The sequence below is a fragment of the Oncorhynchus kisutch genome, linkage group LG5 (assembly GCF_002021735.2).
Source record: "Oncorhynchus kisutch isolate 150728-3 linkage group LG5, Okis_V2, whole genome shotgun sequence".
Lineage (NCBI taxonomy): Eukaryota > Metazoa > Chordata > Actinopteri > Salmoniformes > Salmonidae > Oncorhynchus > Oncorhynchus kisutch.
The window spans coordinates 32,483,711-32,627,889 of NC_034178.2; the positions used below are offsets into that span (position 1 = coordinate 32,483,711).

Here is a 144,179-nt window from a genome sequence, read left to right on the forward strand (position 1 = left end):
ATAAAGTCAAGGTATTGGAGTGGACATCACAAAGCCATGACCCTAATCCTACAGAAAATTTGTGGGCAGAACTAAAAAAGCTTGAGCGAGCAAGGAGGCCTGCAAACCTGACTCAGTTATCCCAGCTCTGTCAGGAGGAATGGGCCAAAAATCACCTAACTTATTGTGGGAAGCTTGTGGAAGTCTACCCGAAACGTTTGACCCATGTTAAACAATTTAAAGGCAATGTTACCAAATACTAATTGAGTGTATGTAAACTTCTGACCCACTGGGAATATGATGACATAAATAAATAATTGAAATAAATCATTCTCACTACTGTTATTCTGGCATTTCACAATCTTAAAATAAAGTGGTGATCCTAACTGACCATAGACAGGGAATTTTGACTAGGATTAAATGTCAGGAATTGTGAAAAACTAAGTTTAAATGTATTTGGCTAAAGTGTATGTAAACTTCTGACTTCAACTGTATATGAAACACATAACATATAGTAGATCTATGAACAAAAGTTTGTGTTTAAAAAAATGGTAATGGCATAGTATTCCAGTGGGTGTACCAACCAAGATGGCAGTAACTTCCATCTAGGGTCAAAGGTCATGTCAATATGAAAAATATGAATAGGGTCATAAGGTTATAGCAAGCAGCTAACCACATTTCAGCTAACCACATTTCCAGAGATCTGCCTTCAACTCATTTGGATGGCCAATTAAAACACTTCGAAGTAATTTTTCCTTGTTACACTCATTGAGCTGATACTGCTCTTTTGCTTAGTAGGGCAGTGTGTATGACTTGTAAAAGTATGTACAGTACCAGTCAAAGGTTTGGACACACCTACTAATTCAAGGGTTTTTCTTTATACTATGTTCTACATTGTGGAATAATAGTGAAGACATCATAACTATGAAATAACACATATGGAATCATGTAGTAACCAAAAAATTGTTAAACAAATAAAAATATTTGAGATTTGAGATTCTTCAAAGTAGCCAACCTTTGCTTTGATGACAGCTTTGCACACTCTTGGCATTCTCTCAACCAGCTTCATGAGGTAGTCACCTGGAATGCATTTTAATTAACAGGTGCCTTGTTAAAAGTTAATTTGTGGAATTTCTTTCCTTCTTAATGCATTTGAGTCAATCAGCAAGGTAGGGGCTGTATACAGAAGATAGCCCTATTTGGTGAACGTCCAAGTCCCTATAATGGCAGGAACAGCTCAAATAAGCAAAGAGCAATGACAGTCCATCATTATTTTAAGACATTATTATTTTGAAGGTCAGTCAATGCAGAACAATTCAAGAACTTTTTAAGTTTCTCAAATTACAAAAACCACCAAGCGCAATGATGAAACTGGCTCTCATAAGGACTGCCACAGGAAAGAAGACCCCAAGTTACATCTGCTGTAGAGGACACGTTCATTGGAGTTAACTGCATCTCAGATTGCAGCCCATTAGACCGATGGAAATCTGTCCAAATCTGAAATTTGGTCTGATGAGTCCGATTTTTGGGGTTCCCACTGTGAAGCATGGAGGAGGAGGTGTGATGGTGTGAGGGTGCTTTGCTAGTCACACTCTCTGTGACTAATTTAGAATTCAAGGCACACTTAACCAGTATGGCTACCACAGCTTTCTGCAGTGATACGCCATCCCATCTGGTTTGCACTTAATGGGACAATCACTTGTTTTTCAACATGACAATTACCCAAATCACACCTCCAGGCTGCATAAGGGCTATTTGACCAAGAAGGAGAGTGATGGTGTTGCATCAGATGACCTGGCCTCCACAATCACCCGACCTCAACCCAATTGAGGTGGTTTGGGATCAGCTGGTTAAGAGAATTCCAAGAATGTGCAAAGCTGTCATCAAGGCAAAGGGTGGCTACTTTGAAGAACCTAAATATATTTTAAATTTTTTAACACTTTTTTGGTTACTACATGATTCCTTATGTGTTATTTCATAGTTTTGACGTTTTCACTATTATTCTACAATGTAGAAAATAGTATAAAGAAAAACCCTTGAATGAGTAGGTGTGTCCAAACCTTTGACTGGTAGTGTACATGACTAAATACCATGTGGACTATTCCAAAATGTCTGAAGTCACTCCATGTAGTTGTAGGTAGTGCAAAGTGTTGGTATAACTAATACCCCACAGTGCGAAGTGTTGGTATTACTAATAGCCCACAAGCCACTCAAAGTTATTCAAGTCTGACAAAAAAAATAGCAGGGGCGGATGTCAAGCAGTGAGATCCAAGACTCCAGCTCTGGGGTAGAATAACATAAACAGTAGGATCCAGGTCAATTATACAGGCAAAACAACTGATAATCTGCTCTTAAAATCAGATAAGCCTCAGCAGCCAGCTTCCATGAAGAGAAGATCAATGTCATTGAGGGGGTGATTGTGGTAAATAACTTTTAACCAGGTAGGTGTATTTCAGTCTGGTTCTTCTGGTAGTTGAATGTACCACGCCAGTGCAGAGCTGATCTCTGATTCATGCTATAAAATGATGTTATATAGGCCTATCCATTTTTCAGAGATTCGTGAAAGAATGGATCTGCGATAATCGTCACAGAAAAGCTGGTAATTGAAATTATTTAACGATACATTGTGCTAGATTCATGAAATGTTCATTTAATTGTCCTGCACATGACCATGGTTATTGTCATAATTGTAATGAATACAACACTGCTTTGGTGACAAAAACAAATGGTTTTGACCGTCTCAAAAACAAATGGTTTTGACCGTCTCAAAAACAAATGGTTTTGACCATCTCAAAAACAAATGGTTTTGACCGTTTAAAACTTCAGGAAATGAAGCTTTTCTTCTTGACCGTGCCATACTACTTGTAAAATGATTGCTGCCCTTGTTGAGAGATTACAAACCATACCCTCTTCTTGTAAAAATGAAAAACTGCTATCGGGTAAACGATCGTTACTTGAAAATTACATTAAAATCCCCCCTCCACCCTAAAATGTATGTACATTATCACGATTATGATAATTATTTTTAATTCACGGTTAATGTCCATAATTGTTGATTACTCAATAATATGATTACTGTGCCAGCCCTCATTTCATAGCAATTTACAGACTGTTTTAAAAATATTTTTTAACCCGTGAAGGTCAAAGTGATTGAGCCGGAATGCCTTGATTGTAGTGCTCTGAAGCTGCTCCTCTCTAGTGTGAGGGCTTTTTAAAGTAGCATAGTAGGACTTTGGCTCAGTTTATCATGGAGTAACTGGTATAAAAAAAATGTGGTCAGAATGTGTAAGAGCCTCCGGCGTGGTTGACAGCCCCTGGCGGGGAGCCCTGTGCAGGTGGCTGGCTGAACAGCCCAGCACACAGCAGATAATAGCCCCCTCACCTGATTGGATCACAGAGAACCACTCCTCTTGCGGTCTCATCACCAGCTGTGAGCCAGAAGCTAGAAGCCAGACGCTAGGACGAGCTGGAGGCGCTGTCCACTCAAGTCATTAAGTTGTTAGACATACTTTATATACTGTAGGTCTTCTGAAATGCCAGGGGCAGTGCTGCATCTCTCCTCACACAAGATATAGCAATACAAAACATCTTAGATTAGGCCCCTTCCTGAGAAAGAACTAGATAAAACAATTGAGACCTACAGTATATGACTTTTTCCACAAATCTAAAATGAGGTTGTTTGTTTCTCAAGACATTATATTGGCATGTGTTAACATCATTATACTTTGAAGTATTTGTAGGACCAGTCAATGCTTTTTGATTTGATCAACATAATTGAAATCTCTTCAAAAAATAACATAAGCATTTGGGGTATTCCCTTTTAGGGATATGTTTCACTTGGTGCTCTGAGAGCAGACCAAATTGATTTATGGCTCAATAAACCAGGGACCTGTTTTGCCCAATTACTGTAGCTCTATTTATCTGAATAATAGTATTTTCACTATATTTGGCCAGCCCACTTTGTTGTATGTTGGAGCTGTACTACATGTTTCCTTGAAGCTTGACTTCTTATTCCAATCCATTCCTGTTGTAAATCAAACAGATGAAAACAAATCCTGGACAACTGAATTATTAGACCATACATTATCACTATTACTTCTGACTGCAATGTAATGAAACAATTTTGGATTCATTTTTGATAACACATTTGTCAAACACATTCATTGGTGCTGCATTACACTGAGCAGTTGAAATGCACTGGCAGTATTCAGCACAGCAACCACTTAACATTGTTATTGCTCATAAAATTAGGTGGACATGATATACTTGAAAGTACAGAAAATATTTCTGCATTTAAAAAAACTTGTGGGAATTTCCCCATCTGTAAGGCACTCTAGCAAAATTAATAATCCTAATCCTGAAGACCAAGGGCAGGGATTTGCAGAACACCATTAGGGCAATAACGAGAAGTTGTTTAATGCCCCTAGCATATCAATAAATAATACATTGCATTTCTTTTATTAGATTTAAGCTTTGGGCATTTCTTATATTACCCCGTTCCTGCATATCATTTCCACAAATAGTATGTTAATGTACAGGGGGATGTATTTGTCATTCATATTCCTGATTGGGTGTATATCTGAACGTTTGACTTCTGCAAATCCATCATTATTCCAGGTGATAGTCTATATAAGGCTTGCATAGAGACATAAAGGAAGGAGTGTAAATGGGTTTGGAAAAATGTTTTCGATTGCATTGCGTATTAATGACAAAGAGAGTAAAATATGCAAATACACTTCGAAGCACGAGTCCACTTGTGCATTTGTGATAAGGGCAGGTCTCTGTAGAATGGTAATGCTGCTGTTTATTTATTTATTCCACACTTTTTATCATTCATGAAACCCATGGATTATACAAGCTAGGGGGACCTGTTCTCTAGTACAGAAGGCCATACTGTAGCACTGCCTAGAGGACAGACACTGTGCTGCTCATCTCACCACACAGACAGACAGGCTGATCCACATACAGTGGAGGGTAACGTGTGGGGACTTGGCCGGAGATAAATGGAGATTCCAGGTCAAACAAGGAGTCTCCCCAGTCTGAACTGCAGGAACCTCTGCTGCAGTATTGGGCCGTTTCCAGAGCAGGGCAAGAGCCATCTTAGTTGTGTGAAATATCCCCATCTGTCCGCCTCACAAGGGGACCTGTTTACCTTTGCCCTGCCATGTGTTCATCCATAGCCAACATTCCTAAATAAGTGCTACCAGAGTCACAGTACAGCTTCTGTCTGTGCCAGATATGTCAATCTGGGGTTGGTCATTTCATGGCTTCTCCAGAAATGCTGTGAAGATGTCCTAGTCCTATCATTCAAAGCTTCAGGGAAATACTCTGTTACGAATTCAAATAACTGTTTTACTGAGAAAGCCACTCCGTTCTTCAACAGTTTGGATTGCACACCATCAAGAGCCAGTACCAGACATTTGAGATGTCTCTGTAATCATCATTAACCTCAGAATTACTGTTAGACTGTAGGGCCACTAGAAAGTCTAGGCTGAAGCGTCACAAATTCTCATGCCAAGTCTGTAGGTGAGAGTGCATGCATCCGGTCTGTGGATAATTGGACAGCAATGCAGACACTTTGCTCCTCAGCGACCTGAGTCATTACGTCACGTGTCAAACTCATTCCATGGAGGGCCGAGCGACTGCGGGATTTCACTCCTCCCTTGTACTTGATTGATGAATTAAGTTCACTGATTAGTAAGGAACTCCCCATACCTAGTTGTCTAGGTCTTAATTGAAATGCAAAACCAAAAACCAGCAAACACTAGGCCCTCCATGGAATGAGTCTGACATCCCCTGCGTTACATAGATAGTTTCTTTCTTCTCATAATAAAGATTAAATCCAGTCTTAGGCCAAAAAGGTTGATTTATGGTTTTGCAGTACGTAAGTATGATTACAGCATAATTAAACCACTTAGCAGATGAGTTTATCCAAAGCCACTTATTGTAGTGTGCGTACACATTTTGGTATGGTGAGAATCAAACCCACAACCCTGACGTTGCAAGCACCACGCTCTACCAATTGAGCCATGCAGAACCATATATAATAATTATGCTTTATATATCCCTCAGAAGAGCAGAATAACAGAAATTGCATTTTAAGAGGCCAGGCCAAATGCTTTTCAGATCATCTGGGACACTCATAAAGCTCTAACCGCCTCCTGACCATCATTTATTTCCTGAAATGTCCAGTAGTGCTGGCAGCAGGAATTATGCAGATAAGTTTTGCTCTATTTTTCTCCCCCCAAAAGTTGCTGCTCACACGGAAAAATGTGTTGATGAATGAAGGTCTCATACAACGTGAGTTGCTGACAGCTCCAAGAGTCCTGGGGATCAATTCATTTGCAGCGTAAGTACGATGTGTTGAGATCAATCCCTTAGATGTCCCAGCTGCATCAGGGCTTTGAGAGAGTCACAGGCCTGCACAGGCATTACCATTTTTGCCACTCTCTAAATGAATCACCCTTCACATAGAGTTCAGTTAACTTGTAATGCAGGACTTCCTTACTTTAATATGAATCTGGTCTGTAACTAACTCTTGCTAAGACAATAAGAAGGGCAGAAAGAGTTTATTTTCATGCAGAAAATACAGAAAGTATCCAAGCAAGGGACAAATTGGAAACTTACTTTGGAAATCAACCTGTTAGGCAAAGATGTTTCGGTCTTTAATTAAAAACAACACGTTATATTTAAGTCAACAAAATATGTGTAATTTCATTTAACAATTAAATTATTTCCTTTCAAGTCCCAAAGACAAATTAAACCATGACTGTGCAAACTTGACGAAAAAGATTACACCTTCCCAAAGACATTGACAGTTTCTACTGTCCCAAATTGTTCCAGTGTGCTTGAAGAGATTTAATTAAAATGAAACAAGGTATAAAAAGTTACATAATGTTCTTGATTATTTCACTAATTGGCCTCATGATGAGAATGCCAGTACATCAGCAAAAACATGAATCACGTCCAACATTAAGGACACACGCATACCGATGCCACACTCACACACACACACACACACACACACACACACACACACACAGACACACACACACACACACACACTGCTGATACTCTTTACTCTTATTATTATCTATCCTGATGCCTAGTCACTTTGCTCTGCCTTGATGTACATATATACTTCAAATATATCATACCCCTGTACACTGATCTGGTACTGGTACTCCCTGTATATAGCTCCACATTGATCTGGTACTCCCTGTATATAGCTCCACATTGATCTGGTACTCCCTGTATATAGCTCCACATTGATCTGGTACTCCCTGTATATAGCTCCACATTGATCTGGTACTGGTACTCCATGTATATAGCTCCACAGTAATATGGTATTCGTACTCCCTGTATATAGCTTCATTCTTGTGGATTTTATTCTTCTTGTGTTACTATTTTTATTTTTCGTATTATTATTTTTAACTCTGGAAGGGCTATAATAAGCAAGTATTTCACTGTAAAGTCTACACCTGTTGTATTCCAGCCTTGTCTCATAGACTAGAGACACACTCAAATTAGTATGATATGTTAGGTATGGTTACATAAGACAGATGGATACTTAAGGCAAAAACGAAAGTAGAGAGGTTGGAGGGACGTATAATTTAAACGTCCAGCAACCCAAAGGTTACAAATTTTAATTTCATCACGGACAATTTAAGCTACTTAGCAACTTTTCAACTATTTAGCATGTTAGCAAACCCGTCCCCTAACCCTAACCATTTTAGCTAACCATTCCCCTAACCTTAACTCTTTTAGCTAAGTCTAGCCCTAACCTTAACCACTAGCCTAGCTGACGCTAGCCAGCTAGCTAACATTAGCCACTTAGCTAGAATTCGTAACATATCATACATTTTACAAATTCATAACTTATTGTACATTTTGCAAATTCGTAACATACAGTTGAAGTCGGAAGTTTACATACACTCAGGTTGGAGTCATTAAAACAAATTTTTCGACCACTCCACACATTTATTGTTAACAAACAATAGTTTTGGCAAGTCGGTTAGGACATCTACTTTGTGCATGACACAAGTAATTTTTTTCAACAATTGTTTAGAGACATACTATTTCACAAAAATGCACTGTATCACAATTCCAGTGGGTCAGAAGTTTACATGCACTAAGTTGGCTGTCATGAAACAAACTGTCGTTCCCATAGCAACGATTAAAACATTCCCAAACCAGAAACCGTGGATTGATGGCAGCATTTGCGTGAAACTGAAAGCGCTAACCACTGCTTTTAATCAGGGAAAGGTGACCGGAAATATGACCGAATACAATATTCCTTCCGCAAGGCAATCAAACAAGCTAAGCGTCAGTATAGAGACAAAGTAGAATCTCAATTCAACGGCTCAGACACAAGAGGTATGTGGCAGGGTCTACAGTCAATCACAGATTACAAAATGAAAACCAGCCCCGTCACAGACCAGGATGTCTTGCTCCCAGGCAGACTAAATGACTTTTTTGCCCGCTTTGAGGACAATACAGTGCCACTGACACGGCCTGCAACCAAAATATGCGGCCTCTCCTTCACTGCAGCCGAGGTGAGTAAAACATTGAAACGTGTTAACCCTCGCAAGGCTGCAGGCCCAGATGGCATCCCCAGCTGCGCCCTCAGAGCATGCGCAGACCAGCTGGCTGGTGTGTTTACGGACATATTCAATCAATCTCTATCCCAGTCTGCTGTTCCCACCTGCTTCAAGAGGGACACCATTGTTCCTGTTCCCAAGAAAGCGAAGGTAACTGAGCTAAACGACTACCGCCCCGTAGCACTCACTTCCGTCATCATGAAGTGCTTTGAGAGACTAGTCAAGGACCATATCACCTCCACCCTACCTGACACCCTAGACCCACTCCAATTTGCTTACTGCCCAAATAGGTCCACAGACGATGCAATCTCAACCACACTGCACACTGCCCTAACCCATCAGGACAAGAGGAATACCTATGTGAGAATGCTGTTCATCGACTACAGCTCGGCATTTAACACCATAGTACCCTCCAAGCTCGTCATCAAGCTCGAGACCCTGGGTCTCGACCCCGCCCTGTGCAACTGGGTACTGGACTTCCTGACGGGCCGCCCCCAGGTGGTGAGGGTAGGCAACAACATCTCCACCCCGCTGATCCTCAACACTGGGGCCCCACAAGGGTGCGTTCTGAGCCCTCTCCTGTACTCCCTGTTCACCCACGACTGCGTGGCCACGCACGCCTCCAACTCAATCATCAAGTTTGCGGACGACACAACAGTGGTAGGCTTGATTACCGGCCTACAGGGAGGAGGTGAGGGCCCTCGGAGTGTGGTGTCAGGAAAATAACCTCACACTCAACGTCAACAAAACTAAGGAGATGATTGTGGACTTCAGGAAACAGCAGAGGGAACACCCCCCTATCCACATCGATGGAACAGTAGTGGAGAGGGTAGCAAGTTTTAAGTTCCTCGGCATACACATCACAGACAAACTGAATTGGTCCACCCACACAGACAGCATCGTGAAGAAGGCGCAGCAGTGCCTCTTCAACCTCAGGAGGCTGAAGAAATTCGGCTTGTCACCAAAAGCACTCACAAACTTCTACAGATGCACAATCGAGAGCATCCTGGCGGGCTGTATCACCGCCTGGTACGGCAACTGCTCTGCCCACAACCGTAAGGCTCTCCAGAGGGTAGTGAGGTCTGCACAACGCATCACCGGGGGCAAACTACCTGCCCTCAAGGACACCTACACCACCCGATGTTACAGGAAGGCCATAAAGATCATCAAGGACAACAACCACCCGAGCCACTGCCTGTTCACCCCGCTATCATCCAGAAGGCGAGGTCAGTACAGGTGCATCAAAGCTGGGACCGAGAGACTGAAAAACAGCTTCTATCTCAAGGCCATCAGACTGTTAAACAGCCACCACTAACATTGAGTGGCTGCTGCCAACACACTGACTCAACTCCAGCCACTTTAATAATGGGAATTGATGGGAAATGATGTAAAATATATCACTAGCCACTTTAAACAATGCTACCTAATATAATGTTTACATACCCTACATTATTCATCTCATATGTATACGTATATACTGTACTCTATATCATCTACTGCATCTTTATGTAATACATGTATCACTAGCCACTTTAACTATGCCACTTTGTTTACATACTCATCTCATATGTATATACTGTACTCGATACCATCTACTGCATCTTGCCTATGCCGCTCTGTACCATCACTCATTCATATATCTTTATGTACATATTCTTTATCCCCTTACACTTGTGTGTATAAGACAGTAGTTTTGGAATTGTTAGTTAGATTACTTGTTGGTTATTACTGCATTGTCGGAACTAGAAGCACAAGCATTTCGCTATGCTCGCATTAACATCTGCTAACCATGTGTATGTGACAAATAAAATTTGATTTGATTTGACAATTGTATGCAAGTATAAACACCATGGGACAACGCAGCCATCATTCCACTCAGGAAGGAGACGTGTTCTGTCTCCTAGAGATGAACGTATTTTGGTGCAAAAAGTACAAATCAATCCCAGAACAACAGCAAAGGACCTTGTGAAGATGCTGGAGGAAACTGGTAAAAAAGTATCTATATCCACAGTAAAACGAGTCCTATATCAACATAACCTGAAAGGCCGCTCAGTGTCTCAGGAGCCCCTGCTCCAAAAACGGCATAAAAAAGCCAGACTACGATTTGCAACTGCACATGGGGACAAAGATGGTACTTTTTGGAGAACTGTTTGGCCATAATGACCATCGTTATGTTAGGAGGGAAAGGGGGGAGGGGCACGGGGGTGGCAGCACGGGGGTGGCAGCATGATGTTGTGAGGGTGCTTTACTGCAGGAGTGACTGGTGCACTTCACAAAATAGATGGCATCATGAAGTAGGAAAATTATGTGGATATATTGAAGCAACGTCTCAAGACATCAGTCAGGAAGTTAAAGCTTGGTTGCAAATGGGTCTTCCAAATGGCCAATAACCCCAAGCACACTTCCACAGTTGTGGCAAAATGGCTTAAGGACAACAAAGTCAAGGTATACGAGTGGCCATCACAAAGCCATAACCTCAATCCCATAGAAATTTGTGGGCAGAACTGAAAAAACTGAAAAAGCTGAAAAAACTGAAAAACCTGACTCAATTACACCAGCTCTGTCAGGAAGATTGGGCCAAAATTCACCCAACTTATTGTGGGAAGCTTGTAGAATGCTACCCAAAAAGTTTGACAATTTGTTAAATGTTAAACAATTTGAAAGCAATGCTATCAAATACTAATTAAGTGTATGTACACTTCTGACCCAGTGGGAATGTGATAATAAAAGCTGAAATAATAATTCTCTCTACTATTATTCTGAAATTTCACATTCTTAAAATAAAGTGGTGATCCTAACTGACCTAAGACAGGGAATTGTTACTAGGATTAAATGTCAGGAATTGTGAAAAACTGAGTTTAAATGTATTTGGCTAAGGTGTATGTAAACTTCCGACTTCAACTGTATCATACACATTTTAATTCGTAACATATCATCTGAAATGGGTGATGGATATCCTCAAATGGGTAGAAACCATACAAAACACAACATATACTAAATGGAGTGTAATGGATTTACGTACAGAATAATACGAAATGCTCTGAGACCAGGTTGGATATTTGGCTCCTCCAGTGGCTGCGACCTGGATATCTGAAACAAACTAGAACTGGTGACACAGGAAATAATATATAGTGTGGGAGAGACCATTTTTCCTCTACTTAATCCAGCCATTTGTTCCTGCTCTGGGCCGTCTATGCAAATGCTGACGTTGACCCGAGTTGTACATTATTTATAACTTTCCTAGTGATTTAGATGAAACGCTGTGGGAGTGCTTTGTCTGAAAATTCTCTCTGGCGTCACTGGGGCTCTTATAGGTTCATATTGTGCTCTGAGTCATTGACCTCTCCTCTCCTGCATTCATTCCTCAGCAGCCTCAGTAACACGAGCACAGGGGCTCAGTCCTTGTTCCTACAGTCAATTACACTACACTAGAGGTAAGGTAGAACAATGTAGTGGATTATTCACAGCTAAAAACATTTTAACGTACACAGAACATCCAAGGGACCATATAATTGATCAATATAGCTGTTCCTCATATAAAAACGTATTCTAAAATGGATACAAATATTTTTTCCTCAACAATCTACACATAATACACTATAATGACAAAGTGAAAACAGGTTTTTAGATTTGATTTACATAAGCATTCAGACCCTTTGCTATGATACTCGACACTCGAAATTGAGCTCAGGTACATCCCATTTCCATTGATCATCCTTGAGATGTATCTACAACTTGATTGGAGTCCACCTGTGGTAAATTCAATTGATTGGACATGATTTGGAAAAGCACACACCTGTCTATATAAGGTCCCAAAGTTGACATTGCATTTCAGAGCATTGACCAAGCCATGAGGTCAAAGGAATTGTCCGTAGAGCTCCGAGACATGATTGTGTCTAGGTACAGATCTGCGGATGCGTAACAAAAATTGTCTGCAGCATTGAAGGTCTCCAAGAACACAGTGGTCTCCATCATTCTTAAATGGAAGAAGTTTGGAACCACCAAGACTCTTCCTAGAGCTGGCCGCCGGCCAAACTGAGCTATCGTGGGAGAAAGGCCTTGGCCAGGGAAGTGACTAAGAACCCGATGGTCACTCTGACAGAGCTCCAGAGTTCCTCTGTGGAGATAGAGGACAAGGACAACCATCTCTGCAGCGCTCCACCAAGCACCATTATGGTAGAGTGGCCAGACGGAAGCCACTCCTCAGTAAAAGGCAGATGACAGCCCCCTTGGAGTTTGCAAAAGGCATCTAAAGGACTCTCAGACCATGAGAAACAAGATTATCTGGTCTGATGAAACCAAGTGTCACGTCTGGATGAAACCTGGCACCATCTCTATGGTGAAGCATGGTGGTGGCAGCATCATGCTGTGGGGATGTTTTTTTAGCGACAGGTCCTGGGAGACAGGACAGGATCGAGGGAAAGATGAACAGAGAAAAGTACAGAGAGCTCCTTAATAAACACCTGCTCCAGAGTGCTCAGGACCTCAGACTGGGGCGAAGGTTCACCTTCCAACAGGACAATCACCCTAAGTACACAGCCAAGACAACACAGAAGTGGCTTCGGAACAAGTCTCTGAATGTCCTTGAGTGGCCCAGCCAGAGCCCAAACTTGAACTTGAACTGAAGATCTCCAGAGAGAGCTGAAAATAGCTGTGCAGCGACGCTCCCTATTCAATCTGACAGAGCTTGAGAGGATCTGCAGAGAAGAATGGGAGAAACTCCCCAAATTCAGGTGTGCCAAGCTTGTAGCTTCATACTCAAGAAGACTCAAGGCTGTAATCGCTGCCGAAGGTGCTGCAAACAGGTACTGAGTAAAGGGTCTGAAAACTTTTTTTCATTTTTAATAAATGTGCAAAAATGTCTAAACCTGTTTTTACTTTGTCATTATGGGGTATTGTCTGATCGATGTGGAAAAAAACAAACAATTTAATCTATTTTTGAATAAGGATGTAACCTATCCCAATGTGGAAAAAGTCAAGCAGTTTTCTTTAATATATTTATTTTGTCTGCTGAGTCCTAAAGAACAAATGTGGTCCCTCACACAGGAGGAAGTGTGACTTGTAAAGTTCAGTCAAATGGAACTGGGTAAACCATCATGACCTGAAGCAGTGTGATACTCTACTCTCTGCTTATCCATGTGATTATAGCCCTGCTCCTTTATCCACTGACTGAACCCACCCCTTTGATTTCCCATGTTAGTCTCCTGAGGCACAAGTTGTTTTAAACAACCCATTAACAACCTTGGAGACAGGCCTGACATTGAAGTGATTTATTTTCAGATAAACATTTCCCGCCCCCCCACTGTTCTCAGACTTCTGACTTGAAGTCTGTAATGATTGGTGTGTGATCTGTTTCTGCATATGATATTGCTTCATCAGGAAATTATCTCGCTAATTAACACCTGATGAAGTCAATACGTGTTCTAAACTCAAAGCTGAAGAAACATATGGATTCCAGAATCTATGAATTAGAGACGCTCCTAGACAATTTGGCACAATTTGAGGTAAACATGTAATTGAGTGATCACTGTAGATATGCAGTCAATTTCAGTAACAGAACTAACCCCACACAAAGTATACACATTCATGTCCCAATAGTGTTATGCATTATTTACAACAGACAGAACACTTACCACAGTTGTAACATAGTCATGCACTGCATCCCTACCAGTAGATGTTATAACGGCATTGCAAAGCTTTCTGCAGGTGGTTCAGTGTATCACAAACCCCAAAGCACAAATTGTTTATATCGAAGTGGAAGTGTTCTTTACGTGTACAGTTTAAAGACGGACAGTCAGTCCATGGCCAACGGTTATGAAAAGTGAAACAATTTAATAACATCAAAAACATCCACAAACGTTCTGAAACACATGCAATAGCTGTACATGTTTTTGTTGTTGTACAAAGATGCAATTGAAGGCGATTGTCGTGTTAACATTTAGGTTGACTTTAAAAACAGGCTTACGACTGTGATTCGTTTTTTGGAGTTGAATGGCATTGTCTAAAATGGCATGCAAGTTGTAATGAGAAAGGTTGTTCTATGGACATTGGGACAACATTAAGCCATGCTTTAATTGGTATTTTGATGAACTAGAATAGATCAAGCGGTAACTCGGTTGATAATTGTCTGCATGTTGTAGCAAGCTGTCGCATAAAACCACTGAATCACAGCCTCGCCGTGGAAATTGTATCAGAAATGTCCACAACAACAGTATAAGTACTTTCCTGTTATCAACTGAGAGGAGTTCTCAGAGCACCTGGGTCGTTCCATGAAATGAGTGCCTTTTGTGTCCCTTTGATATATTAAGTAGAAATTGTGCACAAATATTGAATTGCCTGTTATAGTAAATGAAGTAGCCTTCAATATAGACCACATGGGAAATTCAATAAATCAGATTTTTTATATGAATATACATAAAATTCATGTCGCTCTGTGCATCCTCTGTGACTTTAATCCACTTAAACCCAACATTCTCCAAGTTTTCACCATCATTGTAAAGCCCTAGTTATTTTGTTGCTTTGACACTCATTTCTGATGATGATTATTTATTTCATGTGATTAGTAATTCATCTTAAGCTTAACAAAAAAAAAACTGTCTGTCATTTTAATGTCAACCCTGTTATGTGAACTGAACTCTTTGTTTAAATATAGTGAAACTATTCCTTTTCAAATATTTTTTTCAAAAGAAACAGTGAACATCTAATAGTCAAATTACAGTGTAAATGCAGGTGAGCCGTTTCTACTCTTTTTGGCCATTTTTCTGGTCTTTTGTGGAGGAAACTGAGCGAGTCGAGCAGAACACATTAACCCTGTAGCACATAGATCAACAGGAGAGCCATTTTTTTATAATTACATTTTCTTTGTGAAGCTTGCATTCAATTGCCCCTCCCTGTTGCACACAACAAGCTTATTTCCCCCCCAGTCACAAGGGGATTCATGGCTGATTTAAGATGAAGTTTTAAGATGAACCCTGTTACGGTCAACCCTGTTACTTTATTTGGCATTTAATAGGCACTTACTATAGTTTTATTTTAAAAAAACATTGAGATGGGAAAAAGTGTTTTTTTATTAAGTTGAACATTTGGTCTTTATGACAGAATATTAAAATGAGGTAAAAAAATATATGTTTACCAAATTACACTACTCAAAAGGCACCTAATAAGTGGAACGACCCACCTGCCTTGGGTCTTTTGTGTATTTCATCATGTGATAAAACTGAGGCATCCATTTTGTATTATTTTGTCATGTATAAGACCAGGAAATAAGTTAATAAACAGCTTTTGTACACATATTAAAATCATATTTAATGAATGCATTTCAAATATAAAATGTCAATAATATTTGCTTCAACTGAACAAGACAGACATCATATGCTCACATACACGTGTTGTTTGCTAAAAGACCTGGCAGTATAACACAAGGAGCAATGTGGACTGGAGTTCTTATTTTCTTCCTTTTATATATGAGTGGATTACAAACAGTTGTTGCATTTGACAAAAAAATGCAAAAGCCTCAAAGGTTTTCACTGATTTGCGGTAATATAAAACACCTCCACACATACAATAATATATACATTTCGAAATGATGCATTCTGTTACAGTTTGATAAAAGGACAAGCTTTATAAAATGAAGATGGCAGTGTAGCTGACAATGACAAATTACATTTCACATGAGATTCTGCTTGGTATGGATGTCATGTACTTCCTTTATTAAGTCCCCCCCCCCCGCCCCCCACCCCTCAACCAGTCTGATGAAAGTGTTGTCCTAAGGATGGATGATGGCCCATTTTCCTTTCTCTTACGCTTTGCTCTGATTGGTGGTTCCTTTGACTTCCATGGACACCCTTTTTTCCTTGCGTCCAGCGTACTCGCCGATAAAGGAGCCATCCTCGTTGAACTGGGCGTCCTCATCCCCATAGTCCACCAGGCTGTCCCCACTGTCCTCTGCTTTGATCTGTCCGCTCAGAGAGTGCTGGCTGCCCTTCAGTGGCTTCTCATCGTTGTCACTGTGTCGATGGCACAAAAACAGGGGATTTAAAATCCACCTAATTTCACTCATGGCTTAACTCAATAGGCTTTACTGGTGAGGACAGGGACACAGGCAGGTTTGAACCCATAAAGCTTCAATGAAGAGCTTCGGTGATTCTGGCAGCAATGTCTACCTCTGACTGATGGACAGAGGAAAAATTATCAAATATGTCAGGAGTACTTCAACTCTACATGTACAGTATATCCATGTACTGTATGTGACAATTAATGGGATGATTTAAAGAAGACAGGGTATTGATGTGGATGTCGGGCTGTTGTAATGTACAATTATAGTGTGCTTCAGATTTTGGAGCAAACATACAATAAATGTGCTTTCCCATGGTCTGACGTTGGGGGCCACATATTTTAAGGACCACACACACACCACTCTAGTTCTCAACTTTACTGTGACCATATGGCGAAAGATGTCTAGGCTACTTTTGATTCAATTTAGGTTCTGAGTGTGAGACTACTGATTGGAGTGGTGTGCGGGTCTCTGAGTTGCATTCTTTGAGTGTGTTCTGAATCGGACCAGTGGAGGATTAATGAATTGAGCACAGATATTATTGCCCCGGAGATGAGCTGCATTCAATTACACAGATTGGTTTTTAGCCTCCTGCTAGGTTGTGTTGCGGCCAGGCAGCCATCCTTCATTGAGCTCCATTCAGAAACAATTAGTAACATCTGAACAATGAGGCTGTTACTGCTAATGAGCTGAGCTCTACCACCACACGTCTACCTAATCACAATGCACCATATAGGGTGATACCACATCGACATCACGAATTCGTCAACAACAACAGTTGCTGTTTACCACATACATGTTAAAGCATACATGCTACTCAGCCCATCGCATGTCTCGAACAGGGATGTCTGTGATGGTCCGTGTATAGCTCATGCATGTGGGGTTTTCTTTTAAGTCAGGAGAAATGCACAGATAGAATTATATGATTATATGATGATTAATTATGTGATGTGATACAATTCAAAACATTGGGTACAATGAATTCTCGATGCAATGGTGGTTGGAGGTGTGATTTACCTGTATTCACAGAAGGTGTCATCATGCATACCCTGGGATTCAAGGTCTGGGTGGAGGTCCTCTTTCTCTTTTACTGCTCAGAGAGAAAGATAATTATTTAGGGTACCATGTATAACATTCCATAACATTTTTTTTACATTCCTTTACAACAAAAAAACTGGTGAAATGGCTGCTTTCACATGTTGAGTTTACATTTCACAATATATTTTGTCTTGCCCATTTACCCTCTGAATGGCACACACACACACACACACACACACACACACACACACACACACACACACACACACACACACACACACACACACACACACACACACACACACACACACACACACTCCATGTCTTAATTGCCTCAAGGCTTAAAAATCCTTCTTTAACCTGTCTCCTCCCCTTCATCTACAGTGACTGAAGGGGATTTAACAAGTGACATCAATAAGGGATCATAACTTTCACCAGTCTATGCCATAGAAAAAGCCTGTTCATAATGTTTTGTACACAGGTTGGAATGCTACTTTGAAATTGTGAAAATGGTGACGATGCCATTTTAATGTAAGAGCTGTTTGAACAGACAGCCTGAAATATCAGTCTGTTATGGTGGGATGGATTTTTTGGCCTGCCGGGTGACATCACCAGGTGGTAAATTAGTTATTAGACCAATGAGAAAGAGATTTCCAAACCTCTCTGCCAATAACTGCTAGTTTCCAGTTTTCCCCTTTCCACTCAGACCACTTCCAGACAGTCCTAGCAAAATTCTTGCTTGAGAAATTGCTCTTTGCTCATTTTTCTTTTTGCCTATTTGTATTGAAAACAATCACAGTAAAGTATTTAATTGTTAACCATAAATTATTGCTATTGAGATAAAAACAGCTGCATTGGACCTTTAACGTGTGAAATTCACATTTGCAGTTTTACATGTAAGAAAACTCCATGTGTAAATCTCACCTTCACATGTGGAATTGCAAGTTCACATGTTAAAAACAATCCCATGAAAATCGCATTTGCAATTTCACATCTAAGAAAACTCCACATGCCTATCTGAGTATAATAATTCAAGTTAAAAACAATTATTTCTGTTTTCTGAGCCATCCACTCCATTATTAGTCCTCCATGGTGTTGCATTGATATACATGTATACTTAGCGCTACCACTAGGGAGAGGCATTCAGAGTGTTACTGCCGCAAGAGTGTTGGTCCATGACCATTGGAAGAAGCCCAGTGAAAAGAACAGAGAAGACCCCTCTCTGTGTCTCATAATTATTTATCCTGGTTATATATATATATATATATATTTTTTTTTTTTAACCTTTATTTAACTTGGCAAGTCAGTTAAGAACAAATTCTTATTTGCAATTACATCCTAGGAACAGTGGTTAACTGCCTTGTTCAGGGGCAGAATAACAGATTTTTATGTTGTCAGCTCAGGGATTCGATCTAGCAACCTTTCGGGTACTGGCCCAACACACTAACCACTAGGCTACCTGCCACCACACTTGTGTAGTTAGCATGTGATCAATGGATTCAAATTTAATAAATAGTAACCTAGAATACAAATCATTAGCGTGATTAATATGTACACATGTAAATACACTCAATATGAGCCCTTGTTTAAACAAGTAAGATTTTCTCATTCACATGAGTGTAGCCAAGCTAAGTAACTAGCTAGCTAGTTCACTTTTGTGTGCAAGTCAACGAGAACAACATGGCATTTCAGAGGATATTGTTGTTATCTTTATAAACAAGGGCTCATATTGAGTGTATTTACATGTCTACATATTAATCACTCTAATGATTTGTATTTTAGAAGGTTTTATGAAATTTGTATCCAATGGTTGTATGCCAACTAAAAAAAACGCTAGCTAGCTTAGTGGTAGGTGATAGCTAGCCTTCGATGTTGTCCTATTTAGCTATTTTTCGCTTCTGTTATTGTTAACTGTCCATTGGTTTTTGTTACATTTAATAAACAGGCCTAAAGGGGATTTTAATGTATTTGAAAGTGTGTGTTTGTTTGCTTTTGGAATGAATGTAAACGGATACTTTTGATTTAGAATTAGGGCTGTCAGAGTTAATCAGTTATCTCGAGTTAAACTCAAGTTAAAATCGTGATTAATTGCATTAATCAAAATACACTGAATCATCCAAAATACATCCTCGATACAGCTAAAAACAACCATGCTAAGTCAAAACAAGTTGAAATTGAGGTTAAAGAAAGTGTGCTTTATCAATTTAGCTGATTTTGCTAACTGTTACTTTGGACAAAATCAAGACGTCAATGCTTTTTATAAAAACATCTTAAATTACAGCAACTTGACAAAAATGTTAAATGTTTGACTGCCCTATTCTGAATTGAACAGTCAATATTCAGAGCTTGTGAGAAATGTATAATAAATATACATTGGAAGAGAAAGTGTCGACTCGCTTGGTTTAATGGTCATGACGTTGGCTTCTCCCGTTGGAGACACGGGTTCTAATGAAACGTGTCACATGAAAAATAAACATGAAAAATGTACATGTCAAAAATCCATGCAGTGTCCGAAAACCACGTGTCTGACTCATGTGGTAAAAAAAATGGCTGTAATTTGTTTTTTCGCACAAGTGTTTATTTTTTATTGTAATGCTTGATGAAGACACAATAATGTTCTGTTAAAACGCCTTACAAGTTCTCTCACATTCTGAAGTAATAACATACTCAGTGCTTGATGTCAGTAACATTTACAATATGAGTAACAACTAAATCCTCATTTCAAAGTGGGAAGCTTACTATCAGTGAAAGTGCAGGAGGTAGTGCTTAATGAAGGCAACACAAAACAAAGCCCTGTGATTTAGACTGTCTTTCTGACATGATAGGCGATTAGCTGAGACCAATAAGTGTATAAAGATGAAAGGTACTGTAAAATCCCCCCCATCCCCCACAGACAGGACTGGCATTAAGATACCCTGGCTGGTCCTTATGGCATCACCCCACCACTGGCATGTGACCATAACATTTGCATATCTTCTGTGTATTTTGTGCATTGTATGCTTTGTTATTCAAATTCAGCATATTCCAAATATGATATGCTGTATTTAAATGTTATGAATATAAATGCATATGCTCCCATTAATTCAAGTTCCCATTATACTCTAAATATATCAGTGTTGACATTTTGAGCAGTGGTGTGATGTATATTTCTACAAATAATAACACATCAGCTTAAGTATATCTATAACGGTGTCCAGAGTGATGTATCATTTCTCTTTTGTAACGAGGACTCTAAATGGAAATATAATGATGCCTTGTGTAATGATTAGTTAACATTCATAAGGTGCAGTGTGTGTGTGTGTGTGTGTGTGTGTGTGTGTGTTTGAGAGTGAGCACCTACCAGCATATTTCCCTCCTTTATTTCTGTTGACAAAGCAGGCGATTAACACAATGAGTGTGAGGACAGCCACGGCACACATCAGCCCGATGAACCAGCCCTGGGTGGAGATTCCTCCATGGATGCTTGCCAGACCTGAGGAGAACAACAACACAACTCTTTGACATTGACTTGACCCTGCCTTTCCCGAGGACACTTAATTGAATGTTTACATCGACAAAATCTATCTGATGCAGAGGCAGAGATGCAGCAGGTTACGCTGAAATGGAAATGTACCCGTATTAATATTAAACAGCTAATCCCCTTGTCTAATTAATCAACTGAAGAGGCTGTTCAAACAGAAATTCATTCACCAAGTCACACAGAATATTATTTCTTTTTTTTGGGGGGGGGGGAATCCTATTGACACTGAGAAAACCATGCATGACACCTTGAGACACGTTCAAGGACAATGGTGCACCTGCATAGACCTAGTACTCAATAAGACATCAATTGGTTGTGGTACTGATGTAGGTGGGGGGTTGGATGAGGGGGAGGGAGGGGGGGGGGGTTGCTTCTTTTCCTATGGCATCCCTGCTCACCTTTATCCCTGGTCCTGATTACATCTTCAAAAATACTAGAATTATCAACCCAGTTGTTAGTCATAAGGCGCACAGTGTACGCAGTCCCAGGCTCCAGCCCCTCAATGATGTGGAAAGTCTTAGAGGTGTTTACTGCCTCAGAGATCTTCCAGTTACCTTTACCTATAAGGTGCACAATCAGGGAGGGTTAGTACTCATGAGGGGCGAAGGTTCAAGGGTTAAAGGTTACTTACAGAGAGTTCGATGAAATAACACAGAACAACATTTCTAGCATGTAACGTTAAACGGTAATATGGAATACAGATTTCTCAGATGTTACCAATACATTCAAAATCACCTTAAACATGTATCACTATAAAATAGACTACAAATGGACAGAGAAGTAACATGTGCTTACGGTTGTTCACATATGCAACATAAAACTCTGAATCGGTTTGTTCGCTTCCCGGAATCCAGCTGATATTTGCAAAGTTGTCACTAACTGAGGAACTAATATTCAACAGGGCTGGGACTGACAGACAGATGAGGGGGGGAAAGGGGAGAAACAGCAGAACAGGGTTAGTAAAGGATAGTAACGAGAAGACAGATTACATCCACACCAAAATAAAAAAAAACATTGGATCGGAAGCTGGCCAGAGAGTTGTTGATTAAGTCAATCCATTTGCTTATGTGTTTCATTCCTAATATTACTGTAGGACACAGAGTGAAGGCTTATCAACAGCATGTCATGAATCAATTGTAATGGAATTGCCAAAGGAAAACTACAATGATATGGAAATGTTTTGACAAGGAAAGTCCGCAGAGCTGAATGGAAATCTATAGATAGCACGCATCCACTGAAACCTGCAGACGAAAGAACAAAGCAAAACCCTGCTTATTGACTCCGCGTGTTCATTTTCTTAAGCAATACCACTGACTGCTCTCCCTTTTCAAATCAGATAGATTTACCCTGCTGCAATACATATGTACTGTACACTGAGTGTACTAAACAATAAGAACACCTGCTCCTTCCATGACAGACGGACCAGGTGCATCCAGGTGAAAGATATGAGCCCTTATTGATGTCACTTGTTAAATCCACTTCAAGCAGTGTAGATGAAGGGGAGGAGACAGGTTAAAGAAGCATGTTTAAGCCTCGAGACAATTGAGACATGGGTTGTGTGTGTGCCATTCAGAGCAATATAATGATTGAAGTGCCTTTGAGAGGGGATGGTAGTAGGTTTGAGTGTGTCAAGAACTGCAATGCTGTGGGGTTTCCCGTGTGTGTCAAGAATGGTCCACCCCCCAAAGGACAAATTGAGGCTGTTCTCAGGGAAAAAAATACACAATATTATAATGTATTGTACAATCAGTGTACAGACTCCTATGGAAAACATGCTTAAGATGTGGAGGGGTTCATGTAGAAGGGTCCAAGCACAAAATTGAGCTTTTCTTCTACAACAGTAAACACTTCAATGGGAATGTTAAATAGCAGAGGTTAGTAAGTCCCTTTGCCTCACTGCAGGTACACTGTACTCAGGTACACTGTGGTAAATACATTAGACAACAACAGACTCATAAAGACTCTGAAGACTCTGATACTCCAAGAATAAATCAAAGAACCACTGCACGTGGAGAGATGGTGAGAATCATGCATCACTCCATATTGCTAAAGTTGGTAAAAGAAAGCTATGGTTTGACCCGGTCAACAGCAACCAATCCCCTTCATTTCCCTCAGGCATACATGCAAATCTGTGACTGTCTCCTGCTCAGGTGTCATTATTTTCTCAGGTGATAATTCAGTACACAAGGACACCTGTGTCTGTGCTGCCCATCCCTGTGAGCACAAATGACACACCGTGGGTAATGCTGATGTATGACTTCGTAACTATGGTAATTCCCATCATTCGCTTAGTATGATGACTAAGTGACACGGGGCCTGACTAAAAATATCCCAGGGCTTGGCGTGTTTGTCACCGCGCTGCTCAGCCTGGTATTAAAGGCTGCAGAAAGCATCTGCTGTCACAGCAGGGAGCGCAGCCCTGGCCCTGCCACAATGCCTGAAAGATGGCTCATCAAAGTCAGGGAGTTCTATAAAAGGAGTGCCCCAGTACACAGAAATATTCTGATCTACAGCTTTCAACAGCTTTCAATTTATCCACTTATCTCAGTCCGCTAAATATTACCGTCTCTTTAAGAGCTCACACCTCCTCCTCACTCTGCCTGGCTAAGCCGACACTTTCCTCAGCTCAAATGGTGCTATGGACATTTGCTTGCCCCACAGCACTATTGTTGGTTACCCAGTTGAAGGTTACATGGAAATGTTCAGGTGACTGTTTGGTCAATATTCTGCCGTGTAAGAGGACTGGGCCCCCCAAAAAAATCAATCCTTGACAATTAGACATATTTGCCCTGTTTGAACTACAACACACTACACTCACACCTCCGGGTATGGAATAGATTCAATAACGTGACTGTCTGTTGATGAGCTTGTTGAGCCGTTTGCTGGACTTTAACTCAACATCGATGCTGAGTTTTTCATTGATTGAAGTTAAGCTCAAAATAGAGGATTTGTGTCATAGCGATCACTAGAGTTGACAGTTTTTCCACCTATGACTATCATGACCATATGGAGCACAATTGGTGACATGAATACCTATGTTGGAATGGGTGGCATTGGACACGTGGGAGACTGCAGTGCTTGGAGGTGAGGGGGAGGCAGACTGGCCTGAAAAGAAAGACAGATCTTGAGATTATTGGCTATTTTTTGGAGTGAAGGAGGGGGAGCTACTGTCTACTGACTACTAGTAGAATTGTTAGTACACTACAACTATGGGTAAAGTGAACTGACATTAGTTTCTAGTCTACAGATATGTCTACTATAATGACTAGTCAGGGTGGTTACTACTACAGAGCAATGCATACCATCAAAGAACTAGGAAACAAGGTGTCATTTCTGGCTAGATATGATCATTGGTAATAATTTGTACTGCAGGAAGTAACTATTCCACTGTTCAGTTTGAGGCAAAGACGCCATCATTTGAACGCTGAATGACACTACAATAGAGATGCAGGTCTGATATCCTTCCTGTATGTTGCACTTAAAGCTTCATTTGATCCCGTTGCTTTTGTAATACAGGTGGCATTGATCCTGCCGTTGTTAGAACACAAGTCAATATTCATTTAGAGATTCACTAATGAGATCGGATTCATATGAATTTATAATCAGGATACTCATTACCATTTGTTATTGCAGAGAAAACCACAAACTTTGTCTGAAAACAGGGGAGTCTGTATTGGTCTACTAATGAAAGGAGGCATCAGAGTGCTCAGCGCTGATGGCAAGGGCACGCAACAGACAAGGGCAATTATTCACAGATGAGAGGAGTATCTGCATCATTTTAGTTTCGTATTTGTGTGAAATATTAAAAAGGTCTTAATTGTTGCCGACATCAGATTCAGTAACTTTTGCTAAATGCCTGCTTGACCCATTCAACCATGGAGCCAGGCAGGGCCAGGAGCTGTCTGGAGCTGTCACCTCCCACCCGTTTATCAGCCCTTTATCCATATTCATGCTCTCACAGCTAGTCTATGTTAAAGAAACTATAGCTGACAGAAATCATGCTAACAGCTATATGAAAAGAATAGCACGAGTCTTTCTCAGAAATGGAAAGAGAGAGAGAGCTACAGTTCTACTCAACTATCCACCAAGGATGTGATACAACTAATGAACTGCCGACTCATACAGTATTACATCAACATAGTTAATATACCCGAGGGCGTGACTTGCGACAGCGTTAGACTACAGTGGTTGTTTTTTACTGCACATGAACAGAAATCTACATACTTAAGTTGACAGTGGATACCGCTGTTGAAGCTGGTGAAGAGAGGAAAAAGAAAAGGAAAGCATTGCCAAGCAGGTACATGTATTGAAAGTTGTTGACATTATTTTCAATAGCATAAGTTAAACGCCTTAAATATACTGAACAAAAACACAACTGTAACATGCAACAATTTCTAAGATCTTTTTGAGTAACAGTTCAAATAAAGAAATCAGTCAATTGAAATAAATTCATTAGGCCCTAATCTATGGATTTCACATGATTGGGAATACAGATATGCATCTGTTGGTCACAGATACCTTTTTTTAAAAAAGGTTGGTGCGTGGATCAGAAAACCAGTCAGTAGCTTGTGTGACTACCATTTGTCTCATGCAGCGCGACACATCTCCATCGCAGAGTTGATCAGGCTGTTTACTGTGGCCTGTGGAATGTTGTCCCACTCCTCTTCAATGGCTGTGCGAAGTTGCTGGATATTGGCGGGAAATGGAACACACTGTCGCACACATCGATCCAGAGCATCACAAACATGCTCAATGTGGGACATGCCTGGTGAGTATGCAGGCCATGGAAGAACTGGGACATATTCATCTTCCAGGAATTGTGTACAGATCCTTGCAACATGGGGCCGTGCATTGTCATGCTGAAACATAAGGTGATGGCGGCGGATGAATGGCACAACAATGGGCCTCAGGATCTCGTCACGGTATCTCTGTGCATTCAAATTGCCATCAATAAAATGCATTTGTTTCCCTTTGTTCACAACGTTGACATTAGCAAACCGCTTGCCCACACGACGGCATACACTTGGTCTACGGTTGTGAGGCCAGTTGGACGTGGAGTCTTATGATAGATAAATTAAGATAAAATTATCTGGCAATAGCTCTGGTGGACATTCCTGCAGTCAGCATGCCAATTGCATACTCTGTGGCATTGTGTTTTGTGACAAAACTGCACATTTTAGAGTGGTCTTTTATTGTCACCAGCACAAGGTGCACCTGTGTAATGGTCATGCTGTTTAATCAGCTTCTTGATATTCCACACCTGTCAGGTGGATGGTTTATCTTGGCAAACGACAAATGCTCACTAACAGGGATGTAAGCGAATTTGTTCCGAAAATTTGAGCGAAATAAGCTTTTTGTGATTATGGAACATTTTTGCAATCTTTTATTTCAGCTGATGAAACATGGGATCAACACTTTGCGTTTCTATTTTTGTTCAGTGTACATTTGCATGGCATAGGGAAAGCATATGCAGACACCAACCTCAACATAAGCATGAAAAAGATGCAAAATGTTACCCTACATAAATGTGTGTAAATGAAGTAGGGTTCTCTTATGGGGACAGACGAAGAAACATTTACAGGGTATACATCCAAAGCAATATAACATTACTCCCACACAAAAGTATGTTTATTTTGTTTTCACACCATAACAACATTTTGTTAAGTTTTGTTTGGGCTCCTGAGTGGCGTAGTGGTGTAAGGCACTGCATCTCAGTGCTAGAGGTGTCACTACAGACCCTGGTTTGATTTCAGGCTGTATCACAACCGGCCCGTGATTGGGAGTCCCATAGGGCGGTGTACAATTGGCCCGGGTTTGGCTGGGGTAGGCAGTCATTGTAAATAATCATTTGTTCTTAAATGCCTTGCCTAGTTAAATAAAGGTTCAATAAAAAAAAGTAAACAAATCTAAACATGCATTCTCACAGCACACCAAATTTGATGTTTTTAATTCATCCCAGAAGCCTGCTTACTGAGATTGAATAGGATGCTATGTTTTGTTATACTGTACATTTATTTCAATGTGAAAGCCCTTACTTGCAGGTGGCCTATCAGTTATGAGCATTGGGCCAGTAACACAAAGGTCGCTGGTTCGCATCCCTGAGCGGACTTGGTGAAAAATCTGTCGATGTAACCTTGAGAAAGGCACTTAACCCTAATTGCTCCTGTAAGATGCTCTGGATAAGAGCGTCTGCTAAATTACTAAAATGTGCTATTAGAGAGGACCCAAATGAATTATTACTATTGTTGGACAGAGGCTGTGTGTGTTGTGGCACCTCAGAGTACAGTACAGACTCTCCATTACAAATTCAAGTGCACTTGCTTATTTTCATTAGATTCTAATTATATTTGACTGGTGCCACCCCCTTATCTACACTCCCACAGACTCAGAAGGGTACATATTACTTGTGTGAAGTAGAAATGACATACTGCGTTTTATAAAATGAAAATGATGTATCATGTGCATGAACCAAACATACTGCAATGGCGGGCAATTGACTTACCTTACCAATTCCTATATAATAATACAATATTATATAGAAAATATACAGTTTCACTTGCCGAAGGCAAATCTCTTCTCCAGCTGGTTGTTTCATAGCTTGCTTTCCCCTTTAAATCAATAAACACTTGCTCTTTTATGACAATGATGAATGAAACCCCTTCTCACACCCTTATGATATTGTTTAACCACAAAAATTACTTAGATAGAGATATGAAAAGCCTGGCAGATGGAGCCAATATCATATTCCCTGAGCTAATACATTACTGAAACGGCTTGGTTATCTACAGAGTACCTCATCCCAAAGTCTGGCTATCACATCTCGCCATTACCCCCAACCCTAAATCCATGCCCCCTTTCTCTCCCTATAAAACTTCCTCCAGCATCCCCCATCTGCACAGGCAACACCCTGGCCTTTGTGACTTACGCGCTACAGGTGTGGTGGTGCTCTCCTCGCTGACCTGGGGCCCACAGCCCACCCTGGTGCAGGAGCGCAGGTAGAACTTGTACCTGCTGACGGCCTCGAGGTTCCGCAGGACACACGAGGTGGTGTCCGGGCTGCTGATGTCCATCGACTGCAGGACACCCACCTCCTCTGTGTCGTTGACTAAACACACACATAGACTGGATTAAACATTGTGTTGCTATATAAATGGACACAGAGGTGTCTCTCTGAAACACCAAGGAGAAAAGAAGCCCATGATAGATCATTTGAAAAGGACACATGATATCTTGGGGGTTTGATGAATACATGACCACGCTATGTAAGAATGTACAACATGTGATCTGCATTGTGAGTTGGTTCAGCCCTCCCTAGCGGTGGAACTGGCCCTCAGTGTAACAGTGTAGGTTTCTGTGAAACCTGTGAAAAATGTAGTTAGCAAGGCCCTCTAGAAGCTGGGCTCAGCCCTGGAACAGCTGTGCAGCAGCCTTTAAATTCCTCTGGTGCTTCCTCCCGGTGCCATGCTGACAGCTGTGTGCATTATCCTCAACATTTCACACATGAGTTCCTTCAAGGGGACTTCAAAGACCCCTCACTTCAAAAGAGTCCATCAGCTTCATCACACTTGCACAATGTAAACGTCCCTTCTTCTGAAATACAGCATGACAGGTTTGGCCCTCTCGTGCAGCGGCAAAATCCCAAACCTTTAGTGAGAGTTGCTGTGCAATGTCGTCTTTAAAACGTTGTAATTAGCCTCATCATCATTATTGTTTCAGGCCAGGGGTTGAAGAGTGGGGCACATACACACGCACGTCATGTCCAGTGACTGTTTCCTTTGGGATTAATCTGGGTCGTTGGTTGTGGTGAAGTGGACGGTATCGGGTCACTAACAAAGACCTTAAAAGGCTGTGACACGCTGGCCTTGGTCAGCGCTGCTGGGGCCGGATCATGACACACCACACAGGCCAGTGTGTCACACCCCAACCCGACACTGACCCCTCTTTCCACCAAAGGGGGTCAATCCCGGGTTATACTATCAATAAATCCTACTGGATATCCACTTCCATGCTTTCTGATGCCATCCAATAAAATACATTTAACATTTAGTTGTATTCAAGCCTCATTCCTTTAATCTGAGTTTCCCCACATTGGATCATATTCTCATGCAACCACTGAGACTTAAACCTGTGGATCACAGCTCTGCATGCATTTTCTCACATTTCTATAATAGGGCTAAAGTTGAACACCAGCTGTAGGAGCTAAACTCTAAAACCTCATTAACAACGCGCTCAGCAATGAGCTGTAGCACCATTCACAAGCACAACATTATCTCCTAGTGGCAAGATCAAGGAATCGCTAGTCACTTTGAATGAAGGTAGGCTGGTGCATGTAAGAGACTGCAGTTCAACGGGGAAGAGGAAAGAGTTGTACACACTTAGCTGATACTCTAGCCGGTATCCTGTGATGACTCCATTGGCAACCAGAGGAGGTGCCCAGGTGAGAGCGACGGTGTGCTTCTGAACATCTGTGACCCTGAAAACAGGGTTTTCCTCTGGAACTGGGAAACAAAAGAATATACTGGTAGTAAGCAGTTTGACAGTGTAGCACAATAACCGTGTCTCTAGATAGTTATTTTCTTCGTCCATTGGACCGTACTGAATCAATATGTTCCACGGCACCCCAGACCTCTCCCCTCATGTCTTACCTCCCTCGGGAGTTTTGAAGTTGACGGCGTGGCTGCCTGGCCCGTTGCCTCGCCCGTTGAAGGTCATGACGATGAGGCTGTACTCAGAGAAGGGCGCGAGCCCTGGTACCATGGCATGGTTCCTGTCCCCCGGGAATGTCAGCGTGTGTTTGTTCCCGTGAGTCTTCTTTGAGTCCAGCAGACTACGCAGCCGCCACCAGTTTATCTGACACCGCCATGACAGAGGGGAGACAGTGTTATAGGTCTAACAGATCATAATTACGTGACAAAGAGACAACAGCTCATACATAGAAAAATGCTGCGGTCTTGGTTATAGTGTTTTTTCCCGCGAGTGTAAGGGAACAGTGAGGCTGCCAGCAGTAGGGAGACAGAGTTGGGTGAGGGGGCCAGAAGACCCAGCGAGGTCAGGGTCTCTCCTTTTAAACAGTGTCTTTAAAGCTACAGGGCTGTTTTGAGGAATTACCCTGTAGCCTCCCAGATGTCCATGCAGCTTTTCCTTGTGAACGCGCGTCCAGTTGACCTTGACCAGCGAGTTGTTCATCACCTCCACCGCCACATCATCAGGGGCCGCGGAGGGGACTGCAGGGCCAAACACACTCACGTCACAGTCCATTCAGCCCGTATGTCACACTGAGTACTGTAAAGATCAGCCCAACATGTGAAGGATGAGCTCAGCTTTACAGTGTATGATCCACCAGATCATGTGTGTAGTATTGGCAGGGTTGAGTATTCAGGTGCTTCAAAGCTTTACCTCTATCAAATAATAATCTATAGATCAGTGACTGCAATCTAAATAATGTGATATACCAAGGAGGGAACTAATGTTGGGCTCACTGCTATTGCCTCAGCGATGCTACCAGGCAGTATGACGGCAAAGGAGTACAAAGCTTCTAAAGGAGGACAACACGTTGTTAACAAGGTTGAGATGGTACATGTGACCTGAGGTTACATCCTGAGGGCAAATCCAAAAGAGCGCTAAAGATAAAAGATAAAAATAAGAAAGTGCATGGAATGAAATGGTTCTAAAAGAGAGTTTTCACTTTGGCATGAGTGAAAGGGTACATAGGCCCTATAAAAGTGACGCTCAACCAAGCTGCGAGCCTATATCACAAAGCAAACATTGGATTTCATCAACTACTCTGGCTGGTGGGTTAGGATTCTGCTCACAAATCTATAGCACTTTTAAAGAAGAAAGAGTCCAGATTTTAAGGACTGGAGCCAACCACACACAAAGCTGAATGGTACATACGGTACTGGCCTTATACATCTGAATTGTATTATTATTGTGAAATTCACATACATTCTTTGTATTTACATGGCTGTAAGATTTTTTCATTTAAAAACAACAGTAGTCACTCACAGTCCTCTCCAGAGTAGCCAGTCATCACTTTGGGTTCAGGTCCCCATCCCTGGTAGTTCCTCGCCTGGATCCTGACCTCATATGGCACAAACGTGGGAGTGCCCTTCACCACAAACGAGTGTCTTTTCACCACATGCTCGTGCCAGTCCTCCTCCACATCCTGCCGTTTATAGCTCACCTTATATTCAAGGCCTGGCCCATTGTGTTCAATGGGGGACAATGGCTGCAAGGGCGAGGAATGTAAGAATAGCAGTAACACACAGATTATTACAATTTAATAGGAACTTGGAACAATCGAGCAAGGAGCTCTTTATATTTCCTTATACATCCCTGGCTATTTTGAGGTTATCATGGCCAAGCCCATACACATGGATCCTAATATTTGATCATATAAAATCAGTAAAACAATAAGACAATTGGCTGGGTGCTGGCTCTAGGGAGCTGTGAGGCACCCCTCTGATATAAGGAGCAGTCTAGGACTTCACAGACTGTAGAGATTATAGAGCGATCTAGCGCTTCCCTCACAATGGCCTGACCATGATGGGAAATAGAATAAGACACTATTATCCACAAAAGCAAATCATTAACAATGAGGGAGCTCATACATTCAGAAGTTCAGGTTGCATTACTCTGCTAGGACAGGAAGATCATTTGTGGGGGTGAGATTAATCTTTTTACAATAAAGCAGAATTTATTACTGTATTACTGTACTCCTCCATTCCTTTTCACTTTCTAATAAAAGGTTCACAATGTACTGCTTTGATAGCTATCCCATTCACTATGACCCATCAAAAATAGGTTTTCTAAAGTTATACATCACAATACGACACATCAAAAGCAGGGATATTTGATTTATTTCTGAGGGATAACACTAAAGCTTATTTTCTCTATGAATAAAGAGAGATTCTTTGATTTCCCCAAAATGTAAGTGCTGTGAAATAGTCAATACTCGGAGGGGTGCGTACGTACGCAGGGAAGGAACATTAAAGGAACCCATTCTGTTTCTTACCTCCCAGTTGATATCCATTTCATGTGCCAAATGACCTTCGATTTTAATATTTTCAGGGTTCTTGTCAGGGGCTGGTGGCAGAGAAGAAATATGGATTTCGCCAAAATTGAAATTGTTAGTTAAATAAACCTCCTGTGAAATGTGCACATGAGAGACCTAAGAGTGAAATCAATTATCTCAGATGTTTGAGTGTTTCAAAGTTCAACAGACGTTAGAGGCCGGTCAGAGGATAAAACATAACTGGACTTCCTACCTGCAGGAGGGGTCTTGTATCTTTCTGTGGGCTCACTGGGACGCCCCCTACCCACCGCGTTGACTCCAGACACTCGAAAGCGATAGTCAACATGTCCATAAAGTTTGAGGACTGTCGAACCGTGATTTCCTGGAACTCTCTGAAGCTCGTTCCAGTTCCCTGGCTCCCACTGGCTCTCCTCATACTCAATAATGAAGTCTGTTCACAGGGTGAGACACACAGACCAGACCCCAATCTGCCCAAGCCCTTTGCCAAAGGGGCTGCTTATCTAACAGCCACCTGCGTAGCAAACTCTTCAGACCCTGCACTAAGCAGGAAACTTGTTCCCCCCAAACAAATACGACACATTTGTGTTGGAATGTTGACAGGAGACTTACACAATAATAAAATACTAATTCCATTAATAGTAAATATGTGCCATGTTATTATCATTGTATATACTACAGGCCTGCTGTTCCCTAAATCACGCAAAGCAGCTGAACTTTGTTTGCCAGAGCCAGACTATTACCAGTGGTTGAGCTGTTGTGGTCATCCCCAGGGATCCATTTGAGCTTCACACTTCTGCCCTTGTGTTCAGACAGCACCAAGTTCTCAGGTGCATCGGGGACATCTGTAAAACACCACCACCACAACGACATTACTTTGATAACACACAAAGACATTGTATCCATCAGACTGTTAAACAGCCATCACTAACACAGAGAGGCTGCTGCCTACATACAGACTTGAAATCATTGGACACTAACAAATGGATCACTAGTCACTTTATCAATGCCACTTTAATGATGACATTTACATATCTTGCATTTACTCATCCCATATGTATATACTGTTATACCACCTATTTCATCTTGCCTATGCCGCTCGGCCATTGCTCATCCATATATTTATATGTACATATTCTTATTCCATCCCTTTACTTAGATTTGAGTGTATTAGGTAGTTGTTGTGGAATTGTTAGATTACTTGTTAGATATTGCTGCAGTGTCGGAACTAGAAGCACAAGCATTTCGCTATACTCGCAATAACCATGTGTATGTGACCAATACAATACAATTTGATTTGATTTATCCTCTGGAAAAGCACCATGAAACAGTCAGAGACTGACCAATGGGAAAGAAAGCAAAATGTAAAACTGCGATGCAAATGAAGTAAAGGCATTGTTCTGTAAATGCAGAGCTGAGGTCTGAAGACACACGGTGTAATCATGTCCTGCTCTGTGTACCACGCCATGGAATGCTTGGCTTCGGCATATGGATCCATATTGTGACATGCTATGCACTTCTGTTGTGCTGGGGGTCATTGACCCGTTGGGGTCAGACCAGGTTTTGATGTACAGTATTTGACATATTTTCTCACCCAGCACTATGAGTAGTGCAGAGGCAGTGTCCTGGTCCACTGGAGTTCTGGCCACACACTTGTACATGCCATGGTCTCTGTGGCTGACGTTGACGATCTGCAGTATGCCATCCTCTAAGAAATATCTATCGGCAGAAAAAAAAGAGAGACAACCTATTGATCTGTGCAATCTAAAAAAACAAGTGAACTTTCCTGGGCTAGGCTTGGATCCGTGACACCGTAAGAAAGGTGTCGTCTTACCCAGAATTCTCAGTGTGGTTTAGTGCTATCTCCATATCGTCTTTCTCCCACACGATCTCAAAGTCGCCACTGAAGGAGTTGTCGTACACCGCCAGGCAGGAGAGCTGGGCTGTGGTTCCTATTAGGACCTGCAAGTCCTCTGGGGCCTGGAATATCTTTGTGGGATCTTGGATAGATGAAACACACAACTGTATAAGTTACATGTGAAGAGTTGTGTTTAGGACCCCTCTTTTTTCTAACCATGTGACTTTAGCAGGAAACACTATATGAGGCAGTTGTTCCTTGTCAGGTCACATACTGTATTTAGAAAAACACATGGCCCTAGTTGTGTGTTAAACACATGCCGTCTTGTATTTCGTTTCATACCTTTAACATCCAGTAAGGCAGTTATAGCAGACTTCCCTTCAGTATTCTTGGAGTAACATGTGTATTGGCCCATGTCCTCTTTCTCCACATTATGGATCTCCAAAGATCCATTCTGGTGAACTGTAAACCTTGGTCCCTCCACAGACCCTGTTGAGTCATCCTTGTTCCTGTAAAACATGTAAAGCAATCAATTAAAGTCTCCACTTACTGCAATTTAATTCAATTACAGAGGAACCTTGCTGAGCACTTAAGAAGATACACAAATACTTTAAGGGGCATTATTGCAGTAGGTGTAAGATGTTTTTTCTTTCTGCACATTTCCACTGCATACAGTGGTGCACAAACAGAGAAACGGACCTGTACATAGCTATTTTTATAACTACCTAATGACACTTTGACACATTGTTATCTAGTAATGACACATTGTTATCTACTGCTCTCTACTGGCCTCTGAGAGGACTGGTTTGAGCTGGAGAATCCTAGTCCAGCATTTGTATGGGCTAGAGCCAATGATTGATGACATGACAAGAAGAGTAGGATGAGTTGGCTGAAACACATTCTGGTCTGGGACCAGGCTATGGTTAGGGAGAGCCTACTCACCAGGTTACAATAGAGGGCGGAGAACTGAACACCTTGCAGTGCATGACTACACTCTTTCCCTCCACAGCTGAATACTCCAGACCTTCCTCTGTCAGGACCATAGGAGGCAGATCTGTGGGGAGAGACATCCCAGTTAATGAATAAGGGTTTGGGACATGAACGAGAGAGAGAGAGAATTATTTTCTAACTTCCATACAGATATGGAGGGATTGAGGAATGGCCCTCCGACTGTACTGCAGTATTGGTTACAAAGATACACTAAGAAGGTCCATTAAAATGTATAGCTAAGATTCAAACTAAGGAGACTGATCAAGCAGACCAAGTGATGTGAAAATGTTACTGTCTTCCATTTCTTTTGAAAGAAAGGCTGGACTGTCACGATGATTTTCATACAATTTGAAAATAAAATAAAAAAGAATAAAAAATGAAAACAAGTGGAACAATGAGTGCCACATTTAAAATAAATGTGTCTTGTCATTTCTAACCAAAACATCCTGTCTGTCTCATTCCATTGTTAACCACAATAAAAAGCCGTGACTTTGAATCCAGAAACAGTCCGCTTAATAACTTCCTAGTTTGTCACCAGCGACAAACTCCAGACATTTCTGAGAAGCCAAAGAGAGCACTTATTATTAATCTGCTCTTATAAAAGGAGCACATTTTAGTGTTGTGGCATTGCTTTCTGAATGGAGTAGAGAAACTGCTAGCATAGAAATAAATGCCTGGGAGCATGCGGGCTGATCAACAGGGACAGGGGATGTGGGTGGGTAGTCTGGCTGAAGGACTGTGGCGCTCAGACAACCCTTCCTTCACCATGGCCCGAGGGGCTCTGGCGCCAGAGCCGGATTTCAGACCAGAAACACCACCACTCACAGACAGTCTTCCACTGCCTCATGACAATGTCAAGCAACTGGTTGGATTCTTTAGGGCCCTTTCATCATCATACAATTCCATACTTAGTGGGTAACAGAATGGATGAGCACGACCGGTAAAAACAATGATGAAGGTTGAGGTGTAGGAACTATTTATTGGTGACCATTAGGACTTCAAGCCTCAGAGGAAAGTAGAGGCTATTTTCAGAGGTAGAGAGTAAAGCCAACGAAGCACCATAAACTTACTCATGATCATGATATTGGCATTGGCCAGTAGGGTTCCATGTCTGTTGGAAGCCTCACATTGATAGACGGCACTGTCAATCGATTTGGCGTTGTGCAAGACAATGGTGTCATCCAACACTTTTCTGTTAGATGCTGGGACCTCTGCAATCAACAATGAAATCCATTAGCTATACACCAATTTGCAGTGCTAGAAATAGGACACTCATGCCTTGTTGAGGTAGACTGAGAACATACCCTTAAGAGGTTTTCCATTCACCCTCCATTGGATGGTGGGCTGAGGAGTGCCAGTGGCAGAGCACTTGATATGCACGTCTGAGCCAATCGTACTAAGCTGGCTCTCAGGTTCAGATACCCACTTAGGAGGCTCTGGAAAGTGCAACATCAAAGACAGACATAACATCAGGAAGCAGTGAGCGAACCAGAGCAAAGTTTACAACTCTCTCCCAGAATTATGTTTGTGTTTTCTATCAACCTGGAGCCAATTCTCAAATGCTGACTTTTTTGAATCCCTCTTGGACAGCAGTTCACTCAATGTACAGTAGGTGGCACTCTTTCTCATGAAAATGTGTTACTATTATGAAGTACTTGTCATATCAGACTTTATCGAGTTTTCCTACAGTAGAACCTGTACATGTGGTTTAAGCTAAACAGCTGTTTTCCCAGACACACATAATCAAACTAAGAACCTATTATTTCAACCTTTGTACATTTTTCCCACTTACCTTCCACTGATACATCAAAGGAGTGGTTGGCCTCTCCGTGGATATTCTTAGCCTTACACTTGTATTTCCCACTGTCGTCCTCATTGACCCGGTCAATGCTCAGGAGTTTCCCATGGTTCTCTATCGTCGCTCTGTCGGGCAGCCTGTGGCCCATCCTTACCCATTCAATCTTGGGTGTTGGACTGAAAGGGGCAGTAAAATGACTGACGTTTTGATGTAGTTGCTTCAAATAGAATGAAGTGTCTAGAAGATATCATGCAGTCCTTTGTAAAAAAAAAAGAAAAGAAAAAAAAGAAGAGAGGACGGTTTACTTACAAGCCCTCGGCAATGCACTCCAGTAGTAGCTCGTCACCTTCCACCAGCTGTGTCTCCGACTTGACACCAGAGGGCATCAGAAGGCTTGGTTTTCTCTCCAGGATTGAATTGGCTTTTTGAGAATGGAGTAGAAACATTGTTTTTAAGATTCGTCTTTCAAACAAGGCAATGCATGGGTCTAACTCTCGGACTGCTAACCTACAATGCAATGTTTGGATCCACATATCACACTCTGATATGAAAAAAAATAAATTGCACATGGTGTGTTCTAGACAAATGATATGGTACGGCATGTAACTTACCACGACCAGGACTGCTACTTGAGTCACTGTTTGAATTTTCTGAAATGAAGGTGGGTATAACATATGAAAATGTGCAAAGCATTCATAAAAACTAAAAAACAATCATGACAGACAATGGGGGTGGGGTAGATTCATGAAAACACCAGGGCCATCAAGAGCAGGGAAAATACAACTTTTGGAGATGCTGTTGGACATTGGGAATGTTCTTGATCGCGTACACGATCATAGCGACGAATGCAATGGATTGAAGTCATTATGGTGATCAAATCAAAGCCATTTGGTCAAGCTAATAAACACACCTAAATCACAGACATGCCTTCTTAGATTGACACCTACTGCTCTTGACTATGACAGACATGGCATTCTTCTGTACGATGGTGCGTATCCTGGGGAAGGCAGCGAAGCAACAGTAGTCTCTGCGGCTGTCCTTCTCCAGAGCATTAGAGAAGAACAGGTCACCGTTCAGACCCATGGACACCCTCTCATCCTGCTCTATGTGCTGAAGGTCTGAAGAGGGGAAAAGAGGATGGATATTCCATATAAATGTTGGTTGCTTTCGTTTGATCTATCGTGCTTCAATAAAACGGCAGGTGTCAACACAAAGCATGGGACATGACTCAGACACTGTGTTAGGTCTGGCAGGCCGTTAGTGACTCACCGATGGTCATCCAGTAGATCTGTAAAGGAGGGATTCCTTTAGGAGGGTTACACTCCAAAATGACAGGCTGACCCTCCTCCACCTTGATGGGATCAATCTTCTCCTTGGGAAACTTAGGAACGTCTGATAAAAACAACACATAATATACACTGAGTGTACAAAACATTAGGAACACCTCCTCTTTCCATGACATAGCCTGACCAGGTGAATCGAGGTGAAAGCTATGATCCCTTATTGACGTCACTTGTTGAATCCACTTCAATCAGTGTAGATGAAGGGGAGGAGACAGGTTAAAGAAGGATTTTGAAGCCTTGAGACAACTGAGACATGGATTGTGTATGTGTAGGTGCCAGGTGCCAGGTGCACAGGCTTGTGTCAAAAACGTCAACGCTTTTGCGTTTTCACACTCAACCGTTTCCTGTGTGTATCAACAATGGTCCACCGCCCAAATGACATGCAGCCAACTTGACACTGTGGGAAGCATTGGAGTCAACATGGGCCAGCATCCCTGTGGAACACTTTCGACACCTTATCAAGTCTATGCCCCAACGAATTGAGACTGTTCTGAGGGCAAAAGGGTTGCCTTTCTCTCCAGCAGGTGGCAGTCCTATGATACTAGTGTTTTGTGCTGGTTGTGTATGGAGGTGTTTGTGTTCCAGTGAATTGGATTTTACAGCACATTCTTTAGATTTTGACTTGCGGGAAGAAATACACGTCATTAGTACTGTTGTGCTGCGTTTCAGTCGCACTGAATGGTTGGAGCGCGGCCAAATTTTGTCATAGTTCCCCTCGGTCTGGATTTCTTTGAAGATTTATGTACTATGCTTTGGAACAAAATGAAAAATGTACCAAGGGAAATGATGAAGGATAGATCAGTCTCCCTTCTGCCACACAGTCTATATGGGTATAGACGAGAGGCAACTGGGGGTGGAATGCTCTGGAGCTTCAATGACTTTCTGCCACGGCCAATACAACAAACAGCTCACAATGGAGCGACACAGTCGTTGAATTGAATTCCAGGCCCTGAATCACTTTCAAAGAGCTGTAATGGAGCGCCACAGAGATCAGAGATGTATGGATGTACAGTATACTACTCACGGGGCACAACAAACTCAATCTCCTCCGTTATGGCCGTCCCTAATTCGTTCTCGGCGTAACAGCGGTACGTTCCCTGGTACTCTGTGAGATTCCCAGTGTTGGGGATCACAAACGTCCCAGAGTTGTCCTCCTTGATCAGCCTCGGGTCCTGGTAGGGGTCAAACTCTTCCCCATTTTTTGTCCACCGGTATCTACAAAATCAACAGTTCAATCAGTCACTGATATAATTCATCGTAAATCTTGAAAATATCTTGTGTGTTTCAGCCAAATGTACAGTGTGTTTAGTGTCCAAGGTTGGTCCTCACAGTCTGTCCAATACTTGAAAATCAAACCCTCAAACTCGCCAAATCGACTAGCCAAATGTGACACGCCAAATCGATGGCAGGTGATAGACTGTCTGTTGGGCTGCTAACGAGCTCTCCTGGGTTGTCCCTCTCCCATCTGCTGGGTATGGAATGGTAGAGTAGGATACTCAGAACTCACTCTGGCTTGGGGTTCCCTTTGGCTTCACACGTCATGGGGAAGCTCTCATCAAAGGGGAAGGCGATCAGAGAGCTGGGGGAGGCCTCTGTGATGGTGGGCAGCTGCTCAACTGGAAAACAGACAACACTTTATGAAAAGTCCCATAGACCCCCTGCAGGATTCTGATAATATAATCTCTCACACTCTATAAGGTGTTAAGGTATGGTTCTTTTCAATGATGATGGTATTTCCCACTGGGCAAACACTGGTTGAATCAATGTTGCTTTCACGTCATTTCAAATGACGTCAGTGCCCAGTGGGTTCCTTCTCTTACGGTTCTATTTCACAGTGACATACAGCACTGTTTGAACTTGCCCTGCTTTGTCAATGTTTTCTCGTTTAAGTGATTTGACTTAAGAGACTCACTACAAAACTACAGGGGTCAACAACAGTAAAACTAGCGACATGAGGTCAGGCCAGTATGGCCAACGGTGCAGGTTAAAACTACATGCCACTACATGGATGACAGTCGTCCAAGACAATCCAATTCGAAGATGATGATTGTGTAAATAAACGGAGGATGGCACATGAGATGCAGATCGTACACAAGATGACCACATGGTACAGCTGCTGTGGTGCTGAACACTGAGCCAAGAGATTAAGTGAGGACACACAGGCGGTCACTAATACTGGATGGGACAGGTCACACCAGAGCAAACTTACTGTTTACATGACCTAAAACTAAAATATCCATGGCGGCAGGAAGACAACAAAAACACAGGCAGAGGTTTAAGCATAATACTGTTTTTTTTTATTGGTTATAGGCCTTTAGAAACATTAGTACTCTAGGTACAACAAAACAGAGGATTGTGAATTGCATTTAAGGAGATGGCGTGAATGAATTACTCTGCATCAACAGCAAGTGTGTGTTGCATTTTCAAAACCTGTTTGAACTGCTCTTTGTAAGCGGGCCCTTAAGAGATGTTTCTGAATAATTTAGAAGAGAAAACTTGATACTCGTTTCCAAGGAAACTGCAAGATACACAGCCCCCAATACAAGAGAATGAAGAAACCTGATTTAAACAAGCTGAAACTAGAAACCAAACCCCAGTTAAGGATGCGTTTGACCCATGAATATAATTGAACTGATTTTGGCATGATATAGATTTACAGAAAGTGCTATATTTCAAAGAATACCTGTGGATTACTTTGACCATTACAGACATTGGAAAACAAAATCAATATACTGTACTTTACAAAAGGTTTATGATATTCTGCACCAAAAGCACATTATGGGAAGAGTGAGCACTTACCCTCCATTGGGATGTCAATGGCAGTGGTCAGGTGAAAGGCACAGACACTGACGACCACACCCGTCAGGAGAGCCAATCCTGGGCTCCACATCGATGACCTCATCGCGCCACAGCAGACAACCATCTCGGAGTTCATCGCAGAGGAAGTGACTGAAGTTGCACTCTTCCCACTCTCAGTTCACAACTATGTCCTGCCGAAGACGAAGGGCCTTCAAGAACAACACAGACAACAGAGAGAGAAGGAATAAGAGAGGCCTCCCATGAATCCAGATCCACCCACGCGTCAGGCACAGCAGACAGTCAGGCAATCCCACACAACGCAGGGAGAGAACCCCCGGTGACGGAGAGAGATGCTTAGCCAGGCACAACACACGTTTCCGGCACAGCAGTCACTCGCATCAGCAGGGACCACATTCTGGGCTGAAACAAAAATCTACATATGAAAGCTCTATATCACCCTGTTCCCTTGAGACATAAATTGTTTTCTTGTTTATTGTCTGTTGGAGTGTGTTGGCTTGGCAGTACAACAGGCAGGACAATTTCATGCGCAGTAGAACAAGAGTTTAAATATATAAATATATATATATATATAAATATGTGTTTGGCTGCCTGTGGTTATATTAATACACGGCAGATGTTTCCACATTTCAAAGTGAAAATTATGAATTCATTCCACAATGGAGCGAAAGATTTCCATCATTAAGAAAAAACCCTGCTGCAGCGTTCCTGTTCAGTGTCTCTGGGCTCCTCCCTGAATATTCAAAAAGATACAACGACACAACCCTGTCGATGTCACGCCCTGGTCTAAGTATTTTGTGTTTTTCTTCATGTATTGGGTCAGGCCAGGGTGTGGCATGGGGTTTTTGTATTGTGGTGTGTTGTGTCTTGGGGTTTTGGTGTGTATGCATTGGGATTGTAGCTAGTGGGGTTATCTAGCAAAGTCTATGGCTGTCTGGAGTGGTTCTCAATCAGAGGCAGGTGTTTATCGTTGTCTCTGATTGGGAACCATATTTAGGCAGCCATATTCTTTGAGTTTGTCGTGGGTGATTGTCCTTAGTGTCCTCTATGTTAGTTTGCACCAGTATAGGCTGTTTCGGTTTTCGTTACGTTCTTTGTTTTTGTAGTGTTTGTGTTTATTCGTGTTGTACGTTGTTCATTAAACATGGATCGCAATCTACACGCTGCAGTTTGATCCGACTCTCCTTCACACCTAGAAAACCGTAACAGTCGATCTAGGAACGCTGCACACGTGGTCCTCAGACATAGCAATAGTCCTCTTCCAAAGAACAGCAACAGTATTTTTCTACACACATTTACCACTCTACACACTGAATAACATGTTCTGATAAGCAGTTGGTCACACGGTCAGAGGGCACAGGTCATCCTCCAACTGACAGGCCAGTGGCTTGGATCATAAGGCGCTCTATACGGTATGACTAGAGCAAAGGATTGTGGGGGAAGAGCTCTCTGCAGGAATGTCCACCTCGGCGGCATTGTTGCCCACCAGCCTCTGTTCTGTAGTAGAATCTCTGGGGTGTCCGTTCATTTGCCTCCCTCATGTTGGCAGTGACCCAGCTCATTGGGTCATTCTAGTCAGGACTCCAATTAGTTCAATGCAGGGTAGCATAGACCAGACCACATTAATAAAATAAGCAATAAATCACCCACTACAACGAAAATTGCCAAACGATAATGCTCATGGGTCTTCGGGGAGTCCCCACAATGAAACTAGCTGAACACTTCTCATCACAAGCATACAAATCCAGTAATTACAACTGGTTGGAACTGGTGTCTCTTCTCGTGTTGATGATGGAGCTTCCAGTTAATGCCAAAAAAGGGATTTGTATTGGGAGAGGGAATCTGTGTGTGTTAAGCTCTTTCTTTGAGCAGGACGGAGAGAACCAGACCTAAGAGACAGCCTCGCTCCAACAGGCCTGGCAGTTTTCACAAACAGCTGGCTTTTTACTGGTGTCTTTTCAAATCATACTGACTGAAAACACTGCTCTTCATTTTCCTTAAAAAAATGTATTTTCCCTCAATTACCAAGTTCAATAGGAAACACAGAGGTCAAATGGCAGTTCATGAGAAGAAATTGAATAATTGACCAAAGAGTGAAAGAGTCGATTTCATGAATTTCTTTGTGAGGCTCTGTTTTCAGATGGACACGAACCCTGACCTCTTTCCCCATGCCTCATGCTAATGGTATTAACTCTGTCTGTGGCCTCTGACTCCATCCTGGTTATTCTGACCCAGTGAAGTGACTGAAGTCACCGGCAGAGCCACAGACAACAGAGTGCAATACACCCACCCCTCTTAATCACAATACTAGGCCATTGACTTTTCCTCCAACCTCAGATTGACAAGGCTTTGTTATGATCCATGAGTTGGAACTGGAAAAATGCCTCAGGCTTGATTTGCTGCACCCATTTCACTGTTTTCCCACACACTGATTTATGCTGCAAATTACAGATTATAATCAGAAAGTAGGATGCTGTGCTGTGCTAATTGGCCGTAGGTTTGGTGAGTTTAAGGGGGAGCTTTTTTATAATCCCTCCAAGACAATGTGTTCCTCTCAGGGCCTTCATCAACCTAACACAACTTAGATGGATTACGTTCCGTTCAAACTGTGCTTTATCACTTGCCATCTGATTTTGTTCTCCCCCCTCGTTGAGCATTTAGCCTGATCCAACTCGTCCATCTGGTTGAGGGAGGTCCATAAAACATACAGGCGAAACTGGTGGGAGATGGAGATGTCTTGCTCTAACCCAGCATACAGTATAAGCTACAGGCTAGATGAATCCATTGAGTGTGCCCGAGGCGAGCCTGCTCGAAGACCGCCGGCTGTTCTTAATCCTCTCCTCCGGCAGAAATAGATGGGAGTCTGAGACTGACGAAGCTGGCGGGTGGTTAAAAGCTACTCACAGTGGGAAGGCCAAAATGAACTCTGACCTCTCTTAGCCGAGGCTCAGAGGACACAGAAGCTGTGCTGGGGTGGAGGGAGAGGGACAGGGGACAATCTACAGCAGTGCCTTAAACTCAACTCGGATTGACTGATACTGTAGAGTGCTGCTCTCACACCGCTCTCCATCATTTACAGTGGGCTACCGGCCAAGACGTGCAAAAACCATTTCTCATTCAAAACGAGCACCAGGCACAAGACTGATAACAGAGGAAATGTAAGAGGCAGGCAGAGAGGGATGCCGCGCCTGCTCCATGCTCGCTCTACCTGCTGGTTCATTTGATTGAGAAGCCCCATCCTCATCATTCAGGCTCCAGGCTGAATCAAAGACACCCATGTCTCTCTTCATAAGGAGATGTTACTGGCACAGTGTTCTGGTTGGCATGCTTTCTATCCCTTCAGTCTCCTAGTTCCTCCATCTGGGCTGGCATGGAATCCTAACCTTGACTTACACGCCAAAGTCAAGGGTCTGTTGATATACTGTATAATTCACTATTTCCTCAATGGCTTTATAACAACGGTTTTCTAGATGAGGCATTATCAAGATACATTATTATAGATTATTATCAAGATATAGACAAAGCATTTGGGCTAAAGGAAACTGGTGAAGCTCTTTTGAAGGACTGTGAGGTGTCCTTAACTGCTGCCATTCAAATATGCCATGTTGTTTAACCTCTTGCCGCTCTGTTGTCTGCGGTCTGCCTCCTTCACATGCAAAACTCTGCTGTACGACAGACAGGAGAGTATCTACAGGCTCTGCAGTACGACAGGTAAGACAGGCAGGAGAGTGTCTGTGTCTACAGGCCTACTGTAGTTTGATGTGATGCAAAGCCTATAATGGAATTAAGCAGATCCTCGTCTTGTCAAACTGGATTAAAATACTCTCCTCACTAAAGAGCTTCAGTGCAGGATGACAGTACCACCACACTCCACACTCACTCCTGGTAATGCCTCAGCACTGAATACCAGTTACTCACCGAAGTACAATTACAACATTGGGAGAATCAATGAACATTAAATCAGCAATTAGCCTGCATTTCTGTTGCCGGTAATGATTTATTTTTCATTTTCTTTCCTTTCTGTTTTCGCAAAGTCAATTTCTTATTTAGTTTACAAATGACTTGAGACTGGTTCTAGACCAAAAAACAACAACATAGGGATACAGTTCTTTACTGATGAACTAGGGGTACATTGAACAATTATGTTACGTGTGAAGAATTGCCCTAGACACACACACATCTTGTTAAAACTCTACAAAAAATATATATATATAATGAACTACTACAGTGGAAGTAGACCCACTGGAATTTCGTAAAAAGCACTTTTATTTGGATGCCATAACTTACTTACTGTAATGTAATCATATTTGCAATGGGTTCCATTCTGAATTCAGGCAGAGACAAGATTCAGATTCCTCTCCATGCTTGTGGGTCAGAGGAGTTCATTCATTAATACATCTTCAGCAGCAGGAGGAAAACATAAACAAGGCCCTTAATGAGATTAGGAAGTCAGACCAATATTAAATAATAACCTTGCCTAATTGAGATTTGGCTCAATTTCACTCTGCTTTACCATGCATGCAAGAGAGTGAACAGTTCAATTACCACACCATTAATATTGCAGGAGTCTGTCCACTCATGAAGCATAGAGGGGTGAGGGAACGAGGCTATAGGGGTTTCGACCAATGTGGATATGGAGTGCTTTCTGAGATGTACTGCAGGGTCGCTGACCTCTGTCCCAAGTGGAGAAATGACAAATGACCTTACTGACTCCATATAAACTGTCGTGACCAGGGACAGAGTGGGACACATCCCCGGTTGACACCATACGACCTATGACCTCCAGGGCACAGGCATCGCTTTTTAACCAGCAATGAAAATCTTGGAGTAAAATACTGGTGTACTGTACACGTTGTGTCTGTAGCATCTTCCATTGGCAAAATATGGGCTATCTGATCATACACATTAAGGAAAAGGATAGCCAAACATCAGCTTTGTTTTATATCACTTCAAGGTTCCTTTTTGTCTCTGCATTTCCTGACCTGTCTACTTAATCTTTGCTGAGCGATTACAGTGTCTTGCATGAGTAAAAGAGAGGTGAAGGTTTTTCTCTTCCTCTAATGAGTTGTTCCATCGGGAAACTCCATTCTGCTCGCTGCTGAAAGCTCTGTTTGTCTCAGCGAAATATGGAGGCCTGCTGAGCACATTCAGGCACAGCAGGAACAAAAACTGTTTCAGTGCAAATATTGCTGCAATCTCTCCCAATCATTTCACCATTATTCTTCATTTAAAGATATGGTGAGATTTTAACTACATGTACGGGCTAGCCGCTTGTGTATAATTTCTTTGTTGAAAAACACATCACTGTAATTGGAAGCAAATGTGACTGGGAAGTGAGCAACGGGCCGTGTCACACAATGGCTTACTATTACTGGTTTATAAATGAAGTGCAAATCTGAGAGTTCAAGGGTTGAGCGAAATCATGGTGAAGCTGTCACAGCATCGAGGCAGCAGAGTAATGCCAGACAGAATATCTCAATGTGTCACGTTTCAAGTACAAGTGACACAAAAGGTACTGTACATTGCTCCTGTGTCTAACTGTCTGCAGAATGGTGAGAAGCCAAGCCCTTCAACTTTTTTCCTCTCAGCTCTAGTCTCTTTGAAGTCCCGAGTCACAGATGGGCGCCCCATGCCCAGGACGATCATCACATTAGTCTGTGATCCTCACCGAGTCGCCAGGAGAGGAGCGTTATGGATTCACAGCCTGGACTGCGGGGACAGGGACATTATTTTGTGTGAACTAACGCAGCGAGGTCCTCGTCCCGTTCATTCACTCCATCTGACTGATGATGGCTATTTCCCAGGATGAAACTGTGGATGAAACTGTGCCAAAGCCGGACATGATGGATGGGCCTTATATCCCAAATCCACTCTTCCATCAAACCCCAAAGCAATTTACTTCCGTCCAACACCAGGAAAGTCTGATTCCCCCAACGCAGATACAGAATAGCATATTGAATTCCCACAAGCTGGTTGTTACCCTTTTTCCTATCCCCTAAGGTCCCTTTTCTACACATTGAAATTCCTGGCTCCGATCTGTGATTTACCAGTAAAATGCTGTATGCAATCTATTTTGTATTTCCTGCGCTCTACAGCAGGACATCTGGACAGCGTTCGCAGGGCGAACTGTTTGACACAGCAGTCGGAAATTAGTCCTGAGCGTTTCGATCAATTTGTGGTGTTATGGTGTGTGTGTGTAGTGTGTGTGTGGGTGTGTGGTGTGTGAGTGGTGGGGGGGGGGGGTGTTCAGTGTCAGAGATGCAAAGACTTAGATAATGCTACCGATTCCCCCACTATATGGAGATATTTTAAGGGCAGTATGATACTCCTGGCTAGACATGTTCGTTCAAACTTGGTATAATGTTATCACACAGCCTCTTGTACTGACGTACACAGTTCACAATCCTATCAGGCTGTCCTAAAATTGTATATATCCAGAGAATCAAAATTATGCCAAATTTAGTTACTGTATTCTTTTGCCCAGACATTTCTCCTTTTTTTAAAACAGAATAACCTCAATATTACCATATTCATTGTATGACAACAAGAGATACCCACAAGGAACTACTGAGACAGCTCAGTTCAATACATGAACATCGACAAGGTTGCATCTCTCCTCTCTTTGAGGTAGAGATCGTCCCGGTGCACCTCACCACACATGCAAAAACCAAAACATTTAACAGTCAGCTACAGAAACATCCCAAGACAAGACATCACTTACAAGACTTAACTTCATTCTCTGCGCTGGTCCCCCGCGAGATACATAAGAACAACCGTTCCCTCTGCAGGCAATCCAATCCAAAAGGGGAAAAACAGAGCACAGAACAGTAAATGATCTGTCAAAATAGCGGGGACTGCTCTAGAGGCGTCCCACCCGCACCAGATCCCGTCACACAAGCTGGGGACGGAGTGAGAGAGGCACTGTGGACGCATATGTTACCAAAGCCTCTAGCTTGGCAAAGAAGCTCATTAAGCCACTGACAATCATTCTCACAAAGCACGATCTAAAGGCCATTCACTGGCTGTGTACAAAAGACGGAGGAGGAAAAGGGGAGGAATGCATCTTCCATCACCCCCCCACCCCTCCCTTAGCGTCCTGACCAGCAATATATTTTCATCACCTGAAACTTTGCTTAAAGTTTGGTTTTCAAGAGTTAAGCACACATGTTTTACAGAATGCATGCAAGAGCACAGGTGGGAGCAGCAGGGTAGAGATCAGCCTTTGAGTGTTAGATCTCAGTGCCAATCCTCTTTGTAGGCAGAGACAATCTACTTATTTCTTATAATGCTGGTGGCAATTGTCTCTCGGTATTACAGAACACGAGGCTACAGTATGCCTACAGTACATCTGTGCCCAGGTCTGCTCTTAACTTTACCCACCCGGTCAAAGGAAGCATAATAATCTGTTTGAAGATTATGTTTTGTTTGTTTGACCAGAAGAACCAATGAACCTGTGGAATGAAAACTGAGATTTGTTTGAGCGACTGGTTTAGAGACCTTGATTGACAGATTGGTGAGCACAGACATCATTCCAAGACTCCACAGATGGGGGCCTGTGTGACCTGTGGGGAAGAAGCAGAGAGCAGAGCAGAGAGAGAGTGCTGAGACTGCCGATAAGAGGCCTCCATAGCCCAACAACAGAACAGCCTGTCTCCCATGACACGGGGGGAAGGTAGCGGCACAGTCTGGATGATGTATGGTGTGGATCCAGGTCTGAGACTTGGGCTTTAACAAGGAGAAAGGGAGAATATTAAAAAGGGGGAGGGGCAGAGGGTCATGCTTGAATTTGCTGAAAACGGCAAAAAAAAAAAACGAGCCTTTTTAGGCGGAGCGCTATTTGTGCAGGCCCATGCAAGGTTATTATCACTTGTGCTTCATATTTGCTGACAGTTGGGAAATGGTGGAAATTAGATTGTATACCTTTGAATGGAGACATTAGATAAATGTATGCTTTGATATGTGATCAATGCACTATAAATACATTAAGCGACCAAATACAGTGTATTAGGAAAGTATTCAGACCCGTTTACTTCTTCCGCATTTTGTTACATTACAGCCTTATTCTAAAATCTTTTTTAAAATGTATTTTTAAAAGGTCCTCATCAATCGAAAAACAATACCCCATAACGACAAAGCAAAAACAGGTTTTAAGAAATGTTGGCTAATTTATTAAAAATAAAAAAGTTCAATATTACATTTACATAAGTATTCAGACCCTTTCACTCAGTACTTTGTTGAAGAACCTTTGGCAGCAATTACAGCCTTGAGTCTTCTTGGGTATGAAGCGCTGTCAGGTAGGATGGGGAGCGTCGCTGCACAGCTATTTTCAAGTCTCTCTAGAGATGTTAGATGGGGTTCAAGTCCGGGCTCTGGCTGGGCCACTCAAGGACATTCAGAGATTTGTCCTGAAGCCACCTCTGCGTTGTCTTGGCTGTGTGTGCTTAGGATCGTTGTCCTGTTGGAAGGTGACCTTTCGCCCCAGTCTGAGGTCCTGAGCACTCTGGAGCAGGTTTTCATCAAGGATCTCTCGGTACTTTGCTCCGTTCATCTTTCCCTTGATTCTTACTAGTCTCTGAGTCCCTGCCACTGGAAAACATCTCCACAGTATGCTGCCACCACCATGCTTCACCGTAGGGATGATGCCAGGTTTCCGCCAGATGTGCCGCTTGGCATTCAGGCCAGAGAGTTCGATCTTGTTTTCATCAGACCAGAGAATCTTGTTTCTCATGGTCAGAGTCCTTTAGGTACCTAAAAAAACTTCAAGCGGACTGTCATGTGCCTTTTACTGAGGCGTGTCTTCCGTCGGGTCACTCTACCATAAAGGCCTGATTGGTGGAGTGCTGCAGAGATGGTTGTCCTTCTGGAAGGTTCTACCATCTCCATAGAGGAACTCTGGAGCTCTGTCAGAGGGACCATCAGGTTCTTGGTCACCTCACTGACCCAAGGCCCTTCTCCCCAGATTGCTCAGTTTGGCCAGCTCTAGGAAGAGTCTTGGAGGTTCCAAACTTCTTCCATTTAAGAATGATGGAGGCCACTGTGTTCTTGGGGACCTTCAATGCTGCAGAAATTGTTTGGTACCCTCCCCCAGATCTGTTCCTTGACACAATCCTGTCTCGGAGATCTACGGACAATTCCTTCAACCTCATGGCTTGGTTTTTGCTCTGACAAGCACTATATGGACAGGTGTGTGCCTTTCCAAATCATGTTCAATCAATTGAATTTACCACAGGTGGACTCCAATCAAGTTGTAGAAACATCTCAAGGATGATCAATGGAAACAGGATGACCCTGAGCTCAATTTCGAGTCTCATAGCGAAGTGTCTTCATACTTATGTAAATGTATATTTCAGTTCTTGTTTTTTCATTTGTAAAAAATTCTAAAAACCTGTTTTCACTTCATCATTATGAGGTATTGTGTGTAGATTGATGAGAAACAAATGTATTTAATCAATTTTAGAATTGACGTAACAAAATGTGGGAAAAGCCAAGGGGTCTGAATACTTTCTGAAGGTACCGTACATGGAGGCGATATTATTTTCACCAGAAATTCAATTATGATTCATTAATATAAGTGCATTCCATTCTGAGGTAATATTAATTTCAACCTTTGAACTAATTACATTAACACTGTAATATGAAATGTTTTATGGAAATGTCATTTTTTTCACTTTGCATTAGAATAAAAATTAAAAAATCTAATAACTTGAAGGTAGTCTTAATCAGTATTGAAAAAAGTACCCAATTTTCATACTTGAGTAAAAGTAAAGATACCTTAATAGAAATTGACTCAAGTGAGACACCCAGTAAAATACTACTTGAGTAAAAGTCTAAAAGTATTTGGTTTTAAATATACTTAAGTATCAAAAGTAAATGTAATTGCAAATATATACTTAAGTATTAAAAGTATGAATCATTTCAAATTGCTTATATTAAGCAAACCAGACGGCACTATTACAATCCTTCCACCTGACAGGTGTGGCATATCAAGAAGCCAATTAAAAAGCATGATCATTACACAGGTGCACCCTGTGCTGGGGACAATTAAAAGGACACTCTAAAATGTGCAGATTTCTCATACAACACAATGCCACAGATGTCTCAGGTTTTAAGGGAGTGTGCAATTGGAATGCTGACTGCAGGAATGTCCACCAGAGTTGTTGCCAGATAATTGAATGTTAATTTCTCTAACCATAAGCCACCTCCAACGTAGTTTTAGAGAATTTGGCAGTACGTTGAACCGGCCACCCGGTTGTGCATCCGGCCTCCACATGCGGCTGAGACCAGACACCTGGACAGCTGATGAAACTGTGGGTTTGCACAACCAACGAATTTCTGTACAAACTGTCAGAAACAATCTCAGGGAAGCTCATCTGCGCGCTCATCTTCCTCACCAGGGTCTTGACATGACTGCAGTTTGGCGTTGTGAATTACTTCAGTGGGCAAATACTCACCTTCAGTGGCCACTGGCATGCTGGAGAAGTGTGCTCTTCACGGATGAATCCCGGTTTTAACTGTACTGGGCAGATGGCAGGCAGCGTGTAGATGGCAGACAGCATGTATGGCGTCGTGTGGGCGAGCGACGTCAACGTTGTGAACAGAGTGCCCCATGGTGGTGGGGTTATGGTATGGGCAGGCATAAGCTACGGATCATGAACACAACTGCATTTTATCAATGGCAATCAATACCGTGACGAGATCCTGAGACCCATTGTCATGCCATTCATCCGCCGCCATCACCTCATGTTTCAGCATGATAATGCACGGCCCCATGTCACAAGGATCTATACACAATTCCTTGAAGCTGAAAATGTCCCAGTTCTTCCATGGCCTGCATACTCACCAGACATGTCACCCATTGAGAATATTTGACTTGCTCTGGATCGATGTGTATGACAGTGTGTTCCAATATCCAGCAATTTCGCACAGGCCAAGAGGAGTGGGACAACATTCCGCAGGCCACAATCAACAGCCTGATCAACTCGATGTGAAGGATATGTGTCGTGCTGCATGAGGCAAATGGTGGTCACACCAGATACTGACTGGTTTTCTGATCCATGCCCCTACCTTTTTTGAAAGGTTTCTGTGACCAACAGATGCATATCTGTATTCCCAGTCATGTGCAATCCATACATTAGGGAATAATGAGTTTACTTTAATTGACTAATTTCTACTAAAGGTTGCTAGATCGAATCCCCGAACTGACAAGGAAAAAATCTGTCGAACTGACAAGGAAAAAATCTGTCGAACAAGGCAGTTAACCCACTGTTCCTAGTCCGTTAATGAAAATAAGAATATGTTCTTAACCCACTGTTCCTAGATCCGTTAATGAAAATAAGAATATGTTCTTAACCCACTGTTCCTAGTCCGTTAATGAAAATGAGAATATGTTCTTAACGGACTTGCCTAGTTAAATAAAATGATTGATTGTTATGACTTCCAGAAGACAAAGATGATGGATGCGACCTTAAAAAGTCACCATTTAAGCGTTGTTTATACCTGGCTCTAACATGCGACCTTTGTCCTGATCTTGCCCACATTATGATTGTGCACTAATTTTCAGAAATATGTCTACACACTGTATTAAAATGTGTATCTTATCCGTCTACTGTGCCTGCATTGTGACCACATTTCCTGGTGCCTTCCTGTATGCAAATGATTTGACAACTATTATTTCAAAACAATATTTACATATTGAATCCATAAGTCAATGGTGCCACTTGTCAATGATTTTAGAAGGCAGCATAATGATGATTTCAATGGTTTCACTGTCCAGATCCATCTACACTTGTAAGATATCCAGACACAATGCGTGCTTGACCACCTTCGAAGGTGGTCAGCAAGATCTGATCACAATCAGAGCACAATGTGTCCTTTAATCTTCTACACCCGTCTAGAAATGTGGGCACAATCAGAACGTGGACATGATCAGGACAAATGATGCATGTTAGCACCAGGTATAAACAGGGATTTAGAGCTGAAGTACTGGACAGTCGGAGGACATTGGCCTCTTGATAATGTGAGCAGCAGATTGCCAGCTCCAGACACTGAGAACACTGACACGCCTCTCCTCTGCAGAGCCAGAGAGACCCAGTGCCAGCCAGGCCCTCCAAGGCACTCAGCACTCTCTTTGAGCAGCAGCAGGATGAAGCCGCCATTATGGCCACACAAACAGAGGGAAGCCTTATGAACTTTGCACAAACGCTTACTGCTGGAGCTAGACAGCTCTGGAAGCGAGGGCGATGGGAGGGAAGGTCCCGGGGCAAGCTGCCAGTTCCGAAAAGCTTAGTGTTCACTCACTCAGGCCAGACAAACCTGACATTGTCCTGGGTACTGCCCCGGGGACTGCCTACTCCCCTCTTCTTCCTCTGCTCTCGGCCGCTCCAACCCATTCACACCTCTGTCCCCACAGATTACATGAATGGGACATGACTTGTAGGGGCGCAAAACCAAACATTTATTCACACTTAACGCCATTTGTTAAAATGCCATGGAGCAGGCTGTGGGAGACTCTCAGAGTACATGAAGATCGACTAAAGTCGGAGCTGGAGATACATAAAATGGAAGCTGTAATAAACAGATAGCTCTGTGTCATCCAACATATTTCATAATGTGACATTGTTGGGATATTTGCTTGAGGGTCTCTATGTGATACAGCTAATTCATAGTAGACACGCACACAACAAAGGGGAAATCGGAAAATAACGGGGAAATCAGAAAATAAAATGGAGATATCCTCCAATGATCTTTCTGTGAGAGAAGATGTTTACAATTCCATTTTATTTACAACACATCTCTTATCTCCTTCAGGCAGCGATCAACAACTACTATCCATCTGGCCAGTGTGAGATAGAGGTCTATCTATCCTATCAAGTCAATGTAATGGAATTAGAAACATGGTCCAGACCAGAGTTCCCTCAGGCGACTTGGAATGAAGCAAGAGAGGAGGACACAGAGAGGAGCATAGCCTGCATCAACAACATCAGCCGCACACATCACAGTGCACATGTTGTTCTCACTCTGCCCTGAGAGCAGAGAAGAGACCAAGAGAGAGGAGAGCCGTCTGGTGTGTTCACCAGCTGTGTCTAGCCCTTGTTTAACCCCTATACTCCTAGACATTAGACAGTCGGCTCTTTATATGCTCAGGTGGGTCTTGAGTAGCTCAGTCTGTCCCGTCAAGGAGATCTATGCTCAGGCATTAAGCATCGCTTCAAAGCCTTAGATTAAAAGTCAAGTACGCTGGGGTCAATGAAGGCCATCCCAACTGGGACAAGAGGGATCACTGATGAGGCGGCACAAAAGCTAATTTAGCTCAGAGGCTTGGCAGATATGCAGACTGTACACAGTACGAGGTTGTTTAATGGAACTGTGGGCAGATAGCGCCATTTTGTTGTCTTCACCCTCAAACTCGTCTTCCAGTCAATATGTCAGAAAACCCGATGTTAATACTAGAAGCTGACATCTGCAGAGCCATGGCATATTTTTCATTACTGGTATGCATTTCTCTGAAAGTGGCTAACAAAAAAAAATGGAACTGGGTATTTCTTCCGGTGTATTTTGTTACGGTGACATTACTACAGTTCACCATGCAGATCGCCTTGATAAATGCACTCCACAACTGATGCATATGGAAAACTAGCTGTGGCGCACATCTTGAAACCTGTTGTTTTGAGGATGCTTGTGTTCATGGTTGGAGTATCCCATCACAAACAACACCCACCTCTGTTAGAACCTAGAGAAATCGCTTAATTGCAGGATATCTGATGGGTACCGTACGTGACCTCCAACTGCTAATGAAAACCAGATGACATTCCACCTATTTAATTGCCCATGTTTATATGCAATTCACCATTACCCCGGACACTTTAATGGCCTCTACAATTGTTTCCAGGTCCAGGTTTATAGGTGATTTATCCAGCGCAACACTCCAAAGAGGGAGTCCGATCAGACCAAAGACATAAAGGTAACACCAGATAAATCAGGGAGCAACCAAGGAAGGATACCTTTTCAAAATGGTCCAGATTGTATAACATATGTGCCTATTATAAATCCCACATCTTTCTGAAATTTCCGTACACTTAAAATATATTGTCACAGCTTAAGCTGCTCGGAACATGTTAAGTGGTTCCAGCAGGTTGTAAGGTATACTGTACTGTGTGTGACTGTGAGTTCGGCAGTAGGTGAGTCTCTACAGCCATACGGCAGGGATGAGCCTTGACTGACTGACTGCAGCCTTGGAAAGACAGACAGGAGGACAGGAGGGAGGGGGCCAGGAGGGCCCGAGATGCATCCAGCTCTCTCAGTGAGACACCAGGCCGTTGGAGAGCCCGGCGGAGCCGCACAGATGGTGCGCTCAGTGATCATGGCAGAACTCCTCGTGATTAGCACACCTACTAAAAGCTGTGTGCATGCTAGCGTCTGGTGCACATTCATCACTGGTTGAGAGAGAGCAATTGGGTAACTGGAAATTGTTTGTGAGCGTGTGCTTGGTATTTCTATTTCAACCTCGTGTTTCTGGCTGTGGATTACTTCTTACAGTCCTTTTCAAAAATAGAAAACCATTGAAAAACAAGTGAAGGAAAGTTTTAAAAAATAAAAAGAGTGGACCACCAGGGCGGAAAGAGAGAATGTCTCCTGCACGCCACGTCTTATCTACCCTCACAGTAGTCTTGTGGACAAGTTCAGATGAAGTGTCCACTTAGAACCCATTTTAATCATGTTACCCCAGGAATCAATAAGCTATTTCCCCAAAGGTCACTGTAAACAAATGAAAGGGTCCCCAGCGCTGAGATGTTTTAAGGGTGTACACAGCAGATTGAGAATACGGTGCAAAGAGAAGTCTGAAAAGACCAAATTCATTAAAATAACCGCGCTGTCTTCAGTCAAACGTGTAGGCATGGCAACCGTGCTTCCGAGCTTCCCTCAACCTGGAGAGAGCACACACACACAGCCCCCAGAACACACAGCATTCAGCATTCCAAATGGTTGGAGGGCTCGGCAATACACTCGATCACACACTGCAGACTGCATAGAATCAGCCCTCCTACATTGACTCAGCCCTCCTCCAAATGGAGCAGTTCAATTGTAATTGAATGGTTAGATCCTGAAGGCAGGGAGCTGTGCAGATCAGATCCTCATCACTATCTACAGAGCAGCAGCAGCAGCAGCAGCATCATCAGCAGCATCAGCAGCCCACCTGTTGTCTGTAAGATAGGCAAGTTTCTCATAAACCACTCCAGGCAGAACCCTCCACTATGGTTCTCTTCTATCTGATTCAAAATTCAATCAAATCATACATTATTGGTCACAGATTTGCAGATGTTATCGCAGGTGCAGTAAAATGCTTATGTTCGTAGCTTCAACAGCGCAGTAATACCTAGCAATAAAATAACAATGCACACATAAACCAAAAAGTAACAAAATATCAGAACGCGCAATGTCAGAGTCCGGAATATAAATCAAAATATATGTATATATACTGTACCAGTCAAAAGTTTGGACACACCTACTCATTCAAGGGTTTTTCTTTATTTGTACTATTTTCTACATTGTAGAATAATAGTGAAGACATCAAAACTATAAAATAACACATATGGAATCATGTAGTAACCAAAAAAGTGTTAAACAAATATATTTTATATTTGAGATTCTTCAAAGTAGCCACCCTTTGCACACTCTTGACATTCTCTCAACCAGCATCAGCTGGAACAAATTTCAGTTAACAGCTGTGCCTTGTTAAAAGTTAATTTGTGGAATTTCTTTCCTTAAGACATGAAGGTCAGTCAATGCGGAACATTTCAAGAACTTTGAAAGTTTCAAGTGCAGTCTCAAAAATCATCAAGCGCTATGATGAAAATGGCTCTCATGAGGTCCGCCACAGGAAAGGAAGATGCAGAGTTACCTCTGCTGCAGATGATAAGTTCATTAGAGTTACCAGACTCAGAAATCGGCAATTAACTGCACCTCAGATTGCAGCCCAAGTAAATGCTTCACAGAGTTCAAGTAACAGACACATCAACATTAACTGTTCAGAGGAGACTGCATGAATCAGGCCGTCATTGTTGAATTTCTACAAAGAAAAGAAACCCCTACTAAAGGACACCAATAATAAGAAGAGACTTGCTTGGGCCAAGAAACACGAGCAATGGACATTTGTCCTTTGGTCTGGTGAGTCCAAATTTGAGATGTTTGGTTTCAACAGCGGTGTCTTTGTGAGACACACAGTGTACTGTGGGTGAACAGATGATCTCTGCATGTGTGGTTCCCACCGTGAAGCATGGAGGAGGTGTGAGGGTGTGGGGGTGCTTTGCTGGTGACACTGTCAAATTCAAGGCACACTTAACCAGCATGGTTACCACAGCATTCTACAGCGATACGCCATCCCATCTGGTTTGCGCTTACTGGGACTATCATTTGTTTTTTTCAACAGGACAATGACCCAACACACCTCCAGGCTGTGTAAGGGCTTTTTGACCAAGAAAGAGAGTGATGGAGAGTGCTGAGAGTGAGTTTTTCCTAGCCACCGTGCTTCTACACCTGCATTGCTTGCTGTTTGGGGTTTTAGGCTGGGTTTCTGTACAGCACTTTGAGATATCAGCTGATGTACGAAGGGCTATATAAATACATTTGATTTGATGGAGTGCTGTATCAGATGACCTGGCCTCCACAATCACCCGACCTCAACCTAATTGAGATGGTTTGGGATGAGTTGGACCTCAGAGGTAAGGAAAAGCAGCCAACAAGTGCTCAGCATATGTGGAAACTCCTTCAAGACTGTTGGAAAATCATTCCAGGTGAAGCTGTTTGAGAGAATGCCAAGAGTGTGCAAAGCTGTCATCAAGGCAAAGGGTGGCTACTTTTAAGAATCTAAAATATATTTGATTTGTTTAACACTTTTTTGGTTACTACATAATTCCATAAGTGTTATTTCATAGTTTTGATGTATTCACTATTATCCTATGATGTAGAAAATAGTTTTAAAAAATTAAAAAAATAAAAACCCTTGAATGAGTAGCTGTGGCCAAATGTTTGACTGGTACTTTATATATACTGTACATTGAGAGACACATTGCTGAAGATATCAAAGAATGACGGATGCTTCATTCATGATTTCCTGTTTAAAGCAATTATTGTTCCAACTCATTTAAATACAAAACTCTACATTTCTGAGGGACCTCAAAATATCACCAAGGGAAACTGACGGTTGAAAGAAGAAGAGTGGATAACTCTCAAAGGAAAACGTACTTTTACTGTCAAACTTTCTCCCCTTGCAATCCCAACTGTAATATGAGCAAAGCAAAGCAATCTCTAAACCTCCCTTTAATAGAGTCTTTCTGGGAGGCGCAGGAACAGGAACAAACGCAACCATTCAGCTGCTTCCAAAATGCTAATGCCTCCGGCTCTTAACACTTTTTATTGGTGTTCCCATGTCACGACATGGCACAGTTTGCCCTAATAGTGGTTGCTGGTGGGGTCTCTGCATCGTGGAAAACACAGACATACTTTCAACAGAAGTGTTTGACAACAACAAAACTGGTTTCCTGTGGAATTGCGGGGGCCTTATTATCTCTATCTCTATTATCAAGCGTACGTAGTCACACACAAGCTCCGAAAAGTGAGCCTCTATAGTGATTTTCTGAACCTTTATGGTATGTGGAAGAATATAAAGATTGCATTGGTCCTAGACATTTAAAATCTCTTTGTGGAAGTTATTGGCATTGTGGGCAACTTGTCGCTATAACAACATCCACATATTTCCTGGTGCTGTAGGACCTTGTGTGCTGGTTAGAGGGATAACAAAATGCATATCAGGGCCAACAGAACAGGTGCTGAGGTAGAGGATGAACTATAATTCCAGCAATTCTGTGTTCTCTTTGTCTTTAATGAGAGCAGTGGCAGTTCAGACTTGAGGAGGAACACTGAGGAAGTTAATGAGTTAAGGAGATGCAGGGGACAGTCATTGCAGGGGAAGAAGGGAAAGTAATTATTTCCTTATCAATGTGGGTGATGCAAGGCAGCAAGATTGGGATGCTGTGCTTTGTTAGGCAGAAGCCAGCAGAGAGACACTCAACCTGTGTCCAAGATGTCCTTCACAACGTGGCCTTCACACAAAGCTGCATTATCTGTCATCTTTCCTCTCTCTGAAGCTACACTCTTAGAAAAAAAGATGCTATATGGAACCTAAAAGGGTTCTTTGGCTGTCTCCATAGGATAACCCTTTGAAGAAGTCTTTTTGGTTCCAGGTAGAACCATATTGGGTTCTATGTAGAACCCTGTCCCCAGAGGGTTCTTCCTGGAACCCAAAATAGTTCAGCCTGGAACCAAAAAGGGTTATCCTATGGAGACAGCCGAAAAACCCTTTTAGGTTCTATATAGCACCTTTTATTTTAAGAGTTTTCTGTTTTTGTGCAAAGACATATCATCACTTTTACCCTGTATTTTGATACGCTTGCATGGCAGTCCTTATTCGTATATTTGGTGCTGAACTGGCAGTTGATTGAGCTGATGGTGGAGTCAGAATATTGAAGAAGCTTACAGGTCCAGGGGACTTAGCCTTGACAACAGTACTGACCCCCTGATTTATCCCCTGTAATGCACACTCAACATTTGTGTACATGGAATGTTTTCTCTACAGCAACAGAGTGAAAACCTGACATCAATGCCAGCTGAGGGAGAGGATTTCCCTCATTTTCCCTGATCTCCCGACAAACTCCCCCAAAACCCGATCCTCAGCGATATAATGTTTCCATCTTAAAAAACAGATGGTTCAATTACATTGTCAATTCACCAGTCCTTTTATATAATAAAGTATATTATATAAAGCATTCTCAGATTGTATCTGGAATTTTGTCATTCAATGAATAGAAAGGGTTCAAAGCCCTCACTATTAGCATATATGAATTTTTATGAATAGTGTCAGGGGACCTAACCTATTTTTATTTTGCCTTAATATATATTTTACCAAGCAAGTTTCAAAAGCTCAACTTGTGAGTAAAACTATTTTCAGTTCCCTGAATGATATTTAAATATGTGATTCTGGGTTTCACTCAAAACCTGTGCTATTGGGAGTGTGTGCGCAATGCATTCATTCCCTCACACTGTTTAAAGGCTGCTGTTCAGACGCATCAGTAACCTCTAAAAGGAGTGGCCCAGTCAAATATTTGATGGTGCCATGATGATCAAACACTCTGTGGATCACAGCAATGATTGTGGCTTCTGCCCAGACCTCGATCTATTGTAGAGAAAACCTTCCTTTACATTTCACCTTATTACCCTCTTTTGTCATTATTGTTGCTTAATTCTGTTACTTCACTCCCTTACAACACACAATACATCATCTACCTTGTTTGATTTAGACATAAGGTACTCTTAGAATAAAGGCTTCCAAAACGGGTTCTTCAGCTGTCCCCGTGGGAGAACCCTTAGGGTTTCAGGTATAATCCTTCTGGGTTCCATGTAGAACCCTCTGTGGAAAAGGGTTCTACATGGAACCCAAAAGGGTTCTCCTACGGGGACAGGCGAAGAACCCTTTTAGGTTCTAGATGGCACCTTTTTGTATGTGTGAGTGTGCAGGCTTTGAAGTGCCCTGCCGGAAATCCCTTCGAAATCACCGTTTTCTTTGTTTGTTTGTTTGTTTGCTTTTGGATGACGTATCGTGGAGTTCACAATGCTTTCTGTTCAATAACTAGCTAACATGATGACCCAGCTGCTCCCAGTAAATACATGATTGCTACAGAGAGGTAACTGGATTGGCTGGCTTCAACGCTGGCCAACCTCAACTTTAGCCCACCCTCTCCTCCGCTCTGTAGTATTTGACCTCAGGCAGTTACGATACTGAATGCTGTATTTCACAACAAATCTTTCTTCTTTTTTTTTACTGCATTAACAATGTCTGTGTATCCTGCAACAACTATGACTTATTCCACTATCCACTTTTTTCATGGCAGAACTCTCTCTACAGATGGCATATGATGACATCCACACCCACCCCTGGCCCACCATAACATGTTCTGGTTTAGATTTTAGGATTAAGCTAAATGTTTCCAAAACAAGATTATATTCCACTAAACAGCTAAATGCTTTTGCACTGTCTGTCACGGTAACATTTACACTGAGACCAAGGGCATCGGTGTCCTTTTGCCCAACAACTCCAAACCTCTATAGACCTCAATTAACTCTCTCTTTGCTCATATGAACGGCAGACCCTTAACATTCCACTTAACTTTCTGTGTCCCCCTTAACCCTTTCACTGGCACTTAGACAGATGGAAAGAGTAGCACATTCAACACAACCTGTATCATACACCGCTTTTAAGGAAATGAATATATTCAACATATCACTTGAATCCTTAAATTCTTTGTATGAATATTGAATGTAAATCTGGAACATAACACCCTGTGTTCTGGCACAAAAATGTTTAACCCGACCACAGCCATGATTGCTGGAGCAAGGATACAACTAGAAGGGCCCAAAAGTGGATATCATTATACAATTGTCTATGGGCAACACTAATAAATAATGTCCTTTCCACTTTGTCTGCACAGCACCTGGCAAAAACAGACAGACCAGAATATATTATTTTGTGTTAGGAATCGCTTTCTAAATGGCTAGTGCACTGGAACCAATGAAGTATTCACAGTATCTGTTCTTCACATACTCTTCGGTACTATTTTTGTATGACCGATTTATAGACTCAAACAGATGTTTTTTTGTTAACATCTGAAATACTGTACACGAGGAGTAAATATTCGTACAAATTGCCGACATATCAACAATACACCACCGTGGGAAAAGTACTTCATTTTACTCTGTGTGACTTTAACTGTAGCAAACAACAAACTTTCCCCTGCACGCGGACAGACAACACAGAGCAATTCTATTCTCTTTCCAGGCGGGGCGTTTGATGTGAGCTTGACAAAGGCAGCACTCTAAAGGGTCCCCTTTTTGACTCGATTCCTAAATGCTCCATCTGTCCTTTCAAGTTTCAGAAAGATAACTTTCCGGGTGTTACGTAGTGTTTCAATGAAGCAGGTGTTTCATTTCATCTGCGCGAGAATGCTTTCAAGTGGCACAGGCTGTCAGAGGCTTTGAAAAGCCTTTCAGTGTCTTATCACTTGATATTCAGAGATACCCCACATGTTATACAGCGTAGCTGGTCAAAAAATCATATGTATGGATCCCAGATATTATTATTATTTTAAATGGTAATTGTTTGAAAAGTGGGAATATAAGAGAATTGGAACTTCTGTTTACTTAGCCCATTTAGCCCACAGACTAAGATGTGGACCTTCTAGTCAAACAGGATAATAGGTGTAGTTCCATGTCCTTTGCTTCTCCTTACTACTATCCATTTGTGAGGTAAAACAGTTCGTGAAAAGTAGGCCTGCACCCTTTCACATGGCTGAGTATCAGTCGGTTATCTGATATCAGACCCTTAAAATAATTTTTCAGGAAATGTACACTACTATACTGTTCCACAGGGTTCAGAAAGACCAGATGTGGCCTGCAGGTGTGGGTTTATACACCCTAATCAATTTCTTTGGTGGTCTTTTGGTTTTGACTATTCGACATTGCGAGAGCTTGGGACTATAAGGTTCTATCTGCATTTTCGTCAAAATGTTGTTGTTGTTGACGTAGCCTTGTTTTGTTCAAGTAACCAAATTCATGTTGTTAACCAATGAGGGTTCGGTGCTTTTTAAAGCCAGTTATCTTAGAATCATCTTGTCGCGGATAGAACTTTATCATCCCAAGCTCTCGGGTTTGTAGAGTAATGTCAAACTTGTGAATTCACAGCACTGTCAGCCTGTTTTCTTGACAAGACCCTTTAGGACACAAATATCAAAAGCCTTATTGTTGTTGGTTTAAAGTTGATAAAGAATAAGGCTATACTTTGAGAGTCTAAGTTAGCCATTTTTGACATAATTTCCTTAAGAACAAGCTTGTATTGAAGTATAATAACAACGAGCCCTCTTACCCAAACAAGCAATTGATTAGTACAATCCATCAGGTAAACAGGAAGCCAGAAGGGACGTTATTTGCATGGTAATACAGTTTCCTGGTGAACTTTTATAGAATTGTGCCTGCGGGCTCTACCTGACAGCGGCTAATTGGCTATGGGAAAGGTAGAACGGCCTAAAACTGAGAACAATAAAACCATGTCTTTCCCACCACTGTGGACTGCCAGTTTCACGGTATGCTCAAAAAAATGTACCCTACCCAATGAATTAGAAATGGCCTCCATTAACGTGTCCATACATTAATATAATATGTAGTTCTACAGAGGATTTATGCAGGCAAAGAAGAAAAACATCCAGAGTAACAAAGCATGTTTTTGCCAGTATACAATAAAACACATGAAGGCTTTATAGATCATTTTTGCTCGTCAAATTACAATAAATGGTACAGCTTGAAGGGTTATGGAACAGCGCGGCTTTTAGTGACCTGAATGTCAATGTATGGTAGATACACAAACACACGCCTACTCCCTCTCACACACACACACACACACACACACACACACACACACACACCATTAATCCCCCCCCCCCCAAATATTGGACTGCCTCATCTCGAGCTGCTCATTCATGTGAGACGGATCCCAGAGACATTTTCCACAGGAGGATTAGCAGTTGTACCACGACAGACCGGCTCATCTGTCTCTGTGCTCTGGCCCTCCATACTGTCTGTCTGTGTGGACAGACGGCAGGCAGGCAGGCCACTCCTTAAAAGGCCTGAGATGCTCAATGCTTGTCATTAGGGCTTTCGCTTTACTGACTTACCCACCATGCTTTCCCATAATAGGACTGGGAAAAAAAAGAGTATGTTTACTGGAAATAATTAATCCAGCTTGTTGGCTGAATCCTGCTGCCTCATGTACTGTAGATCGAGACATTGATCATTGGTCACAATAATAATGTTTACATACTGTTTAACCCACTTCATATGTATATACTGTATTATACTCAAGGGTCATCCTATATAACTACTGCTGTACATACATATTGCATTAATATACAGTCCATAGTGTCTATTTACACCATATATGCAGTACCAGTCAAAAGTTTGGACACAGCTGCTCAGAGTATTTAATAATTTTTTCTTATTTTCTAAATTCTAGAATAATAGTGAAGACAAAACTATGAAACAACACATGGAATCACGTAGTAACCAAAAAAAGTGTTAAACAAATAGATTCTTCAAAGTAGCCACCTTGTGCCCTGATGACAACTTTGTACAGTCTTGGTATTCTGTCAACCAGCTTGACGAGGAATGCTTTTCCAACAGTCTTGAAGGAGTTCCCACATACGCTGAGCACTTGTTGGCTGCTTTTCCTTCACTCTGCAGTCCAATGCATTCATTCCAAGCACTCCATCACTCTCCTTCATGGTCAAATAGCCCTTACACAGCCTGGAGGTGTGTTTTGGGACTTTGTCCTGTTGAAACACAAATGATAGTCTCACTAAGCTCAACCCAGATGGGTTGGCGTATCGCTGCAGAATGCTGTGGTAGCCATGCTGGTTAAGTGTGCTGTGAATTCTAAATAAATCACAGACAATGTCACCAGCAAAGCATCCCCACACCATCAAACCTCCTCCTCCATGCTTCACAGTGGGAACCACACGTGGAGATCATCCGTTCACCTACTCTGCGTCTCACAAAGACAGGGAGGTTAGAACCAAAAATCTCAAATTTGGACTCAGCAGACCAAAGGACAGATTTCCACCGGTCCATTGCTCATGTTTCTTGGCCCAAGCAAGTCTCTTCTTATTATTGGTGTCCTTTAGTAGTGGTTTCTTTGCAGCAATTTGACCATGAAGGCCCGATTCATGAAGTCTCCTCTGAACAGTTGCTGTTGGGATGTGTCTGTTACTTTAACTTTTTGAAACATGTATTTGGGATGCAATCTGAGGTGCAGTTAACTCTAATGAACTTATCATCTGCAACAGAGGTCACTCTGGGTCTTCCTTCCTGTGGCGGTCCTCAAGCCAGTTTCATCATAGCGCTTGATGGTTTCTGCGACTGCATTTGAAGAAACTTTAAAAGTTCTTGAAATTTTACAGATTGACTGCCCTTCATGTCTTAAAATAATGATGGACTGTCGTTTCTCTTTGCTTATTTGAGCTGTTCTTGCCATAATATGGACTTGGTCTTTTACCAAATAGGGCTATCTTCTGTATTCCAACCCTACCTTGTCACAACACAACTGATTGGCTCAAATGCAATAAGAAAGAAATTACACAAATTGACTTTTGACAAAGTACACCTGTTGATTGAAATGCATTCCAGGTGATTACCTCATGAACCTGGTTGAGAGAATGCCAAGAGTGTGCAAAGCTGTCATCAAGACAAAGGGTGGCTACTTTGAAGAACCTCAAATACAAAATATATTTTGATTTGTTTAACACTTTTTGGTTACTACATGATTCCACATGTCTTATTCATAGTTTTGATGTATCCACTCTCATTCTACAATGTAGAAAATAGTAAAAATCTAGAAAAACCCTAGAATGAGTAGGTGTTTCCAAACTTTTGACTGGTACTATATATATATATATATATATATATATATATATATATATATATATATATATATATACACTGCTCAAAAAAATAAAGGGAACACTTAAAACAACACAATGTAACTCCAACTTCTGTGAAATCAAACTGTCCACTTAGGAAGCAACACTGATTGACAATAAATGTCACATTCTGTAGTGCAAATGGAATAGACAACAGGTGGAAATTCTAGGCAATTAGCAAGACACCCCCAATAAAGGAGTGGTTCTGCAGGTGGCAACCACAGACCACTTCTCAGTTCCTATGCTTCCTGGTTGATGCTTTGGTCACTTTTGAATGCTGGCGGTGCTTTCACTCTAGTGGTAGCATGAGACGGAGTCTACAACCCGAACAAGTGGCTCAGGTAGTGCAGCTCATCCAGGATGGCACATCAATGCGAGCTGTGGCAAGAAGGTTTGCTGTGTCTGTCAGCGTAGTGTCCAGAGCATGGAGGCGCTACCAGGAGACAGGCCAGTACATCAGGAGACGTGGAGGAGGCCGTAGGAGGGCAACAACCCAGCAGCAGGACCGCTACCTCCGCCTTTGTGCAAGGAGGAGCATTGCCAGAGTCCTGCAAAATGACCTCCAGCAGGCCACTGAGCCTCATTTTGACTTGTTTTAAGGACATTACATCAAATTTGGATCAGCCTGTAGTGTGGTTTTCCACTTTAATTTTGAGTGTGACTCCAAATCCAGACCTCCATGGGTTGATACATTTGATTTCCATTGATAATTTGTGTGATTTTGTTGTCAGCACATTCAACTATGTAAAGAAAAAAGTATTTAATAAGAATTTCATTCATTCAGATCTAGGATGTGTTATTTTAGTGTTCCTTTTATTTTTTTGAGCACACACACACACACACCACACACACACACACACACCACACACACACACCACACACACACACACACACACCACACACAGCCTTCAGAAAGTATTCAGATCGTGACTTTTTACACATTTTGTTACGTTACAGCCGTATAAAAAAATGTATTAAATAAAAAATCCTCAGCAATCTACACATAATACCCCATAAAAACAAACCAAAAACTGTTTTTTATACATTTTTGCAAATGTATAAAATAAAAAAACTGAAATACCTTTACATAAGTATTCAGACCCTTTGCTATGAGACTAAAAATTGAGCTCAGGTGCATCCTGTTTCCATTGATCATCCTTGAGGCACATGACAGCCCGCTTGGAGTTTGCCAAAGGCACCTAAAGACTCTCAGACCATGAGAAATTAGATTCTCTGGTCTGATACAACCAATATTGAACTCTTTGTCCTGAATGTCAAGTGTCACGTCTGGAGGAAACCTGGCACCATCCCTACGGTGAAGCATGGTGGTGGCAGCATCATGCTGTGGGGATGTTTTTCAGCGGCAGGGACTGGGAGACAAGTTAGCATTGAGGCAAAGATGAACGGAGCAAAGTACAGAGAGATCAACGACCCGATCTAACAGCTCTAGAGAGACCTGAAAAAAACTGTGCAGCGAAGCTCCCCATCCAACCTGACAGAGCTTGAGAGGATCTGCAGAGAAGAATGGGAGAAACTCCCCAAATACAGGTTTGCCAAGCTATACCCAAGAAGACTCGAGACTGTAATCGCTGCCAAAGGTGCTTCAACAAAGTACTGAGTAAAAGGTCTGAATACTTATGTAAATGTTATTTTTCAGTTATTATAATATATTTTTTAAACTAGCAACAATTTCTAAAAACCTGTTTTGGTTTTGTCATTATGGGGTATTGTGTGTAGATTGATGAGTAAAAAAATGTATGTCTGTAATAAAGCCATTTTGTGGGGAAAACAAATTCTGACTGCACCAAAATTAATTTATTTCAATTGACTGATTTCCTTATATGAACTGTAACTTAGGAAAATCTTAGAAATTATAATATTTTTGTTGCAAGTTGTTTTTATATTTTTGTTCAGTATACTGTATGTGCAATATGACGTTTTTAGATTCAAACAATGCATTTTCTAATATTGTCAAATACGTTACCGCTAATAGTCCATTGATCTTCAACAGACATAAGGTTATGTGGGGACCGAGAGGTCAAATAAATCAATAAAAAAGTGGAGTAAGCTTCAATTGTGACCTTTTCTGGTGTGCCACAGAGAACAAAATAGACTATCTGCAAAGACATGCCAGACAGTAACTACATTTGCCTTCATGACATATATTTACACCTCAATCCGACACGCATAATCTCGCTTTCACACACACACACACCAAAGGATGTGAAATGTCACACAGCTGTATTTAATTGATTTTAATCTTAATGCTTTTAAAGAGGTCGGTAATAGATGGAGCAGAATTCCACACTGTTTTCTGCACTAATGAAAGCGCCATTGATCTCTTGTTAGGGTTCACGCTGTGGACCCAGCGGGACATCTGGTCAGTCCAGGGCCGTACCTTAGCTGGTTATCCTTCAAGCTTTCATCCTGGTAACGCTGAAAGCGTCAACGGTGGAAAACTATGATTTGGGATTATCATGCATAATGCATCCTTTAGATACTGTGTGTCTGATTGTTAATAATGGCAGACAAGGTGTGCCATAGCACTGTGCATATATGTCCAACTCACAGTGGGTGGGTTTCAGCCAGTATCAGCTCTAATGCCCTACAGTATGCAGACCAATCCATCCAGAAGGTAGGTTATTGAAAAACAGAAATGATACAAACAGAAAGTGAACTATATTTCTTTCATGTGAGAGCCTGTACAAGTGGCTTGATCCATAGACGTGTTCCATTTTTTATGTTGGCAGGGGTTTCGCTGGCATGGTTATCTCCAACTTTAAGCAGATTAAACTGTGATACAGGGGAGGACCCCAATCAGTCGATTGCTGAAATTAGGGGAAAGCATCCCCATAACAATGTGCTAACCATTGACACAGTGCAGATTACAATAGCATCCCACCGGTCCTTTAATCCATTCTCATTAATAACATTAAATTGTATCCCTCTCGAACTTCAAACCTCCTGGTGAACGTGTAATTGAATTACTGATGCACACCCACACAAAGATATTGAAATGAGTCCTTCATCTATACCTGAGGTGCTGCACTGTGCCTGATGTTCTGAATAATCAGGGTAGGCAGAGAAAGCAGAGGTAGGGGATCCATCATTGGCAACGAGTAGAGGAGGTTGAGAGAGGCGGGGTGCTACAGTTGGACAGACAGACAAACGTAGGTTGCCTCCTGTCAGCGCACACAAGGGTTTTACCACAGAGGACAGACCAAACCCTTTTAATAAGATTAGGAATTCAATTAAAAACAAATACGCCAACGAGAGCCAGAGATCAGAACCCCTTGTTCTGCATGACGACACTGGACATTGATCTGATGGAATATAAGTATTGATCAGCATCAGGTATGCCACAGTACAGCCACAGGCTAATCATTATTAATGATGCCCCATGTGACAGATATGAATCATATCAAGACACATCCAGCGATGATTCATACACTGTCAGAGGGGAGTCACAAGTTGATTGAGAGCCAAATCAGGAAGAAGAACACCCATGTGTTTCTCTCATGGCTGCCTCCACATGAAATTAATACGATGTTCAAAATACATGAGAAAAACGTGGCGCCGATTGAAAATGTGTTGCTTTCTGCGACTATGTCAAACAAGCCTGTTCAATAGCAACAACAGCAGGCTGGACGACATTAAACCAAATTGACTCAACGAGTACCTCGGAGACGGTGGAGTGAATTAACCTCAACCTCTCTGGGGTTATTGATTTGCAAAGTGTACATTTGGAGAAGGGGATGACTGCAGGCTCTTAGCAAACAGTTCATTTGGCCGGGAAAAAAAAAAATCTATACCTACTCCACAAAGATGACAAAGGGGGGAGCACGTAATTGGAAAAAGACTACAAGCATTTAAAGCCTTTTAATATGATTAACAGTAAACACAGTTGATTAATGTGTCTTGTCATGGCGTTATATTGATTGTAAAATATGGCACTTCACAGAACCATGATTAATGAAGACGATTCTATGGAAATATGGAAGTCGTTTAATAATCATCCTCTTAAAAAGTGAAATGCTTTCCGTGTTTTAAGATGTACGTCGTACGGGTATCTGGAATCTCTTCAATGTAATTAGGAGTCTAGGGATAGCACTTCCATTAGCTCACCAGCACCAACCAGCTCCCCTTCCCCCAAGCCAAACACTGCCTCAACTGTCTTCCCCTCCTCCTTCCCAGCCCGCTGCCTCACTCAATACTGAAACCAGTAAACAACGCCATCTTCTTTTCAGCCTTTATATGAAGATAAACGAGGACTTAAAGCCCAAATTAGCCGCCTTTGAGGATGTGGCCTTGGTTGAGAGAGGACGTTACCTCTGATCGACTCACCGTGGTTGATTCCTCAAAAGAGCTGCTCAATGCATCCTCTAAAAGGGTTGACAGCACGTAGGATTCATCCCACCACCATTAATTCATGGCTTCACACCAGCCGGTCTCCAATGAGCACTCAGAAAATGCCTAGGTGGCAGAACACAACAGAGCAGGGATGGCCATTACGTTCTGGAGAAGTAGAGCTCTAACGATGATGGCTGGTGGAGTTCTCGAATGCTGTGCTCTGCATGCTAGACATGCTGAGCCCAGAGCCCTAAGGCTCTGTCCTGACAGTGGGATCTCCTGTGATGGGTCTGTATCTCCTCATTCACCGGCCCAATAGGCAGGAACCGGTTGGGCAACAATATTATCACTCTGGCGAATAAAGCACTGGAGCTTAGTTGATAGTATCGACCAACATTTTTTTTGTCTGATCCAACCCATTTGATAGAGTGGATTTCTGCTATTGTAATATCCCACTGGGTGTAACAGTTTTGCTTCCGTTTTGCCATCCCTCTCCTCGCCCGTACCTGGGCTCGAACCAGGGACCCTCTGCACACATCAACAACTGACACCCACAAGGCATCATTAGCCATCGCTCCACAAAAGCCGCAGTTCTTGCAGGGCAAGGGAAACAACTACTTCAAGGCCTCAGAGCGAGTGACGTCACCGATTGAAACGCTATTAGCGCGCACCCAGCTAACTAGCTAGCCTTTTCACACCGGTTACATGGGCACAGACGTCAATTCAACGTAATTTAATTCAAATGACATGGAAACCACGTTGATTCAACCAGTGTGTGCCCAGTGGGACGCAACATAGCAGAATACAGTTAACATGTAGGCTGAGGAAAGCCTTTTAGGGGAAGGAAATGGACCACACCAATACATTTTCACTCATTCATGAAAACCTCAAACCAAGGTGAAATATGAAGGGGGAAAATGCAGTCATGTGTCATTCGTAATCTCTAGCATCTGGATTCCACAAATAGAACAAATCAAAGCATCAAACTGAAGTTGCCAACCTCTCTCATCATCAAATCTATCGTGCATTGAGAGAGAACAAGAAGCACGGCTCCTTAAATCAGACATTTTCTCTCTTTGCAGCAGCAGCAGGAAGCTGGAGAAACACAGGCCGATGTATCAGGAACTGTGGGGGGAGAAACCATTTGATATTATTTGCAGCTCTTGTTGAGGAAAACAAATCCCCCTTGGTTCCTGTCTGAGCTGAACGCAGAGGTAGTGGAATTCCCCCTTAGCATGCAGCGCTAGTACTAGCACTCGCTGTGTTGGCTCGCACTGTCCTAGCCCCACTTCACAGCCTCATAGCTAACAGACAGGTAGACGTGACTTCACTTTCAATGCTAAGACAGTCACAGAATCGTCTCGGAACACTGTTTTGGCTCATCCTCTAGTATGATTACGTAGGCACACAGAGGTCAGATGTTACGACAGAGAGAGACTCTGTTTGTTGACGTTCTTGTTCACTGATTTCATAGGGTGTGAACTGAATGAAAATCTGCCATAACTCATTTGACCCATTGAGTGCCTTGACTTTGATGCTCACTTGCCTGAATATGTAACACAATATGTTAAGCAGGCACTCAAATGCAGGAAATTGGGTAAGGGTCTGTCTGAACAAACTCTGATGAACGGGACATTTCCTTAAGTTGTTTCCTGAGGGTTTACCTACAGTGCCTTCAGAAAGTATTCACACCCGTTGACTTTTAAAATGGATTACATTTAGATTTTGTGTCACTGATCTACACACAATACCTCCCCAGAATGTCAAAGTGGAATGATGTTTTTATTAATTAAAAGGGATTCAACCCCTTTGTTATGGCAAAGGCTAAATACTCCAGGAGTATTTGCTTAACAAGTCATATAATAAGTTGCACGGACTCACTCTGCGTGCAATAATCGTGTTTAACGTGATTTTTGAATGACTACCCCATCTCTCTACCCCATAAATACAATTATCTGTGAGGTCCCTCAGTCGAGCAGGGAATTTCAAGCACAGATTTAATGACAAATACCTTCCAATGCCTTGCAAAGAAGCACACCTATTGGTAGATGGGTAAAGAAAAGCAGACATTGAATATCCCTTTGAGCATGGTGAAGTTATTAATTACACTTTGGATGCTGTTTCTATACACCCAGTCACTACAAATATACAGGCGTCATTCCTTACTTAGATGATGGAGAGGAAGGAAACTGTTCAGGGACTGCACCATGAGGCTAATGTTTTTTTTTAAACCAGTTACAGAGTTTAATGGCTGTGATAGGAGAAAACTGAGGATGGATCAACAACATTGTAGTACTCCACAATACTAATGTAAATGATGGAGTAAAAAGAAGGAAGCTTGTACAGAATAAAAATATTCCAAAACATAAATCCAGTTTGCAATAAGGAACTAAAGTAATACTGAAAATAAATGTGGCAAAGAAATGCTATTTTTGTCCTGAATACAAAGCATTATGTTTGGGGCAAATCCAACTCAACGCATCACTAAATACCACTCTTCATATTTTCAAGCATGATGGTTGCTGCATCATGTTGTGGGTATGCTTGGTTCAGTCTGCTTTCCAACAGACAATGGGAGAAAAATCCACTTTTCAGCAGGACAATAACCTAAAATACAAGGCCAAGTATACACTGAAGTTGCTCACCAAGATGACATTGAATGTTCATGAGTGGCCTAGTTACATTTTTGACTGACATTTTCATGAAAATCGATGGCAAGACTTGAAATTGGCTGTCTTGTAATGATCAACAACCAACTTGACAGAGCTTGAAGAATTTAAAAAAATATAATGAGCAAATATTGTACAATCCAGGTTTGAAAAGCTCTTAGTAGTACCCAGTAATACTCACAGCTGTAATCACTCCCAAATTTGATTCTAACATGTATTTTAACATGTATAAACTCAGGGGGATGAATACTTATCTAACCTATTTTCCATTCATTATTATATATTTAAAAAATAATTCCACTCCACTTTGACATTAGAGCATTTTGTGTAGATTGTTGACAAAAAAATGAAAATGAAATCCATTTTAATCCCACTTTGTAACACAACAAATTGTGGAGAAAGTCAAGGGGTGTGAATACTTTCTGACAGCACTGTATATGGGGGAACAGTGGTGCTACTGTTCAGAAGCACAATCGGAATGAAAGCTTTTCAAGGGCCAGCACACCATGTCCATGTTCACTGGAAGGAATGCAGTCCGCTCTCTAATGAATGGAGAAGAGCTTGCCTGAGTGCCCTTCATACACTGGCATAAAGAGATAGGATAATGCAGCGGGTTAATGGGTGTGCTGGCACACTTAGAATCAGAAGACCTAGCTCTACTCACTCCACGGGTGGTAGGGGAGAGCAGGGTGGAGTGAGCAAGGATTGTTGTTTTACTCCGACAGAGGGAGGGTGCTGAGGGAGCCTCCGTGTCAGTAATGACATTAGATACGGACTAGCGGGGGGGGGGGGGGGGGGGGGGGGGTCTGCCTGACCCCCAAACTCTCTCTGCCTCTACCACTGCTGGTGGTGACCCCAACAGTAAACAGGGGCATCCTGAACACAGGTCCCCTGCTGCTACGAGGGGACAACATGGAGTATTTAGACACGCTCCTAACATCTCAACTGCAGGTGAGTTAACCCATGGGTGAGTTAACCCAGGGGTGAGTTAACCCAGGGGTGAGTTAACCCAGGGGTGAGTTAACCCAGGGGTGAGTTAACCCAGGGGTGGTGACATGGGGGCCATAAAAGTGTGTGTTCAGCAAGAAGACTCAGGCCCCCTAGGGGCAAACACAGAAAAACACTTGTGGACAGGTTTGTTGTGTGAGAACATATTGCTGTGTGAGAACATGTGGGCCAGAGCCACAGGCGCCTCACACTCAATAGTTTCATCACGTGTCCCTAATGGCACAGGTTGCCAATGGAAACTGTCTCAGCTGCAGCCAATAGCAGTTAGAAGGAATTACTGAGGTGTAAAATACTTTAAAAACAGGAAGCCTGGAAGATTTATTTAGGCTATAGCAGAGAAGAGACTAGTGCCTGAGGGAATTGGTAAGTCCCCAAGGCTCAGGTTGTCAATCATACCTGCTTTCTGGTGATAAACCAGAGCTCATCCTCTGTAGACCCTGTCATCCTATTGTAAGAGCAACATGGTCTCCCAATTATCATGACCCCCAGTCTGGGATCTTTAACCCCTGCATTGTTTACTACATTGATGAGATTCTGGAACAGAGGGAATAATTGTCAACTGGTAACGAGAGCTGCAGGCAGATCCCTATAACGCCTCTTGTCTCAGACATATTCTGTTCTTTCACACAAAAGCTTGTGTTCAATTCATTCATGAGAAAAGCCATTGTGCGTGACATTGAATAGATATAAAGCTCCGTATTCAGACAATAATTGGGGAGACAGTATGATTGCCTGTAGAACACAGTTTGATCTGAAAACAATAGACATCTGAAGATGACAGCATTGGATACAATGATAGCTCAATCCTAATCCTTTTGTTGATGACAATTACACATGTAGACGTGCTTGCACAGCAGTCCCTCTCTTTCTCTCTCTCTGCTTCTCTCTAGCTTCAAATAGTGTGCTTTTTAACACATCTGAATGACATTAACGAATCCGAGCAGTGAAAAATCTGTTCCATGGAGTGTTGTCATTTGCGAGGAGACAAGAAATGCCTACAAAACTGCGGCCGCATCCCAATTAGCTGTAGTCTTTGAGGTTTGTCATGCAACAAGGCCTCCCTGCCGCTCACACCGGAAAAATGACGCACAGTCCCACTCTGAGAGACGCCACAGGAAACTGGCAGGGTCAATAGAACGACATAGAGCGCAGGCTGTCCATCCAATCAGGAGAGAGTCTCTGTCACCAAAGATTGATGGGAACATTTCCTGGCCTGTAGCCCCAGATATCAAAGCGGGATTTTTCTTAGATGACCTCTATTGATCTGTTTTTGTCTCAAAGCCATCGCCTGGGAGCCTCACAGCCATTTCAAATCCTCTATGCACTGAGATTACACCAGCTTGTGGGAGGTCTATCTATGTGCTGACTATTGAAAAATGGAAGTAAAAAGTCTGTTATTTAATGGATTTGGAATTCAAACGGTTCTCTCAAGTCCCAACAGAGTAAACGAAACCAAGCACATATTTTCCATCTTTATATCTCTACTGATTGATCTATTTGAATGTTGGCATCATTGTTTCCACGGCATTACTATTCTATTGTTCTATTTTGTACCCCTCCCCTTCAGGAGATTTCCTTCTTAGGTTTTGCATGCTGTTGGATCACTCCTCAAAACGACTAAAGCCTTCATCTTTTGAGCTTTTGCAAACTGTCTTTAAGAAAATTTGTATGAAAAATATCTGCAACAACTCACTGGTATCTCTGAGGGAGATTGAAAGAGCCCCCACGCTCAATCACTCCCACATGAAGAAATACTATGGTATAAAAACTATGATTTTCACTGTAGTGTTCTTTTTTCTCCCCAATTGGTAGTAGCAGTCTTGTCTCATCACTGCAACTCCGGTACGGACTAAGGAGAGGCAAACGTCGAGAGCCATGCATCCTTTGAAACACAACCCAACCAAGCCGCACTGCTTCTTGACACATCCAACCCGGAAGCCAGCCGCACCAATGTGTCGGAGGAAACACCTGGCAACCTGGTCAGTGTGCACTGTGCCCAGCCCACCACAGGAGTGCACGATGAGACAAGAATATCCCTGCCGGGCAAACCCTCCCTAACCCAGACGACGCTGGGCCAATTGTGCACGGTCGCGGCCGGCTGCGACAGAGCCTGGGCTCGAACCCAGAATCTCTGGTGGCACAGCTAGCACTGAGATGCAGTGCATTAGACCACTGCGCCACCCGGAGGGCCCAGACTTTAGTTTTTACTATAGTTAAAAAGGTGGTGTTTTTGCAAACATTACTGTAGTATTTACTACACATTTATTTTGTATTTACTGTAGTATTCTACAGTATACTACATCATTATATGGTAAGTACCAGAGGTGTAGACTCGAGTCACAACTTGGACTCGAGTCAGACTTAAGTCACAAATATGATGACTTGGACTCGACTTTGACTTTAACACCAATGAGTCGTGACTTAACTTGGACTTGAGCCTTTTGACTCAAACTGACTTCATACCCTCCCCAAGGCCAAATATAAAAAATTATGCTGTTAAAAAAAAAGTGTGCAGCGCATCAACTCTTCATTTAACGGATTACAGTTTGAATCGGACAGCAGCCAATCAAATTGTACCAGCTGAGAAAAAGTTGCGTGTGGCAGTGCAGAGGAACGTAGGCGGGTGAATTCAGATGGAGCCCTTGGAAAGATGATACCCAGAATTATTATGTTCAGATATAAACACGACGCTGTATCAACAAAAAACGGATTGCAACTTGCAAAACATGCGGGAAGAAAATTAGAGACGGAGGCGCAACAATTTCCAACTTTGTTTGACATTTGAAGCTGCACAAAGAACGGTAAGTCGTGGCTAATATAGACGACAGCTATATATTTTATTACTTTCCTAGTGTATGGCTAGCGTAAAGTTAAATCAATGAGCCTCCACACAGTCAGTCAGTGCGGGAACGTGATCATTGCACCCAAGATTGAGCTACACCTGGCTAGGCAGTTGGTAGCCTAAATCCTGCCTGACGTTACTAAAACAAGGTTGGGTGATTGTGTACAAGCCTATGTACCTGTGTACAAGCCTATGTACCTGTGTACAAGCCTATGTACCTGTGTACAAGCCTATGTACAAGCCTCGCCCGATTGCGCCCCATAGCGATCCTCGATCACTATTGGGGGGGGGGTCTGTATTTCCATGGAAATATAACGTTTATTTGGAAAGTAATAAATATATAGTATTTTTTTTAAGCATTCATGATTTGCGTAAATGTAATATACTAACTATTACTCTTGTTAAGAATATGAGATGGTATTACATTTGGTGAAGAGCACGAGTAGCACATTCATATCCTGCACATCTATCATTCCAGTGTTTTATTGGTATATTGTAATTACTTCGCCACCATGGCCTATTTATTGCCTTACCTCCCTTATCTTAGCCCATTTGCACACACTGTATATAGATCTTTTCTACTGTATTATTGACTGTATGTTTGTTTATTCCATGTGTAACTCTGTGTTGTTGTACGTGTCGAACTGCTTTGCTTTATCTTGGCCAGGTCGCAGTTGTAAATGAGAACTTGTTCTCAACGAGCCTACCTGGTTAAATAAAAGGTGAAAATTACTTGTTTAGGACTTGAAACTCAAGGTTAAAGACTTGAAACTTGACTTGATGGTCTTGTCTTGAGTCTTGACTCGGACTTGCCTGTCTTGACTTGGGACTTGAGTGCTAAGACTTGAGACTTACTTGTGACTTGTAAAACAATGACTTGGTCCCACCTCTGGTAAGTACTACACATGATCGCAGGAAACTACAGTTTGAAGTATAGTATTCTACAGTATACTACAGTTTACAATATAATTCTATAGTAAGTACTGTAGTATTATATAGTATTGTTATATTTCTGAGAGAGAAATATGGCACAGATTCTACTTAGAGATGGTTTACTTTGAAAATAAGATAGGTTTTCCTAAGGGCACGTGTACGGGATTTCCTAAATATAATGGCAACCGACAACATAAATCAAATATTTAGGGTCCGTTTACTCTTTCATCATCCTCCAAAAATGGTATAACACCATTTGTTTTCAGAGTACTTTTAAAGGCCCAATGCAACTGTTTTTTTTTTACATCAAATATTTTCTGGATAACAATTAAATAGCTTACTATAATAGATTTCCATTAAAATGGGAAAAGTAGCTTTTTAGCTAAATACAATTTCTCAAGCAATAACTTAGCTAGGACTGTCTGGAGTGGTCTAATTGGGGAGGGGAAACCGGAATACTAGCTGTTATTGGAACACTTTTTGTTATTGGTCTAATAAGCAATTGACCGCATGGTGATGTCACCATGGAAAGCCAAAACATGCCCATGCAAACCTGCAACTATCAGAAGTAACACCAATCAAATTGTTTCACACTTTCACAGTGTTAGTTTCATCAGCAGTACAATATAATATAAAACACAGGAAAAAAACATGTTTCCCCATATAACCAAGCTCTTTCCTCAAAAAACAAGCACACAACACCATTCTAGTGGATGCCAAAGCCTTTGCCTGTTTAAGTATTAATGAGGTATTAATGAGTATTAATGAGAAGTCCATAGCAAGACATGATGAAGACATTTTAAATTGTAAAGTGTTAAACAATAGCAACAGATGGCATTTACTGTTCATACTATCCCAAAGCCTTGTTAGGCAGGTTTCCATTGACCCAGGTTAATTCCACAAAAGTAACGTTGCAACAAAAATAATGTTTCTTTGCAGGACAAGGATTGTCCCGACTTTAATGTATACCTTGTTTTTCCTGGTTGGCTGGATGCAAATTTCACGATCCAATTATTTCAGTTCTACAGGAGTACAGGAGTGCAAGTTTCTGTGCAAGACCGTGGCGATATGTTGGCACATGAGAATTATGCTTACTTGGGACATGAAGCAGGGTGGGAGGGCATACAGGCTGTTGCCAATTTATTGATACACCATTTTTTTTGTGTGTGTGTGTGGGGGGGGGGGGGGGGTGACGTCATTACGTCCATCTGTTTTTAACGACACAAGACAGTTCAATGGAAACACACCGTAGCAAGTAATTGTCACATCTATTTTCTATGTGAACTTTCTAAATGTCGACAAAAAAATAACTGGAGAAGTTTATGGAAACCTCTCTCTGCACACATCATAAACTATCTAAATTAGAGATATATGAGATACTGATTAGGAGGAAAGACACCATGTGGTTTTATCAAGACTGGGCCCCCTAACCCACTGACAGAGATAAAAACTCAGCCTCACTCACTTACTTAGACACACCTGCAGTCAATTCACACAAAACCACTTCCCTGGCACTAGTAAAACCTAGCAGTAAACACTGGAAAGTGATAGGTGGCAGGCTTTACAATCCGATGTAGCGCCAGGAGGTTTGGTATTTACCCAAGAATCTGGAGTTGGAAAAATAATGAGGTCAAAGGGTCTCCACTGCTCTGCAGGTGGTCTCACGGTTAGATCAGTAGAAATGGGCAGAAGTTACCTCCAAGCTGACAAATGGTGCTGGGTCTTGACCAGTTTGGCAAGGCTTGTCCTCAACATTTTCCATGTCTGGGGGAAGAGAACATTAAGAAATAGACTATTGCTGTGTTCTGGCTGTCTACCAGTATGCCAAGGACCGACACAAAGATGTCCAGAAACCCAATAAATATTCTGACAAATCTCCAAAATGGAAGTTCATGGCCAAGCAGTCAAGTTTAATATTGTAGACAAGTTAAATGTATTTTATCATTTGAAAAACTGCACCAAAACATTCAGCTGATTGCTGACAAATCTTAGGGTGTCATATAATTGTGAATTGAGCTGGGGAAATCAACTATGTAAAGCAACTCCAATTTTGCTATGACAAATGAGAATCCCTGAAAGCACTCATTCAATTGAAATGATGAAGTCATTTGTTTCCAGCTGCTGTGCTTCAGTAACATTAACCAACATTAGTTAATACAGGAGAGAACGACTTCCCCCTCTCATTGAAGCCCCGGAGTTCAAGGCCGACCGTGGTACTGCAGGCACTGTTTTCAGAAAACATGATCCCCCATTATAGTGAATGGGAAAATGACTATCTTCGTGGTCAATCTCTGAGTAAATAAATAAAAAATTAAGAAATGTGAAGACAGTCATGGCACCAATAATTGCATCTATTACACCAGATGTATGTCCTTGAACCGATTATTTTAAAAGCTCACACAGAAGGAGTTATAAGGATCATTTAGTTGCAACTCCCCAACGGGCTCGGGAGAGGAAAAGGTCGCGTCATGCGTCCTCCGAAATATGACCCGCCAAACAGCGCTGCTTTTTAACACCCGCTCGCTTAAACCGGAAGCTGCACCAATGTGTCGGCGGAAACACCGATCAACTGACGACTGGCCAACCACTCCCCTAACCCAGACAAAGCTGGGTCAATTGTGCGCCACCCTATGGGACTCCCGATCACGGCCAGTTGTGACACAGCCGGGGATCGAACCCCAGGATGTAGTGACACCGCAAAACTGCGATGCAGTGCCTTAGACTGCTTCGCCACTCGGGACGCCAGCCTTCAACTTGGAGATACACAATGAGTGGGGGCAGCACTGAGCTAGGCTGCAAACGTCACTTCCTGGAATAGCTCAAACTGCACATATTATGTCTTCATGAGACGCCATCTTAGCAAGATTGAGGAGGTTGGTGGCTCATGGTAATGGCTGGGGTGGAATCAGTGGAATGGTATCAAATACATCTAACACATGGAAACCATGGAAACCATGATACCATTCCATTTACTCCCTTCCAGATATTATTATGAACCGTCCTCCCCTCAGCAGCCTCCACTGGTCTTCCCACAGGAATTAATGTTTTCACGTATGGATTTGTCCATTCATATACAGTCATTGGAACAATAGCACACAGCAATCACTGCACCTTCCAACTGAGAGAAGATTAAGATTTTACACATGGCAACCCATCCAACTATTAAGCATGCCCACCTCGATTCATTATTCAAATTATGGTTGATACGTGCTCTGATCCCCCATTAGGGGAGAGCCCTGACTCTAGGCATGGCTGAGCCAGTAAACAGGCTCTTGCTATGCAGAGCAGTACACGTCGGGATGCTGGTGTATAGCTTATCACACCCAGTGATCCTACATCTAGCATGTATCTCCATCATAAGCTGAGAGTCCCAGGCAGCCAGGCGTCTGCTCTGCTTACAGCCCCCAGTAGAGCTCCACGCTGTGTAATGAGGTCCCAGAGGACCGCTGCCCTCACACCAGGCTCGGTCTTAGGGACAGACATTACAACGTTTCCCCCTACAGACGCTGGCTGGGGCTTTTATTAGGGACATATCTCATTCCAAACAAAACAGGAGTTACATTTTAATATTATGGGAAGCCGCAAAATGGTGAGCACACGCGGCTTAGACAATTATGGTGGAGCACCGGGTGCTTGTGTTTGTGTACACTTGGATGTATGGGGGTCACTGTGCATACGGTTGATGTTTGTTTGCGTATGTCTACCCACCAGATTCATTCAACAACAACGCCATATGGTTGTGTGTACAACATGCACCTATTTTCATTGCCCATAAAATACAGTTGGTACGAGGAAAGTTGTACTCTATTACATAGCAGCGCATGTAGTAGATGTTAAACATGAGCCTCGTGTATCCTTTGTGTAGTCAATATTCTCCTAAATTACACTCCCCATTGTCCTTAGTGGTTTACATGACATTCACCCATCAGCTGAGAGGGAAGGAAGGGGGAACTTTCTGCTACCTCATCGTATCATGCCACTTGAGACAACGGCACTTTTCCTTGTCCAGATCTGCCTGTCCCCGAGCCTGTCTGTCACATCTGTCCCGTCTTCCTCCGTCCTGTCTGCTCTTCTACAGCTCGTCCCTAGGGGGTGCCTTGTAACCTTGCCCATGCAACCACCACAATACCCTCTGCGGGAACACAGCAAAGGAGACTGTGATCCCCCTCTATTCCATTTAGGACATTTGTCACTTTTATGTCTTTGCTCTTTGTTCAGTATTTTTCAATATTCACGGGTTATCTGGAGTGAGATTAAACTGGGAATAATGGTGATATTCTGCTGGCTTTCATTCGGGATCATACAGATGTAGGATCTTCATTTGAGCCAGTTTGCTACAGCAGGAAAATAACCCTGCAGCAACAGGGAATGTGAATTATTACGTGGATCATAATTTATGGAGATTTCTTGTAGTTCATGCAAACCAAGTCTGACATTTTAAAGTGGGAGTTCCACACTTTAAAAGCCTTTTGAAACCTTGAATACACTACAAGTTTGCATTTCCTAATTCTCAGCAACAAAAGAGTGATCAAATGAAGATCCTACTGCTGTAACTACTTACTCTTTATGCTAAGGCTGTCGGGTTTTGTTGTACATTTGAGGACCTTGTGGATACGCTGGCCTTTTCATTGTGTGTTTTTTTTAAACATATACTGTATTAGATTCACTTGTGAAAATTCAGACCACCACAAAACAAAAAGCACTATAAATCTGAATGATAATAGGCGTGCGGCTAGAGTGGCTCAGAGCTACATTGTAAATCCTGTTCTTTCAGAAAGGCAATGTACAGTTGGCTCAAATGGCATCCAATAAAACCTAATCCTATTGGTTGTGGTTCTCATTCCTATGAAAACATTGCAGGATGAAAAATGCAAACATGATTTTGTGGATTTGTTTTTCATAAAACTGTACAAAATTGTATTTGAAGCTGTCATTTTCACCATGTACTGAGGCAGAACAAGTAAGATGCTGCCTGTTTCATTGAGAAAAGGGAAAGACGATTTATTTCTCATGGAAAAAGCCTTTCACAAATAGCCTAAGGCACCATAAAGGGGAGACATGTCTAATATGGAGCTGTGAATGCCTCTGCCAGGACATAACAATAACCACAAACTGCCTCTTTCTGAAAGAACACATGACAACATCTGAGATATGACAAGCTTGTAAGCCTATAGCCACAAGCAAATGATAATCCGGACTGCAATAAACCAAGTGCACTGAATGGGACAGGGCTTCACTCTCTGCAATGGCATATCCTTTAGTCATGTCACATGGAGAATGATAGCCCCAGCCAATGCCTTAAGCACGGAAGTGTACAGGGGACCTTGCCAGCGAGAGAGACAAGCCTCCTATCTCCCTCCCACTGGGTTGTTCCGGGAAAGGAACCCCTGAACATGTGCGATAACATTGACCTCATTGCAGGTTTGTCCTTCAGTGTTAGGTTTGAAGATGAATTGTCCGTGCAGAGCAGACTGCCATTGATCATGTTCACCCAGTGTCCCCAACAATACAGCAGCCTGTTAAAGGTGATCGCCAACTCTTATCATTGCATCTTCATCATCCCCCACCTAACCCCTCCAAGGCTGAATGGACAGAATCGCTCCTTTGCCGCTATCTCTCCCCGAGTCTATTTTAAAAAGGTAGCATAACAAGAACGGATACCGTATGCACATTTCCAGAAAAGCAGGCAGGGATTATGGAGAACGATAAATGAATATTTCATGCAACCAAACATATTTCCAGAACATACAGGGCAGATTGCTTCTTCCTCCTGTCACCAGCAGTAAACATGAAAGAGGAGGGCTCAGGGCAGAGCTGCAGCACTGTGAACACTGTCTGCACTAAAGGGAGCAGGAGTTGTCACTGTAATAGCTTGTACCGACGGAAGTTCAATTAGGCCTGGGTACTTGCTAGGCTCCACCACACCTTCCAACACGCTGCTGATGCGATACAGAGTCTGCTGTCTGGAGTACAGCTAGGCGTGTCACAATGTTTCATATAATCAGTGTTTATGATATCGGTATCTGTTCCTGGGTCAGTATAATTGCTCTCTCTGTCACAGTCCAAGGAGGGTCAAGAAAGGCTAATCTGTGTTATCTATCGCCAGTGTTTTAGAGATGAAGGGATAAAGGGGCATCATCAATGGGCAATTACATCTGTACAGCAATTCATCTCTGCTTCCTGTTGTCAAGCTCATCTCTAATCTCTAATAGTAGCCTGTGTGTCTAATACGGATTCCATCAGTCAGGAGGGTGCCGGTAGAATAATGGAGTGTCTCTCTCTCTCCCTCCTGCTTCTTCCCTCTCCCTCTCCTTCCATATCCCTGTCTCTCCCCGTCTCTCTCTCTTCCTCCCACTTCTTCTCTCTCTCTCTCTCTCTCTCTCTCTCTCTCTCTCTCTCACACACACACAGTGTGTCTCTCACAGCTTCAAAAGTCATGCTGTCTCAGGAGGCATTGCTTATTTGTATTAGGGATTGCATGTAAATGAAAAGGCAATGCAGCAAATGTAGTTACAGGCACAGTAGGTGTGTGTTTGTATGACTGACTGTATTCTGGTCTGTGTATGGAAGAGAGAATAAGGGAGAGAGTAAGGGAATGAAATGGATATTGTCTGAGTCTACTGTTCAGTCTTCAAACTATGTTGAATGTCCATGCCAGTAGCTTTACTACCCGGACACAATCTGGTATTTTTCATGCACTTTCTTGACCTGAAAACAAAATAGGCATGAAATCTGTCCGGTCGGATTCGCATGTTAAGTGGTGAGAGATGTTGCCATGGCTGACCTGGACCTGTAGGGAGTTGGTGGTGGAGCCCTTCCTTGTCCAATTACACTGGACTTCATTCAAGTTGTTTGGTGAGAAGTATTCGACCTACTTTTAGGCACAAAGCACCAGTGGCCTGAATACTGAGAGGCTTGGGATGACGAGTGATCCCCGGGTACCATGAGAGGCTCCATCTTTAGCGTGGAGTAATAATGAGCTACCTGGTGGTATATAAACTCTTTGTACATACATACTGCAGGATCTAGGTATAGGCCCATCAATCCACATTGGATGTGCCTGGCCACCTTTACCTGGGTAAAGGGGTAAAAAATAACTTAGGGACAGGCTGATTTGTCCAGAAATGGAAGTGTGACCTTCACAAGGTCCCTCTAATTGATGTGGCTTGGCAAGTGTTGCTGCACACAAGCACAAGGCGAAGAAGAATGGAAGCATATCAAAAACAGGACCAAATTGAGCAGAAGCTATGATGTGTTTTCCTCTTAGGTTCTCCAAGCACGTAATCCCCAAGAGGCACTGTACTGTGTGTTGGGAAACAACCGACCAAAATGTTTACTACTTAGTCGCTTTAATGACTAAAAGCACATTCTGAGAGGAATCACTGAGGCAAAACAAAGCGTGCTTCATTATGCTGTACACACTGGTATCTTTAGACTCGCACAAAAACAAATCATCATCATCACCGGGCTCAATCTTGCTCAAAATCAATTATGGAACGTAGAGGCTCCAATAATAGCAATCTGCTGCTTCAAATGTGACTTACATTTTACTCATTAAAGACAAAATCACTCATCATATTGTGAGGCCATGTGCTCTCCACAAACAACACTTGCCTCATAATCCACAGCAATACATATGATGGAGATGAATTTCCTTGATGGAGAAAAGTAGCTCACTGTGGCAGATAACAATAGGGGCGGGGGTCAGTTTCTCCCCATGCCCCCAATAACAAATTAGGTATAAGGTGGCCATAGGGTTTGTTGTCTGGGCTACCATTCCATGTTGTGAAAAAAAAACTCTGCACTATTGACTTAGCATCCCTGCCAACAATAGTATTGCTACGCAACATAAAACACTATGCATGCGGTGTGATCAATGGATATTGTTTTAAGAAATCCATTTAGATGTAAGTGAAATCAATGAGATGAACGCATGTAAACCAACATTGTTTACAATGGCATTACAATGGCAATAGAGACATCCATTCTAGGCTACAGCTAGTTGCATTAGCGTATGAGTGAATTTTATGTTCACTCTGACAATTTTTATTTTATTTTACAAGTCATTATTCTATGATTAGCCTATAGCGAATTGCCTATCTTAGTAGCCTACTTGATACACCGGCTATGATTATTTATGCTTGCCAACTTTGGAGCAAAGTATCACAAAATGACGAACTAATGAACAAGAACAGATTAGGGAGAAAAACATTTATGCGTTTACCGTAAATATATACAAAGATAGATTTGCGAAAGTAAATACACTTACTTTTTTTAAAGAGCAGGTCCTATCGTTCAAGCAGTTTGCAGAGGTTGAATTGTGTTTACAGCCGCCAGAGATGCTTATCGCTACTGAATCTCAAAACGTGCGCTCAGACGGAACTAGAATGACACGAGAACGCTTTCCTCACCGTGGACGCTATCGCTCCCCCTGAAAAAAGCTAAAGTATAGGTTGTCTCTTACAAAGACATTCAGAGAAAGGGACCCTATCGCTGTCAATAGCTTTTAGAAATCCATGGCAACCGAGAAAACCCTCCACAACTTCTCAACGGTGTGACCGGGTTAAAACAACCTCAATGACAGCAACGTTATTGCGCTAGCAAAATGGGCAGGCAGGTTTCGGGGAGGAGGGGGTTGACAGCCAACTCGAATGAAGACATACAGTATATTGAATGGGAGGAAAATTGAATTGAAATTGTGAGTGTAAATCAGAGGAAAGGGGAATTAGAATTGTGAATGTAATCAAACAACTTCACAGGATATGGCAGATAGATTATCCAAGGGCATGGGTGGTATAGGTTTGTATAGGAACCACATAATGCAGGTAGGCTATTAATGAGCTACACAATACAAATATATATATATATATATATATTTTAATACATTCACCTAATTTGTGTCGATACGTCAACAGCTAATTCCCAATGTAGGAGACCCTAACGGTCATATTAGGGAGGGAGACACCATACTACTCCGTGTAGGGAGGGATTGTTTCACAACCTCAGACAGCAGCAACATCATTAAAGCACTTGCTCAATCTCTGTGCCACTGATCAGCTGTGCGGGGTGGGGGAGGTCAGGTAGCAATCAAATTAGCTTTTCAACCTCCACCATATTACTGGGTGCTAATTTGAAATTTTCAGGAGACACCTGCCATCTAAGCTCTGCTCAGTGATGAGTAACACGCTGTAACAAATTAGAAATGCATGCTGTCAGCTAGGTTATAAGGGCAATAGTTGGATACAGTTATTCTGGGTAGCTGTTGCTGTGGTCTGGACAGGGTCAGTTATTCCAGGAAAAAAATATATGTTTATGGCTGAGAGTGATGTAATTGGATGACAACACTGCCCCATTTTTTTTGTAAAATGTTACAGGCTACTTTCAAAACTATTCTATACATCCCTTTCCACATGTAATAGATTTCATCATGTTCTCTCAAGTGCTTAACCTGATACGTCCGAGAGAGGGAATGAACAGACTGAATAGAATCCAACCTAATCTAATTCAGGCCATTTTAATCACATTGACGGGATTACACGATGCATTCAAGGAGCACTGTGTGTAATAGGATCTTTATATGAGGCACACTCCACATTACAAAGAGCGCTCCATCAAATACTGTACAATTTGATTTCTTGTCAGACTGAGAACACCTGTTTCAGTATTCAATGAGCAGAGAGTACTCTACAATGTCATGGGGTAGAGAATATCTAACCACTACAGTAGAATTACTGTACCATCCCACCTAAGCGTACAGACTGTTATCAACTTTGCCCACTGTGAGGATAACACAGTGCCACCAACGCGGCTCGTTACCAAGTACTGTGGGCTCTCCTTCTCCGTGGCTGACGTGATTAAGACATTTCATGTGTTAACCCTCGCAAGGCTGCGACGGCATCCCTAGCCGCGTCCTCAGAGCATGCACAGACCAGCTGGCTGGTGTGTTTACGGACATATTCAATCTCTCCCTATTCCAGTCTGCTGTCCCCACATGCTTCAAGATGGCCACCATTGTTCCTGTATCCAAGAAGGCAAAGGTAACTGAACTGAATGACTATCACCCTATAGCACTCACTTCTGTCATCATGAAGTGCTTTGAGAGACTCATTCATTGACTACAGTTCAGCATTCAACACCATAGTACCCTCCAAGCTCATCATTAAGCTTGAGGCCCTGGGTCTCAACCCTGCCCTGTGCAATTGGTTCCTGGACTTCCTGGCAGGCTGCCCCCAGATGGTGAAGGTAGGAAACAACATCTCCACTTCACTGATCCCCACAAGGGTGCATGCTCAGCTCCTCTTGTACTCCCTGTTCACCCATGACTGTGTGGTAATGCACGCCTCCTACTCGATCATCAAGTTTGCAGACGACACAACAGTAGTATGCTTGATCACCAACAACGACGAGACAGCCTATAGGGAGGAGGTGAGAAGACTCGGAGTGTGGTGGAAGGAAAACAACCTCTCACTCAATGTCAACAAAACAAAGGAGATGATCATGGACTCCAGGAAACAGCAGAGGGAGCACCCCCCTATCCACATCGATGGGACAGTAGCGGAGAAGGTGGAAAGTTTTAAGTTCCTCGGCGTACACATCACGGACAAACTGAAATGGTCCACCCACACAGACAGCGTGGTGCATGAGGATTAACAGCACCTCTTCAACCTCAGGAGGCTGAAGAAATCACTAACTTTTACAGATGCACAATTGAGAGCATCCTGTCGGGCTGCATCACCGCAACTGCACCACGGGGCTCTCCAAAAGGTGGTGCGGTCTGCACAACGCATGACCAGGGGCAAACTACCTGCCCTCCAGCACACCTACACCACCCGATGTCACAGGAAGGCCAAAAAGATAATCAAGGACAACAACCACCCAAGCCACTGCCTGTTCACCCCGCTACCATCCAAAAGGCGATGTCAGCACAGGTACATCAAAGCTGGGACTGAGAGGGTGAAAAATAGCTTCTATCTCAAGGCCATCAGACTGTTAAACAGCCATCACTAACACAGAGAGGCTGCTGCCTACATACAGACTTGAAATCATTGGCCACTCTAACAAATGATCACTAGTCACTTTAATAATGATGTTTACATATCTTGCATTACTCATCCAATATGTACAGTTGAAGTCAGAAGTTTACAGACACCTTAGCCAAATACATTTAAACTCCGTTTTTTACCATTTCTGAATTTAATCCCAGTAAGAATTCCCTGTCTTTTGTCAGTTAGGATCACCACTTTATTTTAAGATTGTGAAATGCCAGAATAATAGTAGGGAGAATGATTTATTTCAGCTTTTATTTCTTTCAACACATTCCCAGTGGGTCAGAAGTTTACACACACTCAATTCGTATTTGGTAGCATTTCCTTGAAATTGTTTCACTTGGGTCAAACGTTTCAGGTAGCTTTCCACAAGCTTCCCACAATAAGTTGGGTGAATTTTGACCCATTCCTCCTGACAGAGCTGGTGCAACTGAGTCAGATTTGTAGGCCTCCTTGCTCGTACATGCTTTTTCAGTTCTGCCCACAATTGTTTATATGGTGGTTTTGGAGCAGTGGCTTCTTCCTTGCTGAGCGGCCTTTCAGGTTGTGTCGATATAGGACTCGTTTTACTGTGGATATAGATACTTTTGTAACTGTTTCCTCTAGAATCTTCACAAGGTCCTTTGCTGTTGTTCTGGGATTGAGTAGCACTTTTCGCACCAAAGTACTTTAATCTCTCAGAGACAGAACGCGTCTCCTTCCTGAGTGGTATGATGGCTGTGTGGTCCCATGGTGTTTATAGTTGCGTACTATTGTTTGTACAGATGAATGTGGTACCTTCAGGCGTTTCGAAATTGGATGACCCAGACTTGTGGAGGCCTACAAAAAAAAGTTCTGACGTCTTGGCTGATTTTTTGGGGGTTTTCCCATGATGTCAAGCAAAGAGGCACTGCGTTTGAAGGTAGGTGTCACGACTTCTGCCGAAGTCGATGCCTCTCCTTGTTCGGGCGGTGCTCGGCGGTCGACGTCACAGGTCTTCTAGCCATCATTGATCCATGTTTCATTTTCCATTGGTTTTGTCTTGTCTTCCTTACACACCTGGTTCCAATCCCATTCATTAAATGTTGTGTATTTATTTAACCCTCTGTTTCCCCTCATGTCCTTGTCAGAGATTGTTTGTTGTTATGCTCGTGGTTTATGGATTGGTGTTGGACGGGTTCTTGTACCCACGTTTATTTTATTATATACTTTGGTTTTGGAGTTTTTGTTTTACGTTATTAAACTACTCAATTATACCAAGTTTGATTTTCCTGCGCCTGACTTCCCTGCCACCGAAACACACAACATGACAGTAGGCCTTGAAATACATCCACAGATACACCTCCAACTGACTCAAATGTTGTCAATTAGCCTATCAGAAGCTTCTAAAACCATGACATCATTTTCTGGAATTTTCCAAGCTGTTTAAAGGCACAGTCAACTTAGCATATGTAGACTTCTGACCCACTGGAATTGTGATACAGTGAAATATAAGTGAAATAATTTGTCTGTAAACAATTGATGGAAAAATTACTTGTGTCATGCACAAAGTAGATGTCCTAACCGACTTGCCAAAACTATAGTTTGTTAACAAGAAATTTGTGGAGTGGTTGAAAAACTAGTTTTAATGACTCCAACCTAAATGTATGTAATCTTCCGACTTCAACTGTATTTTATACCATCTATTGCATCTTGCCTATGCCGGTTGGTCATTGTTCATCCATATACAGTGGGGCAAAAAAGTATTTATTCAGCCACCAATTGTGCAAGTTCTTCCACTTAAAAAGATGAGAGAGGCCTGTAATTTTCATCATAGGTACACTTCAACTATGACAGACAAAATGAGAAAAGAAATCCAGAAAATCACATTGTAGGATTTTTAATGAATTTATTTGCAAATTATGGTGGAAAATAAGTACACTGCTCAAAAAAATAAAGGGAACACTTAAACAACGCAATATAACTCCAAGTCAATCGCACTTCTGTGAAATCAAACTGTCCACTTAGGAAGCAACACTGATTGACAATAAATTTCACATGCTGTTGTGCAAATGGAATAGACAACAGGTGGAAATTATAGGCAATTAGCAAGACACCCCCAATAAAGGAGTGGTTCTGCAGGTGATAACCACAGACCACTTCTCAGTTCCTATGCTTCCTGGCTGATGTTTTGGTCACTTTAGAATGCTGGCGGTGCTTTCACTCTAGTGGTAGCATGAGGCGGAGTCTACAACCCACACAAGTGGCTCAGGTAGTGCAGCTCATCCAGGATGGCACATCAATGCGAGCTGTGGCAAGAAGGTTGCTGTGTCTGTCAGCATAGTTTCCAGAGCATGGAGGCGCTACCAGGAGACAGGCCAGTACATCAAGAGACGTGGAGGAGGCCGTAGGAGGACAACAACCCAGCAGCAGGACCGCTACCTCCGCCTTTGTGCAAGGAGGAGCAGGAGGAGCACTGCCAGAGCCCTGCAAAATAACCTCCAGCAGGCCACAAATGTGCATGTGTCTGCTCAAACGGTCAGAAACAGTCTCCATGAGGGTGGTATGAGGGCCCGACGTCCACTTGTGGGGGTTGTGCTTACAGTCCAACACCGTGCAGGATGTTTGGCATTTTCCAGAGAACACCAAGATTGGCAAATTCGCCACTGGCGCCCTGTGCTCTTCACAGATGAAAGCAGGTTCACACTGAGCACATGTGACAGACTTGACAGACTTGACAATCCTCCAGCATGACCGGTTGGCGGTGGGCCAGTCATGGTGTGGGGTGGCATTTCTTTGGGGGGCCGCACAGCCCTCCATGTGCTCTCCAGAGGTAGCCTGACTGCCATTAGGTACCGAGATGAGATCCTCAGACCCCTTGTGAGACCATATGCTGGTACAGTTGGCCCTGGGTTCCTCTAATGCAAGACAATGCTTAACCTCATGTGGCTGGAGTGTGTCAGCAGTTCCTGCAAGAGGAAGGCAATGATGCTATGGACTGGCCCGCCCATTCCCCAGACCTGAATCCAATTGAGCACATCTGGGACATCATGTCTCGCTCCATCCACCAACGCCACGTTGCACCACAGACTGTCCAGGAGTTGGCGGATGCTTTAGTCCAGGTCTGGGAGGAGATCCCTCAGGAGACCATCCGCCACCTCATCAGCAGCATGCCCAGGCATTGTAGGGAGGTCATACAGGCACATGGAGGCCACACACACTACTGAGCCTCATTTTTACTTGTTTTAAGGACATTACATCAAAGTTGGATCAGCCTGTAGTGTGGTTTTCCACTTTAATTTTGAGTGTGACTCCAAATCCAGACCTCCATGGGTTGATACATTTGATTTCCATTGATATTTTTTGTGTGATTTTGTTGTCAACACAGTCAACTATGTAAAGAAAAAAGTATTTAATAAGAATATTTCATTCATTCAGATCTAGGATGTGTTATTTTAGTGTTCCCTTTATTTTTTCGAGCAGTGTATTTGGTCAATAACAAAAGTATATCTCAATACTTTGTTATATACCCTTTGTTGGCAATGACAGAGGTCAAACGTTTTCTGTAAGTCTTCACAAGGTTTTCACACACTGTTGCTGGTATTTTGGCCCATTCCTCAATGCAGATCTCCTCTAGAGCAGTGATGTTTTGGGGCTGTTGCTTGGCAACACGGACTTTCAACTCCCTCCAAAGATTTTCTATGGGGTTGAGATCTGGAGACTGGCTAGGCCACTCCAGGAGCTTGAAATGCTTCTTACGAAGCCACTCCTTCGTTGCCCGGGCGGTGTGTTTGGGATCATTGTCATGCTGAAAGACCCAGCCATGTTTCATCTTCAATGCCCTTGCTCATGGAAGGAGGTTTTCACTCAAAATCTCACGATACATGGCCCCATTCATTCTTTCCTTTTACACGGATCAGTCGTCCTGGTCACTTTGCAGGAAAACAGCCCCAATGCATGATGTTTCTACCCCCATGCTTCACAGTAGGTATGGTGTTCTTTGGATGCAACTCAGGATTCTTTGTCCTCCAAACACGACGAGTTGAGTTTTTACCAAAAAGTTATATTTTGGTTTCATCTGACCATATGACATTCTCCCAATCTTCTTCCAGGATCATCCAAATGCTCTCTAGCAAACTTCAGACAGGCCTGGACATGTACTGGCTTAAGCAGTCTGGCACTGCAGGATTTGAGTCCCTGGCGGCGTAGTGTGTTACTGATGGTAGGCTTTGTTACTTTGGTCCCAGCTCTCTGCAGGTCATTCACTAGGTCCCCTCGTGTGGTTCTGGGATTTTTGCTCACCGTTCTTGTGATCATTTTGACCCCACGGGGTGAGATCTTGCGTGGAGCCCCAGATCAAGGGAGATTATCAGTGGTCTTGTATGTCTTCCATTTCCTAATAATTGCTCCCACAGTTGATTTCTTCAAACCAAGCTGCTTACCTATTGCAGATTCAGTCTTCCCAGCCTGGTGCAGGTCTACAATTTTGTTTCTGCTGTCCTTTGACAGCTCTTTGGTCTTGGCCATAGTGGAGTTTGGAGTGTGACTGTTTGAGATTGTGGACAGGTGTCTTTTATACTGATAACAAGTTCAAACAGGTGCCATTAATACCGGTAACGAGTGGAGGACACAGGAGCCTCTTAAAGAAGAAGTTACAGGTCTGTGAGAGCCAGAAATCTTGCTTGTTTGTAGGTGACCAAATACTTATTTTCCACCATAATTTGCAAATAAATTCATAAAAAATCCTACAATGTGATTTTCTGGATTTTTTTTCTCATTTTGTCTGTTATAGTTGAAGTGTACCTATGATGAAAATTACAGGCCTCTCTCATCTTTTTAAGGGGAGAACTTGCACAATTGGTGGCTGACTAAATACTTTTTTGCCCCACTGTATTTATATGTACATATTCTTGTTCCATCCCTTTACTTAAATTTGTGTGTATTAGGTAGTTGTTATGGAATTGATAGATTACTTATTGCTGCACTGTCAGATCTAGAAGCACAAGCATTTCGCTACACTCTCAATAACATCTGCTAACTATGTGTATGTGACCAATACAATTTGACTTGATTTGAATATGCGCAACTGGGTGCGAGGTCCATTCAGGGCAGACCAACAGGCGCAACCAACCAACAGATGGGGTGGGGCAGCGGGTGGCTAACTTGACATCTCAACAACTTGCGGGGCAGTGGGTTCGGAAACAACGACAAAAAGTGCCGAGTGGGAGGGCAAAGGGGCAGGTGCTCGAGCACAGGTAGACAGGCACGTGCCTGTTTGTGAAGATTTAATGAAAATGTGGATTATGTCCTCAACTGATCCAATATTTCAAGATAGTAATTCCAGCATCACATCCGCCACCACCAGACACAGCATATAGCCTTGTTATGAGAGAATGATAAATATTCCATGGATACTGAGCAAAATGAAATGAATGAGCTCATGTCATCAGAGTTGGGTTTGCTAACAAAGGGCACCTCTGTCAGAGGTGTCAAAGTTCACGGGCCTAGCATGAATGAATGAATGAGCCCCCCCATTCGCCCCGTTTCCTCTCTGTGTCCCTGTGTCACTCTGACCCCTTGTTCTTTAGATACATCTATACACACCATCTCTCACACTCTCTTTCACTCACTCTCTCTCCTCCCCTTTCTGTTTTTTTTTTACCATGGGTATCTCTGTGGGGCAGAAATCCCCTCATTGACTTCTGGAGGGCTGCATAATGAGAATAAATGAGCTGGAAGTAAATATGCAGCCTGTTTTCTGCCTGCTGCTCCTTTACCAGTCAGCCCATAGGCTTTCATAAAAAAATTAAGACGGAGTGTGTTGCCAAAAGGCGAGCACAATGTTGCATGGTGTATTATTTACCCCGGAACTGAAGTGCCCTTTTTGAGGGATATAGTACATTTGATATGTTTTGAAGTACCCATAGATTTTTTGTCGTAGTTGAACAGGAATTGTACTCGGGTTGCAGTATAATCTACTCATTTATTTTATTCTCAATACACATCAAATACAGCCATTTAATTGGATTTAATGGTGCAAAAGAAGCATATTAATCTGATTATTGGCATATACCTTTTAATTCAATAGGAATTATATTACCATCTGTCATTTTGCCATTGACCAACTTTGATGGAAAGGGAAGGCAGTCTTGTGGAACAGTTGGCTACTGGTCTGGAAGACTAGCCCTTCTCAGGAGGACCTAGTAATCTCTCACTTAGCAGATCACTCATCAGGCTAAGAACATATTCCCCTGGGGAGCACAAGCAACAACAAAAAAACTGATAGGAAAGAAATACCAACAAACAAAAAACATGTTAATGCAACATATTGTCTAGTAATACATGCATTATTGTTGTGACATTTAGAAGGCTAGATCAAAGGTAAGCTGAGTGCTTATTCATTTCACATGAAGATGAAACCATTCAGAGCTGATAGTAAACGTAAACAGGGAGACTAAAAACTCACAAATGACATAATTCTGCAAACAATTGTTTTCTTCTTTTAACAAATGGTCAGTATGTATTAGGTCCCCGTCTGTCAGATTGAATCCTCGGGAGAAATCCTCGTTCGCTGGAATTATCGGACCAAACTGCAGCGTGATATGGTTTCCACATAATATTTATTTAAAAATGCACAAAACAACAAAGATTGAGCGAAACAAACAACGAACCGTGACTACAGAGGTGCAACTCAAAACTCAAAACAATATCCTATAAAACACAGGTGGAAAAAAATGCTACTTAAATATGATCCCCAATTAGAGACAACGATAGCCAGCTGCCTCTAATTGGGAATCATACCAAACACCAACATAGAAAAACTAAACTAGAACCCCACATAGAAAATAATAACTAGAAAGCCCCCCCCCCCCCCCCCCCCCCCCAGTCACACCCTGACCTACTATACCATAGAAAAACAAAGGCTCTCTATGGTCAGTGCGTGACAATGAGAACGTTATGCCACATGTGCGCCAAAAAAAGCAGAATTGGTATAATATGACATTTGATTGTTGAATACAATGTGTAGGATTGCTATCTCCTAAAGGTACCCTACAATTTGAGCCTTGTAAAAAAAAAAAAGATGTCTAAACATGTAATCTCGCAATGATTTAACGAACACAACTTCTTTGTGCCAAGCACACCATGGAGTACAGTGAATATATTTGCCACCATCTTGCATCAGAATGTTCCTAAGCCATCTGTAGCTTCACTGTGTTCTAATGAACACCCCCACATCCCCAGCCCCAGAGACAGGGATGTGCTGCCTTGAGGCACTGCCATACCTTGTCCTGAGTTTGTATTAATATTAGCAGCAGGTAGGGAGAGGCAGAGAGAGGCATGCATCTTCCTGAAGCAGATTACAGCAGGCGTAGGCGAGGTCCCAGGGGAAGAAACCAGTGCTGGCGTGGAGCTCCATCATACCGCCTTCATGGAATCATTTACTCTTAATGAGGGAACTAAGGAGCATCCTCTCACAAAATAAAAGCTGGGAGATACTGGCAGCGGTTAGTTGGGGGGCAGGAAATGTGGGAGCTAATACTTGTTTCCATACTGTAGCAATTGAAATGTTAAGGAAATTACATTTGAGGTGAGATAGCAAACAGATGGCAACAGACTGTCACCTACTCAACAATAAGCGCAATATGATATTTCCCTTTCATATTTGTAATATTACTGCTGTTACACTTGATATGTAAAAAATAATATTGTCTAGACTGTACTTCTGTACTGGGGCGGCAGGTAGCCTAGTGGTTAGAGCATTGGACTAGTAACCGAAAGGTTGCAAGATTGAATCCCAGAGTTGACAAGGTAAAAATCGGTCATTCTGCCCCTGAACAAGGCAGTTAAGCCACTGTTCCTAGGCCGTCATTGAAAATAAGAATTTGTTCTTAACTGACTTGCCTAGTTAAATAAAGGTACAATTAAAATAAATAAACTTCTAATTAAAAAAAAGTACTGCGGTATTGGGTCAAATACTGTATGTAAGTGGGGAACAAGAGAGCCATTGATTGATGGGTTTTATCGTTGCCATACAAAGATGTACATTTTACACAACATTATTGAAAGAGGTTTGAAGTTCATTACTAAACATAAGGTAAAGTTGGATTGAATGGTTTGTGCATCACTGTGTACACAGTGAGAAACCTGCAGTCTTCATCAATGTAGATGGCAGGCAGTCTTCACTTCTGTCCTTCTCCTCTGAAAGAATTTACCATACTATAATTACATTTCTCAGTGGATGGGTGCAACACAATGACTGTGTGATCATGCAAATAATTGCCTTTCCACTCAGCCAAATTGGTGGGCAGGTATGGCCATATCTGATCTGTGTGTGAATACAGCAAAGAATTCATGTTAAGAGAGAGCTATCACCCCGGGTGATGTTGTACATTGTAGCTCCATTATTGTGTGAAAGGTTGCGCAATTGAAAAATAAATAAAAAATTGATATGTAAGGCTGATTCTTGTAGGAGGATGTCATTCACCAGCTTTATCACTGGAGAATTCACACACATGATAAACACCCATCCAGGCGTGAGAGGCTGAGCTGCTCTGTACTATAAATGTCCTGAATAATTCCCAAGATCAGGTTTAAAGATCAGAGTAATGCTGGAGTGTCTGTTCTACACACTTACCCAGAATGCACAGCGCTTCTTTACTCCCAAGGGAAGTTCATAACATGGTAATAGAATTGGGCCCGTGGGACAGAAGGGGTGTTATTTTGTCACTTTCGATCAAATGGTTTCTGGCCCCATTAGAAACAGACTACGTGTTTGGTAACACTACGAACACAGCCCATGAGGGAGGTAGCAGGGATCTGTAATAAGGAAGAGAGTGGATTTAGAGGAGTCTACCAAAAATCAATAGTGTTAAAGCCAGAACCCAATCTAATCAAGACTTAAGCCCTTGGGCTAATTAAAAATAAAAGAGGAAAATCAATACAAATAATCCCTCATATTTGCCGTCTTCTTGCATGCCCCCTGACATTTGAAGTGGGTTCAGAGGAAGGGGGGAACAGCACCACCTGTTTCCCTATAGGGCTGTGGGGAACACATATAAGAGCCGTGAGGAGTGCTCACTGGGGTCCTTTCATAGGCCAAATAAGAGGGAAATGTTTGTTTCTAAGGGTGCTATTCTGTCAGAGTTGTGTTCACTACGTTCACTCTGGGACTGTGTTTGAACTATTTCCATTCTTCCCTACAACAGTTTGTTCATATCTTTCTCACCTTCACTTCTCACCCCTTGTGTTTAAAACCTCATACACAACTATGCGATGTCATTTACTGCAGTGAAGAGACAGCCATCACACAGCGCTCCACACTGTAGAGAATAACAGTGGTATGATAATGATGACATTTAGGTGACAAGTGACATTTTCCCCGGGTGTTGAAATGATCTCAGTAACTAGAAGACATTGCATGTGTGATCATATTTGCCATGATAATCCAGCATAAGTAACCGTGACATCATATTGGCCGAGGACACAATTAAACCGATGATTTTGTTCAAAGAAGAGCAGATTAAGCATGTTATGTAACAAAGAGATTAGCGAAACCCGGAAACAAATCAAGAGTTTGTTTTCAAATGGTGGTTGTGTTCTTGCGCAACGACACCAGCTTGTTTCTTGTGCTTGTTCCAGCAGACAAGCTATCCTGTTACTCCACAGACGTAGACACATGATCTGTTGGGGGTCAGTGTGTTAGTGAGTGAGAGGGATTCAGAGTGGCTCCCAAAGGAGGAGCAGGACGCCAGGCAGTGAGTCAGGTCTGGACTGGATGAGCTCACTGTGACAGAGGACAGAGAGGGCCATGTTAGTGTCAGTTCTGACATCCAGCCCCCACCATCTCTCCCTGGCTCTCGTACGCCTGCCCTCTCTGAAGCGCCCTATGTCTGCGCATCAGGGGGCATCATGACACATTCTTTACGAGTTCCCAGAAGCCATAGACTGCTTTACATGATATCCGCGACAACATACAAGTCTATGGTAGATAATATAGTGGAGGTGAATTGTAATAGAGTTAAAAAACGAAAAAGTGTTTGGAATATTTGGGTGTTTCTTCATCTAAAAAACAAGTGTTCATGTTTAATTCAGAGACTGGCACGATGTGAGAGTGAATAAGAGTGTTTTGAACTATTTTTCTTTCTCAACAACCATGAAAAGAGCCAAGGGGTTGCCATGGAGATATAGGCTAGGTGGAATGCAGGAAGTCAAATGACAATCTAGCTGCATATCATTATATATTGTCTAGCACGCGGTGGTAAGCAGCTGATTATGGGATTTATTTTCAGACATTTACATTGAAGCACTTTATGCTTCACTTCAATTCATGGATTTCTTATCCTATAATATGCATCAATGGACAAAGACAATAAACAGTTAAAAATCGGCATCTGCGACCTGTCACCATTGTGAATACAGGGGATTCAGAGGTCCTTTCAAATGCTCTAATGCGACCATTGTACATCTCAAATGAGGTATAATCTCGATAGACCACATGTGTTTGTCTGCAGTCATCTGTAGAAGCCAAAGGTGCTGGAGTCAAGGGACACTCACAAAAGCCTGCCGATGAATCTGTCTCCTCAACAAAGTGCTGTCTTGGACTCAGACATTCAAGACACACACACACACACACACACACACACACACACACACACACACACACTGGCAATATTATATGTAACTTGCAACACACATTTCTGTCTGGTAGTGGCTTTTGTGTCTCTAAGAAATAAGGGTGGGGCATAGCCAAGAGAAAATAACAAAATGTAGTAGGCCTAGTACTAGGACTAGTCCCACTGGGCACAGATGTCAATTCAACATCTATTCCATGTTGATTCAATGTAATTTCATTGACATGATGTGGAAACAACGTCGATTTCAACCAGTGTGTGCCCAGTGGGGTAGTAGAAGTAGTGGTAGCAGCAGTAGAAGTACACATTTTAGTAGAAGTCTCCCACTAACTCTGGTTGGAGTGGTGGTATCATAGTGATACAACCATTACAACCACGTAACAGTAGGAGAAGCAGTGAAGATGCTAATGGCTGTTATTACTGGGCTTGACCAGTCACCCTGTGAGACCTCATGCATTGAGCAGCAGACTTAATTCATCTGTGCCTGACGCCTGGCAGCAGTGAGACTTCCAGTCATGGTGGGTGACAGGCAGATGACATCAGCATGCCCCCAGGGGATCTGGGGAAGCGGAATCGCTTCCTCATCAAGACAAATAAAGGAGGACTTTGATGGTATCATCAAGAGTCCCAGCCTGCCTCCCACACTGTCACTGTCACTCTGACAGGAGAGTTACATTTCCCAGTAATCGAGTTTCTGTCTGCCCTCTGTGTTTAGATGAAACCCCCTTACACAGTCTCTCTCTCTCTGTCTCTCTCTCTTTCTTCTCTTTCTCTCTTACTCTCTCTGTCTCTGCTCATGTCTACGTTCAGTCTGAATAATAAGTAAATTCGCTGCAATAACACCAGTGAGAGAGAGCCCTGAGCTGTAAGATTGCTGATAGGATCTTTTTTTGAAATGATGTATTTAAACCTAGAGTTGAAGTTATACATTCAATATCTGAAGTTTGAGTACTGGCAAAATATATGTCTGGTTCCTTAGCTGGTGCCATAATGGTGGGAGGATCCAGGACGGTGCATGTTTGTGGTTGATACGAGCTGAGCTATTGTCCATTGTGTGTTAAATGGTGAATGGGTTGCCATCCTTCACAGGTGGTCTGTTTTGATGAGCAGACAGGCTGTACACTGGCTCCACAAACACTCGTACGGCTCTTTGTGTCTCAGTCAGACAGACCCTAATTCTAACGTGAGGCCATCTACAGTCGGGTCCGAAATTAAATTAAATTAAATCAAATCAAATCAAATCAAATTTGATTTGTCACATACACATGGTTAGCAGATGTTAATGCGAGTGTAGCGAAATGCTTGTGCTTCTAGTTCCGACAATGCAGTAATAACCAACGAGTAATCTAGCAAACAATTCCAAAACTACTACCTTATACACACAAGTGTAAAGGTATAAAGAATATCTACATGAAGATATATGAATGAGTGATGGTACAGAGCGGCATAGGCAAGATGCAGTAGATGGTATCGAGTACAGTATATACATATGAGATGAGTATGTAAACAAAGTGGCATAGTTTAAAGTGGCTAGTGATACATGTATTACATAAAGATGCAGTAGATGATATAGAGTACAGTATATACGTATACATATGAGATAAATAATGTAGGGTATATAAACATTATATTAAGTAGCAATGTTTAAAGTGTCTAGTGATATATTTTACATCAATTTCCATCAATTCCCATTATTAAAGTGGCTGGAGTTGAGTCAGTGTGTTGGCAGCAGCCACTCAATGTTAGTGGTGGCTGTTTAACAGTCTGATGGCCTTGAGATAGAAGCTGTTTTTCAGTCTCTCGGTCCCAGCTTTGATGCACCTGGACTGACCTCGCCTTCTGGATGATAGCGGGGTGAACAGGCAGTGGCTCGGGTGGTTGTTGTCCTTGATGATCTTTATGGCCTTCCTGTGACATAGGGTGATACAGCCCGACAGGATGCTCTCGATTGTGCATCTGTAGAAGTTTGTGAGTGCTTTTGGTGACAAGCCGAATTTCTTCAGCCTCCTGAGGTTGAAGAGGTGCTGCTGCGCCTTCTTCACGATGCTGTCTGTGTGGGTGGACCAATTCAGTTTGTCTGTGATGTGTACGCCGAGGAACTTAAATCTTACTACCCTCTCCACTACTGTTCCATCGATGTGGATAGGGGGGTGTTCCCTCTGCTGTTTCCTGAAGTCCACAATCATCTCCTTAGTTTTGTTGACATTGAGTGTGAGGTTATTTTCCTGACACCACACTCCGAGGGCCCTCACCTCCTCCCTGTAGGCCGTCTTGTCGTTGTTGGTAATCAAGCCTACCACTGTTGTGTCGTCCGCAAACTTGATGATTGAGTTGGAGGCGTGCGTGGCCACCCAGTCGTGGGTGAACAGGGAGTACAGGAGAGGGCTCAGAACGCACCCTTGTGCGGCCCCAGTGTTGAGGATCAGCGGGGTAGAGATGTTGTTACCTACCCTACCCTACCCTTACCTACCCTCACCACCTGGGGGTGGCCCGACAAATGAACAATAACGACTGTATAAAATGAATTATTCAAATGTTGCGCCACAGTACCGGTCAAAAGTTTGGACACACCTATTCATTCAAGGGTTTTTCTTTAAAAAAAAAAACATTTTAAAACTATTTTCTACATTGTTGAAAAATAGTGAAGACGTCAACACTATGAAATAACACATATGGAATCATGTAGTAACCAAAAAAGTGTTAAGCAAATCAAACTATATGTTATATTTGTGATTCTTCAAAGTAGCCACCCTTTCTTTACCTTGATGACAGTTTTGCATTCTCTCAACCATGCTTCATGAGGTAGTCACCTAGAATGCACTTCAATTAACAGGTGTGCCTTTAAAAAGTTAATTTGTGGAATTTCTCTCACAATCAGTTGTGTTGTGACAAGGTAGGGGTGGTATACAGAAGATAGGCCTATTTGGTATATCATATGTCACGACTCCGACCGAAGGAGGCCTCCCTTCCCGTTCGGGTGGCGCTCGGCAGTCGTCGTCGCCGGCCTACTAGCTGCCACTGATTATTTCCTCCCCCTCCTTACGTGTTTATTGAGTGCACCTGTTTTGAGTTAGGTAATATAGTAGTGAGGCTTTATTAGTCAACCAGCCTGCCTGGTTCCTTGTGCAGGATTATTTATTGTGACCGTCTGTTTGGTGTACTTGTGTGCACGTCAATGGGTTTCGTGTTTTTCCCATTTTTGTGGTTTTTCCTGGACAGTTTAAGTCCCCCTGTTTGGGGCGTTTGTTTGTTCATTACGCCCTGTGTTTTCGTGGGGTTGGCTTATGTTCGCCGTTTCTTTGTGCATTAAAATAGCACTCCCCTGAACTCTCTGCTTCCTGCGCCTGACTTCTCACCCACTACACTCAGATCGTTACATCATATCTCAACATCAACTGCTCAACTGCCTTCAAATGGTCTTCATGCTGCAAAGAAACCACTACTAAAGGACACCAATAAGACAAAGCAACTTGCTTCGGCCAAGAAACACAAGCAATGGACATTAGAAATCTGTTCTTTGGTCTGATGAGTACAAATGTAAAGATGTTTGGTTCCAACCACTGTGTCTTTGTGAGATGCAGAATAGGTGAATGGATGATATCCGCATGTGTGGTTCCCACCGTGAAGCATGGAGAAGGAGGTATGATGGTGTAGGGGTGCTTTGCTGGTGACACTGTCAGTGATGTATTTAGCGAACATGGCTACCACAGCATTCTGCAGCGATACGCCATTCCATCTGGTTTGCGCTTAGTGGGACTATCATTTGTTTTTCAACAGGACAATGACCCAACACACCTAGGCTGTGTAAGGGCTATCTGATCAGGAAGGAGAGTTATGGAGTGATATTGATATCGTTAGGGATGAGTTGGACCACGGAGTGAAGGAAAAGCAGCCAACAAGTGCTCAGCGTATGTGGGAACTCCTTCAAGAATGTTGGAAAATTATTCCAGGTGAAGTTGGTTGAGAGAATGCCAAGAGTGTGCAAATGTGTCATTTGGGAAAACGGTGGCTACTTTGAAAAATCTCAAATCTCAAATATATTTTGATTTGTTTATTAACACTAGGTTGGATATTTTCAATATTATTCTACAATGTAGAAAATAGTAAAAAATAAACCAAATCTAATACCTGAGCAATAGTAGTTGTATGAAATATATATATATATTTTCAATGTAGCATACAATATATAGTACACTAGCAGTCAAAAGTTTGGACACCTGCTCATTCAAGAGTTTTTCTTCAACAAGTAATACTTTTTTCTAAATTATTGACACCTAGGGGCGGGCTGTCCATCGGGTATTTTGGGTAAATGTGGGCTTAAAGAAATATGGGCTTTGTGTAGGGGCCTTGAAGAAAGAAATGGGCCGGTGTGTTAGAAATGCTAGGGAGGATTTTTGTTCCCAGTCCGCCCCTGTTGACACCCCTAAACGTTCTTACAAAGAAAGTAGTCAAAAGTTTAGTATTTTGTCCTATATTCCTAGCACTCAAGGACTACATCAAGCTTGTGACTTTACAAACTTGTTAGATACATTTGCAGTTAATTTTGGTTGTGTTTCAGATTATTTTGTGTCCAATAGAATTGAATGGTAAATAATGTATTGTGTCACTTTTATTGTAAGTAAGAATAGAGTATGTTTCTAAACACTTCTTCATTAATGTGGATGCTAACATGATCATAAATAATCCTGAATAAATCGTGAATAATAATAATAATAAGTGAGAAAGCTACGGAGGGTCAAAGTTCATACTCCCAAGACATGCTAACCTCTCACCATTACCAACAACAGAGGAGGTTAGCATGTCTTGGGGGTATGATCTTTGACACAATGTATTATTGTCAATCATTTCTGACCCCAGTGTAGGTGTGTCTGAGTAATTTCAGTGGAATCCAATTTGAGTCATTTCAATATCTGCATCTGCACCCCATGTAAGGTCATGGAGTTATGGAATTTGATGAGGAAGTATTGGTGGATTTTTTAAAGTTTCTTTGTAAAAAATATTAAAATTGTGTAATAAGGCAGCTGATGGAAAGGGATCAAATAGTTATTGGAAAGTCCTACAGCCCTATGTAACCTCACTGTGCCTACAATTTGTGTTGTCTTCTCCTAAAATTGGCTTGTACTACCCTCCCCTGGTAGAGATAGAAATTACAACTGACAACTGACTCACGCTGCAGAGTAGCACAGTTTTCCTTAGTGATTTGGTCATAAATCATGACATTCAATAATAATCATCTCTATCAGTAACACTTTCTCCTCAAATACTTTATTAAAACTATTTAAAACATGTTTTTTAAAAATATATTCCACTATATTCCAATAATGTATCGCTCGTGATCTCTATGTTGAATGGAATCCATCCCTCCCTATTCAGTTTTATGTTGTCTTCAGTGCCCCCATCTGGACAAAATGTTGCTTGCACAATATAATGAGAAAAACCTTATATAGCAACCTATCACGTTATATTAATTACTTAATGTTTAGTACATACTGCTAATTGGAAATGGCATGTGTAATTTAAAATATACATAAATAATAATTAAACACTCCACCACTAATTTGACCAAACATCCCCATTGAAAGATTCCTTTTGTTCTGCCCTGCAACGTAGCACTCTAACCAAGGCAGTCTATATGGCTAGCTCTACTTGACCTTGAGCTCCCTTTGACCTTGCGGTCTTACCATTATTATGCCTACCAATTTCACTTGAATGTATAATCAAAGCATTGTTTCCCTGTGTCAGCATGGGGTACCACAGATGGCCAATGGCCTGGTGATTTAACTCCAGTGAGATAGATTCCCAGGAGGTTCAGGTTTTTCTGCCCTCTAGCAAGGTTCTTGTCCTTAATTGCCCCTGTAAAGATACAGTTGTTCAAATGGATTACAGTCTGTCTTAAATGTACCATGCATCGTAAAGAGTTGTTGGACTGGGACTGTAATTAATGAGGTTCCCTAGTCTCATCCTGGTTTTATAGTAGCAATATCATTAGGACAGCCATTTTCTACTACAGTCCTATGCAAAGTAGGCTTGCTCAGTGATTCCTCTGTAATTCATATTTTGTATAATAAATATCCAGCACGCAACATAGTCCAGGGGGAGAAATGGAGCATATAAACCATACAGTATGCCGACTGTTTGGATTCTCGTTAGAGACAAAATGCTGCATTTAACATTCTTCCCTGAGGCTGGGGAACAGTGCAACTGGCCCTGTCTGGTAGCATACAGTGAACTGGCTCTGCAGACACATATAGGAGAGTACAGCCAGTATTAACACTAACGCTAATCCGCATACGGAGGAGTAACTGTATCCCACGCTCACCCACAGCGACTCACACCAGTGCAATCTCATGCCATGCACCAATGACAGTGTAATCTCCCCCCACACCATCTGCCATCGGCCAACAGCCCTCCTATTTGGCAACCTGCGCTCTGTGGGGAGGGATCCAGCATGCACTGCACTCCTTCATCCATATTGAGAACTTTTAGTGAAGTCACTGGTGCATGCAGGTTATCATCATCAGAAAGATGATGTATGTAAATTGTATGTATTTTTTGAACAATACATACAATTTACGGCCTAAATCAATAGCCTTGATAGCATTCACTAAACAGTAGCATTGCTCACATTATGACTCTCTGAAAACAGCTAGCACATTAAAAGACTGCTCTGCATGTGTACAATTGGAATGAATTTAGAGACATATAAAATCCTAAGCAAGCAAATATATTTATTTCAAGGTCAGGAAAGCATAATATATTTTTTATTTTATTTATTTAACTTTTATTTTGACAGGGAACACATATAGAGACCTAGGTTTATTTTCCAAATGTGCCCTGTATAATACAATATAAAATACACATAAAACACAATATATATATATATATATATATATATATATATATATATATATATATATATATATATATATATATATATATATATATATATACTGTACCAGTCAAAGGTTTTGACACACCGACTCATTCAAGGGTCCTTCTTTATTTTTACTATTTTGTATAATAATAGTGAAGACATCAAAACTATGAAATAACACATATGAAATCATGTAGTAACCAAAAAAGTGTTAAACAAATCAAAATATATTTGAGATTTGAGATTTTTCAAGGTAGCCACCCTTTGCCTTGATGACAGCTTTGCACACTCATGGCATTCTCTCAACCAGCTTCATGAGGTAGTCACCTGGAATGCATTTCATTTAACAGGTGTGCCTTGTTAAAAGTTCATTTGTGGAATTTCTTTCCTTCTTAATGCATTTGAGCCAAGCAGTTGTGTTATGACAAGGTATGGCTGGTATACAGAAGATAGCCCCATATTATGGCAAGAACAGCTAGAACAGAGAAACGACAGTCCATCATTACTTTATGACATGTAGGTCAATGACATCAAGGTTATTACATCAAGGTCAATGATGAAACCGGCTCTCATGAGGACCGCCACAGGAAAGGAAGACCCAGAGTTACCTCTGCTGCAGAGGATAATTTCATTAGTTACCAGCCTCAGAAATTGCAGCTCAAGTAAATGCTTCACAGAGTTCAAGTATCAGACACATCTCAACATCAACTGTTCAGAGGATACTGCGTGTATCAGGCCTTCATGGTCAAATTGCTGAAAAGAAAACACTACACGAGCAATGGACATTAGACAGGTGGAAATCTGTTCTTTGTTCTGATGAGTCCAAATTTGATAATTTTTTTGGTTCCAATCACAGTGTCTTTGTGAGATGCAGAGTAGGTGAATGGATGATCTCTGCATCTGTGGCTCCCACCGTGAAGCATGGAGGAGACGGTTTGATGGTGTGGGGTTGCTTTGCTGGTGACACTGTCAGTGATTTATTTAGAATTCAAGGCATACTTAACCAGCATAGCTACCACAGCATTCTGCAGAGATACACCATTCCATCTGGTTTGCGCTCAGTGGGACTATCATTTGTTTTTCATCAGGACAATGACCCAAAACACACCTCCAGGCTGTGTAAGGGCTATTTGACCAAGAAGGAGCATGATGGTGCTGCATCAGATGACTTGGCCTCCACAATCACCCGACCTCAACCCAAATGAGATGATTTGGGATGAAGCATTCCAGGTGAAGCTGGTTGAGAGAATGCCAAGAATGAGCAAAGCTGTTATCATTCCTGAGGGTGGCTTCTTCGAAGAATCTATAATCAAAAATATATTTTGATTTGTTTAACACTTTTTTGGTTACTACATGATTCCATATGTGTTATTTCATAGTTTTGATGTCTTCACTATTATTCTACAATGTAGAAAATAGTAAAAAATAAAGAATGACCCTTGAATGAATTGGTGTGTCCAAACGTTTGACTGGTTCTGTATATGCGGGAACACGTTTGATTGGAGAACCATCTAATGAGTGAACATATAGTTCATCTGATACATGCTTACAAGAGTTTAAAACCAACATGTATTTTTTTACACAGCCAGATCAACAGTCGGGGCAATAGCACACATAATAGTATCATCCGTATATAGATGAAGTTGACCATTTTTAACAGATTGACCAATGGTGATTATATAAATAGTGAAGAGAGCAGAACAGGTCCTAAAATCGACCCTTGTGGTACACATTTATGTACTGGCTTAACCCCATCAATCACGATGGCCTGAGTTCTGCAATAGTTTATGCGTCGGGGGCTAGGCTCAGTCTGTTATATCTGGAGTATTTCTCCTGTCTTATCCGGTGTCCTGTGTGAATTTAAGTATGCTCTCTCTAATTCTCTCTCACTTTTCTCTGTTACTTTCTTTCTTTCTCTCTCTCTCTCTCTCAGAGGACCTGAGCCCTAGGACCATGCCTCAGGACTACCTTGCTGTCCCCAGTCCACCTGGTCGTGCTGCTGCTCCAGTTTCAACTCTTCTGCCTGCGACTATGGAACCCTGACCTGTTCACCAGACTTGCTACCTGTCCCAGACCTGTTGTTTTCAACTCTCTAGAGACAGCAGGAGCGGTAGAGATATTCTGAATGATCGGCTATGAAAAGCCAAGTGACATTTACTGCTGAGGTGCTGACCTGTTGCACCCTCTACAATCACTGTGATTATTATTATTTGACCATGCTGGTCATCTATAAACATTTGAACATCTTGTCCATGTTCTGTTATAATCTACACCACAGCCAGAAGAGGACTGGCCACCCCTCATAGCCCGGTTCCTCTCTAGGTTTCTTCCTAGGTTCTGGCCTTTCTAGGGAGTTTTTCCTTGCCACCGTGCTCACTTTGTGACATCAGCTGATGTAAGAAGGGCTTTATAAGTACATTTGATTGATTGATTGAGTTCTGTCATTAAGATAGTCATGAAACCAAGAACAGGTGTCAAAGCTCAGGCCTATCGAGGACAACATATTCAATAAAATATTATGATCAACAGTATCAAAAGCTTTTGACAGGTCCACAAACAACGCAGCACATGTAATTTTAGTGTCTAAAGCAATGACAAGATCATTAACTGAAGTGGTTGCTGTAATACTGCTATGCCCAGGCCAAAACTCTGATTGGTGGACATTCAAAAAAACATTCAGATAAGAGAACTTGTACATTTTAGCAAGGATATAAGAATCTTAGCTAGACAAAAAAAAAATGAAATTGGGCCATCATTAAGAACGTTGACGCTTGAAAAGTTACTCTTTGTATTGACACGAGGATTTGATTTTTGTGTTCTCACATCTCTAAAACAAACTGGGCAATGTTCACTAATGCATTGGGCGAAGACAAACATATTTCTCTGGTGTATTCGTTAAAATAAGATCAATCAGAGATGACTTTGAAGGATCTCTAGGGTTGGGCCGTGCAGCCTTAGTCACTGGCTGGGTTAGGCTTAGATCATTACACAGTTTTTTTTATATTGTCAGAAGCTTACATTTCCCAATCATAATTTAGGTCACCCAGGATAACAACTTCTGATTTAGTAAAAGACAACAAACTAGTTAACTCCTCGAGTACCCTAAAGGTTACAAATTGGCAAGGGAAATGGATTTCAGTAGGGACAGAGAATTTTTTTTTCAAAGAAAAATGGCCACTCCACCACCTCTGTCAGCTCTGAACATTAGATAACCCTCAATATTAATATCAGAGATTCAGTGTAATGGTTTTCTTTAGGTGAAGTAGAGGCGGACCAAAATGCAGCGTGGTGGTTATTCATGTTCTTTAATTTGTAAAGACACTACACATGAGATAACTAACAAAAACAACAAACATGCGAAAACCTAAAACAGTCCCATCTGGTGCAAAACACAGGGACAGGAACGATCACCCACAAACACACAGTGAAACCCAGGCTACCTAAATATGGTTCCCAATCAGAGACAATGACTAACACCTACCTCTGATTGAGAACCATATCAGACCAGACATAGAAATAGACAAACAAGACATCCAACATAGAATGCCCACTCAGATCACACCCTGACCAACCAAAACATAGAAACATACAAAGCAAACTATGGTCAGGGTGTGACATTCAGGTTTCAGTCAGGACCAGAATGTTTGGATTCGTCTGCATAGCCTAGGATCTTTATGTAATCCAGATAAGGAAGTAAGCTCCTAATGTTCCGATACATCAACCCAAGTCACATGGAAGCTCCAACTCAAACAAGCTATGCTCAGTAGGTGGTTACAGGCCCTGTCTGATGGTTGATATTTATGTCATTTGTATGGCTATCAGATTGCGTAGAACTGCAACATTTTGTCTATCCCTATTAGAAATAGAGGAAAGAGAAGAAATTTGAATTTTTCATCCAAGGTTAAAACTATAGGGCCTGAGGCCGCAGCCGAAGTCAATATGAGGAACTCTCAGAGTAACCAATAATGGAATATTAAACTGACTTACATGGGCTTTGGTTGCTATCGTGCAACAGCCTAAGTCCTCTACGTGATTTGAAAACTGAGGGGGTATTCAAGTTTATGGAATTTAAATTTGAACTTAAAGCACTGGGTGAGCAGTCCACAGTGGGCTCCTCACTTGAGCTAACAATAGCAGAACTAAGAGTGGAGTTAAAACGAATGGGTAGAAGATTACAACTGACAACACCCCTGGAGGTATAGACAACACTACGCTGATAACACTTAGAGAGGATGTGAGGTATTACCTGAGTGGGGCTTGGTCTGTCTGAGTCAATATCTTAACGTGGTCCTAAAAGGAGAGGGTCCAGGCTCCTTGATGGTTTGGGTGGAGTCCATCATCCATGTAGAGCATATTTTGTTGTTTTTTCAAAAACAACATACATTACATACAGTACATAGAGCGTGATGGGAATGAGGGCAGTAATTATACCATTTTGCACGTCAGTGCCACTGTTGCAGCCTTTTCAAAGACCTAAATGCACAACATACAACAGTCACCAGGACCTTGATGTGCTGACAAAACATGACCAGTGTCTCAGACACCCACAAACACATCTTTCAAGGCAACATCTGAGCGCTTGCCGTGGCGTCCCACTTTAGCCCAGTTAACAGGGCCAAACAGGATTATAGAGACCGTCAGGACGACTTGCCAGGGTTCCGGTCTTTAAAAAGGCACAGGCGATCCGCAAAAGAGCTTGTTTTTATTCATCTGCCCAGTCAGTCAGTGAGAGGCGGGAGGGAGGCTGACAGGCCCAGAGGGAGCAGGGGCTGTGAGTAGGGAGCAAGGGGGAGCTAGGGAGAGCCTGGCTGGGGACTGCAGGCTGCGGACAGTCCTCCACCTCATTAGAGGGGCAGTCAAAGGCTTTGCAGTGCATTCTGGTGGAATGTGTCTCCACTGAAGCACTTGAAGGCCTGTAAAGCCTGCTGGTGCATTGTGGCCATATCAGCCTAGGAGGAGACCCAGAGCCTTTTTGTACCAGTGCACTGTTTTGACATTAATTATCTCTCCACAGCCTCAGTCCAACATCCTATAGTAAATGTCTACACTAACTATTTATTGGTTTTTGTACTTTTCCGTCCTCCACTTTAGTTTTTGGTGTGTGATCTGAGATGGAGCACTTGTTTGTTGAAACCTTTGACTATTATATACAGATTTCAATCCTCCTCCTGTGCTTTTACAGTATGTGTCCTTTTCACCTGTCAAAAAGTGACACATCGTTATTCAAGGGAGATGAGCTGAGAGCTTACAGCACAGTATGTGTCATGTATTGAGCTTAATGGTGTTAGTGTTGGTTGGGAAAGGCAGTGTAGACAATGCATGGAGTCGGGTCCCAATGATTATGAATAAGGTCTGAACATAACAGATAACAACAGCTAACACTGTCAGGCTTCTCTGCCACTCCAGAGCTGGGCAGGAGAGGGGGTGCACTGGTGACACCCCTGAGCAAAGCAAAAATGAGAGCAAATTATAACAGAGCAATAACATTTCTGGCTCATGAGTCGTGGCCAGGAGGACATTGGGAAAGTGGGAGCTTGCTGTGCACTTGTTGTTTATTGGAGGCTTCAATAAAATAGGCCAACCGTGAGCCAACCTCTCTACAAATATGCACTGTCCAACAGTACCCCACGACCTTAGTGTTTGGTGCTTCAAAACAAATGAATACACCTCCACATGAAAAAACACACATCACCACTGAATAACCTGTCGCCAGATTAAACGTACTGTTAAACGAAGAGAGTACTGGACAGGAGTAATTTTTTTTCTAGTAAGCAATGGTGTTGTGATGCCCCCAGATTGCGAGTGTAAATACAACAATGCTTCACTGGTTCCCTGTGGAGAAACATTCTACTATTTACAGCTCTCCTCTGTCCCGAGAAGCACCCTGATAAAAGTGCCACGTCTCTCGCCAACAGGATCCAGGTGCAATGTGAGTGTAACGCAAAAGGCAATTATCAGCCGCTAGCATGGTGAGGGGTTGTAGTAGCTACTGTACACAGCTCTTCTCTGCCCTTCTCTATCCTCCGCCTGCACATCACAACAAATTCACATCTGTCAAGTCCCCATCTTATCATCTCTGGAGGACTCTTGATCTCACAATACAGATGCCCCATTCTGAATCACAGCTATACATTTAAATTGAATTTATCCCCAGAAATGTGTGTGTTGTTTTATTCAATAAGGTGTGCATTCACTCTAGTGTGCATTCACTAGTACTGTGTTACGCCAATACCTGGCATCCGCTGTCCAACATAAATAAATACCTGATACACCAGAAGTATAGAATATACCTCCATGTTCTTTGAAAACAATCAAATTCAAGACTTGAAGGGTGCTCTCATACATGTGGCTATTGCTTGTATTAGTAGGACATGCTAATCTTGATGATGATGGCTCTTTTTTTCACGGTGACTTGAAAATGGGATATATTATTTTAGGTATGACATGCTAGTGCATGTTTTTCTTGGAAGAGGCACAAGAGGCTGTATCACACGTGTTTGTGGCCCACGGGCAGGGTTTGTCTGCTCATCCTAGATGGATGATTGTTCTAGATTTCACAGCCCTTCCTAGTCCAGGAGTTCCCAGCTCCCTGCTCCCGATTCGTCAGCTCTAGAAACACAAACAGAATATACAAGTGGGGGATCCTGGAGATACAGCGCTGCCCATTGATGTTTGAAGCCTTTTCAGGTCCAGTTGTCAAAGTCAAGGTGTTGAGGGTAAAACTGTACCTACAGGACTCCACTGTACTGTAGTGCAGTAGAACGAAAAAAGCAGTGAAAAAGTGAATTCCACTCAATCAGGTGCCTCACATAGGACTACAACTACACTCATTCTGCATTTATTTTGTTCTGCAAAAAGTTCCATTGTTGCTATTATTAAAGACTCACAAGAATGCTCTTGTTTGCCTATGGATAGAGTACACCAAACAAATATTGCACTCAGTCAGAATATTGCTCATATTCAAAATAGCACAAACATTTGCATACACTTTATTCCACATGAAAAAATACTACGGTTTACTATAGAATTATATAGTAAACTAGTATACTGTAGAATATTATACTACACAATGTAGTGTCCCTCGATCATGTGTAGTACTTAATATAGAATGTTGTAGTATACTGTAGAATAATATAGTAAATACTACAGTAATGTCCACAAAAACACTACAGTAAATACTACAGTATACTACAGTCTTCAAGAACACTACAGTGAATACTACAGTACTGTCCACAAAAACACTACAGTAAATACTAAGGAATACTACAATCCACAAAAACACTAAATTCAATACTTTAGTCTATACCACAGTTCTTTTACTTCAGTATTTATACTATAGTTAACTGTAAATACTGGAGTATACTACAGTACATGCTACAGTTGAGTGCAAAAACACTACAGTGAATACTATAGAATTTATTCCATAGTATAGGCTACCATAGTATTTTTTTAATGTGGGTTAGTTCACAATTGACTACCTTCCCACGGTGTGTTTATGACTTATCATAGTAGAAGGTGAACAACTGTGGTCTTTCAGAACAGATTTCAGCAGACTGCTTGCATGTCTGTTCAGTAAGTGATCTCCGTTTTGTAAACATATCAAAGTGTCAAGCCCTTTGTCCTTGAGCTGTGCTCCCTGGAACTAATTTGCAGCAGACTAGCAGCGAGCCATGTGGGCAGAAAGCACACTAATTAAGCTGACATTCTGCGTGTTCTGTTCACTTGTCTTTCAAAAGCAGTCTATTATATGGAATGACAACAGCTGAAAAAGCCCGATGAGGATAAATTGCAGATTGAAAATCCCAGTGATCCCAGTGAGAGTAAAAGGTCATAATTACGGGCCAGGAGATGGTGATTAATTGTGGCAGTCGATTCCCCTTGCATGTTATAAAATACTAGGCAGACCAGGCAAGATGGAGCATAAAGAAAACCTCTTGCTTTCTAATACTCTTTGCACCATGTTCTTTATTGCGTGTACTATTACATCTGACTACATGAGCTTATGTTTAAATACAGTTTATTGTATCGTATTTCCACAAAGGTGGGTTAGAGTGATGAAGTCATTTGACATCACATCTTGTATATGTGACTTGACAATCACATTTCATGATTATACCAATCACTGTATGAGGTGTATACAATACTCAATACCCACATAGTGAGGCAGATTACTACCACGCTACCATATTTTGTTTAAAAAAACAGTAGAGGACAGAGAGGGAAGAGACAATCTGATTCCAATCTTCAATCTCACTGATTAAGATCTTTCTTGGCTAAAGGGTTTGGGCTGGCCCACTCACAAGCTTTAAATATCAGGAAATCAATGAGATGTTGAAATGATGAAGTAAAGGGACATGGGATATGCAACACTAAGGACTAGGAAGTACTATAGCAATGTTGTTTTGAAAATATGATATGGATTGAGTGATGAAGCCTGACATATTTGAGATCAAACCAGAAATCCTTTTAAAGTAAATCAATCCAGGTCCTTAAGGTAAGCTCAATCTTCGCATATGATTTTATACTTAAACATAACTCAGTTTGGGGTATAATCACACTTCTTGGTTGTTCATATTTAGACTTGAAATGGCATACAGTACCTTTGGTTTGCTGCCTCAGTAATAAGCTCAAAGTAGCTGTCACTCATTGACTCAAATACCTCTCTCTGCATATGAGCTACTGTACTTGGAGTGACTTGTTATTTTCAAGGTCAGGAAAGGTCAATGATGATCTGGTGCAGTGTTTGGCACAGAGTGCTATGTCTTATAATCCCTATGTGCCCAATGGTTGGTTGGTGAGGGCCACAGCACAGGGGAAGAAACTATTCAGGTGTTGGGTGGTTTTGGTCATGATTGACCTGAACCGTTTGCCAGAGGGGAGTTTTTGGAAGGTGGGGTGTCCAGGGTGGATGGGGTTGGAGATGATCTTTCCTAAACTCTTACTTGTCCTGGAGTCGTGCAAGTCCTCGATGGAGGGCAAGAGCCGATGATCCTCTCTGCAGACCGGACAATGCATTGCAGTTTTCCCTTGGAGCGGGCAGTTTCAGAGAGTTTGATTCTCTTCAGCTGACGTATGTACTACACCTCTAGTAAGCCTTCTTGGTGACTGCTGTTATGTTGTCGTCTCACTTGAGGTTGTTGGAGCCGATGGTCCCGAGGAATTTGAATGATTCAGCTGTGCTAGCAGCTAAGCCATTTACTTCGAGGGGGACGTTTCCTATTTGTCTATTACCATCTTCATGGTTTTGACTGTGTTGAGTTCCAGGTTGTTGCGACTGCATCAAGCCACCAGTCGGTCAACCTCTCCTCGGCACATGGAGTCATCGCTGTCGGAGACCAGGGCTGTGTCATCAGAGTAGTTTGACGGATGCGTCGTTGGTGGTGTAGTCATTTGTGTAGAGTGAGTTGAAGTTAAAGTCATTTTTGATTGTGTTTGATTGTATTTGATTGTATTGTGCTGCCTGTGTTGTAGATAGACCTCATGCGAGTTCTGAGATACAGTAAATAAAATATATCTTGCTTTTCAAAAGGGTGAGGAAGTGGCTATTTTCCTATTCATCTATTTCCCCCGTTTCCTGTTAGAGATTAAACATTATATTTCTGAAAGCCGTTTAGTATCCTACCATCTTACTATAACTCAGCTTGCCTGCACCCCGTAAGAACAACAAGTTTAGATAATTTTGGTGAAACCCTCATAGATTGATGAAGATGAGAGATGGACAGGCTAATATGAAAAATTGCTAGCCATTGCTAACCATCAAATATGTCAGGAGCATTGCGGTCAATCAAAAGCAAAGTCAAAGTGGGGAAGACCATTACCTTTCTTTGCATAACAGCCAGTGATATTCTGTAAGCCAATCACTGTGATGCCTTGGTCGCAGTGTAAAGCAGTAACTGATTAAATGCATGCCAAAAGCATCATATGATGGAACTTTAGGTGAGATGTTTGATCATTTCCACAGACCACGCCGGAGGAGGACTGATCTGATGGGGGAACACAAAGGCGACAAAGCAGAGGCTTTTGTATAATGAACGCATTGAAGTTGTGAATGGTCCCCTCGGTCAGTCTGAAATAGTTACAGAAGTTGAGAGAAGCGCCTAGGCAGCACAGGCGGCAGCACCCGGCTGGTATTCTCCATGATGAATTGGTGGGTTATTTTCAGCCCGGCTCCCAGCAGAGCCCACTGGCACAGCTCCACAGAGGGGTCAGGTTAGAACTTCGGACGGGCCCAGGGAGGAAGAATCAGCCGGACTGGGACTAGGTACAGTGGGCACCCGCCAGTCCTGTGAAGTGGATCCTGCAGGACAGCAGATGGAGGACCACAGTTATAGAGACACCCTCCCGGGGCTCACTCAATCGCTCCAGTGGAGTCAGCCGGCTGGGCTTTGAATCACTCTCATCTGGCTCCCCATCTCTGCGGGTCTCGGAAGTGAAATCAAAACTTGGTCTTCCAGATGGAGGGACATACAATCTACAATATGTCCTGCTGCACTCCATGCAACAGATTTATGACAGCCATAAAATGAAACAGCAAAAATTGAAAGGGCTTGTAAATAGTCAGACTTGATAGTTCGTTGGAGGCTTGAAGTTGAACATTTTTGCCTTATATATTTCTCATGCTCACATATCCTAAATTGTATTCACTGCAAAGTAATAAATAGCGATGGTGGCATTCCACTCATCTGTATCCTAAAACCATTATGACCACTTACTTTAGGATTGAATTGATAACATGTGCCACATATAATTAGCAATGTTGGTAAAGGGTTTTTATAAACAATTAGAATACATGTTGGACAATGGATGAGGATACTCTAAACTTCCATCTAAAATCCATCAGCTAATCACTGAATTATAGCGCATTAAATATTATACTGGCACGGACAAATAATTTATGTTCAGGTATTTTGGTGGGAATTCGGGTATTTCGTTTGTCAAATTTCAAATATTTTCTTGGAATGCACTCATATATACATTTCCTAATGGTATTTTTTGTTCAAATAAAGAAAATAATATGCAAGTAATGTGCATAAATACACTGGGTGTATTTGCATATATTCATACATGAACATAAAGGGGTGGCATAGGCCTGCACCCACCAAAAACTGTCTAGGCCAATGATTGTGGTCTAGGCCTACCTGCACTCACATGCGCTGTCTAGACTGCCGCATTAATTACTGTTGTGGTCATGTTCTGTTGCATTACTCAACAAGTGTGTCAATAGCTTGATATCCTCGGATTAAAAATCAACAGGCTTAGCTCTAGATTACACCTATCTATACACACTTTACATTGTTTGTGAGATCAGACATAATATCACTATAATCCGAGTGTTCATTTTCAGAAGTTGCTTTGATTTCAGAGCATCCAATTTGTAAACATTTCAACTGTACTAAATTATTTTAAAAAATGATTTCACAAAAAAATGAACACCCATCAAAATAAATGTATATTTCTTCTCTTTCTTGTGATGTAAGTGTCGAGACGATGCGTTAAATTAGCGTTCTTATAGAGGCAAACGAAAAACTGTGCATTACACTGAGCCCATTTCAGCCGTTACCGGGGGGGGGGGGTGTTTGACAGGTCATTACAAACATTTCAACGGTCGTAACATTAACGGGGGGAAACGACAGGCACAGGCAAGAGTAGGAAAGAGTCGCAGGAGTAAAATGAAAGCAATCAACCCAGCAAGATTTAAGTGACTTGTGTTTTCTGCACCCCTCAAACACAGGAAAAAGATGGCTGAAAAAGACAGATCCTCAGGTGGGCGGGGCATTCGTGTTGCTAACATAATATAGGTCAACATACAATACATTTAATGGTGATGTCTTCCGAGCAAAAAAAATAAAAAATTGCAACATAAAGTGTAACAGCAATAAATAATTGTTGTTGCCTGAAAATGCTGCTTCACTCTCAAGGAATATGAGAACAGTGACACTTTACATTATGAATTCCAGTGAGCCCTCTCGCTGCCAGTTTCTGTCACTAGCAGTTCAAGGGCACCACACACGTATTCCAAACCTAGCCCGATTGGCTGGAGGTCTGTCAGATATAGTGTGTGTATGTGTGTGTGTGTGCGTGTGTGTGTGGGAGGTTCTCCTGACAACGGGCCCACTTTCAATGAAGCACACCTGGCCCTCATTCATAATGGAAGGCGGATTTCATATAAATTTGTGGGCAATCTCTCTGTCCAGAGTGATGTTTAACAGCTGTAGAAACCCAGTAACGGCTGCACAATGTGTAGATACGTCACATTTGTTTGAACCAGAAAATAAGGTCTCCATTGTTGAACCCCTCTCTCTCCGCATCCAGAATTGGCACTGCAAAAGATCCAGAGATAAACAACAACGGAGCAGCCACCCTGACACAATTAGATCATATCTGACACAAAGTTTTATTTGACAGTAGTTGCAGAAGCTGCAGCCAAGACAGCATGTACTGTACGTACTGCAGGCTGCTACTTCCTTCAGCAAGGTTTGTAGTGCAAAGGTTGAATTCCAAGGCTTCCGTCAATAACAGGAGCAAAACTTGAATGTCATATTTGAAATTGTTGTGCAATGCAGAAGGTTGTTAATCAGTGAATAAGTCTATTCTTCGCAGGGCTGCTTTTCCAGTTATTGTTAGAACACTGTGGCACTTTTGTTTCAAGGAGAGATGCATTATATGGGAACAGGCTTGATTATTCAGGTGGGATGACTCATGCACATTGCGTAAATGAATGTACTGTTTAGGCAGTGAACAAAATGTACATCCTAGATGTGGATGTACAGTTTGTTCCGTGCACATCCCTGGACATTACATTACCTCTGCTATTCCATTTTTGTATGGTATGTATATTTTTGGATGTCCATCACCCATTTCGTATGATATATTACGAATTACAATTTGTATGATATTTTACGAATTTGCAAAATGTGCAATATGTTACAAATTTGCAAAACGTATGATATGTTATGAATTCTAGCAAGGTGACTAGGGGTCTAACGTTAGCTAGGATGGGGGTTAAGGGTTAGGGTTAAGGTTAGGGTTAAGTTTAGGAGTTAGGTTAAAGGGTTAAGGTTAGGGTTATCTAAAGGGGTTAAGGTTAGGGTTAGGGGAAGGGTTACCTGACATGCCAAGTAGTTGCAAAGTAGCTAAAATGTAGTTAGTAGTTGAAAAGCTGCTAATTAGCTAAAATGATAGAGTTGTCAGTGATGAGATTCAAACTCACAACCTTTGGATTTCTAGACGTTAGTGTTATACGCCTATCCATCCACCCGGCCATTGTTTTAAGTAACAATCTGTCTTATGTAACCATACCAAACATTGCAGTTCATATAAGGAAATCAGTCAATTGAAATACATTCATTAGGCCCTATTCTATGTATTTTACATGACTGCGCAGGGGCACTGGCCCCACACACTGGGGAGCCAGGCCCAGCCAATTAGAATGAGTTTATCCCCCACAAAAGGGCGTTATTATAGACAGAAATACTCCTCAGTTTTTATCAGCTGTCCGGGTGGCTGGTCTCAGATGATCCCACAGGTGAAGAAGCTGGATGTGGAGGTCCTGGGCTGGTGTGGTTACACGCCGTCAGTGGTTGTGAGTCAGTGGTTGGATGTACTGCCAACTTCTCTAAAACGATGGAGGAGGCGACTTATGGTAGAAATATTAACATTCAATTCTCTGACAACAGATCTGGTGGACAGTCCTGCTGTCATCATGCCAATTACCTACTCCCTCAAAACTGGAGACATCTGTGGCATTGTGTTGTGTGACAAAACTGCACATTTTAGAGTGGCCTTGTATTGTCCCCAGCAAAAGGTGCACCTGTGTAATGATCATGCTGTTTAATCAGCTTCTTGATAAGCCACACATGTCAGGTGGATGGATTATCTTGGCAAAGGATAAATAAATGCTCACTATCATGGATGTAAACACATTTTTGCACCAACTTTGAGAGAAAATGTTTCTGTCAGCTCATGAAATATGGGACCAACACTTTACATGTTGTGTTTATATTTTTGTTCAGTATAAATGGAGTGTCTCAGCTGTACGTACATCATACGACGAAATGCTCTGCGAACAGGTTGTATAGTTAGGCCTGATTCAGCCTGATTGATGATCGCCCTCTCTCAACAGATCAAGAAAAATGAAACCCTTTGGACAGGAGCCATCACAGAGGGTAAGTGAAAAATGGCCTGGGACGGCTTGACAGCATGAGATAAGATAAAAGGAACGAAGAGATAATTTATCAAAATGATCTGTGTCATCTGGAAAATACATTAGACTATTTTTAATAACAATCCTTGTAAAGCATTCAAATACGAACATGCTATTGATACAGTCCACAAATCCTGCTATCCCGCTATACTGCAGATTCCCTTCAATAGTTCACAGGAGATGAAAAATAAACGAACGCCCTGCAATCGACTCCTCTACATGCTGTGGTCAATACGGCATTTTGGAAATGATCAATGCTGTACAAGAGGTTAAACCCAGCTGCTGAAGTGCTCTGAATGAAAGCTGCCCTGGCTCATGTGAGGTCATAGCTATCTTACACAAGAACAAGGTCTGTTTTAGTGTGTAATGTTTGAGCTGTAGTGCAGACCTACTTCATTATAATCAAAAGAGAAGTAATCAGCTTTCCTAAGTGGACTGAAGCTTTCATGAAATGAATAAATGTTTTTTGATGCTTTGTACAAAGCCTTTTTACTGTCTACCAACTATCTGCTATTAATATCCACTATCCAGAGGTAGATTTATTGCAGTGAGTGTTTGATTGATTTGACATACGGATAGAAACTCTTCCACCTCTTCAGAGAAACTAATACTGGATCATTCTTAAGGGTCCAATGCAGCCATTTTGTATCCAAACATCAAATCATTTCTGAGTAAGAATTAAGTACCTTACTGTGATTGTTTTCAATTAAAATGGTCAAAAAAGAAGAAAGAAAAAACAGCTTCTTAGCAAAGAGCAATTTCTCAAGCATGAATGTTGCTATCACTGTCTGGGAGTGGTTCGAGTGGAGAGGGGACAACTGAAAATGTGATGTTATTGGTAGAGACATTTGGAAATCTCTTTCTTGTTGGTCTATTAATGAACGAATATACTGCATGGTGAATTCTGAGACATTCCGCATGGTCCTAAAGCACACCGTTGCCTCATTTTGTATCACATTCCAATGATAAAACTGGGGGGGGGGGGGGGAACAAAAATGCAATTTCAGAATGTGGGTGAGGCAAGTCTCCCGTCCTGTCTCCGTCCCCAGTGAAAGTTGTGCCCCTGCCACCTGTAATAGTCTGTTGTATAGCAATACTCAGCATGCTAAGATGAAAGGTGTGCTCTGTAGTTTCTTGAGTTGTCCCAACAATTTAACACAAATTCTCTCTAAAAAGGAACTTTGGTGATTATAGACTCTTCTGTCCCTGAACAACTTAAAAGTGTGCTCTGTAACCTTATGTTATTAATGTGCTACTTAATAATTCTGTAGCGATTAGTTCAGTGGCTAGTTCACAAATATAATAGAAATTATGAAAAATGACAGCCTTTTAGCAACCCTCAACAACCACAAACCAATACATATTTAAGTAGGCCCTATAATACAATATACTATATACTATTTTTCCATAAATAGTGTAACTAGACACGATCTAGAATGGCTGTAAACATAAGGCTTTAATGCTTCACCAGCTATGTAAGTTGATGCCCTCATCATCAGGCGGTTTGTTAGAGTGTTATGTTGGAATGCAGTGAATGTGACAGGATTCAAGACAAAAATGTAATGTAAAAAAATATGGCATAATATTGTACATCATTATAATCACTACAAACCAGTGAAAGATCCCTTTAGGAATATTAGGGCTACCTTTTTAATTGATTGAAAATCAAATCAAATTTGCGATACAAATACTGACCAAAACCAGTTATATGAATAGTGTTTTTTGTATATTTTTGGAACAATTTAGGAAATGTTTAACAAATATGATATATTTAGCTCACCTTGCTACATTGGGTGTGTTATCTGCATAACTATAACATATTTAGAATTACCATTATGCATATTCCACCTATTATTGAAAGAGTTTTGGCAATGTCAAACCAATCCATTTAAAACCAATGAAGCCTGTTGGTGGGCATATTGGAAAATGTGTATCCTATGGTTAAATCAGCAAAAGCTGGGCATTATTGTTTAGACTTTTCCTAGCTTCATGTACAGTTTAGTACTCTCATTATGAAGGCATTTTGAGAAAATGGTTATCTGTACCTCTCTGCTGCATATAATGCATTCCTTTGGGATTGCATATAGGGTGCAACATACAGGGCAGGTTTCACATCACATTCCTTGATGTTAACACAATTTATAGTCAGAAATCAAGTCAAATTGTAGTCAAATTGTATATCATTTTTATTAATAGACATCAGTAAATGCTTCTAGCAGTTTTTTGTTACTCTTTAAATGCAATATATTTGAAAAGGATAAAAAAAATCAACAATACAGACAGCATTTTTAACATATTTTTAACCACTATTCTGGTAACATTTTGCTAAATACATATAACTGACATACTTGGGCCATAAATGTTGTGTTGTAAACACACATTTTAAGCCATTATTTGTCTTATTCAATCAATAATTTATTCAGTTATGTCCATGCAAAATCAATGTAGTTCCTCCAAATGAAATTAATGGCAGCCATCTTAAAAATAGGCTGCTGGGACTGATTATAGACTAAATCTATGATGACTCTATGTAGCTAAATCTATGGTACCATGTGACAATAGAGTGCATCCCAATACTGCCCATTCTGTCTCGATGTACTCCAAAATGCATACATGTAGGACCTTTGACCCCCTAAGGTGGGTCCATAGAGATATCATTACCAATCCAATTGTTTCATACCTTAATTTGTATTGTTTTATGAAGTTAATAATATATAAATTGCCTTAGTATGAGAAGATTAATAATAATACATCATTGACTAATTGTGCGGTGAGGTTAAGAGACATCAAAGCCAGCACATATTTTGTTATGTCTTACCATGTTGAATGGAGCTAACTAAGCAACTTGAAGCAGTAAATCAATGATCCTTTAACTGGTAATCAATGAAATATCATACCTCCACTCTCAAAACACCACTAGCCTCATTGACATCAAACAATTAACACACAGCCTACAGAATGAGAGTTTATTCATGTCATGTGATGGTTAATGTTGACATAAAGAACATGGCAGAGCAGAGGAAAGTCCAACTTCAAATACTTTACCATTGTCCAATACAGTATATCATGGCAAAATTGTAAATGTTGAGTTTGATTCAGTGTTATAGTCAACTCTTCTCCAAGCTCAATGATTATTTATGTACTTTATGCATGAACATGGTGTAAAAGTGTTGTTTTGAAGTCATTGTACATCGCAGGGGTATAAACACCAGGATAGTGCTGGGTCAGTCTATTTGAGCTTGCAGAGCTTGTTACTGTCATCACAAATCACTGAGCCTAGTAATTACTATTGTATTCTCAAACCTGCTGTTAAATATATTGTTTTTGAGCAACATGGGAAGCCTCAGACTTTTGCCATTGATTGGCAGTAATCAATTGGTTATACTCCCACATCTAACACCACAAACTAGGTCCCATTGTGAGTCCATTAAGGAAACGTGACTAGAGATAGAAACAGGTTTCCATCTTTGTTACTCTCTATTCCCTTGAGGCGCTCACTATGAGTAATCCTTGTATCACACTGTCTCTTTTTCTCGCCGAGTCCCTAATATTATTTCCTGGTCTCCTTGTCACAGAATATCTGTCTGTCTGTCCTACTATTTATTTATTTGATTATTCATTGTCTGTTCTATTCTCCTCCTCAAAAACGGTTCTGTCTCAAAACCCCTTTTCTTCTGTTCAGATGTCTTTGTTTGCCTGTCTCAAAACCCTTTTCTTCTGTTCAGATGTCTTTGTTTGCCTGTCTCAAAACACACAGCTCTATTATTTAGGAGATGATTTCATTCAATATTTCCCATCGGCAGCCAGCCGGCACCATCAGCAGGCTAGGAATGTTGTACTTGGTAGGCCTATGCAAGCTTCCTTTAGTCTTCTTTTCCTTCTTTTTTTTGTCCCTCACATTTGAAACCGAAAACAATTCAGCAACGTAATAACGATATTTTATCATTTCACTTGCGATAGAACATTTTGGTTCAAAGTCAATATTTTGATCATAGCAGTATTGTTTCAAATTCATTATCCTAATTGAAGTCTTATGATAAACAGAAGAGCTCCTTGTCCCTGATTGCGCATGCTGGAACTCTCTTTCTCATTGGTCTATTAATAACTAATATACTGCACAGTGATATCACCACAGAAGGCCAAAACTCCCTCTCACCAAAACAGGCTGAAATTTCAGGCAGTGTTCTCAAATAACTCTTAAATTAAAAGGGCATCATCATCATTTTCACTATTTCAAAGTATTATTCCAACCTCACAGTGTGGAAATATATACATATAACACACAGGAAACCACATTTTTGACGACCCTGGTCCTTTAACCTGTTATGTTGCACCATATACTTCAATTGATCCCATGTTGATCCTGGGTACAAATACTCGAATGACAGTATGATAATATACAACCCATGGCAAAATGAATTAACCATCTGGGATTAATAGGATCTGGGTAATTTAGTCATTACCAAAGACTATAATACAATTAACAGTGATGTGCTATTCAGGCAATCCCTTTTAAACAAGTTGTTTAGGCAAAAAGCCCTGCAGCCTTTCAAATGTCGTCCCAAGCCATTTGTCAACATGCCTGCCAGACTTGTCCAGCTGTTCACAGCCAGAGGAGAAGGGAAGTTTCTTTCTATGTAATTTAGTCCATGGGGCCAGCAGAAAAATGTGCCCACTTTGGGATGGCAAAGGTTTGATGGTATTACATTGTTCCCCGCAAGCCCCTGATCAAATCGATGTATTCTTTAAAAAAAGTAGCTTTCTATGTTTTTCATACCTTTATGCATCTTGCTGCATGGGAGTCAATGCAATAGAAGGTTCCTGGGCTGATGAACAAATGTTTTGAGACAAGTTGGAATGTTCAGATTCTGATTGAAAATGACTGTATCTCATCTTAAAAACCATGGGATTTGGTACATTTTTGCTATCAGATCCAATGATTTACCTAGACTGATTCATCATTGAAACAACAATGTTACAAATAGCAGAACTACAAGTTTGTTTTGGGCCAAGTCCAAGAGATCCAAATCTGGTAGCGTATTGGTTTTATACAGTGCCGTGTATTCATGGATGCCAAGGAAAGCCAGGCTTCACAAAAATTTGACCAATAAAAAACAAAAATGTAAATTTCGCCTCTCTGTGTTTTCTTCATTTTCTGTCAATTCGCAAGTGGCTGAATCTCACAGGAGAAATCATCAGAACGAGGGAAACAGCGCCCCTCGGTCTCAGTATGTGTAGCCCATGTATCTGATGCTGTCTTGACCAAAAGACTATGACATGTGGCGGTCGTGGCATTTGATTGACTGATGCCAGCAAGCACTTGGCCTCCCTTGATAAAAAAAATGATAAAAAAACTAGCCAATCAGCGATGAGGTGAGCTCAACTGTGGGTTGTCCTGGTGCAGCAAAACGCCTCCCAAAGGGAGGCCTTTTTGTTGTTGGCTTCACACCAATTAAATCACATTCTAAGCAAAACTGCATTTCAGATTCTGGTCTGTTTGTGTTGATGTCCTGCAGGGGCTAGCTTTCTAAATCATCCCTTTCCTATACCATGGATGGATTTAGGGTTTTGGACTTGTGGTTTTGACTTAATTCTCTGTACAGGTCAATGATTTTGACGGTGATTCTGATCTAACCATAAATGTATATGTTGTGCCACTGGCCTTAGACAATTTAGGTTCAATATGTAGCCTAGACGTAGCCTAGCCCTTTTAGGCTCACGTTATCTAGCTAGCTAGCTTACCTGGTTTATTGTTGCCCATGCAAGGATGTTAGGCTAGCAAGCGTTTTAGATAGTTAGCCTATGACAACAAAAACATAAAGTGTACTGTTTGACAGAGCCATAGACCGTTTTGCGAACAGGAAAGAGAGGAGGATGGCATTGGCATTCACCGAGTCTGCAAGTACGGTGAGTCAACATTTTCTGTCTTACTTGCACGTTCTGTCTTACTTACTTGCACATTTTCTGTCTTACACACGCACACACACACACACGCACGCACACACACACACACACACACACACACACACACACACACACACACACACACACACACACACACACACACACACACACACACACACACACACACACACACACACACACACACACACACACACACGCACACACACACACACACACACACACACACACACACACACACACACACACACACACACACACACACACACACACACACAAAGAAATCAGTACCATGGACTGCCACATGATATTTAGCAACATTGATTGGACACATTTTATTGTTGTTGGTATCTTTAAGTTTGTTTTCAGTGTATTAAACAAAGCATAATGTTGATTTGATCATGTTTAAATATTTAAGTTGATGGTGCTGGAATAGCCGAGGCAGTGCTCCTGTTGTCTTTGTGTTGACTTGCGGTAACTCTGTGCTACTAAATCAGTAGTATAGAAAACAGTTGAAAACAGTCACTTACTTGACCATGCTGCAGGTCATATAACTGTTTTTTACAAGCAATATTTGCTTTGTGGACTTGTTGTTGCTCTTGTGATGAAACAAACTTCTATGTAGTTGAATTTATTCCGCCACTGTGTGACTGTTGTCTTTTTATTTTCATGGCCTTATTGTATATCACGGTGGCGTATGAACCAATGGGTTATAGAGCAAACAACGCAATTATCACACCATAGGTTGTGATATGGCTTGTTTACAGCCATTAGTTCAGTGACTGGTTGACAAATTTATTAGAAATTATGTAATTGGTGATTGGAGAAAATCCAGTCTTTTAGCAATCCTCAGCAGCCACAAACCAATACATATTTTAGTAGGCCCTATAATACAATATACTATATACTATTTTTCCATAAATAGTGTAACTAGACACGATCTAGAATGGCTGTAAACCTAAGGCTTTAATACTTCACCAGCTATGTAAGTTGATGCCCTCATCATCAGGCGGTTTGTTAGAGTGTTATGTTGGAATGCAGTGAATGTGACAGGATTCAAGACAAAGATTTAAAAAAAAAAATATGGCATAATATTGTACATCATTATAATCACTACAAACCAGTGAAAGATCCCTTTAGGAATATTGCAGATACATTTTTAACATGATTGTTTTATGAAGTTAATAATATATAAATTGCCTTAGTATGAGAAGATTAATAATAATACATCATTGACTAATTGTGCGGTGAGGTTAAGAGACATCAAAGCCAGCACATATTTTGTTATGTCTTACCATGTTGAATGGAGCTAACTAAGCAACTTGAAGCAGTAAATCAATGATCCTTTAACTGGTAATCAATTAAATCTCATACCTCCACTCTCAAAACACCACTAGCCTCATTGACATCAAACAATTAACAAACAGCCTACAAAAGGAGAGTTTATTCATGTCATGTGATGGTTTATGTTGACATAAAGAACATGGCAGAGCAGAGGAAAGTCCAACTTCAAATACTTTACCATTGTCCAATACAGTATATCATGGCAAAATTGTAAATGTTGAGTTTGATTCAGTGTTATAGTCAACTCTTCTCCAAGCTCAATGATTATTTATGTACTTTATGCATGAACATGGTGTAAATGTGCTGTTTTGAAGTCATTGTACATCGCAGGGGTATAAACACCAGGATAGTGCTGGGTCAGTATATTTGAGCTTGCAGAGCTTGTTACTGTCGTCACAAATCACTGAGCCTAGTAATTACTATTGTATTCTCAAACCTGCTGTTAAATATATTGTTTTTGAGCAACATGGGAAGCCTCAGACTTTTGCCATTGATTGGCAGTAATCAATTGGTTATACTCCCACATCTAACACCACAAACTAGGTCCCATTGTGAGTCCATTAAGGAAACGTGACTAGAGACAGAAACAGGTTTCCATCTTTGTTACTCTCTATTCCCTTGAGGCGCTCACTATGAGTAATCCTTGTATCACACTGTCTCTTTTTCTCGCCGAGTCTCTAATATTATTTCCTGGTCTCCTTGTCACAGAATATCTGTCTGTCTGTCCTACTATTTATTTATTTGATTATTCATTTTCTGTTCTATTCTCCTCCTCAAAAATGGTTCTTTCTCAATATTTCCCATCGGCATCCAGCCGGCACCATCAGTCGCATTGAAATGTTCTACTTGGTAGGCTTATGCAAGCTTACTTTAGTGTTTTTTGTAATAATTATTTTCTTATATTTATAACATAAATATTTATATTTTATATTATTTTTTATAATAATTCAGTAACTAAACAAGAGCTTATATAATTTCATTGTGATATAACATTTTTGGTTCAAAGTAAATATTTTGATCATGGTAGGATTGTTCCAAATTGAAACCTTACAATTAACAAAAGTCCCTTATAGCTCATGCTGGCCATTCTTATTTTTCTAAGGCAGGTGTTCAGCCATTTGCAGAGGTAAGCATTACCTTGAGACTATAGCCGATATCAAGTGGAACAAACAAGCCAAGGAGGCAATTTAAGTTCTCATCAGAGCCTTTAACTCTGATAGCACAAAGTGTGTGGTGTCAGCACTGTTAGCCATAGTGTACACTCTATTATAGTCAAAACATGCTGCATGGGTGATCGGGAGTAACCATGGTCAGAGAAGGTTTGGGTTAAATGCGGAAGACACATTTTGGTTGAATGCATTCAGATGTGCAACTGACTAGGTATCCTCTTTCCTTCCGTACAGTAACTTGACTCTGAGTATATAAAACATGAAAGATATGTGTTTTGAATGACATGTTATAAAACTGTGATTTCCCGCTATGCAATTTGATTGATTATAAATGTGTGTTCCAGCCTATTTATGCAAAATGTAAAGCTGGTCACTGGTCTGATCACACATCTGGCATCATGCATAGATTAATTCCAAACAGTCACACATAACATTTAACATACAAGCTACTGACATCTGAGTCAATATTTTTCTGAGTTTATTCAAGGGCATACTGTGGTTCTCTTAAATTGTTTCCTATCTATGGTGTAATTTAGCTATTCAAAATCCAAACCTCAGCCTTAACACAGAACTCCATTCAACATTTTGAAAGGTATTATTATCACGTTTCAGGTATGACCCAGATGCAGACAGTGTCGAAGAAACAAATGTTTATTTCTAATACAGGGGCAGGCAGGCAGGGGCCAGCAATCCAGAGGAGGTGCAAAGGGTCAGGAATGGCGGGCAGTCGCAGGGTCAGGGCAGACAGGGGTGAGTAATCCAGAGAAGGTGCAAAGGGTCCAGAACGGCAGGCAGTCTCAGGGTCAGGGCAGGCAGGGGTCAATAATCCAGTGAGGTGGGACAAGATATAGAACCGCAGGCAGGCTCAGGGTCAGGGCAGGTAGAAGGGTCAAAACCGGGAAGGACTAGTAAACAGGAGCAAGAAACAGACAGGAGCAGGGGAACAAACGCTGGTAGGTTCACAAACAAAAACGAACTGGCAGCAGACACACAGAGAACACAGGTATAAATACACAGGGGATAATGGGGAAGATGGGCGACACCTGGAGGAGGGGTGGAGACAATCACAAAGACAGGTGAAACAAATCAGGTTGTGACAAGTATTCCCTTTCAAGGGTTGGTAGTAGCTGTTGGAGTTGGCCTGCTTGAATCTTCTACATTGTTGAGCATACAGTAATACATATGGCCTGTGGTCCCAATCACAATTGTGTTTCTCGACATTCGTTCCAACTAGCCAAGGAATGTAATCCCTTCCCAAATTGTATTCTGATGTAACCATAACAGTGGGAAAATGCCCAAATTCTGAAGGGTCTGTTGAGTAGCATTTTTGAAATTGTTCTAGCAAGAAATGTATTATGAGAGAAGCAACACACCTTGCCTCCACAGAGGACAACAAACTCTTAAGTTTGTGTATTTGCCCTGCGTTGAGGGTTTATTTATATATCTGTTACAGAGAGGCAACATCCCACATTCCCTTCTGATTATAAATCATACTCTTCTTAGACAGCCGGAAAACTTCAACACCAAACTTCACCCATCTTGTTCAATTTGATCACTGCTATCAAGACCTAAAGTAGAAGAAATAAAAACCTTGATCCACTCAGAATCTCTAATCTAGTGTGGCTTGTATTTGATTTCCTTTGCAGCTGGTCCACATTTGTCATCCTGTAATATTTATCATTCCTGAGCATTTACCATTTCAGAAACATTTGTCATCCTGGAACACTGCTTGTCATCTCCCTGCCTGGTCCCTTTGGCAATTTCTCTTTGTCTATTTGACTCACAAGACAGCACTACTGTATGCAGGCTCCTCTCAAAGTCTGGATGGAACATTACTGCTCCTGCAGATATATTCACAAACACCCCTGCAGTACGGACCTTTATGGCGGCGTTACTTCATCATGTGAATATCAGATAGAAATAGCTGTCCTTGGAGACATCTCTGTGGGGGTGTGTCCTTTGAAAGAGAATCCAAATTATTGTTAGGGGGGAGAAACAGATTTGACCTTTAGAGACATGTCTAGAGGATCCCAGATACGCCATTTGAAATAAGCCAAATTCGATCTGGAAATGAAATGACTAATTGCAACAGAGGGCTTCAATTCCCATTTCTCATTATTTATGTTGACTGCGTGGCCCTGGGTATGGAAGTGAGTGAATTCTACAACGTTTTCCTCTAATGAAATGAAATGGAGTTGATGGAGTTTCCAACACACCCTGAACAGTATAGGAGCGATCTTAAGATGTATGATAAGGCATACTAAGGTAGAGGCTTTGTATGCACTGAGATTTAGTTTCATGTATTTTCTGTTGTTCATTTAATATATTGTATGTCCATTTATAAATATCCAGAAAATGTCCTTTTCAGCTTTTTTCGCAGTTTAAAGTGCTGTTGATTCCCATGGGTCATCCATTTTTTATGTGCGCTTTGGGTTACAGTCCCAGTCTATGCTTTTAAACCATCTAAAAGGAACAAAGAGGTTTGAGTGCAAATTGCCTTTGTTTTTCTCATTTAGATGAGAGTTTTGCTGAATACTTGCAGAATACACATTGGTAATGGTGAAAGGAAATCTAAGTTCAACAAATACTTCTTACTACATAGTAACTTAGGACTCTTAACTATTCTCTTGCATCTTCAACTCACACATTCCTCTCATCAAAAGACACTGGATTGTCTGTTGTTGTGAATGCGCCATCTGAAGATTTGAGAGTGTCCTAAGCCTAACTATCTGGCGAACTTGTCACATTTACACCCGCTTCCCCTCACCGGCGCTTGACATCGGCAGTTTATTCATTATTACGCAGACCTGCCACCATCGTTAAGCACACCTGCGCCTCATGAGACTCACCTGGACTCCATCACCTTCCTGATTACCACCTCTATATCTGTCACTCCCTTTGGTTCTTTCCTCAGGTGTTATTGACTCTGTTTCTGTGTTTCATGTCTGTACGCTACTCGTGTTTCTTGTTTTGGTCTATGTTCCGTTATTTATTAAATTCACTCCCTGTACTTGCTTCCCGATTCTTAGCGTACACGTTACAGAATAACGCCTCACCAAAGGAAAGCAAATGGGATTTTTTTTAAAAAGGTTTTACTGGTGACGTCGGTTCCAAGTGCCGCCGCCGAAGCGACCAGGGATGCCTCAGCTGGCTCTTCAGGCTCCCAAACCTCAGCTGGTTCGACAGGTTTCCAAGCCTCAGCTGGCTCGTCAGGCTCCCGTGCCTCAGCAGAAGTGACTGGCCCGCTCCTGGTCCTCGGGACTGTCCCTCTGGTCGCCGTCCTGCAGCCGGAGCCGCTCATCAGAGAGGGGGTACTTTCACGTCTACTCCCGCTCCCGATGCACTTGCTTCCCGACTCTCACAGAATTGGGCAGAAATCACAGTTCACAGTGATGATTCAGTCAAGGTGCCTTGCGACAAGAAAGGCCAAAGCCTGACAGTTTGCTATGTGGGAGCAGACCAACAGACCAAAGAGGAAAGATGGTCAGCTGTTTAAAATAGCTTTGTGTATCCGATGAAGGATATTAACCTATGCTTTGGACGAGAACCTGGCATGTTTCTGAACCTGTTGTGGTAACAAACCACATCCCCATTGATATAATGAAGTGAGCTGGTTATTCTCTTGTTTTTGATTGTCTGGTGCATGGCTGACCTTTACCCAGGGTGATTGTGACAGCCAGAGTACGTTGAGTCAGGATCTGAAAGGAGCTGCCCATAGAATCATAAAACTAAGCACTAACTCTGGTGTGGAGATGGGGCTATTACTATGGTACAATTTAGGGGTGACAGTCTGTCTATGAAATTTCCTCCTAGGGCTACAGATCTCCAACTGCACTTCAGAAACTGGAGTTAGGCTCTTACAGTAGTCAAACCAGTTGCCATAGAAACCAATCAAGGGGTTTGAATTTCAATATCAAAAGCAACATAATTATTTGGCATGTGGAGAAATGATCTTTCCAGTAGCAACTCTAACTCAGGGGTGTTGTCATTGTCTTATATCAGATAAGACAGTGACAACATTGGAGCAATCTGACGTAAGACAATGGGGTGTAGTGCAAGCCATTGCCAAGACTTGTTTTCTGTTTACTTGCTAGCTTATCTGAAGTTATTGAAATATGTGATCTGTGTTCCACAAACATTATTCCCGAAGGCACCTTGGTGAGCATCATCGAGTGAATTCATAATTATATTAGACAGTGGGCACTGTCCTGGTCCCTGAAGGCATACTGCATAATCATGGTACAGTATAAGCAATAACTCAGGTACCCACAACATGTTTCAGGTTACTTCTCCTGAAAGCTTTTACCAACAAGCAACCTTTAGGGAGTCAGCTCTGGGGGGGGGGGGGGGGTCACTTGAATATTGTGTGGGTGGGAAATGTTTGGTTAAGATGTGTGAAGCATGCTATTAAACTATACCACTAGGCACTCTCAAAGTCCCGTTTTTTAAACATAACAATTCATCTTCCATGATAACATGATGTGGTGTCATGTTCACTGTCAATAATGAAGATGTGCCTCTAGGAAGAGGGATCACAGGTGTTTAATTTTTCAGACATTGTATTTACCCAGGAGCATATACAAGCAGATTACATAAATGATGATTAAACGTAAACCCTGCTGAGAGTATCATCAAATCTCAACAAATTACTCCTTTTGTACTTGCACACATATATCCTATTTATTTTTCCCTGTTAGAGGTGGGATGCAATCTTCTGCTCTTAAAAAATGTTATCTCTATCTCAAGCACCTATGTGATGGAGGGTTCAAGTAAAGTGCAACCACAAGTGCACCCCTAAGACTACCATCTCTGCACTGTCGCATGGCCTCAGTTGTGGCTAAGTATTCTTCTTACAGATGAACTAGAAAGCCTGATTAACACTTCCAGACTCTGCCCTGCTTCCCAGTCAGGTTTCATACAACTTCTGCACTTGTACATTTCACCCTGCACTTCTCCAGAGAATAGCAAGGATGTACCCTTCTTTACACTTAGCCTTTGCTGCAATCCCTTTAGCATGGCAAGTCTGTCTCTATTTCCACTTCCACTGTAAATTAATGTGCATAGATCAGAGGACTATTTGTCCCCAGCTCTGCAGGCTGAGATTGTTGTCCGGCCCTGAGGATGCAGCCCGACCCCACTCCAGCCATCGCGTTTGCAATGTGTGGAGAATAATGGGCAGACTCGCTGGTGCTGTGAGCATGCCAATGCCAAATCTGCTATCCATGTGGTTCTCCAAGCATAAAAACTATGGACGGGTAGGCTCCAAAAAATCTCCACACTTGTTCGGAGGGGCTATGTGAGTAAGCAAACTTGATGGAACACAGACTGACATCCTCTGGTTTTGTTTGGAGGAAGAACAGTACTTCCCCATGATTTAGAGCCTGATGACAGTCCTCTGTCACAATCATTCAGGGCTTAGACGGACAAATTAACAGGGGAAAGAAATTGTACTCCAATAGGCAGAATTTTTTTCTGCACTTCAAATCTCAGCTAGTAACTAAAAGTAGTGCAATGTAAAAAATATATATATTAAAAAATGTTGTTTTTCCAACACTGTACAGATTCGTTCAACGATTGCCATTTCTAAAGCCTTTAACAGATAACACGATTGATATCTGCAATGCATTCCAAATATATCCAAGGCTTTCATAGAAGTTGGGGACATCATAGTGGAATTAAAGGAACAAGACATGAAAGGGTACTGTCAGCAAACTCCCAAACAAAATGTCAACATATTTGGTATCTTAATTGCCCTCGTTGCTGCACACTCCAAAGAACATCCACCATTCTGCTGTGATGTCCTTATTGTTAGCGGAATGCCAGCATCATACTACTCCATTCTCAGATCTCTCTCCAAGGCTTGTTATGTGAAAAGTAGTGTGGTCATAGGATTTCTAAAAAGCCTGAAGTGTATCGCAGTCTTAACAGAACAGGATTTTACACAGAGAGGCTCTGAGATTGAGCTGGCAGTATACCATCCATCCCCCCATGATGGAACAGCCTACTAACACTGTGATATACGGTGGTGGCTGGTGGCACTTCAAATGGGGAGGACGGGCTCATAGTAGTAGCTGGAAGGGAATGGAATGGTCTCAAACACATCAAACACCTGGTTTCCATGTGTTTGATACCGTTCCATTGACTCCATTCCATCCATTATTATGAGCCGTCCACCTCTCTCCAGCCTCCTCGGATGAGATTTAATGATGGAGCAGAGAACATGTGAACGTGAGAATGCACTTGGAATGCATTGCTAGGGAACTTAGGGTTGTGTGTGACGTGTGTGAGATGTGATTGATTGTGTTGTTATTGCTAAGGACTCTCTTCCGGCGGCCTCCGGGACTCTTTTCGATCCATCCACTGTCTGTTTGTACTGCTGCTCATAAATTTTACAGCTGCACTGGGACCTGCTGGGAGCTTAAACAATTGCTTTATTGATGAATTCCCTCATACAAGGAAGAGCACCACAGCGCAGAATGAGACTTGACGCCACAAGCATCTATTTTTTAACTGTCATTGTTTGAGCAGAAGTAAATGTTTGCATTTATTTAGTTCTGAGCATTGTCCTTTAAAGTTAAGAATAGCAGTTATAAACGGTATGTACTACATCAGGTATTGTGCTGTCCTTGATTAGTGACAGAATAGGAGTCAGTCTGTAATAACCTTCAGAACCTTCAGAACGTCTTCCCACCCTTTGACTTTTGGTGTGTTACAGCCTGAATTTTAAATTGATTAAATTGAGTTTTTTTTTGTCACTGAGTGGCCGAGTTGCAGTTTTGACTTAAATATAAATCTACTTGAAAATGGCAGGCTAGCAATGATCAACAACCAACTTGACAGAGCTTGAAGAAATATTGTACAATCCAGGTGTGCAAAGCTCTCAGGGACTTATGCAAAAAGACTCACAGCTGTAATCACTGCCAAAGATGATTCTATCATGTACTGACTCAGGGGTGTGAATACTTATGTAAATGAGATACTTCTGTATTTCATTTTCAATACATTTGCTAAAATGTCTAAAAACATGTTTTCACTGTCATTATGGTATAGTGTGTAGATACATGAGATTTTTTTTTTATTTAATCCAATTTGAATTCACTGTGACATATCAATGTGGAATAAGTCAAGGGGTATGAGTGCTATCTGAAGGCACTGAATTCAGGCTGTGACACATCAATGTGGAATAAGTCAAGGGGTATGAGTTGTATCTGAAGGCACTGAATTCAGGCTGTGACACATCAATGTGGAATAAGTCAAGGGGTATGAGTTGTATCTGAAGGCACTGAATTCAGGCTGTGACACATCAATGTGGAATAAGTCAAGGGGTATGAGTGCTATCTGAAGGCACTGAATTCAGGCTGTGACACATCAATGTGGAATAAGTCAAGGGGTATGTATGAGTGCTATCTGAAGGCACTGTACACTGAAATATACATATGAAGTAGAGTTCAGATAGACTGCTAGGCTAGATATCAGAGATTGTACATGTTCAAACAATATCTATCACATTTCTGATACTATAGCTCATATTTAATATGAGAGCCTGTTGCACATGATTGGTTTACAGATAGGAAATGACTGCTTCATTAGCCAGTGAAGTCAATTAAAAGTCATAATAGACAGAGCCACACAGCTAGTGGGAAAGTAGGCTTCATTCCCCCTATAATTATTGCTATAATGGAGAGGCGTGGAATGCTCATCCTATTTTCAACCTGTCACTGAATAACTATTTTCTGCACATTTAGTGTTAAATGTGTTTTTACCTCACCGCTCCCAGAAAATGTATGCAAAGCTCTTATTCTGAAAGGACTGCCTTTTAGAGAAACTAAGTTGCAGTGTTTATTAGGGATTAGCATAAACCCTCTGTGAAATTGTTTCAGATGACACTCTGCCTACTCATTGAGAGTGTTTATTGTAGAACATGGTTCTACTTGCAACCAAAAAGTGTTATCCTATGGACACAGCTGAAGAATCATTTTGGAACCCTTTTTTTCTAAGAGTGTATAGTATTGTTGGATTTAAAAAAAAAAAATTATGAGAGTTCCTGGTGAGAAACTGTGACATGCATATAGTTACACTGAGGTGTGTGTGGAGATACCCTGTGTCATTGCATCCATCGCGGCAGCTGGTCATTCTGACTTGGAGGAGCAATTAGGCTTCAGTGCCTTGCTCAAGGGCACATCGACAGATGCTTTGCCTGTTTGGCTCGGGGATTCAAACCAGCGGCCTTTCGTTTACTGGCCCAACGCTCTTAACTGCAAATGCACACAGATCAAGCCAGTCACAGCCACCTCTTGCAACCAACAATTCTGCAAGGCATTTACTGTTTAAGAATAAATATTGCAAGCAAAACATGTTTAATTCTTGCAAGGATCAGCTAGAGGCGCATGGCGAGTCAACAGGGGGCTGGGGAAATGGAATGCTGAAATATTTATCTGAGCATTGCATATTCAGCTGAGGGTCCTTTGTGAGTGCCTGTGTGATCTTCCGCAACACGTTCACAAATTAAATATTTATCGCATTTAAATAAATAGGCGAGTGGCAGGCCCCGGTGAGAGGGGGGATGCCTGGGTGAAAAAGGAGAGCAGCGAGTGGTGTGCTATCAGGGATGATTGGTGTCCCAGGAGGAGTGGGTGTGTTGAACCTGTCAATGTGTAGATATGAGACTAACCACAGTATATTCCTCATTCTCACAGAGTGGAATCAGCCTCAGTGTAAACAGCACATTGTAGCTTCAGAGAGCTGGAGAGGTACACAGAGACGTGTCATCACATCTCTCTCTGTAGCTGAAAAACTACAGCGGGGAGAATATGCCACACAGCAGAGATATAGGCCTATGTGAGAATATAGATTTTCCACTACATTAATATTTCACCAACATATTAACCAAATAACCAGCCCCTGAGGCCCTGTGACCTCTGCAAATGGCAACACACATTTGGGTCAAAGGTCATTCCTAGTTCTGTGTTGAATTTTGATTTAGTCGCAAAAAGGTAAGTGACTGTCATGGGTGGAATGAAGTTGCATTGACAGCCTCAAGGATGAAAATCATCTGCCAAATGTAGTACATTTCTCTTTACTTTACTTAAAACTGGAAAGGGATGTCGATTTGTGTGGTTTGGTCTACCACTTCCAGGTTGAAAGTCAACATCGTATTCCCTTAATTTCTTCGGAAGAGTTTGTGAACATCAAATCTGCAAAGAAATTCCCACATGCCATGTCAGAATGGCTGGTGATATCATTTTCCCTTGCCATGCAGGAAGACCATGTTCACTTATCGCCAATCAAACTCTATTAATCCACCAACTAATTTAAGTCTGTCAAATTATGCATGAACATTTACAAATGTAAAACAGCGAAACCATTGTTTTCCATTTCCAAAGCTTGTGAAGGGAATGATTGGTACTGTAGGCATACGAGAACCAGCTCTTTTTATGAAGCCCTTGCTATGAGCCTGTGTATGAAACCAACAGCCTGAAAAAGCTTTGTTCTGCTGAGATGATGAAGTGATACTTTGAAAAGGGTCAACCTGCTGAGCGGAGGACATCTAAAATGAGCCAAACATGATCAGCAATTATAATTGTCAGTATGTGGGAGTGTTTTACGTGAGGGAAGATAATTCTCCATCCACGAAATTGCTAGCATGTGTCAGAATGACTATTGATTAGAACATTTCGCTTGCACCCTGCATAACTGAGATCTATCCACTGAGGTAGGACTCACTCAGTTTGACAGTTCAGAGTATTTCAAAGAATACGTGTCAAAATATGATTTGAAACATCTATAGCCCAGTTCAGATAGAACAGCCAAGACGAGACGGTTTTATGCTGTTTTAAAACGAAGTTTGCTTGATCGCAACAGTATTGTTTTAGAACGTCTCACGTTAGCTGCTGGAGTTTAAGATTCAACGTGTTAAATCTTAGCAAAAGACTTGAGACGAGACAGGTCCGTTGAGACAGAGAACAGTGCACTGAAGTTGAGTGTTTAGCCAGGCAGCTAGCTAGTTAACCAAGCAGACAGCTAGCTAGCTATTTTGCTGCAGTTATCTAGTCTAGCTTGCTGATATTTATCTGACAAGTCAAAGTTTGCTGTTTTTGGTGCATGCATTTCATGATACTAATTGGCTACAACACCTTGCTTCAATAAGTGGCAACTTTGTTTCAAAGTTTCACCACGTCATTTTAAAGAGGTACCGTTACCGTGGAAACGTTTTGACCTGGTACCTCTTTAAAATGACGTGGTGAAACTTTGAAACAAAGTTGCCACTTATTGAAGCAAGGTGTTGTAGCCAATTAGGTTGACCTATCTGCAGCTGTTCTACAACACCACATGTTTCTCCTTATGTCAGCTGTTGTGTCTGAACCGGGCTTATGTAAGTATGTTTCTAGATAATATGGTGGCATGGTGTCAAATGTTGCATATTTCAATCCATACAAAAAGATGCATGGGTAAAATGTCCTGTAGCCTACATTCAACGCATACAAGCATAGGTCACAGGGGTCAGAGCAGACCCTTATGATTCCTTATAGAAATAGGAGAGGAGGGATCAGATCTGTTGCTTTCATGGGCATCTCATTTTCCTTTGGAAAGGGCCCATTTAAATGGACCCATAAAGAACATTTACAACAACATAACTTCACTCTCCCCTCGTTATACTTGGTATGGACTTCCTGATGGTGAGATGGTATATCTTACACACCCAGATGCGTTACTTTCTAGACTCTCAATGCTTCTGTAATCACCAACACAAAAACACATTATTGTATAATATGGTATAAATACTATAGTATTCACTGTAGTGTTTATGCAGACATTACTGTAGTATTTACAGTTTACTATAGTATAAATACTGCAGTAAAATAACTGTAGTATATACACTATAGTAATTAATGTAGTGTTTTTGCAGCTTGTAGTATACAGTAGTATTTATGGTAGTGTTTTTGTGGATTGTAGTATACTGTTGCTACGCTCATCGTCTGATGATAAATGACTGGACCAAGGTGCAGTGTGGTAGGCGTACATTCTCTCTTTATTTGAAAATATAACACCGGGGAAAAAACAATGAACACAAACCGAACTTAAAGCTAGTCATGCATAATGCAACAAACAAAGACAAGATCCCACAACCTAAATGTGGTAAAAAGGGCTGCCTAAGTATGATCCCCAATCAGAGACAACTATAGACAGCTGCCTCTGATTGGGTACCACACTCAGCCAAAAACAAAGAAACAGAAAACCTAGAATGCCCACCCAAATCACACCCTGACCTAACCAAATAGAGAAATAAAAAGGCTCTCTAAGGTCAGGGCGTGACAACTGGAGTGTTTTGCGGACATTACTATACCGTTTTTGTTTCATTATATCTGACATACAAGTGGAGGCATTCTCCTTCAGGAAACTACTGGAAAAAAATTAAAGGAAACATTTTCCATAACCTGTAGGTAGGTAGGGAGGTAGGTAGAGCTTCTGCTCTTTTGTATAACATGTATGTAACACAAATCAAATTTACAGTGAAATGCTTTTACAAGCCCTAACCAACAATGCAGTTCAAGAAATAGAGTTAAGAAAATATTTACTAAATAAACAAAATAAAAAGTAACACAATAAAATACATAACAATAACGAGTCTATATACAGGGGGTACCGGTAACGAGTCAATGTGTGGGGGTACAGGTTAGTCGAGGTAATTTGTACATGTAGGTAGGGGTAAAGTGAATATACAGAGAGTAGTAGCATTGTAAAACGGGTGTCAATGTAAATAGTCCAGGTGGACATTTGAGTAATTGTTCAGCAGTCTTATAGCTTGGGGGTAGAAGCTGTTAAGGATCCTTTTGGACCTAGACTTGGCGCTCCGGTACCACTTGCAGTGCAGTAGCAGAGAGAACAGTCTATGACTTGGGTGACTGGAGTCTGACAATTTTTTGGGCCTTCTTCTGACACAGCCTATTATATAGGTCCTGGATGGCAGGAAGCTTGGCCCCTTATGGTCGGATGCCGAGCAGTTGCCATACCAGGCGGTAATGCAACCGGTCAGGATGCTCTCGATGGTGCAGAAGTCAAACTTTGAGCATCTGGGGACCCATGCCAAATCTTTTCAGTCTCCTGAGGGGGAAAAGGTGTTATCGTGCCCTCTTCACGATTGTCTTGGTGTGTTTGGACCATGATAGTTTGTTGCTGATGTGGACACCAAGGAACTTGAAACTCTCGACCCACTCCACTACAGCCCCGATGTTAATGGGGGTCCTGTTTGGCCCTCCTTTTCCTGTAGTCCATGATCAGCTTGTCCTGGCACCACACTGCCAGGTCTCTGACCTCTTCCCTATAGGCTTTATTATCATTGTCGGTGATCAGGCCTACCACTGTTGTGTTGTCAGCAAACTTAATGATGGTGTTTGAGTCATGCTTGGCCACACAGTCGTGGCTGAACAGGGAGTACAGGAGGGAACTAAGCACGCACCCCTGAGGGGCCTCAGTATTGAGGATCAGTGTGGCAGATGTGTTGTTGCCTACCCTTACCACCTGGGGGAGGCCCGTCAGGAAGTCCAGATGCCAGTTGAAGAGGGAGGTGTTTAGTCCGAGGGACCTTAGCTTAGTGATGAGCTTTGTGGGCAATATGGTCTTTACTTGACATGTAGGTTTTCACTCATGGGTGGCACAAATTGGGATATGGGGTAGTGGAAGGGGCAGTATATATGCAAATGAAATACTATAGTATTTACTATAGTTAAAAAATGTGTAGTGTTTTTGCAGATGTTATTGTAGTTTTTACCACAGTGTTTTCTTGCAGATAATACTGTAGAATTCTATGATCTCCTACAACATTCTATAGTACTACACATGATCAAGAGATAGTACAGTGTGCAGTATACTACAAGGTAATTAGTATTTTTGCATGTATGGAATAGGAGGTATAAACGGTAACATGTTATGGCTGACTAACAGGCTCTAAAAAAAATAGCAAAAGAAATGCAGGTTTTAAGACGCCTGGTAAAAACAAAACACTTTGTAAAGACATACAGTTGAAGTTGGAAGTTTACATACACTTTAGCCAAATACATTTCAACTCAGTTTTTCACAATTCCTGACATTTAATACTAGTACAAATTCCCTGTCTTAGGTCAGTTAGGATCACCACTTTATTTTAAGGATATGAAATGTCAGAATAACAGAAGAGAAAATGATTTATTTCAGCTTTTAATTCTTTCATCACATTCCCAGTGGGTCAGAAGTTTACATACACTCAATTAGTGTTTGGTAGCATTGCCTTTAAAATGCCTTTAAACTTGGGTCCAACATTTCCCAAGCTTCCCACAATAAGTTGGGTGAATTTTGGCCCATTCCTCCTGACAGAGCTGGTGTAACTGAGTCAGGTTTGTAGGCCTCCTTGCTCGCACACGCCTTTTCAGTTCTGCCCACAAATGTTCTATGGGATTGAGGTCAGGGCTTTGTGATGGCCACTCCAATACCTTGACGTTGATGTCCTTAAGCCATTTTGCCACAACTTTGGAAGTATGTTTGGGGTCATTGTCCATTTGGAAGACCCATTTGCAACCAAGCTTTAACTTGGCTGACTGATGTCTTGAGATGTTGCTTCAATATATCCACATAATTTTGCTTCCTCATGATGTCATCTATTTTGTGAAGTGCACCAGTCCCTCCTGCAGCAAAGCACCCCCACAAATATGATGTTGCCATCCCCATGCATCATGGTTGGGATGGTGTTCTTCAGCTTGCAAGACTCCCCCTTTTTCCACCAAACATAATTAATGATGATCATTCTGGCCAAACAGTTCTATTTTGTTTCATCAGACCAGAGGACATTTCTCCAAAAAGTACGATCTTTGTCCCCATGTGCAGTTGCAAACCGTAGTCTGGCTTTTTTATGGCGGTTTTGGAGCAGTGGCTTCTTCCTTGCTGAGCGGCCTTTCAGGTTATGTCGATATAGGACTCGTTTTACTGTGGATATATATATATATATATATATATATATATATATATATATATATATATATATATATATATATATATATATATATATATATATATATATATATATATATATATATATATATATATATATATATATATATATATATATATATAGATACCTTTGTACCCGCTTCCTCCAGCATCTTCACAAGGTCCTTTGCTGTTGTTCTGGGATTCATTTGCACTTTTTGCACCAAAGTACGTTCATCTCTAGGAGACAGAATGCGTCTCCTTCTTGAGCGGTATGACGGCTGCATGGTCCCATGGTATCCCAAGGATGAACCAGACGTGTGGAGGTCTACAATTATTTTTTGAGGTCTTGGCTGATTTGTTTTGATTTCCCATGAAAACAAAGAGGCACTGAGTTTGAAGGTTGGCCTTCAAATGCATACACAAGTACAGCTCCAATTGACTCAAATGATGTATATTAGCCTATCAAAAGCTTCTAAAGCCATGACATCATTTTCTGGAATTTTCCAAGCTGTTTAAAGGCACAGTCAACTGACCCACTGGAATTGTGGTACAGTGAATTATAAGTGAAATAATCTGTATGTAGACAATTTTTGCGAAAATTACTTGTGTGCACAAAGTAGATGTCCTAACCGACTTGCCAAAACTATAGTTTGTTAACAAGACATTTGTGGAGTGGCTGAAAAACGAGTTTTAATGACTCCAACCTAAGTGTATGTAAACTTCCGACTTCAACTGTAAAAGCCATGAAGTCCTCACAGAGCTGCACAGTCGCTGCCACAATTGTATGTGTTTTCATTTAGTGATAGCCTTTGTCGGTAATATTCACGTTAAGGATCAGGCGAAATGGGAGAGAAGTGAGTGATCATAATTGTACACAATTTTAACATCAATCTTTTGTCACACCCCATTGTCATCTCATCACCAAAGGATGTCCAAAGGATCCGTTCACCAGCAGGGATGTCCTGTCTGTAGACCCCAAATAGTCAAAAATGAAATTCAAAACATTATCAGTCTAATTTCACTTCAATCTAAAGTATCCTGCTATTGTAGTAGAGCAGACAGGTTTGAAATCAGTTGAAATGAAAGAAAGTTGATCTTTATCGCCTCGCAAGAGAGTTCTAAAACATTCACTTGTTCACTGTTACCCATCACTGACTCACATTATTTATCTAAAATTCTACTGCCTCAAATCTCTGAAACAGCCTCTCTTAGTGCAGCTAATTGCAGGGGAAGTCTGTGGAAGGTCAGGGTTGTGTTGGGAGGCTCTCTTAATTAATACCAGGGGGCCAAAGGCCTCTGAGTGAGATGTCATGAAAGACGAATGCTCAGTCAACTATTTTGTTCCGACAGGGAGGAATCCACAAGCATCAGCCAAATGTTTGTTTATCTTTTTGTGCAACGCCCATACACAATATATTATTGCAACTCATTGGACAGTTTCTATTGAGATTGTCAGGAATGCATCAGCAGTTGTGTAAACATTTATGATGTGTTGAAAGGTGTTCCAAAGTAACTCTGCTTTGGAACTTTAGTTCTTTAGTATTGATCTCCCACATGTACTGTACAGTATACAGTGCATTCGGAAGGTATTCAGATCCCTGGACTTTTTCCACATTGTAACGTAACAGCCTTATTCTAAAATGGATTCAATTGTATCCAGACCCTT

The 144,179-nt window shown here is 41.7% G+C and overlaps 1 protein-coding gene across 16 annotated transcripts; it reads right to left on the bottom strand.

Moving 5' to 3' along the window:
* Positions 1 to 14,385: 14,385 nt before the first annotated feature.
* Positions 14,386 to 86,009, bottom strand: chl1b (cell adhesion molecule L1-like b). Of its 16 annotated transcripts, XM_031824883.1 has the most exons (32): positions 85,675 to 86,009; positions 41,011 to 41,219; positions 40,421 to 40,438; positions 39,719 to 39,827; positions 39,236 to 39,426; positions 38,138 to 38,260; positions 37,816 to 37,986; positions 37,480 to 37,518; positions 37,178 to 37,289; positions 36,863 to 37,044; positions 36,375 to 36,506; positions 36,141 to 36,281; positions 35,023 to 35,134; positions 34,423 to 34,589; positions 34,057 to 34,222; positions 33,817 to 33,941; positions 32,966 to 33,067; positions 32,458 to 32,655; positions 32,205 to 32,275; positions 31,196 to 31,418; positions 30,299 to 30,414; positions 29,836 to 30,040; positions 29,566 to 29,688; positions 28,116 to 28,295; positions 25,415 to 25,444; positions 24,224 to 24,295; positions 21,986 to 22,099; positions 21,589 to 21,750; positions 21,011 to 21,142; positions 17,650 to 17,722; positions 17,429 to 17,519; positions 14,386 to 16,585 (listed from the first exon to the last, which is right to left on the bottom strand). In XM_031824883.1, exons 2-31 carry the CDS (start codon positions 41,144 to 41,146, stop codon positions 17,450 to 17,452), a joined length of 3,795 nt encoding a protein of 1,264 aa, XP_031680743.1. In that variant the 5' UTR covers positions 41,147 to 41,219; positions 85,675 to 86,009; the 3' UTR covers positions 14,386 to 16,585; positions 17,429 to 17,449. The 16 variants fall into 16 exon arrangements, with proteins under 16 accessions (XP_031680743.1, XP_031680738.1, XP_031680739.1 ...); XM_031824878.1 differs by lacking the exon at positions 17,429 to 17,519 and having other exon boundaries at positions 85,675 to 86,008; XM_031824879.1 differs by lacking the exons at positions 17,429 to 17,519; positions 85,675 to 86,009 and adding an exon at positions 47,750 to 47,991.
* Positions 86,010 to 144,179: the final 58,170 nt, after the last annotated feature.

Bases quoted from the DNA above. Each gene is read 5' to 3' on its own strand.
- chl1b (XM_031824878.1), bottom strand. From the start codon at position 41,146: ATGAACTCCGAGATGGTTGTCTGCTGTGGCGCGATGAGGTCATCGATG. The intron at 31,419-32,204 runs GTAAGAAACAGA...TCGCCCTTGCAG, and splicing joins AAATGGATATCAACTGGGAG to CCATTGTCCCCCATTGAACA. The intron at 30,415-31,195 runs GTGAGTGACTAC...TTGGCCCTGCAG, and splicing joins TGGCTACTCTGGAGAGGACT to TCCCCTCCGCGGCCCCTGAT.